Raw genomic sequence first — 144,179 nt, forward strand, 5'->3', positions numbered from 1 at the left:
TGAGGACTGTGGTTCAAATTGAAATTTAATTCACAAAGTGTTTGTGATAGTATTTTGGTCAACCTGTTTTATCTGTTGAGACTGAGACCTGTTCATGTAGCCTAAGTGAGAGGAAGGAGATTCTATAGTCTTGGCCATCATGTGTCTCTTGGCCAGGGAAGGGATTCTATGGCCCACAGAGACAAAACAATTTCCTATAGCAGGTCACTTGTGGTAGGATACATCTTGCTTGTGCCACCCAGCCACATGTTGTCTCTTGATGGGGAAGAGGAGTTTCAGATTCAATAGAGAAAGAGAACACTTCAGCTGACCTCTTACTATCTGCAAGTTTCCTGATCAATCCACTTTGATAGTGCTCCTGACTAGCTTCAAGCTGTTAGCAGAACAATCCAGAGAAGAAATGAGCCTACCTATGCCACTTTTATTGTTAGGTTGGTAGTTAAGAAATGAAGTGAATAGGTCATTTTTTCTTTTGGGTGGTGGGTTATAAGATGTCCTGCCACTTTGTGTTCATACAGTCCTAGAATTTCTAGCCAGTTTTCCTTCTTCTTTCCACTTTTCAAGGTCTTCCTTTGCCTGCCTGTTGCATTATTTCCAGCATTTATAGTTGTACTTAGTAGAGACGAAGGAGAGATAAGTACACTTAATCTTGTCTATCTGGGATGTGACACAGTGTATTTGAATTTTTAAAAGACTAATTTTTTTTCAGAAAGTAGATAAAAAATATTCCAACAGGGTATATAAAAATGGTAGAAACAAAGGAATATGAGAAATAAGAGTTGGAGAGATAAGAATAGGTCTGATGCTGAGTATGCAAGACACTAATTGGAAAAAATATTTCAGTGTCACAAGTAATTTCATACCATAAATAATAAAACAGCGTACATATTATGTACATAAGGAAAAAAGAATCAGAAACTGAATATTTTGACAAGTGTCAAGATAGTAGTAATGTACTCTTTGTGATAGTTTTGGTAATTTCCCTAAATCTTTAAAACATGGTCAAAATAAACTAAAAGGAGTAGCTACTAGTGCAATATTTTTTTGATTTTGTAATCATTGCTTATTGGCACAGTTCTAAAAATGATTTTAAACTGATTCAAAATTTAATAGACCAAGATTAGCATAAACTACCTTGAAGAAAAAAATAAAATTAGAGAAATTATATGGAACACGTAATAAGACATAATAAATCTAGATGATTTGAAACATATAGGTCAAAAAATATGCAAATGAAACAAAATACAGGAGTCATGTACAGTCACTCATTACATGTTGAAGGTAGTACTGCAATTTAGGGAGGAAAAAAATTCAATAAATAGTGTTAGGTCAACTGAGTATTCAAATAGAAAAAAAAACAAAGGAACTTTGGCCTATATTTCACAACATATTCAAAGACAAATTCCAGATGGATCATAATCTAAATTTAAAAGGTAATACATTAAAGACACAAAAAAGTAGGCCTTCATGAATTTGAAACAGGCAAAGGTTTTTTAAGCAGAACAGAAAAGCACTGACCATTAAAGAAAAGATTTATAATTTGGACCATATTAAAATTTAAAAATTCTGTTTATCAGAAGCCAATATTAAGAGAGTGAAAAGACAGGCCACGGAATAGGAGAAGAAATATGCAATGCATATATACAATGGACTCTTAGCTAGACTGTAAAAAGACAATCCAGGGTGCCTGGGTGACTCAACTAGTCGAGCAGCCAGCTCTTAATTTTGGCTCCAGTCATGATCTCAGGGTCCTGGGATTGAACCCCACATGGGGCTCACTGGAGCCCAGCAATGGGGCTTGTACTCAGTGGGGAGTCAGCTTGAGGATTATCTCTCTCCCTCTGCCCCTCCCCCCACTCACGTGCATTCTCTCCAAAATAAATAAATAAATCTTAAAAAAAAGACAGCCCAATCAAAAAATTGTCAAAAGATTTGAATACTATTTTATTAAAGAAATTTGGGCAACTGGTTAATAAGCACATGAAAAGTTGCCCAATTTCATTATTCATCAAAGAAATTAAAATTAAAACCAAAAATGAAATATACTACACATTCACTAGAATGGCTAAAATGAAAAAAAGATTGAAAATATCAAAGGATGGCAGAAGTGTGATGCAACTGGAATTCTCATACATTACACTTGATAGTATAGACTACAGAACCATAAACTAATTCTTACAGTTTGTAAAAATATCTGGCCATACCTATGGATATAGGCATACACATAATCCTGTCATTCAGCAATTCCATCCCTAGCTACACATATGCATATACAGGTACCACAACACAGGCAGGAGAATATTCATAGCAGCTTTGTTCATTACACATCAATGCCCATCAACAGAAGAATAAACAAGCAACCAACAGTGTATTTATATATAAAATATCATAGAGACAAAAAAAATTTAGAAAAAAAAGAATTACTGCCACAAACAACATACAGATATAATTTCAAGCAAAAGAAGCCAGATACTATAAAGTACACGCCCTATGATTACATTTGTTTAAAGTGTTAAAAAAAAATGAAAGGAACAGGCATGATCTCTATAACAAAAGTCAGAATACTGGCTTAAGTTTGGATGTTTATTTCTTGAGAAAGGACATGACTGAGGCTTCTGAGTTCTTCACTATGTAAACATTTATTGAGCTATACACTTAATATTTATGCACACTAGTGTATGCACATTATAACCAATTAAAATATTTACAGAAAAACTGCCTACTATTACTTGAAAACTATATCAAAACCACTTGTGAATGACTATTAAGATAATGTGCAGAGAAAAGAGCCAGAAGTATTTCTAAACATTATTTTATTTATATTCCACATTAAAAAAAAACCAAAACAAAACTGAGGAGGATATAAGTTATTAGAAATTAGAGGATGTGGATTTGAGTCAGGACTCCTCTGCTTACTCATGATAAAATACAGCAGGTCACAACAATCAGCATCAATTTTTTTCATCTGTCAAATGTAAAGTAAAACACCCGCCTCAATCAAAATTTTATGGATAGTAGTATCGAAGGTGACTTACAAAGTGTTATAAGTTTAAAAGTATTGAACTTTTAAAACAAATGCAATTTGAGATAGGTATTTAATGTTATTGAAACACTATCATGTCATGATTTGGAATACTTAAAAGAATAAGAAGAATGTTAGGCATTCTGGAAAGGGGATTTAGGAGGCAAAATAGGGAAGGTACAATTGACCAGTCTTTTGAGAGATTTCAGTGCAGTTTATACAACTGAGCATAGAGCATTTTCACTTGGAAGACCATTTCACAGTCCTGCTAAACTCATTTTGTCTGAAATAGATGTCTTTGTACATAATTCGGTTCCCCTGTCTTCTGATTCCTATACATATCCCAGAGAATTGCTGTCTGCCGAGATACCCCACCTTCTAACCTTACCTCCTTCCTTACAGCTCCCCTCACTCTCTTGCATCTACATATTAACTGCCAAATCATTTTTTAAACCTCCCAATCTTTCTCAAATCATCCAATTCTTTCCTCTATCTTATCACTACTTAATTCACTGCCCTCGTCTCTCATCTATTTTAATACAATAAACATTTTGATTGACATTTCAGCATCTATGAGAGTCTCCACACCGTGGCTGAAGTCAACTGGCAAAACAGATCTCATCACTGTCATAAAAATTCCTCCATTGGATGAGAAATGCCCTTAAGATGAACACATATTCTTGGACATAGCAAAATCATTTTTCATTATTAGGCCTATGTTGTCTACTTTTAAATCTGATTCTTATAATCTTGCTAATCTGCCATTTGCCCCTCATCAAGAATTTTTCCTCAGGCCCGCTAACTTATGTGGATTCTTGGAAATAAAACAATGATATTTCAATTTAGAGCTCTGTTACATATTTCCTCTGTCTGGACCCCTTTCTACTGCCCTTCATCCTCTCTTGCATCCCTTCACAAACTTTGATGCATTCTCAGGTTAGACATCACAACCAGGAAGCCTTCTCCAGGCAAAGCTGGGTGTGGATACTCTGTTATGGGCTTTCATAGTAACTTACTCTCCCATCAAACAATCTTGCAATTGCCTGTCTACTGGTGGGGTCCCTGACCAGAAAACAGCCCTTTCAAAATGCAGGCTCAAATCCCTTGAATCTCCCATATCTGAGAGAGTACCACATATTTACTAGGCACTTGAATAAAATGTCTTAAATAAATGAATGACTATATAGGTATCAAATTTTTGGTGCAGTCCATTTGAAGGCCTGGCACTCTTTAGTACACAAATAGGTATAGTGAACTTTCAGCAGGATGGAGATGTAATAGGAAGGAAAATTGGAACTCATCGAGAGGAATGATAGTGTGGGAAAAAAAGTCACAGGAAAGGTGGGAGAGCAGATGTCTCTGAATGATTGATGGAAAATGACCTTCCTAGGTACTCAAAGTGAAACAAGTTCCTTTTCCTTTACTAAACTGCATAGAGTTGTTGTGAACATTTTTGAAAATAAGCTAAATAGAATCCAGAAAGGAGAGATTGTTGGAAGGCTTCCAAGAACATAGAGTAGTCTGTGGAGACTGAGAGTTAATGGAGATTATAGCATAACTATCAGGAGGGTGAATTACAATCACATTGAAACCCGTGTGAAAAGACCCGACATATCTGTAGTCACCACAAATGAGATAAAGAATACTTGTAAGCCAAGAATATAGCTGCATGTGGGTAAAAAATAAGCCAAAGGGTTACTGTATTAAGATTGAATATAAATTGTTATTAATAATTTTAATTAGGGGTGCCTGGATGGCTCAGTAGGTTAAAGCATCTCTCAGGTAATGATCGTGGAGTCCAGGGATCAAACCCTGCATCAGGCTCCCTACTCAACAGGGAATCAGCTTATGCCTCTCCGCTTACCTTGCTCATACTCTCTCTCTCTTGCTCTCTCTCTCTCAAATAAATAATTAAAATATTTTTAAAAATTTAATTTATTTTAAAATATTTTTAAAGTTCTGGTGATGCTATAATTATAGTTATATACATGCATGTATTATTTCATGTAACAAACTACTTTTGGGATGAACATATTATATCAATCAGGATAAGTGATGTTGTATTGAAATAATACATAATCCCAATGTTTTAGTGAGTTTTGTAATGGAGTTTTATTTATTGTTCCATGCTTAATGTCCATTGTGGTTCATCAGGGAATCCAGACTCATTCTATTTACTCAGGTACCCAGATGACAAATACTCTGTTTGGACATGACCTTCCATGATTATGACAACACAGAGAAGTCATTCATTGGTTCTCAAAACCTTCTTTTGAAATGACAGTTGTCATTTCATTAACTACAAAAAAAATCATGTATTCTACCCAACTTCAAAAGACATGGGAAAGTGAGATCTTACCAAATACCTGCATGGAGAAGCAGAATATTTTTGAACAGTTCTAATGATAGCTTTGAATGGATCACAGAAGTAGGGGAGTGAAAAATCTTATTCTGGGCCCTAATTAATCAAATGATACTAGGAAAGTAGAGCAGAGAAGGAAATTTAGTCTTTGAGAAGTGGAAAAAAAGGCCATTGTGAAACAACTAGTCATTGGCAGCAGTATATCTAGGTTTTAGTTTCAAAATCTTCCTTTCATATTTTTAGTAGTATATCTTACTGCTTCCACTTTCACATACTTTAAAAAAGATTCAGTGAATTCCATACTCCTGTGGCAGTCTGTAATTTTGTTTTGTATCTCTCAATACTCTCCTCATCAACAAATTATCAGAAGAAAGTTGTAGGGGCGCCTGGGTGTCTCAGTCTTTAAGCGTCTGCCTTCAGCTCAGGTCATGGTCCCAGAGTCCTGGGATCAAGCCCCGCATCGGGCTCCCTGCTCGGCGGGAAGCCTGCTTCTCCCTCTCCCACTCCCTCTGCTTGTGTTCCCTCTCACGCTGTGTCTCTGTCAAATAAATAAATAAAATCTTTAAAAAAAGAAGAAGAAGAAAGCTATGGATTAAATGGTACCTTGTATACCAAGCCACTTTGGTTTCATAGGTATATAATTATTATTATATTTAAGAAAACTTCAGTGACCTTCAGTGAGGATATTTTTAAAATCAATATTCAAAAAAAAAAACATCATTTTTGCTCCCCGCCACCCCCCAGAAACAGATTTGCTTAAACTGCTTAGGTTGGGATGGACCAACCTTAGGACAAGTAAAGGTTTCTAACTAAAAGAATGATTTATATAAACAATCAAATAAATTATGCTTGACTTATAGTCTGCATTATCAATGGAGTGGAATGTTAGCATCATCCCATAACTGTTCCTATTAATCTCCAGTCTGAGATGTTGAGCAAATCATCTGCTTGAACAATGATTCAGGGACAACTACTCTCAGGATTCTATCTAACATTATAATTTCAGGAGTAAGAGATAGGATTATGAAACCTAAAAAAAAATCACTTGTACATTTAGAAAATAAAGCCACATACTGGGAATATCCACACTTGCTATACCCCCTTTTAGTCCAAAAAAGCTTGGAAGAGATTTAACTGTGATACTTAATCAATCACAATTTGCTAATGATATCAAAGTGGTAGATTCAAGTGCACTTTAGATCATTTGAAAAGCCTTTTATTTTTCATATATTCCTTTTGTCTGGTGTAGAATAACCGTTAAAACTCTGTCTCAACCCTCTCTTCAGTGCAAAGACAGAGACTAATCACAAATGGGAACTGATTGCTGTTCACCAAACTTGAAATAAAATGCAGGACTAAAACTTTATATGCAGAAAAGATAGAGTCCTCTTATCTCATATTGAATATGATTGCTGCCTCTCTCCCCACCCTTTGACACTCATTACCATATTAAGGACATCTTTACAGAGAGGGGAAGGAACTGTAGATTTAAATTTAAGAGTCATATTAGTTCTACCAAAAATTCTTTAATTTTTGTTTGTTTTACCTGATTTGAGTCTCCATATGTCTCTTCTTTCTCTAATTTTCTTAGAAATTATGGCATTGGCATGATCTCCACCTGAAAATAACTTAAACTCCTGGGTTGTTTATGAAAATAAAAAGTGATTTAATTACCCGTTGCTGAGTGTCTTGCTACTTTTCAGAAACACATATGTACAGAACTCTGCACTTACTGTCCATATCAGAGATTGCACATAGGTTCCCTTTGGGTTAGTTCATGCCTACCAGAGTTTTATTTGGCCTGTAGTGTGTGTGTGTGTGTGTGTGTGTGTGTGTGTGTGTGTGTGTGTGTGTGTGTGTGTGTATTCTAAACATATACATAGTATATTAACATAATCATCCAGATTTTTGGCTTCTCTTGAACACAATCAAAAGATCCAGTAACCTGTCAGAGAAATTGCTTTTCTTCTATAAGATCTACCCTCCTTGTATGTTGCTGTTTTCCTCTACCTAGCCCTTTTTACCCATGTATGTTTTCTTTCTGATTTCTATAAGCAGCTTTGTTGGTCACCCCTGCTCTATATAAATAACATGACTTGTTCATCAGTGTTATGGGCTCAGTTGTGTCCCCCTTCCCAAATTCATACATTGCATCTCTAAGCCCCAGAACCTTATAATGTGATCATATTTAAAGATAGGGCCCTTACAACTGTGATTACATCAAAATAAGGCCATGAGGGTGGCTATAATCTGATCTGACTGGTGTGTTTATGAGAAGAGGAAATTTGGACACACATGGAAACCACAGGCAGATATGCACAGAGAGACACAACCAGGTAAAGTGGCACCAAATGGGCAGTCATCTGCAAGCCAAAGAGAGAGGCCTCAAAGGAAACCAACCTACCAACATCTTGATCTTGGACTTCCAGTTTCCAGAACTATAGGAAAATAAACTTCTGTTGTTTAAGCCATCCAGTTTGTGCAGTATTTTTATGGCAGCTCTAGCAAACTGATATGCTCAATATCACACCCACACATAAAAAATTTGAATAGATTTTTGCCATTCTGCAGAATCAGGATTTTGTTTTTCACCCAATTGGAATGGTGGATGTTAACATTTAGAATATGATGTTCTTACAAACACCCTTGAGGAAGCACCCTGAAAGGATAGGCCATTTGCCTTTCAGAGACCCAAAGGTAAAGAGAAAGGACAGATGTGTTTTGTTTAATAGCAAAGCCAGGACTGAGAATTGAAAGACTGATTTCAAACATGAGCCTCCAAGCAACAGTCACAGAGAGTGAAGGTACTACTTTGCTGTAGAGCTACATCTCATGGGTAACTGCATACTAATACTTCAGAAAGGGTAACTTCTTACCAATGCACAGAATGAAGGTAATGATTTCCCTGAGGAATTCTTCAGAGGAGGGCAGCTAGCTGAAAAGCATCATAAAGGGAAATTTCAAGTAACCAGCATTTAGATAATACAGGTGAGATAAGTCTGATTCCTTAGCCCCTTTCCTTTCTTGCTCTCAACTCCAGGCAACCAGGGGTCTGCTGGGACTAATCCTATTGGCAATTTTTCAACTTGTCCAATCTATTCTAGCACTCTGAATGTCTCTGGGCGCTGCCTAATATATATGAACACTCCCACCCACTTCATGTAACCTCTTCCTTATTCTCATTCCCAAACCATTCCATACTTTAACTATTTTTCCTCTGGGCGCTTGGGTGGCTTAGTTGGTTAAGCAACTGCCTTTGACTCAGGTCATGATCCTAGAGTCCCTGGATCGAGTCCCGCATCGGGACTGCTCAGTAGGGGGTCTGCTTCTCCCTCTGACCCTCCCCCTCTCATGTGCTCTCTCTCTCTCTCTCTCTCTCACTCTCTCTCTCTCAAATAAATAAATAAAATCTTTAAAAAAATAACTATTTTTCCTCTGTTTCTCTTTTTCAAAACCTTCTATTCTCTGAAATAGCATACCCCAGCAAATCAACTTCTTACCAGAGTTGGCTACACAATATGTGGGGACCTGTGTCAAATATAAATGGAACCCCTATGATAAGAATCAGGAAAAAAGTACAGTAAAAAGTACTAAAGCCTTTTGCTTTTAAAAATATTTTATTATACACTTATTAACAATGGATACATGAGTAGCAACAAACTTGCAAAACAAAATTGCAAAAAAATAATATTTTGGTATAACTTTATATAATATAATAAATAATAATACTTTATTAATGTGACATCTTGATTGGTGATAAGATTTTTCTGGCTTACTTTTCAGAAATTTTGTATATTTGGCCATTAACTCATTTTCAGTCAACATAATTGAAGGTGACTTTAGTTAATCTTGGCTAATGTAAGTTTGCAAATAATTTTTGATTTTGAGAAGAATCTTTCTGCTGGTGCAACTGTTACTAGAACTCTTCATAGTGTTTTACAGGTTTTGAAAACATTGGGATACATTTCTGACAAATTATTTTGAAGTATAAATTTTAATATATCTAGGGCTGATAACTCTTGAGAAACAGTTTTTTTAGGGACAGTTAACACTTCATATAAATCAGTTTCAGTTGTCTGTTATAACTAATAATATAAATCTAATATAATTAATATTTTAAATGTAAATTGATATAATAGCATTTTAATGTTTTCACTGACATTTCCTGTAACTACTGGTTATTGTAAAAAAGACAAAAATGGCTTCATGGCTTGTATATAATTCAAAATTTCAAAATACTTGTCTGTGTATTTTATAGCTATAACTTCAATTACAAGAAAACAAATAGTTTTAAAATTGCCTTCTTCATTAGTAATTGATTCATCCAAAGTTTCATGTAAAAATATCGTTCTTTTCTGTCAAGTGTGGCCATTCTAAATTTAATTTCTATTACATCTGTGTCTCTGTGCTTTGAAATATGGCAGCAGATTGTAAACTGAAAAATTCTATTATCTGTCTTTCATCCTTTACTGCAATGTTTATGTGAATATTTTTATTTTCTGATAATGCACAGACAACATTTAGTACCTGATAGCTAACTTGGCCTGCACGGGGGCTCAGGCCAGGGCTTTGCTATCTGTGAGATGCTGCAGGCACAGACTCGTGGGCTTGGTGCTGCCCCATTCAAAGCCCTCCTCTCTCAAGGAGCCACAGCACCTGCCGCCATCTCTCACTGCTATGGCTGCTGTTCTGGCCCTTGCTTCTGCCAATTTGGACCTTGGTCCACACCTGGCCACTCCCGTGGGGCACTGGAAAGACTAGACCACCCTACGTGTGTGTTTGTGGTGCCCTGGGGTGTATGCCAAATGCTTGGCACATTATCTTTCCCTCAGTCCTGCTCCTCCTAAATTCTTAATCCCATCGAATTGAGACATCATGCATTCAGTTGCCCAAGCATGTTGTCCAAGCATTCCTTTGATTCTTTCTTCTCTTACACATCCTCTCTACCAATATCTAAGTTTCCTTATCTTACTGGAATTGTCAGCAGTATTTAACATAATTGAGTACACATATTTGATCAATATCCTTTCTCACTTGCCTTTTAGGGCACTACGCTTCTCTTATTTTCTTCTCCCACTCACTGGTCATTCAATCTCCTTTGGGTTTTCTTTTATTCTCCTAATCTCTTAATGTTGACATTCCCCACAGCTAGGTCCTTAGCTCTCTTCTCTTCTTTATCTGCACCCATCCCCTTGGCTATTTCATGGCTTTGAATATTATCTCAGCACTGATGACCATCACATTACGTCTCTAGTCCAGACATCTTTCCAAAGTCCTGATGCATATATCCCTCTCTGCTTGGATGTTCAGTAAATGTTCCAAACTTAACATGTCCCAAACTAAACTTTCAATCTCCCCTAAAGCCTGCTCCATGCTCCCTTTTCATATTTCATTTAATTACAACTCTGCTCACTTTGCTGGTCGGTCAAAAAGAGTATTGTCCTCACACTTAATATCCAATCCCTCAGGAAATCCTATTAGCTTGACGTTTAAAATAAATCCAGCTTCTGGCCACTTGTCACCATTTCCACTTCCACTTCCTACCACCACGCCAGATATAGCCACTGCCATCTCTGGCCAGAATTCTTGCCATAGTTTCTTAACCAATTTTACAGGTCATCCTTGTTTCCCTACAACCTAATCTCCCTGAGCCAGTCACTATTAAATCTCTAAACATGGAAGTCCAATCATAACATCCCTGCTCAAAACCCCTAAATGTCTTCCTTTCTTGCTCAGGCTAAAGCTGATGTACTTACAATGCTCTACCAGGACTTTAGTGATCTGGATTCTATTACCACTTTGACTTCTCTGGTCCTCATGTTCCTCTCACATGTTAGGTGTGCTTCTCCTGCCTTAGGGCCTTTGTGCCACCATTCCCCCTGCCTGCTATGCTGTGCCACCAATTTTCACATGACTCACCTTCTTCAAGTCTTCTTCAAGCGACCTGTCCTCTGGCTCACCAGGTTTTGCACTTATTCTAACCTGCCATTCAGGTACCACAAAGCCCTTTACTACATTTCCAATATCTGCAGGCAGGTATGGCCATGATTGGCTCTCCTCCTTTAATGACCTTGAGAACTATGGAGGTAGCAGATCTTGGTAAGTAGCCTCTTCAGGTTTAGAGACTGCAAATGTTCCTTTTTCGGTGGTCTCTTCATGAGTCTCTAGGAATTTGCTTACGGTGTAAAGAGCTATGTATGATGCATTCTCTAAGGATAACTTGTTTTGCAGAACTGATGACACAGAATCCAACAGAAGACATTGCTCTTTTGCCAACTGAAGTCCATTTCTGTAGCAGCTGTGCAGGGAACCCTCAGCTGCTATTTGATAGCAGCTCTTATATTTAGGTGCTGCTGTGTAAATGATGTGGGTGGCTATAATCCTTTTGTCAATTTTGCTTCACCTGTTCAGCAACCTTTAAGTTTTTGGAGTTCCTCTTTCAAATCAGGACCCATAGACAGGAAGATATTTTCTGACACAGGATTCTTATCTGTGAGACATTCACTGCTGGTATGCACAATTGTTGTATACATCAGTAATGTCACATCTCCTTGCCAAAGTAGCACTTTTTCACTGACATCCTTATTATAAAAAAAAAAAAAAGTGATTTAACAGTGTCTTCCCGAAATCTTTCAGTTGCAGTATTAGAAGCACTTAATTCATCTTCACACAAGTGGCCAGCTCTCTGTACCCATCTACATCCACAAACTGGAAAGGTGCACCTACGGTATCTATGGAATGGAAACTTCAGTTTGTCTTCTTTCCAAATTCCTCCACAATTCAGTATTCGCTAGAGATTTTTGAGCATTCTGGTGGTCTCATTCGGTGACAAGTGAGGCAGGGGAAGCTCCTTATGGAAAATGACCAAGCAAGTCAAAGTGTCTATCACATAATAAAAGCTCAATAATTATTTTAATTGCTTTCTATACTTCTTCCTTAACTTCCATAATTAGTCATATGGTTGTATTTCTCATACTTCATTATAATCGCTTGCTTGTTTACAGAACCCTTCACTAAACAGTTTTTTGAGAGCAAGGAATATGAGTTTGCATTCATTCCCCCAGAATCTATAAATGAATGGGTTGATTGAATGAAGCCCATATAAATTAGTTGCAGGGTTCTACACTAGTGGACAATTTCAAGCATTGGGTGGATAATGATTCAGGAAGTTATTATAAAAGGAATTAGATCAAATGGCTCAATATCCATCCCTATGCCTTACATCTGTGAATGGCAACAGTGCTACCTATCAAAATATACTTCATATTTTGAACACAGAAGTACTGCTAGAGTAGAAATTATAAAAAAATGATGTATTATTTTCAGGTTACTAGATATGTTAAGGCATAAAATAGACTAGTTATTTTAGGAAATTTGTCAGCAATGGTTGAAATAAAAATGTTTTCTCTTAGTGTTGCATTATCCAGAATTAGTAATTTATCACATATTAATTTCTTCAAGTATATTAGTGTATCAAACATTACTATGTAAAAAGAGAAATCAATGATTGTAGATTAATTTAGAAGGTATAATTTTATAGGCATATTTGTGTGTAAAAACATAAAGCTGTGAAAAATTCATAAAAACCTTTATAAAAATAAAGCTATATATAATTATCAATGATTACAAAATTTAAGAAGAGGAACATTGTCATAACTTCCCAGAGAGCAATTTATCAATTTCCTAGGTGTCTTGCAGGAGATTTCCTAATTTTATCCTTCTGTAGTTGTAAAATTTAAATCCAAGTTATAAGGTATGTCTTATTCCCTAATGACAAAGCCTTAGATTATATGAGATGAAAATTTTTATGATATTAGAACAAATTCATATCAACATGAGGGTGGAAACATTTTATATTTGAGCAATTTTTCCATTAATTATGTAGAGTAGGGTTCTTCAATTGGAATGCAGTTGGTGAGATGAGGTTCTAGGTTATCCATGTACCATGCAGAAATTTTTGCATTAAAGGAGTGTTCTTTACGGTCCAGTATGGTAGCCACTAGCCACAAGAGACTATTTAACACTTGAAATGTGTCTAGTGCAACTGAAGAACTGAATTTTTAATTTAATTTAATTAAAATGTAATTTGAACCATATGGCGCTAGTGGCTACCATATTGGATAGTGCAAATCTAAAGAAATTTCTCTTACGTTCTGAACTGGGCCAGAAGTTAATAGACATTTCTAATCTATCTCTATATTACATGTGAAAATACATTAACTGGTACATTTCCTCACATACTGAACATGGTGCAAGAGTAAAAATCTTTTCAAGATGCCACTTGTATAAATCTGAATTTCCTTGGAAAGAACAAGTGATGAAATTTAGATCCATGAAAATTAGGCTGCTTGCATTATAACTGTTCATTATTTTGGCATACAGAGTGTGACATGATGTAACCCTACATCATTACACGTGTATATATATTTATATTATGTCATCAGTTTGAATTGTTTATCTAAGAGAAACAGCTATTTTAAAAATGCAGATAAAGTAGTGACTAAAATACTTCTTGGCATCCATTCTATTACTGCACAGGTGTCACTTCCTGTAGTTTCATAAGACACATAAATGATGAAAACAGAAATGTGTTGGGAAAGAATATGACATAAAATTGATTTTTAAAAAAGCATAAGCTACAATCCTGGTATTGCTAGAACTGATGTTTTCACAGGTGGGAAAAAATGTTTATTAGATATTTTAGAACATATTATTATTGAAATTGAACTAGATAATATTTGAGTTTTGGAAGTATATGCACTTTATCTCATTAGTCTCTTAAAGCAGGTGTCATTAAATGAATACACTTTGGAGAGTTAACTTACAAATGTTACCAATAAAATGTGTTAATATTGAAAAATCAGAATAGCAGTTAATTTACTATCATTTTGTAGTCTCTACCTATGATATCCATCATCATTTTGGATGTTTAAATAAGTAACCCTAACTAAACCTAGCCAAATAGGCAAATATGTCTGGGCACTACTTCTAGGTGTTTTGTCATTAGACAGAATAGACAGCTTCTGTAATCCTAGATTTTAAATTTATGTTCCAAACAGACATACATTTCACGGATAATATAAACAAAACCAATGACATTCTTTACCACTTAGCAATGCATTCTTTAGTGAAAGTGGGATTACTTTTAAATATTATATTTTAAAAGACAAAGAAGAAGTTGAACCTGAGTAAATCCAAATAATGCATATAGTTATTGAACTTCTCATAATACCTCTTATAAATACTTTCTTTTAACATGGTTTCTACCCTGCATACTGTGATAAAATTTTGATACAATTTAAAATAAAGCACACATAAAAAGCAATCATAAAATTAAAAAAAAGAAAATGTAAAATGACAAGAATTTGGAGAAATTAAATATTCCAAGAACTTAGGCTAATACAGTTACTGTAATTGAACATGAAATTTAGCTCAAAGTTTCCTAGAAATAAAAATTTAAAAAAATTAAAAAGAAAGCCCCAAATGTCACATAGTGTTATAGATAGCTATGGTATTGTAAATATGAAAGTGGATGAGTAATTTGACATTTATAATATTGTCCTTTATATTAAAATAAATGTGACAATAGAAACATTATTTTTCTCGAAACTGAAAAGTAATTTATTAATAATCTTTATGCAAGTCATATTGAACAACATGATGGGAAATTCCCTCAAAAGTGCTTTTGCAGAAGATGCAAGGACATATTTCATGTGATCATTTCATTTGGATGTTTTATTCTAAAGAAGTAGGTTAATGATGTCCAGGTATATGGATTTCAGGTTCTAAATTGTTTTTTCATAAAGCTTAGAAATTAGAAGATAAATGTTTAGTTAGCAAGTATCTCAGTCATCCTTTTTCAAATATAGATTCTCTAAGCTATACTTTAAAGAGGAAGATTGCAGGAGCCCAAGACTGAACTGTAATAAATGTATGGAGGCAAATGTGTATTTTTTTTTAATTTTTTTAAAAAATATTTTATTTATTTATTTGACAGAGAGAGACAGCGAGATAAGGAACACAAGCAGGGGGAGCTGCAGGCAGAGAGAGAAGCAGGCCTCCCAAGGAACAGGGAGTCCAATGCGGGGCTCAATCCCAGGACCCTGGGATCATGACCCGAGCCGAGAGCAGATGCTTAACCGACTGAGCCACCCAGGTGCCCCAACAAATGTGTATTAACAACATTAACAATTAACAATTCCCACTCTTTGTGCAAACTGTGTGTCATAGCACAGTATTTACTCTCTTTCAAAATTATAGTTTATTCAAAATAGAGGGAAAAATTCTTATATATGTACAGGAATAGATCATGGAATCTATTCAAAACTGACTCAAATATTTCCCAATCAGTAGTATGGGATCTGCTGGATTAACTGAATAAATGCTCACTTGACAAGCTAGATTTCCACATCATAGAGCACAGACTAAATTAATCTGTCTAGAAAAAAATTGAGAGCAGGTATGATTATCCACTTTGGCCATTAAATTAATTACTACTACACATTAGAATATATAACATTTGCATGGTTCTACAAGGATTTAATTAATATGTATTCCCAGACCAATATTTGAATGACTACAGTATATGGTAATTATAATCAAATATCATTCTTTAACTTTTATTTTCTTTTTGGTTATTTAATAATTCATCTGGAATTTTTTATATAAAGATAAAAATCTTCTGGAAAAAAATCTTCTGGTATAGTATATGTGACTCTATGGACTTCAGGGAAGTTTGGCATCAAAAGCTATTTCTTGCATTTATTCATATTTTCCTCATTTGACAAAGGCTATCCTTTAAAGTGGTCTTAAAGTTTCCTCATCTTTTGTTTATTTTAATATAAATTATGTATTTGAATTTCTTTTTTTTTTGTATTTGAATTTCTGTCTCTTTTGCAATAGGGATAATACTCAAATTCATGAAACTTCCATAAATTAACATTTGGATGTTTATTTCTCTGTGCCTCAATATAACTGGATATATACTTCTATTATATAAAGTTATGCTGAATTTTATTTGTTCATAAATTTGTCTTCAACCTTAGCTGCAAACTGGAAGCAATTGGGAAGCTTTAAAAATACTGATGCCTCAACTCTAACCCAAGATTCTGATTTAATTGATCTGGGGTCGTATCTGAGCACTAGTAGTGTTCAAAACTCTCGCAGTGATTCTTATGTATGGCCAACTTGAGAATTACTGCTCTCAACTGTAAGATTCTTAAGGGTAGGAGCCATGGCTTATTCATCCTTATATTTGCTTAACACAGTGCCTGCCATATGTATTTAATTTCAGAACATATGTGACTGGATATTATCCAATAATAAAAACCCAATCATGTAGTTAACCTCACAAAGGTATTCCAAGTCTTTTAAAAAGCCAATTTTTTTTGCTATTCTCAAGACTTTAGGTTTTCCTCTCAGCAATTTTCATTTTCTTTCTTAGGATTAAAATTTATCATTTTTTTTTTAATCCTTCATGGACAAAACAGAAAGCAAGAACAAATATGCTATCATGTTGCCTACTGAACAAAAACTAAATACTGTGATTAATTTCTCTTATTTAAAAAAATCATCTGGCCTCTCCCTTTTCAATATGATCTCTCTTAACTCCTCATTCCTTCAGTATTTACTTTACAATTAAATAAATTATGTTCCTAAGTGTCATGTACACAAGATTGGCTTGCTTTAGAAATAAATTATTTTCTGTACAAGCGTTTTGAACCCAAACCTCACCTGAACATGATTTTAAATTAGTGGTTCTCAACCAAAGGCATTTGGCAATGTCTGGGGACATTTTTTGTTGTCACAACTTGGGGGAAGGGGAGTGCCCCTGGAATCTAGTGGGTAGAGGCCAGTGATGCTGCTAAACATCCCACAATGCACTGGACAACTTTCACAATGAAAAATCATTGGGCCAAAATGTCAATAGTATTGAGGTTGAGAAACAAATGCAAATTAAATACAAACATAAATTAAACATAATTATTTTTAAATAAATTATATTATTTTTCCATGGTATCATTTCATCCTAAAGAAAAATCAATGAAATGACCAAAATTTATGCTTGCCAGACATGCTGATATTGTAAGGTATCAGAAATAAAAATTCAAAACATTCTACAGAAATGGAACTATGGAAGTGTGTCAAGAATTTCCACCACTGAAATAAAAGGTCACTAGTGGCTTCATGTTTCACGCTAGTGAAATGTAAATTTCAAGGCCAGGCTTGCTCTAGATATGTTGTGAAATTTGTCACTGTTCTCCCTTCTTTTACTCAATACACTCTGTTTTCAAGATGTTTTTACCAGGCATTCATTCATTCATTCACAAATCTTCTTTCATTGTCCTGGTGACCCCTATGCCTCCTTTATTGTATGAGATTGGAAACTTCCACTGATTCATTTATCAATAATCAATCTCCTAGCCATAGCCAATCTATAAAGTTTCCCATCAGAATTTAATGCTTTGAGTGATTATCTCTGGAGTGGATGGTGTGGTGTGCCACTCATATCCCCCTTTCAAATGGAAGCACTCATTCCACCAGCTTCCAAGAGCATTGGCTACTGACAGTTCATAGCAGCATCTCTCTATGGGAATTGCCTTTCCAGAGGCAACCTGCATGGAGTGAACAGCATATGAGAGGCTACAAAAACCCAGACATTTTGCATTAATTTGGGACAGTTTTGAAGACTTTTTCCAAATTTAGGACTCCACATGGTATTGGCATTGGCTAATACCTCTATTGTAACTTACCACAGTTCAACTTTTCCCTTTACTGAATACTGGCACCCTCAGTTCCTTACAGGTGTTCCTAGGAGCATCTCCACTAAAATTCCTGCTTAAAGATCTCAATGTCATAGTATGTTTCCAGAAAAAAATGACCTAAGATAATAATATACTGGAATGGGGTTTGGAAACTTGTCATCCTTTGGTTTACTGGCCCTGAGAATTTCATCACTAGTGGTAATTGGAGTATTGATAATTCCTGAATTGTAATAGGGTCAATTATTAAATTTTCCTTTGTTTGTGAACAAGTATTAAAAAACCACGGAAGGGGAGGCAATAGCCAGTGCAATACCTCAGGTGTTTGAGAGAAAAAGAGTATTAATAATTGTAAAGGCTTTCAAGTTGGAAGGTTTTTGGTAAGTGTATTAGATAAATAAAATAATAGGCTGAAGATGATTATTGACAATGTAAAACAAAGTATAAATGTCAAAGAAGTACCTTGGTTGCATATAAAGATATAGTCATTCCTGGCAGTCAGGAGGTAGAAGAAATGAAGCATCAGGCCCAGCACTTACTAAAAATGGATCTCTAGAGAAGGTAAAACTCTCAATCCCCACATCTGCTACATCAAGATTAGAACACTGATTTGGAAGATGTGGGACACTGAGGCTTGGAATAATTACATCTGGGGTTGGTGCACTCAAGAATTTTAAAATGCCAGATCTTCCTGAACATTCTGGATCTATAGATCATGATTCATATTAAAATCTAGCTTTCCTCTCTTGGTGAAGAAAATGCAAAGAACTCTGTTTTGTATTCCCACACAAACTTTTCTCAATGTCTACCACCACCTCTCCTCCTGACCAATATACCAATAATAATATAACATCCAGGAAAATGCTGGGAGCTACAGGTTCTAGCCAATATGAGGACACTGAGGACAGCATAAAGAGTATATGGGACAGGGTATTGAAAATGATGGATTAAGGGGGATGAAGTACAAAGTTGGATAAAAAAGTTTATCCATCTAAGAGCATTCCTCCATGATATAACATTTAACATCCTGGCAAGGACTCAGAGACATGACACTAATATACTAGAATGTCTCTTAGAAGGTTGAATAAAGCAATGGTCCACCCAAAGTGAAGTGCAAATACTGGCTGTCATGGCAAACAGTGAGTAAGAAGTTGAGAGACTCAGAGAAGTGGGAATGCTAACATGGATATATCATATAAAACCAAAACTCACTAGTTAAAGATTAACTAAAGGAAAGATCAAATCCCCGCTGAGGAAAGACCCTGCTATACCATGGCAAGTTTATATAGCAATGACTTTTTCATCCTTCTCAAAAGGATCCATGACCATTTGCTTATGTAATTGTGTGTTTGAAAAGGGCAATACTCAAACATGAGAAGCACTATTAGACACAGTATCTAAGTTGACATAAATACTCAAAGACCTGGAGTATCACTATGCTTTCCATGTGAGAGTAGACACATAAAAGGCCAGGTAATAAACCCATGTCCAGGTTGCAATAAGTAATAAATCTAGGTCCAGCTTGCAATGGGCCTACTTGTTCATAGATCCACTCCGTAATCATTTCCCTGAGCTGCAAATGTACAATTAAAATTGATAATACCTGCTTGATCTTTGGGGTAAGAGCTATCATAGAGGGGAAGGCACAGTGGAAGCCTCTGAAACTGCTACCTACCTTCAACAAACATATTAAAACAAAACAATGTTTCATCTTAGGCACAATTAGAAATTAATAGCCCCTTAAGGACTTAAAGAATATAGGAGTAGTAGTCCACATCACATCGCTATTTAACGAGTCTATTCCTTAACAACAACAACAACAAAATACTAGCAGAAGAGTTCCCTACTGCAAACAACAAAGTAGTACACCATTTGAAGCTGCTGCACTGAATATGATATCATTGCTAGAACCAATTGACTCAACTAGCGCACAAAATGTATGATTTTCGGGTGCCTGTGTGTCTCAGTTGGTTAAGTGACTGCCTTCAGCTCAGGTCATGATCCTGGAGTCCCGGGATCGAGTCCTACATCTGGCTCCCTGCTCAGCAGGGAGTCTGTTTCTCTCTCTGACCCTCTTCCCTCTCGTGCTCTCTCTCTCTCTTTCTCTCTCTCAAATAAATAAATAAAATCTTTTTAAAAAATGTATGATTTTGATTGATCTGCCTTAGGCATTCATCTCCATTACTATGAGAAAGGAGGATCAAGAGAAGTCCATTTATGTGAGACAGGCAGCAGTGTACATTTTCAGCTTTGCTTCAGGGCTAAGCTAACTCTATACTTAGTCTATTGTATCAAAGGTATCAGGTTAATCAAACTGGATAACAAGAAGCAGCAAACATATTGGAGGCCTTGGTGTGACACATGTACTGTAGAGGGTGGGACACCAGCCTTACAAAGATTAAAGCTTCAGAAGTTCAGTTCACTGGGGTATGCCTGCTCATATCCTCCAAAGTAAAGGACCAATAACTGTATCTTGTACTATCCAGCATAAGAAGGAACCACATTACCAGGTAGACCTTTTTTGGAATCTGCCAACAGCACAATCTACACAAGAGTAGCTCTGCAACAATGTGGTAAAAGGTCATCTTTCCAGTAGACAGAGCTTTGCGTGATCTATCTAATAATCTACTTTGTGTGGAAGAAGTGGCTTGAGATAAGAGTACATGTAGAATCATTAATAGTGATGAATGTTTTTGGCTGGCTAGTGAAGGCTCTAGAAAAAGTATTGGAAGATTAGAGACAAGATCTGAAAAAGAGGCATGTGAATGGATGCAGGAAAGTGAATACAAAGTTAAAAATCTTTGTATTACATATTAATGCTCACCAGAAGGCATTCAAGGGGAGAAAACCAAAAATTAACCACATAAGCACAATGACTTAGCCAGCCTCTATCACTGACAAGAATAATGGGCTCATAAACAGAGTGTACGAATAGAGACAATGCATGGGCTCAAAACTTGGTCTCCAAAAAAAACAAAAACAAAAACAAAAACACTTGGTGAGTTGGAGACCAAGCAAAAGGGAGTAAAAGGGAGAAACTCTGAGCCCCCTTTACAACATCATTCCCTGGAGAGACCAACCTACTACTGGCTGCAAATGCATTATATTGAACTCTTTTTATGCTGCAATTGAGTTAACAATTAATTTTTACAAGGATTACACATATACAGTATAGGGGTATAGAATTTCCTTTCTTTCCTTAGCCAACACTAGCCAAAGGTTTAGACAGAGTTTAGTCCCAGTGATAGAGGATACTGAATAAAATTGCTTTGTACTAAGGAGTCTGCTTTATACCAGGGAGGTGCAGCAGTGGGCATATGACTGTGGCTACAACATATTCCATACCACCCAGAATCTGCTAGCCTGAATCTGCTAGCCTAATAAAATAAAAAGTCAGTCTTTTGAACGTATATAGTTGAAGGCTGACTTGAATATGTTGCCCTCTGTGGATGGGACACTTCTAAATGTTAAAGGGCCTAAATTGTCCTCAATAGCTAAAATACATGGGTTCAAGAAACAAGGGATGTAAGTAGGAGAGTGGTCAATTTACCATCATCTCCAGGGTCCCACTTAGGGAATCCTTGCATTTAGTCACTGCAAATTTAGATTCTGAGAAATCAAGCAGCAATATCCAATAGAAACTTTTGCAATAATGGTTAGGTTCGATATCCAAGCTATCTAGAACACATGTAGCTACTGAGCATTTTAAAGGTGGCAAGTGTGATGCAGGAACTTAATTTTCTATTTAATTTAATTTTAATTAATAGAAATGTAAACTTGTATACCCACATGCTTGCTGCTGGCTACAATATTGGACAGCTCAAATCTAGTGTCTTAATTCCCAGAAAGAAATGGTTTGGCCAGAAAACACAGTAAGAATCCCACTGAACATTTAAGTTTAATCTATGACTGCTGCTCATTTTCAGCTCCTCATGCCGAAAAGGCCAGAAGAGAGATCACCTGACTGTAATCAGATCAATGGATTCTCATCATTTGCAGGAGGAAGAGTTTTTGACATATAATGGCATAAGGAAGAAGAGGATTATTACCTAGATGATACCCTAAAGTGTCTTTCGGTACTTCCTAGGCAGTTTTTTCCATAGGTGACTTTTTTTTCCCTAGGCAATTTTTGACAGTATATGGACAAGTGCAGCAGCCAGGGTCTGGGAAGGCCTAGTGAGATGGACTCAGAACTTTCAGAGATTAGGTTCAGAGTCACCTAAGCAAGTAAGCTACTTAGAGCAGCACACATGTCAGCCAAGAGTGAGGACAACCCAGGGTAGGTAGTACAGGAGTAAGATGAAAATGACCAGTTGCAGCCTGAGAACAACTGTATCATTAGTAATGATAGACATACAGAATGCTCTAATTCTTTCAAATAATCTTCCTCTTGCAGATTTTTCCAGAAACGAGAGCAAACAGAATCAAGGAGTTGTTCTGAGAGGAGAACTTTCCATGAGCCCTGATTAGATGCATAGTAAATGGACTTTGTAGTGAAACACCCAGATTCCCCTTTGAGGAACAAAGCACTCATTTCTTCAGATGCAGAGTGTTTGCTGCTAAAGACTCACAGCTTTATCCTCTACAGAGAAGGAACTGCTTTCCCCAAAGTTATGTCTGCTCCGTGGGACCAGCCCCAACCAATGACTATTCCTCGAGGAATACAAAAGACCTCTAGCTTTGCCTCCATTTGGGATAAAATGGGAAGGGCCACCCCAGCTGCAGGACTCCCTGGGGCTTCAGCTGAGACTTCTTGTTTAATAACACTGCTATTCAATGTCTCCCCTGCACGATTTCTGTTTCCTTCACTCTTTATAGCTCTTGTTCCTGAGTGTATTCTCCAAAACACCTTGTCCACTGATCTCAGAGTTTATTTCTGGGACCCCAACCTAAGACTCAGAGTCCTTGCTTGATCACCTGTTCCATGAAGCACTCTTTGCTTCAGATCGCCACTGTCTCATATGAAAGTTAGCACTTCTCAGAATATCTTGGTCCCTTAGAAAGCCACCACCTGTAGAATATTTGGAGTTTTTGTTTTCTTCATTTTCCTATAGTCCTTTCTCCACTCCCAAAACCAGTTTCTGATTGGGTAAGTTTAGTCCAGGCAAAGGGTCCTACTTCCTTGGGGTTAAACACTAAACACATTGACTAAATGAAAAAAACAGACATAGGTCAACCCAGTGATGCCTGGGTATGTTTTACAGTATCTGCGCTCTTCTAGATCTCAGACCATATCATTAGTTCCCATGGCTCTGGTTTCCCTTCCTTTGCTTCTGTGGATCATAACATTTTCCTCATTGACATAGTTTCATAGTTTAGAAAGCCATTTGTACCATCCTAGCTGGAAGGTTTTGTTTTTTGTTTTTTTCCCAAGTGTGTTTGCTTTGTAGATGTGAATGGTCTTGTCTCACAGATCCATCTATTTGAGCCTCAGTTGACAGCTGGTATAACCTAATATTATCTAGTCAAAATAGCCCCCTCAAGTCACTTGTGAGAAAGAGATGAATTTGAGGATTGGTACTTGTTAAAAAGATAAATCTATTACATTTCCTTGGACCTGCCTTCTGACACTAACTTACTAAGAAGGTAATTAAAGATGACATTTTGCTTTGCATTTATTTTTTCACCTGGATTGGACTTTGACATTATAATGCCTCTATCCAGTCTATAGCAGTTGTTGTGAAGGTTTGAGTCATTAAAACCACTGATTTTTGCAAGTTATACAATGTGTAATTTACAATTTACCGTAAAAGAATACTTAACATACAAAGTGACTTATACAACTTATTTCTTTTGTCTTTACAACATATATATGAATAGGCACTCAAATAATTTTTTAGATTTTTTTCCCTAGGCTTTTTTTCCTCCTCATTCTTCCTATCTCCACTTTTAAATAAATACATACAGATAATTGGCCTGGGATTTTTGCTTTAGAGAAGTGATATTATACTATAGAAAATAATAATAATAATAATATAGAAACATTTTAAAACTTCCTGGCTTCAAAGACATAAATCCAATTTAAAAATGTATCCTTTGTGGGGTACCTGGGTGGCTCAGTCAGTTAAGCATCTGCCTTCAGCTCAGGTCATGATTCCAGAGTCCTGGGACCGAGCCCCGCATGGGGCTCTGTGCTCAGCGGGGAGCCTGCTTCTCCCTCTTCCTCTGCCTGCCGCTCTGCCTACTTGTGCTCAGTCTCTTGCTCTCGTGCTCTCCTTCTCTCTCAAATAAATAAATAAAATCTTTAAAAAAGTGTATCCTTTGTGATTTGTAGGCAGATAGTACCATAAAAGAGAGTTTTGGAGATAGAAACTGCAAAAAAAGAGAGGGAGCTATTTCCTAAGGAGAGGAAAAATACATTCCCCCAGCTTTGGAGGAATGTGTAATGGAATGGGAAGTAATGAACCACTGGTGTTAGTAGTGAACCCCTCAGAAAAGTGTCTTATGTTCCATTTTCTGGGCAGAGCCCTCAGCAAGGTGACAAGACTATAAAGAGACTGAGAGGACCTGCAAATTTTCTTCTAGGTAGAGCCTTCAGAAAGCAGCAGACTCCCAGAGACACAATGGTTGCTATGACGTTTAGGACAGAGCCTGGTAGAGATGACCATCCTGATGATGGGCACAAGTAGCAGATATCTGCCCATACCCCCAAGTGTGGTTCTGGAGTAATGGAAGGAAATGCTGGATTGAAGAGCCCAATGGGCAAAAACAGGGAGCGATCAGCTGTAGCCTGTTGGACTAATGGCAATAAGAAGTGATGGGACAGTGTATTTTTCAGCATGTGTCTTCAGAGACAAATGACTCTGCTCAAACTTTGGCTGTTTAGAGGTTTAAAATAGAAATTAAGTTATATCTTAAAAATAAAAAAAGGAAATCATATGAGTTACAATTCCGTTTAGGGACCTGACACTGTCAGTGACTAAATAATTTCCCCAGGGTAGTACAAATAATGGTGGTAGAGAAGGAAGAAGCATTCAGGTTTTCCAGCTTCAAACCAATATAATTTCTCTCTTCCTTCCACCACCAATATATATTTACTTTAAAAAATGTAACTTTAGTCCTCCAAATCTATAACCCCAGTCTACTCATGAAACGAACAAACAAACATAGAACAAGTATGAATTGGATGCCATTCTACAAAAGACCTAACCTGTATTCCTCAAAGGTACAAACTTCCACTTATAAATACTAGAAGTGTAATTTGCAACACAGCAACTGTGACTAACACTGTTGTAGGAAATGCAGGAAAGTTGTTAAGAGAGGAAATCCTAGAGGTTCTCATCACAAGAAACAATTCTTTTCTTTTTATTGTACCGAGATCATGGATTTTAACTAAACCTAATGTGGTAACCATTTCACAATATATGTTAATCAAATCATTATGCTATGCACCTTAAATTTACATTGTGATATATGTGAGTTATTTCTCAATAAAACTCAAAAAAAAAACTAAGAACAGTAAACAATCAAAAAAAAAAAACAAACAAAATCAGTAGAAGTCTGAAAAAAGGTCCCAACAAAGAAGAACCTAAGGAAATGTGACGACTAAATAGAATATGATATCCTAGCTGAGGTCCTCAATCAGGAAAAAGACATTAGGCAAAAACCAAGAAATTTGAATCAAGTATGGGTTTTAGTCCATAATCATGTATCAATATTGGTTCATTAATTGTGACAAAAGTACCATGCTAATCAAAGATATTAATGATTGGGGAAACTGAGTGTGGGGTTTATGGGCATGTTGTGCTATCTTTCAAACTTTTCTGTAGATATAAATCTATTCTAAAATTAAAAATTTCTTTGAAAAAGTAAGCCAAAAAAGAAAAAAAAGTAACTGGGTATACCCATCCTGGAAAACTGCATTTGTTTTAAAGACATCAAGCTCTGGCCTCTATGTCAGAAATACTACTTCTCAGAATAACAGTACATCCCTATTCCATTTTTCAGTAATTCTTGTTTTTTTTTTTTTAAACCCTAGTTTGGCTTGATTCAATGTGCTTTCAATTTTTCATTTTTACTCTTGATGTTTCTCTCACCTCGTAAACCCAGACTATGCTAGTATAAATATAGATAGATGAATAACTAGATCCACAGATAGAAATATATGACAGACACAGTCAGAGACACAGTAACACACAGTTGCATTCATATGCGCACAGATAAACACACACCAAGCACCTCAGTTCTCAGATCCAGAGAAGTGGATGGTTGAAAAATCTTGAGTATGGGTATTTGTTTTTATTTGCTGGGAGACTTTTTTAAGCTATTTTGTATTTTCTAAGTTCAGGTTTCTTATCTGAAAATAGGGAAAATAAAACCTATATGTCAGAGATAGTGTTTAAATTAGTGACAATATGCCAGTAGAATATCTGACCCATAATAGGTGCTCCACTTTGTTATGAGGTGCTGAAAATCTAATGGCCAGGTTCAAATTCATGGTTTCTGGTCCACTACAATGCTCAGTCCTGTTCTCCTACCCATCACCTCTTTAGGCTTTTCCAACAGCAGGTCTATTATTTTCCCTACTCACGGAGTTCTTATATATATGAATCATACATGTTTGAGGAATTGGTCCCTATGCCTTGAAAAGAAAACAGCTGCAGGCAGAAGATGACTGGAGATCTGAGACATGGGACCACCGTAGTGTGATTTTTGACTTAGGAATGAAGACAAAAAATAGGGCCATGAGTATTTGCAACTTAGGGATCATAGGAACTTGGAGCCCTATGGCAAAATTTACTATTGGGGAGAAGAGAGGTCAGGGATAGAGAGATGTTCTTATTAACGACAGCCATTTAAATACTGCTTGGACTCTACAGGCCTGAAGATGCTTAGAGCTAGTTCCTTTGTGTGCGCTTTCTTGATTCTTCAGAGACTCCCTTCTGTGTGCCTCTAAATTCAGCTTCCTTGATTTGGACAATGCCTCCCCTTAAACCGGCTGCTCTTTAGCTCTGCCAAGTTTCTGCATGCCAGCAATATAATTCACAACATCTTTTTGTCTGGGGCTAGTTTCCCTGGTATCTTACCCCATTAGACAGTATGATTTTTTAAATAACCTCAAGCCAACATTCCCAATGGGGAGTCCCATCAGTTCCTTGGAGATTCATGTACTTTGCCTGCTTTTTGAATGGGAGTCCAGTTCCTTCACTGATTCTCCTCTATGCCACAAGAAGCTTTATTTCCTAAGAATAAATCAGGAACTGATCTTCTGGGAGTCTCACTGTAGGGTTATAGTCCTTACTCTCTTGGTGGTCTTCCTGAAGGCTCTCTTACTGGCCATCCAGAGATGCAGGAACCACCCCACCAACATATCCAGAGAGTAATGGAATGGAGCTCAAATCACCCCGGCTCTTCTCTAAAGAAACGCTCTACACATTTTTCCTAATATCTTGAACTCCTTTCATCCCTTAGTAGATGCGACAGTTCCTAAGTTAACTATAGGTTGTCTACTTTGAAATTCTGCTGCTGGTCTAAAATCTTCTTTGTAATACAGGAACTTATGGGGGTCTTGGTTTCTCAGCAGAAACTCCAAATTTCGCATCCTGTTTCATGTACTACATAGGTGATGATGCTAACTGGAGAATAGTAAGGTAATTTTTTCAGTGGAACTTTATTAGTATTCACCCATGTGCAAGAGTGAGCCCTTACAAATGTGAATCACAGTGCAATTAATATTGGGCCTGTTATAATTCAAATAGACATCTGCAGACCACTGTGAAGGTTTCTCAAAATTTGTAGCGATATTTCTTTGGGAAAATGAGAATTAATTTCTAAAGACAAAAATTGACAAATACTACTCTGGAATAAACTGATTGTAAGTTAAGAACTTGCTCAAATTGGTGACTGACCTGCTACCCAGACACTCAATGACCTGACACAGAGGGACATTCTATGAAGATGTGTGGCTGGAGCCATGCTACAGGCTGTGATCTGAAAACAAACTGTCCACCTTGAGGCAGCTGATAGTCCCACCCAGCTGCACACAACTTTAACAGTCTTGTCTCAGTAGCCTCACACTTCACACATGTGAGCATATTAGTCTTTTTTGACTTGAACAAAATCTTTACATATCAGAACAAAATCTTTAGGTTTTTGAAGATGTTTCCTTAAGATTATCAATCTAATTTATTCCAGCAATTCAATATGGCTTAGGCGAATTTACTAAGTGAATTGAAACCCTTGTAATCTGTGACTTGAATATGGGCCGCTTCTATATTTCTTGTGGTGCCCTGTACTTTGGAATTTGTTGATAAATGCTTTTTAAATTTATTCATCTTGCCTATCACTACTATTAATGAAAGATAATATAAATTGTCCTGCAAAGGAAGACAGATGCAGTCATATTTTATGCACAGAATGCGTTCTTGAAGACTTCACATAATTTGAAACCCATATAATTCAAAATTATTTTTCTCATAGGAATAAACATAAAATAAAACTTGTGTTGTTTCAAATTCTGCATCAAATTGAGAATCCATTAATATTTTCTTAATTTACTATTTCAAATTATCACAACCAAAATTTTCATAAAATAATACCCCACTTTGTGTATGTGAGCAATCTACAAGGTTACAGGTATGTGTCTTAAATGTATGGGGTTAGATCATTCTTCAGTTTGTGTTTTTACAGATATTAGTAATGGTAATCTCTATATGGCTGGTTCTCAATAAAAATAGCAGTGTTTTCTAGAGTCTAAGGATATGAGAAATGAACATTAAATTAGGAATATACATCTTTGACCAAGTCAATCTGCTTTGTTTATATCCAGAGTGAATGGAAAATCTTTCTGATTTCCAAGTTTTAAGCTAGACCCTTTGCCTCAGTGGTTAAAGGGAACATCAAGTCTTGAATTTGCTCCCGATGTTAATGATCACAAAATATCAGGGAGGACTGGACATTGACTGGCTGCCAAGTGCAGAAAGCTTAAAAAGAGTGCCTCAGTTCTATAGAGTATGTATTTTGCGGTCTGTTAATATTTTGCATTAAGCCAATTTTGAGCTATTAAAGTTTTTCTTTTCTTTTCTTCCTTTTATCTCTTTAAGTTTGCTAATCAGCAGGAAGCACTCACTTTCATCTGGGATTTGTTTGCATTGATTGTGTTTCCTCAGGTCCTGTGCTTCATAACTAAGCTTTCAGAGTTAATGTTGGAGGTGGCTCCTGTGCTGAGCTGCTGGAAAGTACTAACTCAACCCACCCCCACCCCAGACCTGGTACACTCCCTTTACTCGTCCTTGGGTCATGGAATTAAAAATAGGCGCATAATGTCAGACAGCTGGGAAGATATTCCTACTCATTTTGTATAAATGGGCCAACTTGAAGATATGTGCTGGTCATATCCATTATATTCAATTATGGTGATTTTTTTACTGTGGGCCATTTGAAGAGTTTTTTACCTATTCTTGAGGTCCTTTTTTGAAGATCAGTCACATACCCCTTCTCTTTTTCCTCATGGTTTAGAATTCCCTGTTCTATCAACCAGGATGCCGGCAAGAAACATATGTTAAATTCAGAATAGTTTAACTGAGAACAGATTAATAGAAAGACCAGGACGAAGGGAACCAGCTAAGCTGCTTGAGGTGCTGGCTACATTTGAACAGTAGGAAGCCACTGTTAATCCTAGACCTGAAGGAGAGAAGGGAGGGGAGAGTATTACTGGAGTCCAATGAGAGATGGAACCATGGACAACCATGTGTCCCAGACATCCAGTGGGGAAATAAACAACCAACATCTCTCTTCCAATCCCTCATATTTGGCCCTGTATTTCTGCCATTCATCCTCAACTGAAAGCCCAGCACAACAATAATAACCAAGTGAAAGTGCAGAATGACAATAACAACAACAACAATCACAATACAACAATAAATCTGGCAATACAGTCTGTAGAAGCTAGTTTCCTAGGTCACAGAGCTGGGCAAAGGGAGGCAGACAGGGGAGCTGGGGCAGAAATGGAGAATCATCAGCTCATCTGCCCTCTCAATGATCCTAAATCAACTATTGCCTGTGAACTCTCTCCATATGACCCCCTCATCCTTCTATTTGCTTTTCATTTCTAAGCAAGGTGTTTGGGTCTGTTTGGGCTGCAGTAAAAATATACCACCGTCTGCATAGCTTATAAGCAATAGAAATATATTTCTCACAGTTACACAGGCTGGGAAACCTAAGATCAAGGCCCCAGCATGGTTGTGTTCACTGAGAGCCCTCTTCCAGGTCCATAGTTGGCACTTTCCCTTTGTGCTTTCGCATGGTGGGGAAGGATCTCTGGGGTCTCTTTTAAAGAACACTAATCCCATTTGTGAGGGTTCCAGCCTCATGACCTAAGCAATTCTCACAGGCATACCTCCTAATACCATCATTTTTGAGGTTAGTACTTTAACATATGAATTTTGAGATGACACAAACATTCAGATCATAGTGAAAGGGAAGTTTGTTCAATCATTTTTGATTTATTGAGTGCAACTATGCCATAAGCTCTATACTAGAACTGGGAATACAAAAACAAAATAGATGAAACACTTGGAAAAAATGTCCTGACCAGGAACTTGAAAAGGAAGTTTGAATGAGAGGCATGTCAACACATCCACTTTTCCTCACTCATCCTGCCACTCTCCAGCCAATCATCTTTGTCAGCAACCACCTTTGCTCAAGCCCCATTTCTCTCCAGAGGCCCTGCCCTGCTATCCACCAGAAAACTAAAACTCCATCCTCTGGCCCCCCCACACATACATTGTTTAGCTTTTGGAATTTAATGTTGTAATGTTAAGAAAACCAATTATAAGTAAAAAGAGAGAAAATAGAAAATGAAAAAAGAAAAATAATGTGCTTTTAACTCCTTGTCAAGTCTCCAGCTTTCCTAGGAAAGACATAAAAATAAATATAAGTATACATGTGCACAAAGGTAACCGTAGGGGGAGAAAAACAACGAAGATGCTTCAGGCAACACTAGTAGACAGGAGAGAACAGAGTTCATCTTTTGATTATCAAAGCATTTTTTGGAATGTGCAGGGGAGTCACTGACAGAAAAGCCCACTTTTCACAACTCACTTCCAAGACCCTTATTTGGAACTTTCTGAGTCCATTAGCCCTTGACTGAGTGTAGCCATGTATTAAGCTTCTGGAACTACTCCCATTTCCACTACTAAAAATACGTTGGGGGAAAGGACAACAGTACATTTAAATACCCCTATCCTACTGCAGAGTGGGAAAAATTGCTATTGAACTCCAAAACATTTTGCCATAGACACGTTGTTTACACAACACAGCTGCTGGAATGGCTCTGATGACAGGAACTTATTAAGGCCTCTGGGGGATGATGAGATTTGTTGAAATCGTGATGTCTGTTTGCTGCCCTTGATTGATGCACCATCAGCAGTCCTAGGCTTCAGGCATATTATGGCTTACACAAGTTTTGTAGGCTGAACTGCAAGCCCATCCCCACTATAGAAACATCACCATCCCTTGTTTAAAAGCTTTCAGTGTTTCCTACTGAGATAAAATGCAAGTTCCCTAACAATAGACATAAGATCTCTTATTATCTGACTTTTATCTCCACAACTGTCTCTACTGGAAACACATCATACCTACCTTAATATCCATAGGCCATTTCTTTCCCCCTTCCTACTTCTCTGCTTAGAATGCCTGATTTATCCTTAAAAACTCCTGTTTGATCCTTAAGACTCCTCTCAGGCATTACCTTCTCCCTGAAGCCTTCCTTGATTTCTTTCCCCTTCCAACTTACCTGATCTTTATTGAACTCCACTGACATTTTCTAGTTTCTTCTGTCAGTGCTATGAACACATTGCATGCCAAAGGAATCCTATTACCCTATTGGAGGTCCATCTCTATTCCACAGGCCTTTATAGATTGCATCACTCTATCCTCGGTCATGGCTTGGTTCAAAATTTAGCCCCACAAATCCATGACTCGCAGTAAAGATCCAAGTATATTTGGCTTTTCATAAGTTTAGCAGTGTTTCTGAGATATAAGAGGCTCCAAAGAGGAATAGCTTGTATGACTGTATTTTTGCCTTTTTCAACATCATACTGTGGTACTCAGCCTCAACTTCTTCCACAGCTGACCTTCCTATTATATGCCTTGCCCAGTTGTAGACAGACAGATACCAGAGGAAAAGGGCAGTTAATTCTACCACTCTGACCTCTTTGGAAGGCAGTAGCCTTGACAGGCTGGCCTGCCTTCCTCCTCACCCCAGGAATTCTGATATATACAATTTTCTCCAACCTATGATGTTTTCCTCTCCCTGAAAAGACCATGAATTCCTTGAGAGTAAGAATTCTGTGTGATGGATCTTTGTATCTTCAGGGTTGAGTATAATATATAGAAGAGAGTGGATTCCAATACTGAATAGCAGTATCATTCAAGGTGAACATGATCTTTAAATTCTAAATAACCACTTTGCAATAGAATTTTGTATCTTATCTCTTTGACCACTAGGGAATGCTGTTTTCTGGTAGGACAGAGAAGAATTGCTGATTTTAATGTGGTCTTCGGGAATCTACCAGCCACAACTATATTTTTCCCAGATATCGTCCAGTTGGAGATCTCTTAAATAAGAATCTTGAGGGGCACCTGGGTTAAGCATCCCTTAAGCATCAGGTAAGCATCTGACTCTTGATTTCAGCTTAGGTCATGATTTCAGGGTCATGAGATTGAGTTCCACACTGGGCTCTACGCTCAATGGGGAGTCTGCTTAAGATTCTCTCCCTTTTCCTTTGCCCCTCCCCCTGCTTTTTCTCTCTCTCTCAAATAAATAAAGAAATCCTTTAAAGAAAGAATCTTGAAATTAGCTGTAGTTAACAGGATTTTTTATTAAGGGCACATGAAAGAGATAGATATTGCTTTATTCACTGTCATTGGTGGGCTTCAAATTTTTGCCCTTTGTTTTTCTTCAGCTTTTCCATTTCTGCCTTTCTCATGGGGACCTTGGGGTTTTTAAACTCCAACTTCAAGAATTTCAGCAAAATAGTATATTGGAAATGATCCTCTGAAGTTGCGTTTAAATTATATTAGCAAGTATTGCAAGTATGATATTCTGGTACCACTTTCTAGTGTGTGTGTGTGTGTGTGTGTGTGTGTGTGTGTGTGTGTGTGTGTGTGTGTGGTTTTCCTACACCACCAAGCAATTCTATGATATCAACTTGATGCTTTAAAATTCACCTTGATTCTGACACTATCTCCCCAGAGACAGCATCAGATTCCACAAATTAAGGACTCAGTCCCACAAGACCCCTCTCCATTTCAGATGCTAATTGCCAGTCCAGGTTATTACCTGTGCTCTGACCAACTGACTATAGATCAGAGGTTCCCACGGCCCCAGCTTGAGTTTGATGAATTAATTTGCTAGAACTGCTCACAGAACTCAGAAAACTGTTTACTCACTAGATTATTGGTTTATTACAAAAGATATTAAAGGATGTAAATCAAAGGCCAGATGAAGAGATACATAAGGCAAGGTCCCAAACAAAGAAGCTTTTGTCCTCCTGGTGTTTGGGGTAGCACGGTGGCATGTGGAATCATTCTGGTTCCAACACCACTCTCCAAACCCCATTCTTTTTTTTTTTTTTTTTTTGTGGAGAACTCATTACAGAGACATTATTGATTGAATCATTGGCCATTGGCGACTGGTTCAACCTAAAAGGCCTCTCTCTAAATAAATAAATAAACAAAATCTTTAAAAACAACACAAGATTGGTTATTCCGGCAACCAAAGTCCATCCTTGGTGAAAAAAATCACCACACTTATATAACAAAAGGCAACTTTATTGCTCTCATCACTTAGGAAATTCCAAGGTTTTTAAGAGTACTGTGTCATAACTAGAGACAAATACCAATATATATTTCTTATTATAAATCACAATATCTCATCAAGTATCTATTAGCTTACAGGTGTCTTAAAGATGAGAAAAATAACACTATGGCTATGTATGTTTTCAGATGGATGTACAATTTACAACTCAGTTTATAAGTAACCAATTTTATTCCTCCAAAAGCAAATCTATTTTTTTTATTTACTTGGGGGTGTGGAATAGGGAGGAGTGTGGGTATGGGAGTCAGAATAGGATCTAATTTAGTAACGAACATGGATAGGAAAAGTTTTATTCAGCATTGGCTTGTCCATGTTGTTCTTCTCAGTGTTCCATAAAGAAAAAATTAGTATTTGTTACCATTTATTGAATTCATTTTATGTGCCAAATGCCTGCATAAACTTATTCCCTTATATGATATGAGCATGAAATCTTAGCAAAAATATGAAGATGTTTCAGACACAGAAGCTTATTTTTTGTCTAATGTCACAGTTTATAAAGGTCAAAAATGATGTTAAATCCCAAGTAGTAAACCATATTAACAAAATCCGGGAGAGATTTTGTTGGGGAAGAAGAATTTACTCTGCCCTTCAAGGTCCTTCTAGCTGGACTTAGAATCAAATTGACATAAAACAGCTTAACAGGAGAAAATTGTATGAGGAATACACACAGATATGGAAATTCCAAAGACAGTCTGGCAACATGATGCTCATATGAACTAAGGAGAGGGGTAAGTGTCTGAGGATGCAAAGGGGAGAAATACCATTAGTGAGAAGGTGAAAGGAGATGTTTGGAAAACAAATGTTGCTCTATCTTGCAGATTAGTTTCTTAGGTAAAGAAGAATCTCTGTTAATAGCTCTCTTCCTGATAAAAGCAGGTAGTTTAGGGGGAGGTAAAGAGATTTTTCTGAGTCTGCTGGCTTTGGATCACTTTTAACTTAGAATAATGTACATGCCAAAGTGGCCCATTTTGGGGTGGCCGGTCCTTGGCCCCTACAGTTTCTTCTAAATTGTTATTTCTTAAATCACAAAACTCTTCATCTTAAACTTCATGGGGCCTGATACTCACTAGCAATCATAGCAGCTTCCTAAAACATTATTCTATTCTGCACTGAATATTTATACAACTAATTCTGGATAAATACCTCCCAATATCTCCCCTTATTTTTTTGTTTGACTTTATATTAAATTATTTATTTTTCAGGTCCAAAATAAATGCTAGGATTTATCCTTCAGAAATGAATCCAGTATGGCTCAACTGTAGTTTGTGGGCTCCTTGGATTTACTTGGTAATCCAGTAATTGGATATTTTACTCTTCATTCAACTCAAAATAGAGTGAGTTTAACAGTTTATTCACTATTCCTGGTCAGATCATCTAAACTTGGGAAAAGCATACATCTTAATAAAATGGCTATGATGACCTTGCAAAGTATTGAGACCTAGAATGACTTGAACCCCACTTAGGCATTGCTTTCTGGGCACTTTATTGTCATGGAGGAGCTCTGCCAAGAAAATTAAAAACAAATACTTTCTTCCCAAAGTGCCAAATATTTCTCCATTATGAAATTTCCATGAAATTCCATAGAAAGTCTCTCCTGTAAAATGAGACTCCATCCTTGTGCACAGCTGCAATACCTGGCAACTTCCCTAGCCCTGGGAAGCTAATAAAGCAAACAACAACTCTACTGGCTGTCAAAACCTTGAACAAGTTCTGGAAATGTCAGCATACTGCTGCTTTCACCACAGAACATGAAGAGCACACCGATTTTATTACCTGTGTAGTCTCAACGAGCAAGATGCTACTAAAAGGACAATTAGGCAGTGGTTTATTACAGTTGTGTTACATGCCCATGTAGAGGGAATCTGTGTTCTTTTCCTTTGTGATAACACTTGAGTCTTTCTGCAAGGATGACTAAATCATGAAGAAAAGGAAGAAATCGGTATTGTGTGCTTAAACATGTTAGGATTCAGTCAGCCAGGATGGGCATAAGTGTTTTCTAAATGTCTTCCTTCCTTTCCCATCCTAGGAGAGCAATATGCCATCCTTTGAACTAAAAGTGCCCCTGACCTACACTGAAAATTAAAGATGAATGTTCTTCATATCAACTGCAATACAAATCATCCCTTATCCTCTTGAGTTTGCGGAAAAGATAACTCTTACTTCATTTGCTATAGGGCGGTGTATCTTTTTGGCATCTTTCAGAGTACTGTGCTGTTCTGGATTCTGTCCAGAGTCAACAGCTGAGCAGCATGATGTAGCCTATGATTCAAAGGCCCAGGGCAGAAGGGAAATAATTCCCCAGTGCCACTTTGTATTATCTTGCTTTTTACATAAATAAATCAACATCCTCTGAAAGATATTTGACCATGTAGGTAGTAAATTTAAGAAGTTTGCTTCATGTGAAGATGAAACAAGTGATATTACACTCTTTAAAAATTGGTCACTGTTGAGAGAAGAACCACATGTGTCAGAAATTATTTTTAAGATATGCATTTGGGGGAAAATCACTGTTATCAGAATGTCGGGGTCTCCCACAATGGATTTTTCTCACAAACATCTTTTTTCTTTTTTTTTTTGGCTACTCTAAAAATATAACTGCCTTAAGAGAGTAGATTTGAAAAAAAGTACATTTTGCTAAGTTTTGTATATTTTATTCACAGACCTTAGCAAATAGGTTTTAAGATGTATTTAATTTAGGTAACTTTTTAATGCATTTAAAATGAACATTAACCTGTAACATACAAACCTACAGCAGACTGGCTTTCCAGCTGTGCATTGAAAAATCCATATTGGATTAGACAAGGTAAATATAACCCAGTTCATGATTCTTAAATAGGCCTGACATTTAGTGTTGGAAACATATAGGATCTCTTGCTACTACTTAGTCTACAAAGAAAAAATGAGTGTTGGGCCCACTTTTAAAATTATGAGGTACCATAAAAATTTTGGCATTCTGAGGACTCTCCCTGATTTGGGGAGGGCTGGAAAATTTGAAAAGGGATAGAAATCTCACTTTTATGGAAAGCTGCACTCAACAGGATCTAGAACCCTATAATAGTCTCTCCTTATTCATGGGGGATATATTCTAAGACACCCAGGGGATGACTGACTCTGGATATTACTAAACCTTATAGATACCACTTTTCTCCTATACATTCATATCTATGATAAACTTTAATTTTAAATTAGGCACAGTAAGGGATTAATAACAATAACTAATAATAAAATAGAACAACTATAACAATATCCTGTAATAAAAGTTATGTGAATGTGGTTGCTCTCTCTCTTTCAAAATATCTCATGGTACTGTACTCACTCTACTTCTTGTAATGATGTGAGATGATGAAATGCCTGCTTGATGAAGCGAAGTGAGGTGAATGATGCAGGCACTATGACGCAGTGTTAGGATACTGTTGACATTCTGACAATATATCAGAAAAAGGATGGTTTGCTTCCAAAAGTTGACCACAGGTAACTGAAACCATGGAAAGCAAACTGTGAAGGAGGTGTTACTGTATTAACATCTTGGGGCAGGTCATTTTTTGTTGTGGATGTATCCTGTGCTCTGTGGATGCTTAGCAGCTTCCCTTGCCTCTACCCACTAGGTGCCAGTAGCACCCTCCCAGTCATAACTATCAAATATACCTCCAGACATTAAGGTACGTCCTAGGAAGGAAAGGCAAATCATTCCTAGTGGAGGATCACTGTTCCGGAGGGAGAAAAATGGGGCATGTAACCTCATACAATTTGAGGAGCACATTTCCCTCCTTGTGTAGAATGATCTCTGCCAGGCTGACAATGCTGACTCCCCAAATGTTGAAAAGATGCTCTTTCTCTCTTAGCATCTGTGTGGTTTCTGGGTCTCCTTTAGCTGACTATTTATGGCCTTCTCTTCATGTCCCTTTATGTTACAAAGTGAGTTCAGTAGATTCAATACTAGACCCTTTTCTCTGATTCCCTTTTTTTCTATTAATGTTATCCATACCCATGGCAGCTATTCATACTGCTTTTCCTCTAGTTCAGACTTTTAGCACCAGATTTCCATTTATCTTCTGAAAACTGCATTGATACTTGAAACATAAAATCCCCTTACCTAAAAATGATCTTATTTCTCCAAATCTCTTCTTTCTTTCTGTTCTGTTATCTATTATTGCCCTTACCAGAATCCAGGTGTCCTTGATTTTAAAATAGGGAGTTGTCTCCTCATTATAATCCATGTACAATAATTTGTCCATAAATTCAGTTATGCATACTGTCTCATCATTTCTAACTTGCAAAAACTTCTTACACCTATACCCTCTTTTAGTGACCTCTGGATCTATTTCTACTCCAGCCTCTCATTTCTACTTGACTTCTGTTTAACAAGATTCATTATTGCCTGACAGCCATTTCCTGTCTATCTATCCATTTCCCCTATCTACATACTTCTATAAGAGGATCCTTCCAAAGCATAATTTTGATTGTCATTTTCCTTCTTAAAACCAATTTTAATGGGACATCTGGGTGGCTCAGTTGGTTAAGCGACTGCCTTCGGCTCAGGTCATGATCTCAGGGTCCTGGGATCGAGCCCCGGATCGGGCTCCCGGCTCAGCAGGAAGCCTGCTTCTCCCCTTCCCACTCCCCCTGCTTGTGTTCCCTCTCTCGCTGTCCCTCTCTCTGTCAAATAAATACATAAAATCTTTAAAAACATTTTTTAATTACTTCCTTGTCTCTAGAGAGTTAAGACCTCCATGATCTAGTTCAAACCTTCTAGTTTTCTTTTCGGTATTTCCTCTCTACTTACAATTTCATCCCAATGAATGTTATCCTGAAGATACCTATGTTTCTCACATTGCTACTTTTCCTTAAGCTCTTTTTTTAGCACTAATATTCTTTTTCTCTCTGCCAAAACAGTCCTACCTAAGCATCAGGATTCAAGTCAGGATAAAGCTTCCTCCAGATTCCCAGATATAGTTAATCTTCCTCTTTCCCATTCTCACCTAAATTCAACACTTAATTAATACTAATTCACTCATTTTTCCCCTTATTAAGCAGTGAGTTCTTTGTATTTCCTAAATTGTGTAGCACAATGTGTTAATCTTTTTTTTTATTTTTTATTGTTATGTTAATCACCATACATCATTAGTTTTTGATGTAGTGTTCCATGATTCATTGTTTGTGCATAACACCCAGTGCTCCACGCAGAACGTGCCCTCTTTAACACCCATCACCAGGGCTAACCCATCCCCCCGACCCCCTCCCCTCTAAAAACCTCAGTTTGTTTTTGAGAGTCCATCATCTCTCATGGTTCCTCTCCCCATCCGACTTACTCCCTTTCATTCTTCCCCTCCTGCTATCTTCTTCTTTTTTTTTTTGGTAACATATATTGCATTATTTGTTTCAGAAGTACTGATCTGTGATTCAACAGTCTTGCACAATTCACAGTACTCACCATACCACATACCCTACCCAATGTCTGTCACCCAGCCACCCCATCCCTCCCACCCCCCACCACTCAGCAACCCTCAGTTAGTTTCCCGAGGTTAAAAATTCCTCATATCAGCGAGGTCATATGATACATGTCTTTCTCTGATTGACTTATTTCACTCAGAATAACACCTTCCAGTTCCATTCATGTCGTTGCAAATGGCAAGATCTCATTCCTTTTGATGGCTGCATATTATTCCATTGTGTATATATACCACTTCTTCTTTATCCATTCATCTGTCCATGGACATCTTGGCTCTTTCCAGTTTGGCTATTGTGGACATTGCTGCTATAAACATTGGGGTGCACGTACCCCTTCGGATCCCTACATTTGTATCTTTGGGGTAAATACCCAGTAGTGCAATTGCTGGATCGTATGGTAGCTCTATTTTCAACTGTTTGAGGAACCTCCATACTGTTTTCCAGAGTATTTGTACCAGCTTGCATTCCCACCAAGAGTGTAGGAGGGTTATCCTTTCTCCACATCCCCACCAACATCTGTCGTTTCCTGACTTGTTAAATCTAGCCATTCTGACGGGTGTGAGGTGGTATCTCATTGAGGTTTTGATTTGGATTTCCCTGATGCCGAGCAATGTTGAGCACTTTTTCATGTGCCTGTTGGCCATTTGGATGTCTTCTTTGGAAAAATGTCTGTTCATGTCTTCTGCCCATTTCTTGATCGGATTATTTGTTCTTTAGGTGTTGAGTTTGATAAGGTCTTTATAGATTTTGGATACGAGCCCTTTATCTGATATGTCATTTGCAAATATTTTCTCCCATTCTGTTGGTTGTCTTTTGGTTTTGTGGACTGTTTCTTTTGCTGTGCAAAAGCTTTTTATCTTGATGAAATCCCAATAGTTCATTTTTGCCCTTGCTTCCCTTGCCTTTGGCGATGTTTCTAGGAAGAAGTTGCTGCGGCTGAGGTCGAAGAGGTTGTTACCTGTGTTCTCCTTAGGATTTTGATGGACTCCTGTCTCACGTTTAGGTCTTTCAACCATTTGGAGTCTATTTTTGTGTGTGGTGTAAGGAAATGGTCCAGTTCCATTCTTCTGCATGTGGCTGTCCAATTTTCCCAACACCATTTGTTGAAGAGGCTGTCTTTATTCCATTGGACATTCTTTCCTGCTTTGTCAAAGATTAGTTGACCATAGAGTTGAGGGTCCATTTCTGGGCTCTCTATTCTGTTCCATTGATCTATGTGTCTGTTTTTGTGCCAGTACCATACTGTCTTGATGATGACAGCTTTGTGATATAGCTGGAAGTCTGGAATTGTGATGTCGCCAGATTTGCTTTTCTTTTTCAATATTCCTCTGGCTCTTCGGGGTCTCTTCTTGTTCCATACAAATTTTAGGATTATTTGTTCTGTTTCTTTGAAAAAAGTGGATGGTATTTTGATGGGGGTTGCATTGAATGTGTAGATTGCTCGAGGTAGCATTGACATCTTCACAATGTTTGTTCTTCCAATCCATGAGCATGGAACATTTTTCCATTTCTTTGTGTCTTCTTCAATTTCTTTCATGAGTATTTTATAGTTTTCTGAGTACACATTCTTTGCCTCTTTGGTTAAATTTATTCCTAGGTATCTTATGGTTTTGGGTGCAATTGTAAATGGGATCGACTCCTTGATTTGTCTCTCTTCTGTCTTGTTGTTGGTGTATAGGAATGCCACTGATTTCTGTACACTGATTTTATATCCTGCTACTTTACTGAATTCCTGTATGAGTTCTAGCAGTTTTGGGGTAGAGTCTTTTGGGTTTTCCACATACAGTATCATATCATCTGCGAAGAGTGAGAGTTTGACTTCTTTGCCGATTTGGATGCCTTTGATTTCTTTTTGTTGTCTGATTGCTGTGGCTAGGACGTCTAATACTATGTTGAATAGCAGTGGTGATAGTGGACATCCCTGCCGCGTTCCTGACCTTAGGGGAAAAGCTCTCAGCTTTTCCCCATTGAGAATGATATTCGCTGTAGGTTTTTCATAGATGGCTTTTATGATATTGAGGTATGTACCCTCTATCCCTATACTCTGAAGAGTTTTGATCAAGAAAGGATGCTGTACTTTGTCAAATGCTTTTTCTGCATCCATTGAGAGGATCATATGACTCTTGTTCTTTCTTTTGTTAATATATTGTATCACGTTGATTGATTTGCAGATGTTGAACCAACCTTGAAGCCCAGGAATAAATCCCACTTGATCATGGTGAATAATCCTTTTAATGTACTGTTGGATCCTATTGGCTAGTATTTTGGTGAGAATTTTTGCATCCATGTTCATCAAGGATATTGGTCTGTAATTCTCCTTGTTGATGGGGTCTTTGTCTGGTTTTGGGATCAAGGTAATGGTGCCCTCATAAAATGAGTTTGGAAGTTTTCCTTCCATTTCTATTTTTTGGAACAGTTTCAGGAGAATAGGTATGAATTCTTCTTTAAATGTTTCATAGAATTCCCCTGGGAAGCCATTTGGCCCTCGGCTTTTGTTTGTTGGGAGATTTTGATGACTGCTTCAATTTCCTTAGTGGTTATAGGTCTGTTCAGGTTTTCTATTTCTTCCTGGTTCAGTTTTGGTAGTTGATACCTCTCTAGGAATACACCCATTTCTTCCAGGTTATCTAATTTGCTGGCATAGAGTTGCTCATAATACGTTCTTATACTTGTTTGTATTTCTTTGGTGTTGGTTGTGATCTCTCCTCTTTCATTCATGATTTTGTTGATTTGGGTCATTTCTCTTTTCTTTTTGATAAGTCTGGCCAGCGGCTTATCAATCTTGTTAATTCTTTCAAAGAACCAGCTCCTAGTTTCGTTGATCTGTTCTACTGTTCTTTTGGTTTCTATTTCATTGATTTCTGCTCTGATCTTTATTATTTCTCTTCTCCTGCTGGGTTTAGGCTTTATTTGCTGTTCTTTCTCCAGCTCCTTTAGGTGTAGGGTTAGGTTGTGTATTTGAGTCCTTTATTGTTTCTTGAGAAAGGCTTGTATTGTTATATACTTTCCTCTCAGGACTGCCTTTGCTGTATCCCAAAGATTTTGAACAGTTGTGTTTTCATTTTCATTGGTTTACATGAAATTTTTTTATTCTTCTTTGATTTCCTGGCTGACCCATTCATTCTTCAGGAGGATGCTCTTTAGCCTCCATGTATTTGAGTTCTTTCCAACTTTCCTCTTGTGATTGAGTTCTAGTTTCAAAGCACTGTGGTCTGAAAATACGCAAGGAATAATCCCAATCTTTTGGTATCAGTTGAGACCTGATTTGTGACTTAGGATGTGATCAATTCTGGAGAATGCTCCATGGGCACTAGAGAAGAATGTGTATTCCGTTGCTTTGGGATGGAATGTTCTGAATATGTCTGTGAAGTCCATTTGGTCCAGTGTGTCATTTAAAGTCTTTATTTCCTTGTTGATCTTTTGCTTAGATAATCTGTCCATTTCAGTCAGGGGTGTTTTAAAGTCCCCCACTATTATTGTATTGTTGTCAATGTGTTTCTTTGCTTTTGTTATTAATTGCCTTATAAAAGTGGCTGCTCCCATGTTAGGGACATAGATATTTACAATTGTTAGATCTTCTTGTGGGATAGACCCTTTAAGTAAGATATAGTGTCCTTCTTCATCTCTTATTACAGTCTTTGTTTTAAAGTCTAATTTGTCTGATATAAGAATTGCCACCCCAGCTTTCTTTTGGTGTCCATTAGCATGGTAAATGGTTTTCCATCCCCTCACTTTCAATCTGGGGGTGTCTTTGGGTCTAAAATGAGTCTCTTGCAGACAGCATATTGATGGGTCTTCTTTTTTAATCCAATCTGATAGCCTGTGTCTTTTGATTGGGGCATTGAGCCCATTTACATTCAGGGTAACTAATGAAAGATATGAATTTAGTGCCATTGTATTGCCTGTAAGGTGACTGTGACTGTATATTGTCTGTGTTCCTTTCTGATCTATGCTGCTTTTAGGCTCTCTCTTTGCGTAGAGGACCCCTTTCAATATTTCTTGGAGGGCTGGTTTTGTGTTTGCAAATTCCTTTAGTTTTTGTTTGTCCTGGAAGCTTTTTACCTCTCCTTTTATTTTCAATGACAGCCTTGCTGGATATAGTATTCTTGGCTGCATATTTTTCTCGTTTAGTGCTCTGAAGATATCATGCCAGTCCTTTCTGGCCTGCCAGGTCTCTGTGGATAGGTCTGTTGCCAATCTAATGTTTCTACCATTGTAGGTTACATATCTCTTCTCCCGAGCTGCTTTCAGGATTTTCTCTTTGTCTCTGAGACTCGTAAGTTTTACTATTAGATGTCGGGGTGTTGACCTATTTTTATTGATTTTGAGAGGGGTTCTCTGTGCCTCCTGGATTTTGATGCCTGTTTCCTTCCCCACATTAGGGAAGTTCTCTGCTAAAATTTGCTCCAGTATTCCTTCTGCCCCTCTCTCTCTTTCTTCTTCTTCTGGGATCCCAATTATTCTAATGTTGTTTCGTCTTATCGTATCGCTTATCTCTCGAATTCTGCCCTCGTGATCCTGTAGTTGTTTATCTCTCTTTTTCTCAGCCTGTTTATTTTCCATCATTTGGTCTTCTATATCATTGATTCTTTCTTCTACCTCATTTATCCTAGCAGTTAGTGCCCCCATTTTTGATGCACCTCATTAATAGCCTTTTTGATTTCGACTTGGTTAGATTTTAGTTCTTTTATTTCTCCAGAAAGGGTTTCTGTAACAACTTCCACGCTTTTTTCAAGCCCAGCTAGTATCTTTAAAGTCATGATTCTGAACTCTAGGTCCGACATCATACTAACGTCCGTATTGAGTAGGTCCCTGGCAGACGGTACTATCTCTTGTTCTTTTTGCGGAGGTGATTTTTTTCGTCTTGTCATTTTGTCCAGAGGAGAACAGATAAATGAGAGAACAAAATCCTAACAGGTTAAAAACGTCCCCGGCAAATATACTCTATACAAATCAGAAAAGACCTGAAACCAGGGGAAAAGAAAGGGAAAGAAAGAAAAAAGAATGAGAAAAAAAAAAGAAAAAGAAAAAGATAAAAACAAACAAAAACAGAACAAAACAAAAAAAAAACCCGAATATGATCAAATATGATCAGGCTAGTGCATAGATCAGTGCCACAGACTAGATTTTGGGTGTATTTTGGTCTGTTAGAAGAAAGTGCTTCCTAAAATTTTAAAGGAAGAAAGACTTATATATGTACAAAATAAGGGTTGATACAATGAAGGGATGGAAGATGTCTGTAAAGATGAAACTTATAAAAGGTTTTATAAACGGAATTGATAAGAAGTTGTTTGAAAGAAGAAAGAAGATTTAAAAAAAAGAAAAAAGAAAAAAAAATGGGAGAGACTGTGATCAGGCAGGAGACCAGAACAAAGCCATACACTAGTGATTTAGGGTATATTTTGATCTGTTAGAAGAAACTGTATCTCAAAATTTTAAAGAGAGAAGAACTTAAATATATATATGTCAAAAATAAGGGTAACTACTATGAAGGGATAAAATATGACTCTAAAAATGAAAAATAAAAAAATGTTTTTTTTAAAAAAGGGATTGATAAGATGTTGGTTGAAAAAGGGAAAAAGAAAAATTCAAAAAAAAAACCAAAAAACAGTTAAAAAATTAACTTTGAAAAACTAATCAATTATGGTAAAAAAGCCATGAATTCTATGCGCAGTATTCCCCTAGCGCTGGAGTTCTCCCGTTCTCCTTGATGGGTAAACTTGGTCTTGGCTTGCTGGCTGTTCGTGCTGATCTTCTGGGGGAGGGGCCTGTTGCCGTGGTTTCCAAATGTCTTTGCCGGAGGCAGAACTGCCCCGCCCTTGTAGGTCCGGGCTAAGCAAGCTGCTTGGGTTTGCTCTCAGGAGCTTTTGTTCCCTGCAAGCTCTCGGTACAGCTTTGGAGGACCAGGGTGAAAATGGTGGCCTCCCACTCTCTGCCTGGAGGAGCTGAGAACTCGGGGCCCCGCTCCTCAGTGAGCCCCCAGAGAAAAGCAGTCACTCCCATCTCCCCGGTCTCCGGCCGCACTCCGTGCTCACCCGGCCTGTGACCGAGCGTTTCTATCTCTGGCACCGACCCCGTGTGGAGTCCCCAAACCCAGCAGATCCCCGTGGTGCGCTCCCGCGCTGCTCCTCCCCGGGGAGGGAGAGGAGTCTCCCCGGCTCTGCTGCTTGTTGGGTCCCTGCTGGAGGCGCAGTGGCCCAACTGGGCCGAGGATCACAGTTTATGGCAACCCCGAGCTGAGAGCCCGCGCCTCGGCTCCGTCTCTGCAGCCGGCTTCCCCGCTCCGAAACCTGGGAGCTCTGCTGCACTCAGGCACCCCTGGTCTTTCTGTGACCCCAAGGGTCCTGAGACCACACTGTCCCGCAAGGGTTCCACCCCCAGCTTAGCCACTGGAGCAACGTCCCTCAGCGGAGCCGACTTCTAAAAGGTCCGATTTTGTGCTCCGCGGCTCTATCACTTGCCAGAAGTGGCCGACGGAGGCCCCCTCCCCAGCTGTCTATCCTCCCGAATATCGCCTCGGATTCACTTCTCCGCACGTCCAACCTTCCAGAAAGTGGTCGCTTCTCTGTTCAGAGAGTTGTTGCTACTCTCCTCTTCAATCTCCTGTTGAGTTCGTAGGTGTTCAGAATGGTTTGATCCCTATTCAGCTGAATTCCTGAGACCAGACGAAATCCAGGTCTCCTACTCCTCCGCCATCTTGCTCCTGGCGCACAATGTGTTATTCTTGATGAGGACTTAATGTTTGTTGAGGTATGTATACATATCGGGAAAGCTGGGCTTGCCTCGGACCTAGCTTCATAAACAGTAAGAATCTGATTTACACATGAATTATTCACTGGCAGATCTCCCCTAAAAACCCTAAATTCTCAATGGTAGACTGTATTTCAGAAAAACGGCCACAGCACTATTTCCAATCCCACATGTTTTTCTAGAAGCTTGCTCTCTCTATCAGAAAACATTATTTCTCCTTCTTTTGAAATTGAGTAGGACTTTGTGATTACCCTAAGAAATAGAATGCAGCTCAAGGATGCTGTGTGACTTCCAAGATTAGGTCCCAAACAGCAATCTGGCCTCCACCTTGCTTTCTCTCTCCAGATACCCGTCCTTGGAATCCAATCACTGTGTTGTGAGGAAGCCCACATTAACACACCCTAGGAGATGCCTGGGTAGAGGGGAAATGAGTCCCCCAACCACTGGCCAGCACTGAACTCCAATCAGTTAGGTGAATGAGAGTGAGCCTTCAGATGATTTCCCCAGCACCCAGTTTTTGAATGTTTCTGTCAAGGAACCAGATAACATGGAGCCGAGGGAGACAAGCCATCCTACTCTACCTGTACAAATTCTAACCATGAGTATAAGTGATTGTCTTAGAATAGTGTTGTGGGGTAATTTGTTATGCAGCCGTAGTAACTGGAACACACTTCTAAGTAAATATAGTAAGAAATAAAACCGTATTTTTCGCATTTTTTACTCATTTGTAAGAGACAAGGCCATTGTCTCATAGAGAGAGTTCCTTACAGTCTTAAGGTGGGAGAGAAGGACAAAAAACTGAAACAGACTGATGAGAGTGACGACTAGAGGGAAGAATATATACAGATTATGGCTGCAGTTTTAATAAAAATCTACATAATATTTTGAGTATGATAATATTAGGTCTGTTCATGATACAAAAATTTAAGCTTCTGTCAACTTCTGGGAGAATTTCAAGTTAAAGTGAAGATATTTTGCAAATGCAGAACATCAAATGCAAGTCTATAAGTACAGGCATAAATCTCAAGGGACAGATTTTTCAGGTAGATAATAAAATGGTTCCTGTTACTGTACAATTTGGGAATTTGTGTTTTTGTGGTGTTGCCTGTCATACATATCACTAGAAGATGTTTACTCTGAAGAAACATTGGTGTTTTGCTGGTGTATCAAAGAATTCTAGCTCAGTTTCTACTCAGCTGCCTTTGTATTATGAGGCTACAGGGGGCCAAATCACAATCTTCTCCTGGTTGATTTCTTTCCAAGTAGTGGTCCCATTAGTTTTTCTCTCATCATTTCCAATAATTGCTGAGCTTCCTTCTCTTTTACTGTTGTGGCTTCTTATAGTCAACAGAAATCCAGTAGGATTTTTGGTGTCCTCTATTGAATAACAATTGAAACACTACTTTTATTTATTTATTAGTTTTTTAAAGATTTATTTATTAGAGAGAGAGAGAGAGAACGCGTGCGCGCACTAGTGGGGGAGGGGCAGAGGGAGAGGGAGAAAGAGAGGGAGAGGGAGAAAGAGAGGGAGAGTGAGGCAGAGAGAGAAAGAAAAGCAGACTCCCGGCTGAGCACAGAGCCCCACATTGGGCTTGATCACAGGACCCTGAGAAATCATGACCTGAGCCGAAATCAAGTCTAATGCTTAACACACTGAGTCACCCAGGCACCCCTGAAACATTACTTTTAAAATGGGGTAACTGCAACAATTGTGAAATAGGTAATTTTATAATTAATTTCTTAATGGACTTACGAGAATGATGATGCCTACACAATACCAGGTATGAAAACATACTTGAAATGAGTCAAAAGATACTTTTTCTGTATCTCTAAACTACAATGATTGATTACAAAACAAAACAAAAGGTATTATTATGCATACATCGCAGCAGTGGAGGGGGAGAGCATTCCTTTATTTTCATGTTTTTCTAGATGTGGAACTATTTATTTTTTGGTATGTTTTGCTTTACAAAATTCTGTTTTCAATTTTTAAGTGAAATTAATATCTAAGAGAGTTCAATCAATGAAATGATTGAACTATTAATAAAATTATGAATCAACCTTAATTTTATTATATATATAGAATAATGATGTTAACAATAAAAAATATAATAACAAATGTTTATTGAGCGCTAACTATATGCCAGACACTGATGGACATTGTTCAATTTAAGAATTAGTTTCTCAAATTTAGGTAATAACACATTTAATCTACACAATAACTCTAGGGGATAAACCCTTTATTATTTATTTATTTATTGGGGGAATAAGCACTTTAAATTTCCCTTTTTTCAGATGAAGATAGAGAGTCACAGGGAGATTTTATATATATATATATATTCATTCTTGACATTAATTTGTGTGTAATCTTTGTAAGCATAAACATCACACACACACTATTATAGTGTGTCAAGTTTTCTAAAGGAAAGACACACCACTAGTTCACTAGCATATTTTCTGCTTTGTTTTACAATGAATATAATCCAGTTCCTGTCTAATAATTGTCTTCCATGAAATGCCCATTTTTCTCCAGAAATGGTCTTTGAATCGAATGTTCTAGCTGAGGGGCTCACGGTGGTAACGGTTCCCGCAGCCATCAGTACATTAGCTCCAACTGCTGCTGTATCCATTGCCATTTACGTTTCTCCCAGGAGAATTTAGATGAAAAAAGGAAACTGTTAGTGCTAAGTGTGTGCCAGGTTTGAATATAATCTCTAAACACATTCTAGCTGAGCCTAGAATGAGAATATTTTCTCTTATTTTCAGTGGGCAAAATACTATGTTATAGAGTACAAAATTTTAACACATTACAATAAAAACAGCAGTTTCATAAAAATGCACACTCTTAGGAGGACAGAAAAGATTTTATTTGGAACACTAGTTTTGAAACTAAACTCTTGCTTCTCAAAATTTAAATATTCGGGACCCAAGTATGCAAAAATCAAATTTGGTTGCTGAGTTTCTTTCAGATTGGTCTTCCCTGACACCAGGTAACAAACATACATGTCATTTCAAACAGAGTTTTGGGTTGATTCAAAATGAGGATTTTACAAAATTCAATTTTATCTTAACATTGCCTTTCTTATCATAAAGCTATTCATATGAATTCATAAGTACCTACCCATATATAGGTCTTTGTCTATTGTCCTCTCTAAATGTTTTATACTTGCACAATTCAGTTTTGTTGAAACTTATATTCAAAGTCACAGGGAGGGTTTCATGCAAATCCTAAACTAAGAAGACTGGGAGTCATGCAAGTCTTTGGAAATTAAACCCTTAATCTTCCAAACGTGGTGTTATTGCTTCAGAATGAGAGAGTTAAAGGCTGAAACCTGCTGCTAAATGATCCTGCTCAATATGTTTGTAGGTGCAGCTCAAAGAGAATCTAAGGGATTACTCCTTGTTTTTGTGTGAGTAGGTGATGCTTCATAGTCGATAGGGGGAAGTCTGACACAGTCCACAGAGAGAAGATGGTGCACTGTTAGCTTGAGCACAATTGGGAAAGGTATTATTAGAGAGTGGAATCAGAATAACTGAAGAAATATAAAACTTAAAAAAATAAAAGTAGAATAAAGCAAGAAACTGTGAGTAAAGATTCTGGGAAAAGACTGAAACTAAATGTAAGCCATGCTAATAATACCCAGCAAAACCACAGCCTCCTGGAATTTTAAATCAGAAATATAATAGCAGAGTAAACCCAAATATAAAAGACTTAAATAACAATTCCAGAATCCCACAAAACCATCCATCTACTCTTCCATTTATCCACTTGTTAGTATAATTGGTAAACCAAATACAGTATTGTGGCCCTCTGATCATCTGAGACACCAGAAGTCAGACTCTTTTCTAAATCACAAAGGTACTATTAAAAGCAATATTGAAAAATTTAATGAGATGGGATAATGCAAAGAGCCAGTCTTGGTAAATGATTAAGTGACTGTTATGTTTTTATTGGGTTTACTGCTTCTGGTATACGTATTATTATGGCGGTGTGTAAAAGTGATACGAGAGGAATTGTTTTCTCCTAGGCAATTACACCCTTTTACTTCTGAACAAAAAGAAAAATACTACCCTGTCTTACAACTCTTTCCAATCCCTCATACATTTTTCCTTTGTTTTTTTACTTTTCTTCTTTGTTTCTCAGAGTTCCAAACTTAAGAGATTTGATGAATCGATGCTCATGGTTAGGAAGTACAATTAAATTTGAGGGATACTGAAGGACAGTATTGAATCATTGCAATGAATTGTACTTTTTAACTGTAAGTATTGGGTACATAGCTGTGGTAGACTGATAGTACTGATGACCTGAATACTTTACCCATCCCTTTATCCATGCCCTTTGCATTTTCTTTGAAAAGAGCGGGGGCGGGGGGGGGGTGTCTATTTGCCTATTCAGCATAGACATGTGATTTGCTTTTGTTAGGGAGGAAGAATGTACTCTGTCCTTCAAGGGCCTTCTATCTGGGCTAAGAATCAAATTGACATGAAACAGATTAACAGGAGAAAATCAAATTTAATAGTGTAAGTACAAGGAATCCACACAGACATGGAAATTTTAAAGACAGGCAACATGGTGCCTATATGAGCTAAGGAGAGGGGTAGGGTCTGAGGATGCAAAGGGGAGAAAGACCATTAGCAAGAAGGTGAAAGGAGATGTTTGGAAATCAAAGTTTTCCCTGTTATATAGATAAGTTTCTTAGGTAAAAGGAATCTCTGTTAATAGCTCTCTCTTTTTTTAAGATTTTATTTACTTATTTGACAGAGAGAGACACAGTGAGAGAGGGAACACAAGCAGGGGAGTGGGAGAGGGAGAAACAGGCCCCCCGCCCTGCAGGGAGCCTGGTGCAGGGTTCGATCCCAGGACCCTGGGATCATGACCTGAGCTAAAGGCAGACGCTTAATGACTGAGCCACCCAGGCACCCGGATAGCTCTCTTTTTGATAAAAGCAGGCAGCTGAGAGAGAGGTAAGGAACTTTTCCTGAACATGCTAGGTTTTGATTGCTTTTAACTCAAAATAATGTTCATGGCAAAGTGGTCCATCTTGGGGTGGCCTGTCCTTGACCCTTAAACTGTGGTCAAAAGGATGTTAGAAGGCTTTATATAAACAAAGCCCTAAAAAACTGCTTGTAAATTTCTACTACTCCCTTAGAATCCTGCTACCTCAGGAGATGTGGAAGATGAGAGAGCAGGCAGGGCAGAGTTCAATTATCCATTCCCACAGCCTTCTATATCAAGCAACCCGTAGACTACTAAACAGCTGACCACAGATACAGGAGGTACTCCTCGAGCCCAGCAGAGCCCTACAGAGATGAACCAATCCCCAGCCTGCCTGGAGACATGTTAAGAAACAACAAATGGTTTTTGTATTGAGCCACTGAAGTTTTGAGATGTTTGTTAAGCAGCAATAGCTAACTTGTATAATACTTCAAAGATTCATACTCTGTACCCTTAGAAGCAATATTTTTTGGTACTTGAATGAGGAGTTGGTTTTGGCCTATGCAAGATAGAACTTTAAGAACATTAACGTATTTTTCACCTCCATATCTTACAATGTGAATAATATTAAAATCAACATTTTTTTAAATTAGAAAACTGAGAAAGAGAAAGTTTAAGTAATTTGCCTAACATCATACATTAGGTAGGGCCTGGCTTTTAACCCAGGTAGTTTGACCCCAGTGCATGGGATTTTAGCTACTAAGCTTAAGTAAGACTACCACCATTTTGGTTGAGCATTGGATTTTTTCAGGCATAGGCTAAGGTAATTGCTTCTTTCACTTGTCAGAATTTTCTTCAATGTGATCATTTTTCTATTCTTTTTAATATATTTTTAAAAGATTTTATTTACTTATTTGAGAGAGAATGAGAGTGAAAGAGAAAGAGAGCATGAGTGGGGCAAGGGGCAGAGGGAGAAGCAGACTCCCCGCTGAGCTCAGGGATCATGACCTGAGCTGAAGACAGATGCTTAACTGACTGAGCCACCCCCCTTTTAATATTTTTATATAAGCCATTGAGATAATTCATGGATTCTTTGGATAGGATCCTGAGTCGGCCAACATGGATAACATCATTTTGAAAAACTGACCAGAGTATCAAATGAATATAGTGTATCTTCCTTCTCTAGAATCCTACAAGTATGGACGCTTAACAATATGTCAAAAATATAAATTCCAGTGATTTTTTAGGACAATTATTTAATCTAATTAGTAGTCTTTCCCTCTGCTCTTGACTTTTGATAATCATTTTTGAGAACAAATTTTAAGCCAGTATCCTATCATGCACTAGGAAAGAATTCTTTAGTTGACAGAACCCACTGCCCATGCAGCAGTGATTCTAGAGAAATACCCATCTGGGAATCAAACAGGAAATCCTAACACCTGATTGACTCCACCTGTTCACCCTGACTCATTCCAGGCACAGCTGAAGTGATTAACAGGGTATCATGTCCACTTCCTGTGTGGGGTCTATTTCATAGCTCCAGGGATTCCTCCCTTCCTGGATGATTATTTCCCAATGTTTTAGGGAATATATTTATTTAAACCTGTAACATCACTAGGAAAGAGTGAAGAAAATACCAACAATAATTGGGAGAGTAAAGAAAATATTAAAAATACCTGGAGGTAGAGAGAAGACAAATTCTGTATTTTAAAATACAAAACAAATGAGTCTGTAATTTTGGGAAGAGACCAGTTGCATGTGAGGAGCTGAGTCAGACCTTCAGAATCAAATGACAGTTGATCATTCCCTCCTCCTCACCGCAGTGTGGAATATGAGAGCAAAGGGACCCTCATTGGACTTAAAGGGCAATAAATACAGCCCAAATAAAAAGAAATATTTTCTCACACAGAATATAGTTAATCTGTAGAGTTTCTGGCTCAGGGGGTCATTTAATTAAATAATCTACACAGATAGAATTGGGTAATTTTATGACCACTAATAACATTTCCATTGCTACAAAGTGAGCATGATAAAGGTAAATCAACTCCCATCTTCCAGGCATAAGTTCATAGTCCATAGAAGACAGGAAAAATTTCATTGCCAAATGCAAATAACATTGGACCACCCAGTAAACCCCACTGACTTCCTTATGAGTAACAAGAGAAAAACTTGGAATGACTTTTCCTTCAATTGTGAAAAACTGACCCACACTCAAAATACAACACTGATGCCAAAAAATGTTAATGGTGGAATCCATATAGGCAAAATTTGGGGATAACTATTTTCTGTATTATATTTTCTCCCCAAGTAAAGGTTTATAGCAACAAAATCTATGAAAGTAGGGAAAAATAATTAAAGAAGTTAAAGGTGGATGCGAGTGGTTGTAATTACACAATCAAAACAAACAAACCCAAGACAACAATAACAGTAGAGTTTCAAAATTTACTGCCACTCAGAATTTGGTATATTTCCTGACAGGTAAATTTGGCTATTGAATTATAAGGAGACTGTTTTCTAAGAGAAAAATGTGGGGGTATATTAGTATGATCAAGCTGCCATGACAAAGTATCAGAGAGTGGCTGGTTTAAACAACAAAAACGTTTATGTTCTCACAGTTCTGGAGCCTGGGAATTTGCCATCAGGATGCTGGAACTTTCAGGCTCTGGTGAGAGCTCTTTAATGGTTTGCCAACTGCCACCATGTCCTCATATAATGTGTCCTTGTGTAATTGTGTCCTCAAATAAGGAAGAGAGAGGAGAGCAAGCTCTCTGGTGTCTCTTCTTAGGAGGGCACTAATCCTACCCCACCCTCATGACCTCATCTGAACTTAATTACCTCCCAAAGGCCCCATCTCCAAATACCATCACACTGGGAGTTAGGGCTTCAACATATGAGATTTGGTGAACATAATTCAGTTCATAGCACAAAATATTCACTAAATGCCCAATTTAGTCGATAAATACATAAGCTTTCATCATAACCCACATATATCCAACTCCTACTATTTATCAGGCAATATTCCAGACCCTCGAGGCACAAAGGTGAAAAAAAAAAAAAGACCTTTCATCTTAAATTGTGTTCCCAGTTCAGTTAGGGAAGTCTGTATACAAATAATGGACCCTAATGCAACGTTTAAATAACATAAAAAGAGAATATATCTAATGCCTTGGGATCCACAGAGGAGAAAGAGGGTAGTTGAGAAACTAACATTTAGGCTTAAAGTACAAATACGAGCTCGTCAGGCTGACATGAGTTTTTCAAACAGAGCTGCAGTTAAGTGCAGTTCCATCACCGGGCACGGGGAGAGGGTGTGCCGCATTCTAGACACAAGCAATAAGACCATGAGGCTGAATTTCATGAGTGACAAGGAACTGATAATGTTCATCTGAAAAGGTAGTCTGAGATAAAATGTGAGATCGATGGCTTTCTCTAGAACATCAGAAAGTCACATTTCTAAACTGGAGGATCGGCAGTGGAAAAGTACTGGGTTAGTAAAAGAGGAAATCTACTCAAAAACTGTTCTCATATTTCCCACAAGTACTAAGAGATGCCTTGCCAAGTGACAGGTCGGCAACGTTCACTTCTCCGGAATTCTGGAATAGCATTGACAATAGGAGGATCTGGAGCAACTATACAATTTTAGGGCATCTGCACAAAAAAAAAAAAAAAAAAACTAGGTGTGTGTGATGGAGAGACATAGCTAACAGCTCCTGGGCAGATGGATTATGGTTCTCCATACGCTTGTTACAGATAAAGAAAGTTGGAAATAAATCATACTGGCAAGGGAGTTGACCATACTGAATCAAAGTGAACTGACACAGACGACGGAAAATTCCTTGTGACTCATTTTTACACCTTATTTACATAGCCGATAAATAAACCTTTAGTCAGATCCGAGATTTAGACACTTGTCAAAACATTTTCATGACAGAGCCTTTGCGGTTGTTTTGAAGGTCCATTGCAAGGGACCAACAGAAGAAAGGAAAATATGTAAGGGTATTGTATAGTTCAAGTGACTAGGTTAGCCTTAATTAAAATTATGAGTCTCCAAAAATTATCAAGTATCAGAGATTTACATTATAGATGTGGTTTGAGTCATATGAGTATTTATTATCATTTTTATTGATTGAGTAGGCAGCAGCTTTTTTTCTTTGCTGCAGTAACCTTGATTGTAATTATTATAAACATTTGACATAATGTCTAATTAAATTGTCTTTTACATGTTTTTCTCCATATAAAGCATAAAACTAAAAAGGAGGTGAAACAGATATTCCCATTCTTTAATTGTGCCATATTTGTATCTATGAAGACTATGGAATTCTGTGTTTTAAAGGAATAAAAATATTTAAATGAGGAGAAAAATCAAACTGAAGTCACATCATCATCTTCAAAGAAGACAATTATGACATTTCATCAGAGTCATGTGCTTTTTTTATTCAGTCCAACTTTTTTTAATTTTATTTTATTATGTTATGTTAAACACCATACATTACATCATTAGTTTTTGATGTAGTGTTTCACGATTCATTGTTTGCGTATAACACCCAGTGCTCCATTCAATACGTCCATCTGTTTAAAACTGTGGTTTATTTCTTTCTTTAAAGCTGTGGTTTGTTACACTCAAATGAACAAAACACCCTAGATCTGTGTGTTTAAATAATGCTTTGGTCAATTGGCCTATAATTTGGACATCTTTTCTCCTATATTAAGTGAGCACCTTCTACATTCTCAACTCACCTACTGTTACAGTTTTCTGTAGGAAACACATATACTCATTTATCCTGGATTATCTATTATTGTAATTTTTAAAAGTTTTTTTCCTTCCTCATATTTAGCTCCATCACATAAATATAAGTACAAGTTCTCATATTTGTTTCTAAAACTGAAGAACATGTTTCTAGAAGACTGTAAGTACCATACAAAACAAACAAAAATATCAAAGTCCCACTTATGAAGCAGAAATCATATCTCAGAGCATAAGTTCTCTGGGGGTTATCTTATTCAATATGTTTTGAAGTGACTCAACCCTAATCCTGCTTCTGCTAGTTGCCATGCTTACCATAAACACAATCTTGTAATGCCAACCATAAAGCAAATTTAAAGGTGTTTGTGAAAAACTCACTAGTTATCCTTTTTAAGCATCACAATAGAATTTACAGTACCCACGATCATTCTCTTTTGACAGCTTGCTTCTTTTTTTTTTCCTATCTAAATTGTGAATGCTATTAAAGAATACAATAAGGTTATGTAATGGAATTTAAACACACTTTATTGTAACAATATAAGTTCCATGTGCAGTTATAAGCAATATGGCTGTACTTAATAATTTTACATTACAAGCATAATTGTGATATCAAATTAGTAATTTTCACAAAGTACTTGCATTAGAAATTTGTATGATACAATATATTTCAATTCTCAGTTGCACAGGAAGATAACAATTTGTTTAATAGGAGGACTGGGGATACAGTTCATACTCTTAGATCTGATTGTCCTGCTTTACACAAAGCTTAGACTCCTAGCCATCGAATTTTAGAGCATGAAGAGCCCTTAGAGATCAAATAGTTCAACAACCTCATTCTACAGAAAAAGAAAATAGAAGTTATGGAAAGTGATCTGACTTAAATCATGTACCATAGCACATTAGTGACAAAGCTAGAATGAAAGCTACTTCTTAACTTTCTCGAGATCATGATGGGAGGTGGGGGTAAAAAAATTAGATCTGGAAATCTCATGCACAACACGAGGTGTTAAACTTTGGGTTGGACTCAGTAACCCAGGTATGGAAGGTGGGGAGCATTCCAACCTGTAGCTGTTAAGCAGAAAAGGAGCCAGTAAAGGCTGAAGGAGGAGTAGCTGGTAGAATGATAAGGAAATCAAGAGAATGTGGGATTATTACACCCAAGAAAAGAAATAAGGGCTGGGTCTGTATTCAATGCTGCTGAAAGACTGAGTAACAAATGCAGCTGAGGAGACCACTGGTTTAGTAACATGGCAATCACTGGTTTCCTGGTAACTAAGCCTGAACCGGGTGGTTAGGACCAAAGCTGGATTGGAATGAACAGAGGTGAGAATGTGGACAAAGTGACCAGAGGCTTTAAACTGAGGAGGTGTTTGTCTGGTGACAGTAGCTGCGGGAAAGGAGAGGTTAAACAAAGTCTTCATTAAACTACTTCTTCAAGTTTGTACTCCCAGTAACAAAACAAGAAAGATTAAATTGCCGTGGGAAATCGGCTTGAGATTTGTTACAGGGGGCATATACACAGCACTTTGTTTTATTGGTGTGTGTGTGTGTGTGTGTGTGTGTGTGTGTGGATTATTAGTTAACCATCCGTCCTAGAATGAAATGTGTGCTCAATTTATAAAATTTTGTTGCAATCCCTGAGGGTGAGAGGAAGTTTTCATTCTCCATCCTGTCTTAACCTAAAGCCCCATCCAAACCCTGAGAAAACAATCCCTGTTTTTCCCTGCACAACCCTAACTAAGACACTCCATTTCTAGAGCAGTCCACCTTAAAGACTTGTTTCTTCTAGCAGGGAGCTCATCAATATCTGCACAGCGTCGCGGGCAGCTAGGAGGCCTGTCCATTAATGAAATGTTAATGACTGAATTAGACCTGTAATAACTGAAGTAGGAGGCACTGCTGTGAGTCCATTAGCATCAGCAAACCCCGCTGAGGAACAAGTAAACACTGCACACAATGAGAAAACTTTCCGGCAGAAGACTTGGAAGTGTTACACAGGTGTTTTCACATGGAAAATGACATTTCCCTGAAATAGGATTTAGTTTATTTACGAAAGCTAATTCCAGTCACTATATTTCTTCAGACAAAAATAAAGAATACAAGATGGATGGTGTCCTTGCTCAAGAGTGTTTTGATTTTTTTAATTCCAACATTGCACAATTGTTTTTGCAAAACTTTTGAGGATAACTTACATATGTCAGGTGCCAATTATTCCCAACGGCAACTGGTCTTCTTTCCTTGTTCTTTTAATGGTTTGTTTTTATTTTGCAGATACTCCCTTCTTTTAGTTTTTTTTCTTGCTTTTGTGCTTCAAGTAAACCCTACAATGTTTCCAGTACAGCCTATCCATTTTCAGAAAGGGGAACAGCATAGGGGGATTGAGGATACTTTTTAAGGCTTGATTAATATAAAATGATTGTGGAATTCACTCCTGAGATGTAAATATAAATCATATGGCATATAAAGTGAAAGCCGTTATGTATTAGCCTGTAGCTCAATTCAATAATATATTGTTCTTGTAATAAACTTGAAGATTTACCATTTTTATTTAAACATATATTGTAATTCAATAATATCTGAATTGTAGCAACCTGATGTGAGGCAAAAATAATTGCTATCTCGGGTTATTACAAAAGACAGAATAGCTAAGTCTAATTCTATTGAAATTCTTTATTATGTCTACTGTTGGTCACGTTATTGTCCCATATTCAGACTTGGATTGCTAACCACAGTTAAAAATAACATATAGGTGGTTTGAGGATTGGACCTTCGGGTTTGCTAGGCATCGGTTGTAGAAATACATATAAAAAAGCTATAAAAATCAGTATCTTATTGTTTTGGTTAAATCGAATATTATATATCAGATGAAGTATCCAATAATGTGTATCACAGCTTATGTTTAACCTCAAGCCCTTAGTTCTATTTTACCTACTGGCTGTGTGACACTAGAAAAGTCCTTTAACCTTTCAGGGATTGATTTTAATCTTTAAAAAGAATGTTTTATAAAGGATAATATCTATAGGTATTTAAACTTTATATTTATATGAACTTTAAATTTACATAATTATGTTTCTGCTATATTAAAAATTAAGAGGTAGGAATAGGAGATGAGAGAAAGTGAATTTAAAAGATGATTTACAAATCTATCAGCCAATCTTGCTCACTAAAAAGGAAAAGTCATATCAAGGGAACTCAAATTCACAGGAAACAATGCAGTCTACATGAGCACAAAATAAATATTTTAACAGAATTCACAAACACAACAAATCATGAAACATACTTGTTTGAACAAACTGTGCTCTAGTACAGCCCTTAAGAGGTCAGATATGAAAGGAACAAGTGCAAATACTAGCATGTTTCTTCTCTAAAACCTAAATGTTGGTTTATTATGCAAATAATTTCCTCCTTGATTTACATGTCTGGAGTGTTGCGGTTAACTTTAGACCTTAAAATACACACACATACATACTCCCATGTGCACACGCATACACACTCACCATTGGTTCCTTGAAATCTTTGTCAGTTTTCTTATATCATTCTAGCTTGTTACCTGAATTCAGGGAGAGAAGTTCTGCACAGTATTTGCAAATAGCAAGCATGACGCTTGAGTTGAAATTCAGACCGTGCAATGAACTGGCCTATAAAGATGAGGTCAATGACAAATAGTAACACCTGACAAAAAGTATCATTTTGATTACAGCTAATGGAATGCTTTTCTTCATTCAGAACTTCCAGGGTCTGTAAACACTGCCTTACAATTTTAAATGGATAAGAAAAAGAAATCCATCAAGCCCAAATGGTACAGTGATAACTATGAATATGTAATTTATGGATAATCTATTGGAGGTAGTTTCCAGAAGAGCCAAAGATCAAGTATGGTACATACTGGTAGTATAAACACCATATGAGTTACTACAAAATAATAGGCTCATAAAATCACTCACAATAATAGTGAGTTTAAAGCCAATTGGAAGCAGTAGGCTATGAGCTTCGAAATGAATCTCAGCATTTAAGACTGGATTTCTGCTCTATTCCTAGATAACTACTGATTTCAGAATCAAACCTCAAAAACCTTTTGTAATGTGAAATGTACCCCCCACCTTTTCTTTTTTGTCTTTAGTTAAGTATTATTTTGTAGAATAATGAGGAAAATATCCTTAAAGATTTCTTCAGTACAAATTTCAAGGGAAAAATCTAAGCATATTTATTATTTTTCAATAAAGATAAACTCCCATTAGTAATATATATGTAATCATTCCCTATTTCAAGAATTGGATTGAGGTTATGAAGAAGTATAGTAAATGTCCCATGCTTTAAAGGCTCCATAATTCTAAAATATTAACAGTGTAATAGAATATACAAATATCCTATTATTATGGAATAATAATGTATGGCTTATCCTACTGTGAAAAATAGCATGAAATTTTCCAAAGTAAGATTAGATCAGGATTCAATTAACTTTGCTCCCAAAGGATTGGTGAAGCCCAATCATATCAGATGACTTAGTAGAGATGCTAGGGTACACAAAGCACGGTTGCCATTCTCCCTTACTTGGAACAGTATTGGTCATTTTTCAGGCTGTGTGAATATCCATAGACCCTTGCTCTAAAGAAATTATACTGTAGAAATCTTAATTAATTGTCATCTAGAAACCCCAGCAATCATACTCTCTTGTTTTTCCCCACGTTATTAACATAGAAAATTGCTCTAATACACTAAATTGTGGATAGAGAATAAGGCTTCCTAAAGAGTTGTTTTATTGATTCACACATTCTTTCTTTCATAAAATTATATTAAGCATCTTCTCTGTACAAGACAGTTCATTTTTATGTACTATTAGTTCATTGCTGTCGAGACTTTCAAAGTTCTATAGGAGGTATCTATTCATTCATTCATTCATTCATTCATTCTTTCATTCATTTGGCATATTTCCTGAACTCCCATATTCTAATCACTGTTGTAGATATAGAGACACAGACATGAAGGAAGTTGAAAAAGTCTCTACTTTTGTGGGGCTCACCTGGAGAGACTAAAAATGAAATAAATGTCACAAGTTAAACAATGTGATGTAATATTAATAGGAGTCAAGAAGAAAAATAGAGCAGACTGAGTCAATAGTAAGTGACTGAGGTGCTACTTTCGATAAGGTGGTCTGAGAAGGCCATTTAGAGATGTTTAAAGAGACACCTGAACAATATATTGGAATAGAGCTTTGAGACATGGGGCAAAACAAGGCCCCTGGGCCTGAAGTGGGGATAGATTTGGCATATTTCTAGAAGAGCAAGTAGGCTAGTGTGGCTAAAGTGGAATGAGGGAAAGTGGGAAGTTCATGAAGTTGATCAAAGGTAGGAAGGACATGCTAAAGATTTGGGGATTCTATTCAAAGTGAGATTGGAAGAAGATACAAACCAGGGACCTCATCTTCATTTCACAGTCATTTAATGCCATAAGAAGTAAAATAAATTAATATAGAAAAGAGAAAGAAGGAAGTCTGACTTCACTAAGAGTGCAGATGTTTTGGAGGAGACTGGGGAGGGTTAAGATCCTGTAACCCAGAGGAAACTATGATCACACTGGGTTGGTGGTGAACATAAAACCTTTGTAATCCAAGAATCATCACACATGCTTTCTCAGCTATTTAACAATGTAATGTATGCTTTGCATTTATTTTTTTTAAGTTTTATTTATTTGAAAGAGAGCTCATGCACACACAATGCATGAGTGAGGGGAGGGGTAGAGGGAGAGGGAGAAAGAATCCTCAAGCAGACTCCCCATTGAGCGCAGAGCCTGACTCAGGGCTGGATTCCATGACCCTGAGATGATAACCTGAGCAGAACCAGGATTTGGACCCTTAACTGACTAAGTCTGCATGTATTCTTACTCTGAATCATGATTGGTACATCATGACTTGTGACAGATAAAGCTCAGAATGCCTTCAGATCCCTTGACTAGGAAAGCAGAGTGGGGAACTCAGCCCACTGCAGACTTCACAGAAAAAAAAGACCTCAATAATGCTGGACACGGGACAGGAAATGTGTAAGCCAGTAACCAAGTGGGCTTTAGACTTGTATACCTTCCATGCCCAAGGAGATAATGTTTTCTGCTTTCATTCTCTGATATCAACTCCCTTGAGCAGAGCAGAAAGGTAGAAATGATTCTGTCTCTGGTTAGGATTGGTTCAGTCAAGGATTCCTATTTACTTGTCTGTCTTGGAATAGTCGGCCTACTTTGAGGAGTAATTTCCAATTGCTCTATTGTTGCTCAGAATCACATCTGGTTTCCAAATTAGATTTTATTTTGTAAATGCCTTCCATTTCCCATTGATTTCTTGAGCTTTCTGGTCTATCCTTTGTGAAGGAAAAAGGAGAGATTATAGTTTTCCCTTCAGGTTAATTCCAGTCAGCTGAACTAGTCAGTGGTGACTATAACCATGTTTTAAAGCAGAACTCCAAGTGTTCAGGTGTAGAAATTAATCAGCTACTTACTAAAAATCTTACTGCATTATCAGACATGTTTTATATTCCAGCAAATCTGAAGGAGCATTCTTGAGTGAAATAGACATAGATGGTTCCTACAACTTGCTTTGAGTTACCTTCCATCCAGAAATATTTTTCCTTATTTTCCTCCTTGCAAATTTGTATTCAAAAGGGCCTAATAACTGTTTCTTTCTCCCTCATCTGCCTTGCTATTCACACCTTTGAAATGTAATCAGAATGTAAACCCAAGTGACCCTAGGAAAAGCAACATCCTGGTGTTAGTGCATCTGCTGAGAGCAAAGAAGCAACAGAGTGAGGTTTTAATGACAAAAGCAAAGGCAAAGTTCTCTCCCTTTGGTAACTTTCATCAAAATGGGTGGGCACAGCACAGCCCTCTCCAGGCTGAGCAAGGGAAGGGCAAAGCAGAGAAGGACCAAGAGGGTTTTGCACGATGCTGGACAGATTCAAGTTGGATGTGAAGAGCCATTCTAGTATCATTTCAATGATGCTTTCTTGTCATGCACCTTTGGGCCAAGGGGACACATTCTGGAAGAGAAAGAGTGAAGAGATAACAGGAAAAACTATGTACTTGTGAACAGGACTGTTTTCCCTGGTAAATCTCTCCAAGTACATGGATTCATCACAAGCTCTGAGGGAGGGAGAAGGCAAGTAATTGCTGAGTTCCTAATTTGTACTGTGTTCTTTATATGGATAATTTCATTTTATCTTCACAAATCACTGTGAATTAATCTCAATTTTGAGGTGAAGAAACTGAGGCTCAGGAAATTAGTCAGTTGACATTTGAACTACGTGGCTTTCCCTGGGCCACTGTCCACGAGACTGTGGCCAGTCTGGGTTCCAAGTATTCTGACGTAATGGCTCCAAGTTGGGACCCAGGATTCTGTAATTTTAATAAGCTTTTCAGGTGATTCTTCTAACCAATGACTTTTGTTCATCACAGAAACAGGCTGTGCTGCCTCCCAGAGAGTAAACATCTCATCCCAGTGCTGAAAGCAAGCGAACAAGCAAACACCTAGTTGTAAAGACAATGCATCAAGGATACCACTCAGTGAGTAAAAGAAGCTATTTTTCTGAATTGTTAGAAATATGTCTTCAACTCTGCAGGGCAAGACAATGCACGAATATGCAATTGCGAAGGGAAAGAATAAATATGAGTACCCCGTGCTGGTGACACAGAGCTGTACAGGGATATACCTTAGAAGGTCAGAACAAACACAATAGACATTTAAGATGCCCAATGGAAAATAACTCCTTGGCTAAAAGAGGAAAGAGAGAAAGAAATAAAGTAAGGTGCTGATTAGTAGTGAAAGATATTAATCTCCTCCCCTCCATACCTGTGTCAGCGACTTCTTAAAGTGGAAGTAAGAGGATCACTATGGTATGGTCCCTGTGGAAGAGAGATATCTGTTAGCCTGGAGTGAGGCTGACTTTTATCATACGCGGTGGAGTCCCTAAGAGTGCCTGGAGGCTTGGAACTCCAAGGCCTTGCATGCCCATTCAAGAAAATAAATAAAGCTTAAGGGGTTGCAAGGGACATCAATGGATTATACATTTTAACCTAGGATGCGTTAGTGTTTGTATGTAATCATCAACCTTCAAGGATGGTTATGTGATATTTTCCTTCATTTTAGTTTTGTGAGACATCTGTGGAGAGGGTGCTCTTGCTGTTTTCCAGCTCCAGCTATTTCTGGGAGTATGCAGAAAAGGGAAGTGTCCCAGCCCTCTCTTTACAGACCCCACTCATCATTAGGTAAACTGTCCACCAAATCCTCTCCAGGCCAAGACTGTAACCAGCAGAACCTGATCATAGAGGCTTCTGTAGCTCCAGGTACTTGGGCAGGAGCAGACAGGGACTGACAATAACACCAAAGTCATGGTGTTTATGAAACATGTTGAAAATGTTTATGAAGTAGTTCCCAACCTTGCCTGCGATTACTATCACATAGGGAGTTTTTCTTTTAAACCTAATGCCCAAGCAGCACCCCAGAGTAATTAATTAATTCATAATCTGTGAGAGTGAGGTCCAAGTGTCAGTAATTTTGAAAGCACCCAAGGTAATCCCAATAAGCAGCCAGTGTTGAAAGGCACTAATCTGAGATTTTGCCCGTTCTCTCAGTTTAAATGCTTTATCAACATAATGTAGAAAAAGGAAGTTAATAAACATTAGTCCTGTAAATATAGTTAGTTGTTATGTATTTGCTTTGAAAAACAGAATGTATTCATGCATATCGTTCTTTTATTTCCAAATCAATCTTTATTTTATGTACCAACTTAAATATGTTAAAAGATCTACCATATTATTCAGGAAAAAATGCATTAATATTCAAAAACGTCAGCTTTTGACCACCCACTCATGAGCAGGTTGTGATTTTTCAAAGGTAGCAGTTATGAAACTAGTGCCTAAACAGAAAACTTCTCCTATTTAGCTAATGCAGTGTTATAAAATTTGAAAAAAAAGAAATAAATATAAATAAACTTTTTAATAGTAATAATCAAGTCAGTCCCAAATCCTGGATCAACTGTTACCTTTTTTCTATGTCACAGGGAGAGGGACTCTTTTCAACATAATCATTTAAAGCACCTGGTTTATTAGGAAACTAAAATTTTCTCTCTCCTTCTCCCTCCACTACTGTCTTTGTTTGTTTGCTTGTTGTGTTTAGTGTTTAGGATGGATGGCTATTGTAAGAAGGCCCGATAAAAGGGGACACGGGATCAATAGAAGCTACTCTGTCCTACAGAAATTCAGCTTATTAGTTACTCTAGGCGTCTTGATATTCAAATTTCTCATTCCGGAAGGTAAGGAAAATGTTAGATTTAAGACTGTAGAGAAAAGAAATCTGGATTAAGAGGCAAGGGCTAATGTCAGTAAGTACAACCCTTGAGTTAACAATTTGTACTATCTCGAACGAATCACCTAATGAGCTTTCCTGACAATTTTGTCACCTGTCCACTAAGGAGCTTGTACAACCCTGAAGGGCTTAGTCCCTTCTAACTTGAACTTCTTATGGCATAATTTTCGATCTGTGACCTATGGAAATAATTTCATTTTGAGGAGTTTGATGGCAATTCATTTGATTTGTTATAAATCAAATGTAGGGTGAATAAACAAGTTATGGAGGGTTCCCAGAAGAGACTGGAAAACATTTCTTTCCTGTAACTGTGCTGTTTATAATTGCAGGTTACACAAATTTCCATATTATTTCAGTTGCAGAAGCTCTGCTCAACATTGATTTAGAGCATTCAGATTATACTAAATATGTATGTTCTATGAAATAACATTATATGTACATAAAATTAAACATCCTGGTGTGTTTTTGGACAAATGGTGTTGCTGCAATTAAAAAAAGAAAGAAAGAAAGAAAGAAAGAAAGAAAGAAAGAAAGAAAGAAAGAAAGAAAGAAAGAAAGAAAGAAAGAAAGAAAGAAAGAAAGAAAGAAAAGAGGCTGTGGAGTGTGTGTGTGTGGGGGGGTGGTTCCAAAACCAAACAAAACCTCAAACACCAAAAGCTGCATAAATCAAAGCTTAAAATCTGACTGGTAACAGCAGGACCAGATCCATGAGTATAAACTGACAGAGGTGTGTTTTCCAAAGCTACTCAATCCACATGTATACACAAAGCTTGAATTTATTGGGCTTTGCAGAAATGACCATTTGCTTCTATGGCTCACATTTTGTTTCCTTGTGTGTTTCCCAATCTGTCTCCCTCTTGAGCAAACTCATGAGATGTGTTCTTTTAATCTAAACCACTTGCATTCCTCTTAGTCTTTCTCCTTTTAAGGTAAAATGGATTTAATTCATGTTAATGCCAATGAAATTTGGCATATTCTGATTCTAAGGAATGCAATTTCTTTCCATAGAGCTCCTGTAGGATAATGATCGCTATATATTTGAAAGACAGAATAATCAGGCTTAAAGATTCTTTGGAAGGTCATCTAAACCATATTCCTACCTTCACACACGTACTCTTTTTGTTTGTTTGTTTTGTTTTGTTTTGTTTCTTTTTCTTTTTCTTTTCTTTTATTATTTTTTTTTGATGTAGTGTTCCATGATTCATTGTTTGTGTATAACACCCAGTGCTCCATTCAATACGTGCCCTCTTTAATACCCATCACCATGCTAACCCATCCCCCACCCGCCTCCCCTCTAGAACCCTCAGTTTGTTTTACAGAGTGCATAGTCTCTCATGGTTCGTTTCCCCCTCCGATTTCCCCCCCTTCATTTTTCCCTTCCTACTATCTTCTTGTTTTTGTTTTTTTTTTTTTAACATATAATGTATTATTTGCTTCAGAGGTACAGGTCTGTGATTCAAAAGTCTTACACAATTCACAGCACTTACCATAGCACGTACCCTCCCCAATGTCTATCACCCAGCCACCCCATCCCTCCCACCCCCCTCCACTCCAGCAACCCTCAGTTTGTTTCCTGAGATCTTGAACAGAGGAGTGAACATCTCTTTCACTGAAAGAATCCAGTTTCATCTGAACCAACCATTTTAACAGGATGTTCCTATTTACTTATTCAGAGCACCTAAATTATGGTCAGAAGTATTGGACCATACAGAATGACAGGCCTGGGTTGGAATCAAAGAGGAAGCAAACTTCCTCACTGCTGTCACTTTGACCCATATTCCACCTGGGGGACTTAGGCTGACAAGTGTTCACATTTTCTGATGTGCACATTTTCTGAGACAATCTGTATCGTGAATGTTAAACTAATGTTGCACAAAACTGGGTAGCTCAGAAGTGTCAGCTTCATATATTGTTTACATGCTTTAGGTCAGAGTCCTTGCAAGAACCTCAACTTGCAGCTACCAGATAGATAACAAGACAGTCCTTCCCACACAGTACTTTTTGGTATATATGGTGAAGTACTTGATTGATTTTTTTTCCCTATGTTTTAGGCTGTATTGGTGAGGATTCTGCTATCTCCAACCCATTAGGACACAGAAGAAAAAGAATGCTGATTTTCAGACATGCTCTCATCTAGGGCTACAAGCAGAAAATCAAAGGCTTTGGAGTCTCTTCTTCCTCATATATGAATCCAACCCTTCTTCAAACATTCAGATTAGAAAAAGATACATATATGATAAAAGTATACATGAAAAATATCAAGTCTTTTAGCCTGCCTTTTCTCAGACCTCTTATTTGTATTATGAGAATATCCATTAACCCAGGAAAAATTTCAAACTATTTACCAGTATCACAGATAAAAGTGAACCAGTTTATCTTTAGTTCATATTTAAGAAATTTACCAAAATAATTTGTGCTTGTGGTTATATCCAAGTTGAAAGAATGTATATATGTATGTGTGTGTGTATATGTAGAGAGAGGGAGAGAAAGAGAAAGCATCTAGTGCAGGCAATTGCATAGTATTAGGATATTAGGATATTGGGAGTACTCTGATGGTGAAGGACTTTAACTATTGCTATAGCTTTGTCTGAAGTCAAAGGAGGAGTATAGCTCTGAGCATGTACCATTTTCTGTTTTACTCAAACCATTTTCTCTCCTTGGCATATTGTTTTTTATATATTGCCATGCTTAAATATCTCTTAATCTTCAAGACTCAGTGAAATAGTCACCTCTTCCATAGAACAAGCTCATCTTCCTAGAAAATCTCATAACTCTTTCTCTGTCTTCTTTTTATATTACCTCTTGCTTTTGGTTCTCTCTTGGTCCATGTGCTTATTTGTACAAAAAGCTTCTTGACATGATCATCATCATCGTCATCTGTATTCATCTCTCTCTCTCTCTCTCTCTCTCTTTTTTTTTTTTTGTATTTTACACAATGCTTAGCACAATACTTTGATGATGTAGATACTTAATGCGTATTTTTTTGGATGCATGCAAGGAAGGGATATAACAAAGTTTTATTCTTTGTTATAGTGAAACAGCACCTCTATTGTACTTCTTAACATTCTGTTTCCAACCTAAATGAGGGAAACGATTTGCTCTTTAAGGTTGTACATCCTGCTCCAACCTCAGGTTCTGAATTTAAATTAAAAAGCTGGCTCCTTTTGAATTGAGAATCACTCAGTTTTATTCTCTGTCTTCCTCAGAATCCTGAGCTACTTTGAGAGTTCCTGAGGATTCGGTCAGATGTGCAAAGGCAGGAGAATCTTAGAGCTAGCCATCAGGGGTATTTCTATAAATTAAGCTTAGAGTCTTGTTAGCTGTATCAGGTAACAGAGGATCATCCACAGGCCAAATGGTGAAATTATAACTAGGCTTTCCACTTACATAAAAATAGACCCCCCTCAAAACAATAATGCCCAGAATACCCATATAGTTAAGGATACAAGTGGCTCCCCTTGTTCCACATAGAAATCTTCCCTGTGATCACTAATTTCAGCAGGGCTCACTGAGTGAGTTGCCACAAGGTTCTCAGAAATAGAGGTTTATTTTATTTTTACAATGTCTTAGGTGAGAGAAGAACAACATTAGCAGAGGTCCACCCTACTAAAATATAAAGCAATGTTAGTTATACCACATAGTCATCCTGGCCACTTGAAATTTTGGTCCTAACCTATCAGTCTTCATTTGAATTTTTGCTGAAACCTCCATTGCTTGGAAATTGTGCAGATGTGTCTGAGATAATAAACATATCATATCTAAATATGGTAAGGGAAACGGTTGATACTAAATTGACTAAATTTTGGAGTCTTTCACTCATATTAAAAATGACAAAGCAAATGATGTCCTGGGTTAAAATATTTGTTACATATGTAACTGAGAGTCATACAATCTTGCACATAAAGAGTTTGTACAGATTAACAAGAAAAAAATATTTTAAAATTAACAAAATGTCAATAGGCAACTAACTGAAAAAGGTTACAAATAGTTAGTACGTATATAAAAGGGAACCCAGTTCTGTAATAAAATAAATTGACTGTTTTAAAAGCTCCTATTTAACTATCAAATTAAATGCTGCATAAAGAAAATATCTAGAGTTGATATAGTTTTGGTCACCTTTACATTGACAATAAATCTTACAACTGAATTTCTGTATGTCCTTTGATCAGGATTTCTACTTCTGGGAATTTATTATAAAAATGTCCCCACAATACAAATACATATATAAAAATTCATTATAATATGTGTAATAATACAAATTTTGGAACTCAAGATTCTATCAATCGAGAAGATTAAAATAATTCATTACATATGCATATTGGTACATGGATATGATATGAGAATATATGGATATCTTAAGTTTATCTTAAGAAATTAAATAAGTTCAATATCTTGATGTGTAAAGAAAGTATACTGAAGAGTAACATCGATTGTATAATCTTTTATATAAATATGTGGAAATTATTAGTGTATATAAACAAAAGAAAAATTAAAGGAATATGTATAAACCTTTTGAAGAATGGTCTTGTCATGAGGTAAAATTATTGGAGATCTTGAACTTCTAGAATATATTCCTCTGTTACTTGACTTTTGCACACATTTATGTTATTTGTTTTAATCTGAAAACAAAATATGTATTGTTCAAAGAATTTAAATAACATCTATCTAACAAAATACTGTTAATATTCATGTTCAAATTGGTACTAATTGTAAGAGAAATGTACTTGAAAACTAACTTTATGTGTATTTGATGAATATTAGTAATTTAATCCATACTTTTCAGGACATTAATCCTTGCAAGATACCCAACGATACTATTAAAAATTCAACAGAATAATTACTGTTTATAATTTTAACATTTAACACCTTTCTTTAAAAATCAATATGGTATAGTTAAATTCTCTTCTTATAAAATTATTAAAGATCTCGTCTGATAAAATTATGAAAGATTATTTCTCCTACTGACTGTGAAGTCAACCTAGAAATGCACTATATCTTAAGATAAACTCTCATGTCCCCAGAAAAAATGATTAAAATAATTATTAAAAAAGAAAGGATCCATGAAAAGCCAATGTGACCATTTTTCAATCTTTTAAAATGGATACTCTTTTTTTGGGACTCACTATATTTTTATCACATTTTGCTCTAAATAGTAAGAAAAAATAGAATTTAAAACATTCTGTGCTTTTAAAAAAAATCAAATATTATTTTTATTTCACTCTCCTTAAAATTGTATTGCCACCAGTAGCAGATAAATCAGTTGTTGGCTTTTAAGTGGGCAGAGGTTATTATTGCTCTTCAGTAGGCATGGATTCATTGTGCAATTAATATTCTCTCTGGAATTTGTGAGTAACACATCATTCTACCTTTTTTTTTCAGCCAGACATTAAATATAATAAAAAATGTTTTGACTGGTCTTTTGCCTCAAAGGGAGTTTATAAGCCTCAAAAATATATTTAAATACATGTAAAATGCAACACAGTAGACTTCCATATAATCTCATGACTTACAAAGATAATTTGATATTTTAATGAAAATAGAAATGCCAAAAACGATAATGCTTTTATACTCCATAGGGAAAAAATACCTTTTGTATATTTAATGCTTTTTAACCACAACATAACTAGTGATTCTCACTTAACAAATACTGTCTCTGAGACAATATAAATATAAAGAGGAATACAATCTCTACTGGGTAGCATTAACCTTTGCTCAATCATTAAACAATGAGAAATATTGGACTGTTTTTGTTATGGATTAAGAAAATGCTTTTGGATACAGATAAACATTTGTCCCTGCTGGAATCTCCTTCAGCAGTAATGCATCATTATGCCTGACCAGCCCTAGAAACCCTGGAAAGACAAAATATGTACATGTTGGTTGTTAAGCATATGTGATGTGTTTTGCTTTGTCACCTGGCAACCAAAAGATTTTTGAACTTTGCCAAAATCCAAACTTTTGGGACTCTTAAGCTGCTTAATTTTTATATTCATAGAATGTAACCCAAGGTATATTTTTGTTTGGAAAGCTACTTGACTTCTTGAATTTTGATAGATTTTGTTTAACTTAGGTTGTTTAACTTTATTGTTAGGCATGACAACTTCAATTCAGATCAGAGTCCATGCTAGTTACTTAGACCTACGTGGATGGTTGATGAATCTGAAAAATCTCACAGATTTCAGGTCTTTATTATGACTTGATTTAGTCCAGAGAAAAGGGAAGGAACCAGAGGGTGAGTATCCTAATCTTGCTCAGCTCTGTTATTTAACTTAGCCTTGAGACTTCAGAAAATCCTGGAATCTCTCTGGTCCCAGTTTCTTCATTTGTAAATTAAGGAGGTTCATTGAAAAAGTTCAAAGAGTCCTACAACGTATTTGAGGTGTATATTCCCTTTTTCAAATGGGAGAAATGTAGAAGATTTTCAGTCTAATGACACTTGAGTACATAGACCTTTTACTCTTACCCAGTCAATTCTTTTTTTGTTTTTACAGATTTATTTATTTAGTTGAGAGAGAGAGAGAGAGAGAGAGAGTACGTGCTCCCGAGAACAGGGGGGAGAGGCAGAGAGAGAGAGAGAGTCTTCAGCAGATTCCCGCCCTGAGGCAGGGCTTGAGGCGGGCCTTCACTGGTGCTCGACTGGGGCTCAATCCATGACCCTGAGATCACAACCTGAGCCAAAACCAAGAACTGGTTGCTCAATGGATTGCACACCCAGGCACCCCATATTCTTACCCAGTCAATTCTTTACCCCCACATTCCATCCTCAAACCTTCCAGGACGCTCCAGTATATACCTAATACTTCTAGGATATAAATCTGGCTAAAAATGCATTAGAAGTGTCATAAGCTTTTAAAAAAATGTTTCTATATTCATTATTACTGTTCACCATCAAAGATATTGAACTATTTTTCTTTTCTTCTTCTTAAAATCCCCTCCCCTTATTCCATTTCCCATATGAGCCAGGGATAAACCATGCTACTCCAATTTAATTTGGTTACCTGGATTTTTACAAACAGTGGACTATCCTGGAATACTGAACTAAATTGTGGAATCGATTGATTGCAATTGGCAAATCTATAAAGGCCATCTTTATAAAGCATTTAAATTGCATTCCCAAATAATACACCAAATAAGAATGAATAGTTTCACTATCTTTAACATTTGCTTGAGTGATATTTTATCACTGACTGTGACATTCAAAGGATATAGGGCCTATAAGTAAATATTTGTCAGTGGAGACCGTGAGCCTATGGCAAAATAGACACCAGAACGCTACATAATTTGTGTTTGTTCAGAGAATGACTATTCAGATTTTTATTATATCCTAATGATAAAAAAATTGCTCTTGCTACTTGTTCCAGTAAAAGAGAGAAGTATTCTCAAATGCTAAAACAATAGTAGCTCCTTTGGTGAGTGATGCACCACTTAGTAATAATGCAGTACATTTTGAACAGATCTGTAGTTTTTCAATGACAAACATCAAATAGAAAGAAAAAGGTTATGTCACCTTCACCCTCACAGTACTGTCATTTATATGCTATCAGCTCATTAAATTCACATTAGGATACTCCATGGGCCTTGAGTTGCTATTAGTGCACCTAAAATGGCATAACAAAATCTCAGTTCACTTTAAGAGAGATGGCATTGCGACATTTTTGTATTTCATCACTGAATTATTACAGTCTCAGATGCATTCTGCTGTGATGGTAATGGAAGGAGGAGTACAAGAGAGGAAAGCTGTCCATTTGTTGTTCCCCAGGGAGAGAAAAAGCAAAGTTTGATTAAAAAAAAATTTAAGGAAGTGAAAGTAAAGCATTAACAATTTAACCTCTGTATCAAGGCTGAAAATACATGAGTGAAGGCGAATGTTACATTTTGAGATAGGCTCTGAGGAACTAAAGGTGAAGTGAATATATTGAATGCCTCAGGAGTTTGGCTGGTTACTTGGTTTAGGTTGACAGGTGGATGGCCTCCTGGACTCCATATCACCTTTAAAAAGTACTCCGTGGTAGCACAGCACTGTCCTTTTCTATTCTGTTCTCAGCGGGTACATCCTTGTGAAAAAATGCCAGTAGCCTCTCATAAATAAATGATCCTGTGACAAATATTGTGAATACTGATAGTTCTGCCATGATAACAGAAGTTTTTCATGATGACAAACAAAAGCTTATTGTCTCCTATTCTGACATACATGTTTCTATCCAAGATTTCATGAAACAATTTTAGCACCACTTACAATGATCAAATTGTGCATTTGTCAAGAGTGTAGTCACCAGGGGAAGAAGCCTGGCCTAGCAATGGTTTACATGTGATACCAGGATTGAGGTTGTCTTTGAAAACCAGGGCACTCAGGAGAATTTTGTTTTATATTCAACAGAAAAAAGCAGAATATATGCCTAATGTAATCTACTCACATATAGAAAAGGAGAAATAAATATGTTTATTATGAGGTGAAATAATGTAATAGCACAAACATGCCCTTTCTCAAGATCATTTCATAGTGAATTTGAATAGCAAAAATGTTTAATTGTAAATCTTTATGTTGTCTTGGACGTTTAGAAGTAATTACCACAATATTTCATGACTGGGGGTTTATATTATATCACTATTTGTACAATTTTAAAAATTGTAGTTGTGCAGGCATTTTAGATTTCATGACTATTGCTTTTTTGCATACTTACTGTCATAAAGTAAAAGAAAATATATCAACTCTGTGGAAATATGAATACCTGTTGCATGTTAGGAGATTTGGGTTGTAGCTGGAGTTCGGCTATGGTTGGCAACTCCAATTCAGTGTAAGTTTTCTCACTTAAAAAAAAAAAAATGAAGGGTTGAAACAAGACAATCATTCAGATTCTCTACAATTCTCAACAACTGTGTGTTATAAGAAATAGCAGAGTGTTGGAAAAAGAAAGCCAACAGGAGTCCAGGATATTGGTCCTTGCATGGTTATTAACAACCTGAGAGACCTAAATAGCGATTTATTTGCTCTAAGACTTAGTTTGCCTTCCTATAAAATAAGGCAAAATAATTTCTGATGTCTAAAACACCTGATATCTGGGGCGCCTGGGTGGCTCAGATGGTTAAGCGTCTGCCTTCGGTTCAGGTCATGATCCCAGGGTCCTGGGATCGAGTCCCGCATCGGGCTCCTTGCTCCTTGGGAGACTGCTTCTCCCTCTGCTTTCTCTCTCTCTTTCTCTCCCCCCGCCGTCTCTCATGAATAAATAAAACTCTTTAAAAAAAATAAAAAATAAAACACCTGATATCTGAAGTTTTAAGGCTTTTTATTCTCCAATCCCTTTGTAGCTCTATCAAATTTTACCTTGTGATATTGGAAGAAGCACTAAATCATATAGAGTACCCATCATTCTTTGTGGAAATTATATTTAATATACCAATCTATTCCCAAAAGTTTAAGAAATGTTGCTTGATATGACCCAAGTGAACAGCTGCAACGAGGTCCCCTAGATACAAACTTGTGAGGTATCAAGGTTGGTTTTTGCCTCTTTAATGGTACAATCTCCCACAATGTTTTAGCTTGTCCACCTCAGCCCATTTCGATCATCTGGTTACGTGCCTAACACCCACAGCCATCTACTTCATAGCCATCCTATTAAGATAAGGAAAACGAGACCCACACAGGATAAACGACTCGCCCAAGATGACATAGCAGAGAGCTGCGATCAGGATAGTCTCATGAAATGCTTGTCCAGCCACTGTCACTAAAGTTAGGGTTCAGCCCTAAAGTTAGGGTTCTCCCTTATGTTTCTTTCAACCTTTACATGTCTGACGGCAGGGTGGATTCTTTGAGGGAGATTTGCATTCAACAAAATGAAATCGTTAGTGTAGAATGATAAGACTTCCATGGGATATGAAGAATCAACCGGCACTGAGGATGAATTTTTCAAGGAGAAACAATTCATTTCGGGTACCCTCTGAAATGAATAACAGATTTTTTTGCTTAACTTGAGAAGAAGTTCTAATCCATATTTAATACATTCCATGTATACTTGGAATGTCATTCTGAATTTTATTTGTCTTTATGTCCCGAAGTCACCAGCAAAACCTGGGCATGAGGTACAGAACTTATAAACATGCCCTACACTGAATCATTGAGTCTGACCATTTTTGAAATAAGCTAGTGTTTGTAGTTGTGTACTCCTCAGGTGTGTCCTTTTTTGTTTCTTAAACCTTTGTGTGTGTGTGTGTGTGATATCTCTACAACAAGCAGCAACAGAAAGTGTATTTTAGTAATGTAGTCTGTACTTTCATGTCATGCTTCTTAAATGCAAAGTACCTGAAAATGTATGGATATGGTCATAAATGTCACCTCATGAAGCTGACATAATTCAACATAAAACAAATGAGATTAGCCATCTGTAGCAATAACCTTCCCTAAGAGGTTATTTTACATGTCTTGATGATGAGATAAAAGGGTTTCCTAAAATTCAGCAAGGAGCCTATGGAACTTTCCCCAAATCCAACAGGGGACACAGCAATCAGGAATGTAAGTAATGAAAAACAAACTAGAAAGTAATTAACTGTGTGACAAAGGGTATTGCAGAGTCTTTTATTAAATGATAAGGGATTATTTTTTCGTTTTGTTTTTTTAAAAAAATAAATACTGAAATTTGTCAGTACTTACTCAGCAATGACTCAGAAAGAGGTCTTGTTTTTTTTTTTTTTTTTTTTTTTTTCTTAGCTTCTTGGCAGGTATGAGTCTGAAATGCAGAAGAATGCAAGTCTACTGCTAATTGAACAGAGTATTCCCCAATATCTTCCAATTCCCTTTGTTTCACCTCTTGACTCACCACAAAAACTATCTGATCTTATTGTGATTTCCCAAGAAGACTTTTTTACTGGGAAGGAGCGTGTACTTTCTAGCTGATGCGAGTATTCTGTTACATAGCGCAGTGTGTTGTTCCGAGTAAGTGACTAAATTGGTATTCTGGTTTATAAATCTGTTTCCTGTAAGCTTATTTAGCATTAATGAGTCCTCTAGAGTCTGACCATCCTTGGGAAAACTGATAAAATAGCGTTCCTGATTAGGCCAAGCCAAGGCCCACACCCTGGGTCGGAAGTAACTCCAGCAAGTATTATTTATATGCCACGTGTTTCTGCCGGAAACAGCGATTCCACCAGCCTCTCTTTACTCCTGGTAATTACAAGGGAGAAGAAGTCTTAGGAGGAAGACTTCACTTTTGGAGATCTACAGTGCATTTTATATAATAATGGATTATAGAAGGTGAGTCTGATAAACATTGTAAAAACCACTGTTTCTCAATACCTTAACTTTTTTCGTGTGACCCCTACTAAACTTTCTGGGAATATACAATGGAAAACTCTGTTTGGGTGACAATATAGTCCTAGTGATCCTGAAGCATACTTGGCAGTACAGCTTCTCATCAGGGATTTCTACCTCATTTGCATCAAGATAAAAAGGAAAATTTCTCAGCATACAAACCCCAATAATGATAATGTCTGACCCTGTCATAATAAAGCTAGTTTCAGGTGGAAGCTGCATAGACCTGCATTAGATCTGCACTAGTACGGGCAGTGTCTTTACCTGACATTTTGTTAGCTTCGTTTTTTGAAAGAGGGTTTATTCTTAACAAAGAGCCCAGAAAACAGGGCTGCCTCGGTGGCTCAGGCGGCTAAGCATCTGCCTTTGACTCAGGTCATGATGTCCGGATCCTGGAATCGAGCTCAATGTCGGGCTCCCTGCTCAGCAACGAGTCTGCTTCTCCCTCTTTCTCTGCCCCTCTCCGTTTGTGCTTTCTCTCGCTCTTGCTCTCTCTCTCTCAAATAAATAAAATCTTAAAAAAAAAAAAATGGATCCAGAATACAGCATTTAAGGTAGCTGTAGAACATCAGTCAGGATGGTTCTGTCACAAAATTTTATTAGACTTAAAAATATCCAGAATCAGTCACATCCTACTGTGTTGGGATCAAAGGGTGTACCCAATAAATATCATCCCTCTTCCTTATCAGAGTTCTGAAAAATAATTGAGAAATAAAATAAAAGAGTAACAGATGAAACCAAACGATCATGTTAATTACTGACCAGATGGGAGTCCCTTGATTAGAGTGACAGCCACTTGGACCTGCCAACTGAACCTTTGAATTGAGGTTGAATGACTCACCTGGGCCCAGCAGATCAGACGGGGCAGGTGGGGAAAAGGCAGCCACAGGAGCAGTAAAGGAGCTGTGTTCTCCTTTTGGGAAGAAAGGGGTAGAGCAGTCCTGAGAATGCCTGCTTTATTCCTCAAGTGAAGGACCTCCGTCTGGGATGAAGTCAGCGAAGAGGTGAGAGAAGGTCTCCTTCTGTGTGGAAGGGATAGGCAGGAACAGGGAATAATGATTTCCTTCTAACACACTATTACACAATTTCTAAAAGTAAGATAGCCAAAATATAAAACCTAAAGTAAACATTAAAAAGAAAAAAAATATATACCGGTAAAATTTAAGCACAGTATACTCCTCCTACAAGACAGAACTGACAGAAATTCGCTAAGTGGACAAATGAATTATGTAAATGTGACTATAGCTTGACAAGAGAAGAAAAAACAAAGATGCAATGAAGTAAGAACTTCCACACAGACAGAAGAGTAATGGGATAATCCTTCCTTCCTACCAGAAATGCATTGATACTGCAACAATGGTGTTAAGTGGTATGCATTTCCCAGAATTGATGCACCATTCCTTTTGGTTTGTTTTGTTTGTTTTCATCACATTTATTCTTTTCTCAAATACTTCAGAGGGGTCACTAGTATGCAAATTAGTGGTTGTAAAAAAGTCTGAATATTAAATGTGTTTCAGCTTAGACTATTGGGTTGTCTAAAATTAATCAAAGTGTCACCTTAAATTGCAGTCAGATGGATGATTTTTAAAAATGCATAAGACCACAAATTTAAAAATCACTGCATTGGTAGTAACTAATTTTCATTTTCCATGTGCAGCGTATGTTCCTTTAAACTTACACATCTCTATATGCTTACTCAGTAACTGTTTATTAGGTCCCTAGTTATAACATGTTCTGTCTTTGCTATAACCTAGGATTCAAAATCAAATATGACGCTGTTTTTGGCCTTGAATAATTTTGATTTCCCAGCGGGGAAAAGAAAAGGAAATCAGTGATTATCATACACTGTGAAAGATGCTAGGGTGGTGGTACGTGTAGTGGTATGTCCTGTGGGAGACACAGCATCTACACTGGACCATCAAGAAAACTGGGCAAGTTGTGCTCGAGATAAGGCTTTCACTTGTGCATGTTTTCTCTTTTTTAACTTCCATTTTTATATTATTTCAAGAAAGGTTATTCTGAATCATCTGGCAGTAAATTGAAGATGTCATGCATCTTTACATCATTATCTTTGTGTGTATTTCCTAAGAACAGGAACATCCCTCTTACATAACAATACTGTGATGATCAAAGTCAGGAAATTTAACACTGAGACAGTGATATAGTACTATTACCTAATCCATGATCTATATTCAGAATTTTTCAGTTGTCCTTATAATGAGCTGTATTTATTTTTTCCCCCCGGTCCAAGATCTATTTGGGAATCACTTGTTGCAATTAGTTGCCAAATCTCTTTAGCTTCTTTTACTCAGTCTCTATCTTGACCTTGATATTTTTGAGAAGTATTGGACAGTTAATTTGTAATTCAATTTGCATTCATTTGATATTTCACATGATTAAGTTCAGATCATGATTTTTTGCAGGATCACCAGAGGAGTGATACTGTGCCCTTCCCAGAAAGCCTGTGATGTCCACTTGTACTAACATTTGGCCTCTTGTTTAAGGGGCTGTTCTCTAGGTCTCTACACTGTGAAGCTACTCTTTTTCCCTTTGTAATTAAAGAGTGTTAATGATTTCAGCAGGGGGAACTTGGGTAGTTAAAACATTTGATTTAAATATATATCTTTTAGTTTTGGGGTGTTATAACTAAAACTGCTATGGAAAGAGCCAGGCAAGGTTCCTGAGTCATCAGGGAAAGTCTCACTGATAATATGAAAATAAATTAGAAGAGAATAAATGTTCCTAATGTGGAGGCCAATTTGAGTGAGGAAATTTTGCGTGGATAAGCTGGAATATGTTTGGCTACAAGAATCAGAATACTTAACCCCAAATAGCCGAAATAATGGGGTTTTATTATCTACTATGAGAAGTCTGGAGATAAGTTATCCTAGGGTTTATCTAATGGCTCAAGTTTTTCATCAAAGGACAAAAATCTCAATTCTTTGGAACTATCATTTTCCGTATATTCACTTTGCCTCAGGTTTGTTTCATTATGGTCATGAGATGCCCCCCCACTCACTCTCAAAACCATTGTTTTATGAGTAAAGAAGGCCGAGTGACTACTAAGGAGGTAAAACAGTAGTGTTTGCCCCACCAAATGAGAGCAAAAATTGTGGAAAAAGATCGTGCTTCCACATTCTTCAAGCAACACATTCATTACAAGAAAATTATTTGCTTTGAAGTGTCCACTTCACATTCTTTGTGTAATTAACCATTATGCTATAAAATAGTGATGGTGGTTTGCTTCTGCTTAATATGCTACATCTGTTATCTGAATGAAAATGTTCTCATCTCTTCCAAAAATGGAAGATAAAAAGTTCCCTTATTTATCATATTCTTCACAGATTGATACTAATCTCTCTTCTTGTTCCATCACAGCCCTATCTGGTTATATGTTCTAAAAACTAAACTGCAATTTTAACTTTAACTAACACTTCTTACAAAAAAATAATAGGGAAAATTGTATAGAGAGATAAAGGAAGAGAACATGCATGATTATTTCAATCAATATGCTAGAGCTAATATTTACAACTTCCTTCCTCTTCTTAGTAATTTCATGTTACCTTTGTCCTCAGCCTGAATTTGGGATAGTAGAGGCTTTTTTGCTTGGCAGATGAATCAAAACTTTCCTTCTCAATGTTCTATGTCTTAATGGCTCTGCTGTTATAAATTTATTACTGGTTTTTCAAATATTTTAAGTTATCCATGGTGTATAATACTCTTTGTGTTATCTTACAGGTCACACAAATGCAGTGGACCACAGTATAATTGTGAAGAAAATGGTTATTTGAATGCTGTCATATAGAGTCATTATATAGAAGGCAAACAAATGACAAAACAGAGAACTTCAAAATTAATAATTCTATTAGGAGTTAAAGTGAAGATGAAAACTGCCCCAAGCTGAGCCAATCAGGTTCTTTTTGCCAGAATTTCTAGACTAAGACTAAAAGATTCCAGTTTCAGTCTGGCTGGGTTATTTGAACAGAAGCTATATAAAAACTTGAGATGGTAGTGTAATGCACTTCAATAATAGTGGAAAGCAATGAAAACCAAATCTGCAGGGGAGGGGAAGAGAGGGAGAGAAAGAGACAGAAGATGGAAAAGAATAGGTAGAGAGGGCTCCTCTAGGTCTGATGGTGTTCTAGAGCAACCAGCACTTATACAGGTGTGTGTGTGTGTGTTTGTGTGTGTATACATTTATATACATATACATACATATATATATATTTATTTATTACCTAGCTCTAGTCACTCTAGAGAAGCTTGAAATGTAAAATCCTTGGAATTTAAAATTATTATCCTTGGAATACAAAATTTGCAGTATTCCTACAAATAATCCCTCACCTACATCTTCTTTAAAATCTTTGCTTAATTTAGCTTAGGTTATTATATTTTATTTGCATTCAGTGAGTTTTGACTCTAGCATGCCTTTCTAAATTACTTTAGCCTGGACATCTGCCTTCTGCCTCTACAGAGTGTGAAACGTTCCTTCAGGAGTCAGGGAAGAATCTCATCGATTTACTTTATTATATAAAATTATTTTGCCCATATGATCTTGTCAAATTCACCTCAAATCTGCAGGATAAAACTTTAGCAAACCATTTTCTCACACTAAAATAAAAAGGAATGTCTGTTTCAACAAGAAATGAGAGAAATATTTGCTCGGTAGTCTCTATATTAAGGGCCTGCAATGTGTAAAACATGTCATAAAAATCTGTGGAAGGTAAAATTTTATGAAATTTAAAATGAACTCTACCTAATCCATAATGGGATTATTCCACATGCAGTTGACTGAGGGGTAACTGAATTGTTGATATGTCAAATACTTTTACTTAAAAATAAAACTTGGAACTTAGAAGCATCACTTTGGAGACACTAGGTAGAATTTAACTATGTGCACAACACATTCAAATTCAAGTCAGATGAGATAGCTCAGAAGTTTGGTTTATTATTATTTTTTTATTATTTATTTTTTTTGTGTTTAAAGGCTCTAGCAAATATGTTTAAATTCAAACTTGAGAAGAATTAAAATATTTATTATTTTTTTCCATTGAAGTTTTAGGTTTCCAAATTGGTCATTTACTATGCTGTGTTCCAGGTGGCTTTTTTGAAACATCTCTCACACATTCATATTGCATTAGAAAACACATGGCAGAAATGAGTCTTTTGACTAGGGAGCCAGCAATAGTTTTTCAATGGCAGACAAAACTAACAAAATTACTTCTCGAAGGAAGCTTCTCTCTCATAGTACCGAACCATCTATGGTCACAAAATGGACTTTCTTCATTAAATTATTTGTGATACTCTCCAGGCTGTTGACCTACAAAGAGAGTTGTACTAGCTATTTTTTTAATGGATATTTCATTGATTTAACATATGTTGGACATTTATGCTTGCATTTAGTTTACTTAATTATAATCCCTTTGAACTTTTGCCCTGAGGTGGTTTTAATGTGAAGGCCCAAATCTGAAACTTTTAATGAAATAAATAAATTTTCTTAGTAACATAATATTTTCCTGGAAGAATAAATATGTTTCTAAAAATAACTCACTTAATCATAGCTAATAACATCTGCTTTGAGATAATCAGCAGAAGTTTTAAATAATTTAATGTATGAAGCAAGCCCATGTATACATATAAAGAGAGTTGACATATACATGGGCATATACATACATAAACTCAACAAATATTATTGAATGTCTACTATGAAATAGTAATTGGAAATATAACAGTGAACAGCTAGTTGTGGCTTCACTCTCATCAACCTCATAGTGGGAATACATAGAAAAGTTTCAATAAACAATATACATGGCAAAAATAATAGGGAAAAAATGGGGAAGGGAGCTATTTATCAATGCACATTTATTTAGCTACAAGTTCCTTCCTGATGTATTTCTTGCTTTCCCCTCTAGTCACATCTGTGCTCATTCATGATTTTTAGAAATAAAATTTTCCTTTTCTAACCATACTCAAATATTGCATCAAAGATACAATATTTCATTCTTCCATATCTACATACACACTATTTTTTTATGCTTGGAATGCCCATCTTTCCAAATCCTATTCTCCCATGTAAAGCTCAGGGTTTTGTTTTTATTTTTTCAACTTTTGATGGAAATTGGTACGAGACTTGCCCTCCAACCAAAAATATACAAGGCAGCTCTTTTTAAACGTGGGACAATAGACAGAACGTGATCCTAAAGAGAAGAGAAATATACAGAGAGCCCCAAGATCACTCCAGACCTCTGGTTAGAGCCATTTTATTACCTTAGCAGAGGGAGAAGGTGCTGAGGTAAGGGAGAGAGAGGAGAGTTCAAGGCTCCTGAGCGAAATGGCTGGCCATTTGGGGCCTGGGTTTCTGAAAAAAGAGGCTAAAGAAATATGGCTTCAGAAGGAAAGTTAGAATCACAAGAAGTAATAAGGAGCATCAGTCAAAAGTAAAAATATAGCATTGATCACCATCTGACCTATTCTATGTTTACTTCTTTTCTTGTATTTTCTGCCCTTGAGATAAACTCTGTGAAGGCAGGACCTTTTGCCTCTTGTCTTCATACTATAGCCTTAGTATAAGAATGACTCATGGGGGGTGCCTGGGTGGCTCAGTAGGTTAAGCATCTGCCTTCGGCTCAGGTCATGATCCCAGGGTCCTGGGAATGAGCCCCGCGTTGGGCTCCCTGCTCAGCAGGAAGTCTGTTTCTCCCTCTACCTCTGCAGCTCCCCCTGCTTATACTCTCTCTCTCTCTCACTGTCAAATAAATAAGTTAAAAATAAAAATAAAAAGGATGACTCACACACAGTACATGCTCAATAAATATTTACTGAATGACCAAGTGAATCTCACATAACTGGAAGTCTCGGGATAGGAAAAGATCACAGAAAATAAAAACTGTGATTTCAACTTGGTCCTCTCTGATTCTCTTAGGTCAATTTTCGTATATGTGTCACTCAGTTCTCAAGCTGACCTTTCTTTGTGGCCAAAACATGATTATCAATAACCTTTAGGATAGCACGCCCCCTTGTCTTTGCAGTGGAATAGGGAGAAAGCCACTCTTCCATTTGTGGAATAAAACTCTTCTCTTCCAGTGTTTGGGCTGCATTATGTCAAGAGTCAATACATGGAATAAAAATAACCACTGTTGGAATGCCACCCATTGACTGGATTAAGTCTCAGTTCCTGAACCGGTCACTGGTATGGGTGTTGAAATGGGATTAGATGATTAGATTGATCAGGATTAACATCTGGGGCTGGAAATGGGGGGAGGAAGACTGGAAACCTGAAAATGTAAGGAGATGATGGATGCTGTGTAGGCAACCAACATTGTCCATTATATATATTTTTTATTTCACACCAATAGATTCAAAGAATTTATTCTCAGTAGTGTAACAAACATCAAAATAAAATCTTCTACAAAGAGTAATTTCTTTATTGCATCAGAAAGTAGCTGTTTAGGGGCTCCTGGGTGGCTCATTCGTTAAGCGTCTGCCTTCAGCTCAGGTCATGATCCCAGGGTCCTGGGATTGAGCCCCGCATTTGGCTCCTGGCTCCTGCTCAGCGGGAAGCCTGCTTCTCCCTCTCCCACTCCCCCTGCTTGTGTTCCCTCTCTCTCTGTGTCTCTTTCTGTCAAATAAATAAATAAAATCTTTTTTTAAAAAGTAGCTGTTTAAAATGAGAAATGGGTGAAGACACTTTACAGAACTTTCCGTCGGCCTTTAGAACATATAAGCTAGTAAGTATTGGGAAAAGAGAACTGGATCTGTGCTTGTTTTCAGCATTGTATCTGTAGTCCTAAACACAGTCTTTGGCACAAAGAACACTTTTAATCAATGAACATTTGAGGAATGGATGGATAAATCCAGGTGCTTGTTTTTGTATAGAGAAAACCATAAACTTACAGGAATGCACCTTGATTCCAGGTAGGATTGTCTCTAAATTCTTCTAGTTATGCATATGAGTTAAGGTTTATCAGAGTAATTCTAGAAGAAACAAAAAGACAAAAGACTAGGGGCTTAAAACCTACCATCTTGCTATATGGTGTTTTATTCCCTGTATATATTAATTGTCAGTTTCCCCCTCTTTTCCTGCTTTTCTTGGGTTATTAAACATTTTGTATTAATCCATTTTTATCTCCATAGTTAACATACTATTTATATTTTTTCATATTTTGGTGGTTGATCTATGTTTAGTATCTCTTTGGTTAACCAGTAGCTTATTTCCGACAGTATTACACACTGTTTCATAAGTAGTGTAAGGACCTCATGACTGTGTATTTCAATTCCTCTACCCAGTCCTTTGTGCTATTACTGTCACATACTTTATTTTATACCTGCTATAAACACACAATACATTGCTGCTATTTTTCCTTTTGACATTCAGTTATCTTTTAGAGCAATTTAAAAAATGATTTTACTTTCATTTATTCCATTCCCCGTTCTCTTTGTTTCTTGGTAAAGATTCAGATTTCAGTTTGATACCTTATTCCTTCTGCCTGATGAACTTCCTTTAAGATTTCTTGTAGTATAGGTCTGCTTGCAATGGATTCTCTGTTTTTGTTTGTCTTAGAAAGCCCTTATTTGTACTTCTTTCTTGAAAACTATTTTTTGCTGGGTAGAGAATGATGGAAGGCCAGTGTGTGTGTGTGTGTGTGTGTGTGTGTGTGTGTGTGTATATATATATATTCTTTTTTAATTTGTAGTTTCTTAAGAGAAATCACCTATAGTACATTTGTTTCTCTGATTGTCATGCGGCTGCTTTAAATATTTTCTCTGTCTTTTGTTTTTAGCATTTTTTAATATAATATGCTTAGGTATTTTCATCCCCCCTGCCGGCACCCCACCAATCCTGAATGGGATTATTTATCCTATCTGGTGTTTTTGAGCTTCCTGGATCTGTGATTTGGTGTCTATGATTAATTGCAGAAAATTCTTGGCCATTGGCCATTATTGTTTTTAAACATTTCATCTGTTTCATTTTGTCCTGATTCTCCTTCTAGAATTCCAGTTAGATAATCGTTGGATTTTTTTTTTTAAAGATTTTATTTATTTGACAGAGAAAGACACAGCGAGAGAGGGAACACAAGCAGGGGGAGTGGGAGAGGGAGAAGCAGGCCTCTGCCGAGCAGGGAGCCCGATGTGGGGCTCGATCCCAGGATCCTGGGATCATGACCTGAGCTGAAGGCAGACGCTTAACGACCGAGCCACCCAGGCACCCCTCGTTGGATTTTTGATAGTGTCTCACAGCTATCAGATGCTTTGTTCTGTGGTTTTGTTTGTTTCTTTGTTTTTCTCACTTTTTTTCTCTTTGCGGTTCAGTTTGGGTAATTTCTGTTCACCGATTCTCAGATTTCCTGATTTCTCCACTGTGTTGAGCTTACTACTTAACCCGTCAAAGGCGACCTGTATCTGTATTACTATGCTATTCATTTCTAACATTTCCACTTGATTCTTCTTTATAGTTTCTTTCTCTCTGATGAAACTAGCCATCTAATCTTGCATGTTGTCCACTTTTTCTGTTTCGGAGTAGGTAATACATTAATCATAGTTATTTTGAACTCTCTATCAGATAGTTTCAACATCTGTGCCGTATCTGAATCTGAAGTTTCTATTAATTGTGTTGTCTCTTGGAGTGTGTGTGTGTGTGTGTGTGTGTGTGTGTGTGTTGCCTTTTCATATCCTTTGTAAATTTTCATAGAAAGCCAAATATCTTGTGTAGGAAAGTAGACGCTCAAGTAAAAAGCTTTTGTGCTTGTAAATAGGCATACCTCCCTGCCTGCTAGGTTTTTAGTGTGGAGGTTTGTGTTACTCTAGCCAAGAGTTAGGCAGTTTTGAAATTGTGTTGCCATGTTTGCTTTGAGTGGACCACAGTTTTCATATTTCTTTAGCAATAACTTGGGTTTAAAATGGAGGCTGGCTTCGCAAAGTTTTTCCTCAACATCTACTCTATCTTCACATTCAAGCTTCCCTCTTGTGCTGTATCACAGAAAGGGCCTGTCTCTTGCAACTTATCCAGCAATATTTCATTATCACTTTTACTTGCTTTTTAGCCTGCAGGCAGGAAGTAAAGGAAAGAGTCCTTGGGTCTTCCAGATGTGACTTTCAAAATGTTCCTGCTCCTCCCCCAGCTATAGTTTTTGTTAAGAAAATTCCCCTGTCCGTTCTTTAGGACTAGAAGATTTTTGTTGTTGTTCCCTTTGCCAGGTACAGTAGATGTTCATCAGGGCCCTAAGAACAAGTTTTGTTGCTCCTCCCTCTGTAGATTAAGACTTGTGTTCCATTAAGGTGATGGGGAGAGGAGTGGGAGTAGGAAATAGTTTCTTGTCCCATTTTCAGTGTCTGCTTTCCTTCCCAGTCCTGTTGGAGGGAAGCTGTCTCCAGACCCTTCCTCATTTTTCCCTGTTAGCACCTGGTGTGTTTCATGGAGAAAAAGGCTGCTAGACTGTGAATGCCCCTCCCTGTATCTGTACACCCCCCAAAAAACTTCACCTTCTCTCATCATTCTTCACTCTGCTTCTGATTTAACAGTTATTCTAGCTAATTCCCAGGGGTGTCCGCTGACATCTACCGCACGTAAGCAAATGCTTGCTTCTTATCTCCCCCTATAGGTAAATGTTTCTCTCCAGTTTTCTGGTTAGTTGTTTGTCTTGCAATCTCAGCTTTCTAGTGGGTTCATAACAACCTGCAAATTGACAATTTGTCCAGCTTTTTTATTTCTATAAGTATAGGAACAGTACTCCTAGCTTTCCACATCCTGCAGCAGAAACAAGATTTCAACAAAACTAGAGACAAAAATATTTTTTAAAGAACTGCACATCGTGCCCAGAGGTTCCATTTTCTTTAGAAATCAACAATTCTATTTATTTATTGTGAAACTTGTGGCTTAATACAAATGAAAATGCAAACTCCATTATAAATATATTGAGTGAATCAGTAAGTCCCATGAAGGTGACACTCAAATTTTAAATTTTCTCTTTAAGATGCCATATATTTAAATCACCCAGACTATAATTTCTGAGGAAGCATTTTAGTTTAAATAAAAAATGTCACTCATGATTTATGTTATTGACTGATTGTTGGGTAGGATCTCTTCTGAAAAATTTGAAAATTTCTAGAAATTATTGTAGAAATCGTAACTGAAAGTGACAGGAAATGACATGAGTTTCAATGTTTTAAATATGGTGGCTGGTTAAGGTCTACCTGGATCTTTGGCTGCCATGACTAATGTTGGCTTTCTGTGTGACAAAATCAAATGGAATCTAAGAGAAGGACAGACTATGAGTGTGAAGACTATAGTAGGCTGAGATGGCAAGAGATTAAAGTAACCAAATGGTTGGGCAGAAGCAGTAGTACACAGAGAAGGCAGAAACAAGTAAGACATGGCATAAGTTGGTGGTTATAACGACTTTTGGGGACTACTTTTCCTTTTCATGTGTAACTCAATTTTTTGTTTTGGTCCCAGACAGTGTTTGGAATTAGCCAACATTGGACACTTGATGTATCTGAGGAAGAAATGTAATCCTTGAGTACCTAGAAAAATATTTGGTGATACTGAGCCAAAAAAAACAAAAACAAAAACAAAAAAAACGGGTACAACTTTTCTTAGGCTCAGGTCTCTGCAAACAATTATGGATCAGATGCGCATTCCTTTAATGTGTTGTCCAATCAACCTAATGTTCAGACTATACGTGTAGAAAATACTATATTATTTATATTAAAAAGCTCCGGGAAAATGTTACGTTTTTTAAAAAAGGGAGAAGATTTCAACTGCAACTTGTGGTTTTTGCTTCCTGAGTCTAGTTTAAAAGAGAAACACATAAGAATAATACATCAAATACAGGTTTTAAAATATTATTCTGACACCCCGCTCTCCTTTGGCATGAAGTGCCATAACTGTGTTCATAGGCAGAGCTAAAGTTCCTGGTTTGTTAAAGGAAAGATTGTTTGTCACTCAAACTTGCATAAAAGGCCAAACGTGATTTTCAAAGCTTAGTGAAAGGTAATCAGATGTACTAGAATGTATTTAATTTAGCCAAGAAGTTTTTAGTACATTATGTAAAAACTTAGAGAGAGTGTGAGAGGAGGATATATTTAGAGACAGTATTTAAATTCAAGTGATTAGAAAACACTAAATTTTACCCTTAAACACTGAATTTTACTCAGAGGACCATAAAGATCAAGTCTAATCATACCCAGATGTGGTCCATGGATCAACTCTACCAGAAATACCTGAAAAACATTAAATTCAGAAAATTTTGGCCTCTATCTGAGAGAGGATTCAGTTTGTGGTTGCCTAGAAAGTAACCCTCAGTTTGGTGTCTTAACCAGAATTTAGGATGACTACCTATATTCCAATTCTCTAATTTCAATTATGGTCTTAAATTATTAAGTTTTAATGATGTAAGATAGTTATATTTTGGTACAAACAATCTTTAAAATGTTAGGGAAAATAGCAAACATTTCTGGCTTCTCACTCTATAATTATAATTATTTTTTTCTCACTATACAATTAAATTGAAGAGAAGTGAGCTTCTGTTCTGTTGCTAATTTGCAAAATCACCATCTAGTGGCAAATTTTTCCCATTGCAAGCACGCAGTCCCTACAGCCCAAGAAGTGTGTCTCAAAATTTCATGGCTAGGCAAAACCTTCCGAGACACAAGATGTGGCAGCGTGATTTTGACCATATCAAGTGGTAATATTCCTCCCAGATTTATGAATTTATGAAGTAATAGCTGGGAAAAGAGTAGAGGACACATGTTACATGATTAAGTCATTAAAGGAGAGGAAACAGAATAGATTGTTTGATTGTCTTTTCATTCTGCCCCCTTCACATTGACAAAGTGTCATCTTGCTACTATTATAGAGAAATTACATGAAACGGACATAAGGAAAAAGGAATGAATGCTAGGAAAAAGGAATGAATACTATGAATAAGGAGAAAGCACGGAAGAGTGTTTTATTTAATACTTTTGATAAATTCTGCTTACCTCTTGCAGAACTGGGTAGACAATCCCCCTGAAGCACACTCTATACCCACTTCTTCTCTTTACTTACATTCTTTTAAACCATCTCGGAATCTTCCTGAATCACAGAAATTTATCCTATGGAAATAATGTCAGCCTTTCCAATCCCCGCAAAACAAGTTGCAAGCATCATCTAAATTTTGAGGTGCTCCTTAGGAACTTTGGGCAGGTCAGTTTATAGCTGGAGTTGGCAGTCATATACATGACAGGTGGAGCTTGGAGAAAGTAGATATTACTTCCTGGCCAAAATTAACACTCGCATTAAGATTCTATTGTGCCTAAAATTCCACTAGTAGGGATTGACTCCCACAAAGAAATGTGCTTCCTAGGAATCCCTAATTTTGTCTTCATTTAAGATGTCATCAGTTATGAGATACAACATTTTTTTACATAAACTAAAAAAGGGGGAAAAAAAACCCTATCAATTTAACCATGATAGTCTTTAATTGTAAGACTTATCCCAATTTCAAAGATGTTAAATTACATTTTAAAAAATATATTTGTATCCTTGATGGGCGCCTGGGTGGCTCAGTCGTTAAGCGTCTGCCTTCGGCTCAGGTCATGATCCCAGGGTCCTGGGATCGAGTCCCACATCGGGCTCCTTGCTCAGCGGGAAGCCTGCTTCTCCCTTTCCCACTCTCCCTGCTTGTGTTCTCTCTCTCACTATCTCTCTCTCTCTGTTAAAAAATAAATAAAATCTTTAAAATATATATATATGTGTATCCTTGAAATATGGTAAATGAACATTCTGGTAATGAGAGAGAATGGAGAATGAAGACTATGATAACATTAACACACATTTAAGCATTGGTGCCAACCAGCAAAAGCAGAGCCCTGAGGAAATGGATCATAGGATAGCCATGTTTTCATAGAAGAGGAGGAAAAGAAAGATAAACTCCAACTGCTTCACAAGGTTGACTAAACCCAGCTTTATTTAGACCATACAATTGCCTTTGAACCACTCCTTTTAGCAATGTTTATTTAAAGAGGTCATTATTTGAAGTTAGCATACCGAATTCCATAGCTGTTCACCCTTTGGAAAAATAACTGACTCTGAGAAAGGTTAGGAAAGTTGGGAAAAGTCTATGAATAAAACCTTTTCAAACTAGGAAGAGGTCAAAGTACAGCCTGATCAAAGACACAGATGAAATTCAGAAGTATGTAGATAAAGGTAAAATAATGAGTACTGGAGACACCGATAAAAAGAGAAATGCTTTCTTAAGTGGCTACGTATGGCTGCACCACTAGGAAAGAGTTCTCAGAGGTACTGTGGGAAGGACTTGATTCATTCCCATCCATGCACAGCAGCAGCAAAGAAAACAAATAGAAAAATGCAGATTCTGAGTTTCAATTCTAAAACAGGCCAGCTCACTGAATATCAGAGTAGAGGTATGGGGATAGTCTCATTTTCTCTTGGAGCTGGATGTTAGATTTTACGGTAACTCAACTTCCTTTTTAACTCAGCGAGTAAAACAAAAGTAACCTAGAAATTCTTTTCTCTCTCTCCAGAAAAAAAAAAAAAAAAAAAAAAAATATATATATATATATATATATATATATATAACTAAACTAATGCTGGGGCAAAACAGGATGTTACTGAAAATGTGTTTCAAGAGAATAACTGTGCCCAATACTAGAATTATTCAGTATCTACATAATATCATTTGAAAGATTAGGAAATTATTTTCTTTCCTAGAGTATATTTTCTCAGGGTTCTAAAATTTATCATCAAAGAACAATTTCTTTGTGCTTTCGTGTGTGTGTGTGTGTGTGTGTGTGTGTGTGTGTGTGTGTGAATTTCAATATTCCAACAAAGTAAAAATGTCCAGGACATAGGGTGTTAACGTATTATGCCAGATTCCTTAGTAGGAATCTTATAAAGTTGCTAAAACTACTGAGGAGTTTTATTTGATCAAGTTGCTAAGGAGTTTTAAAACCATGTAGCATGACCACCCCCCTGTATGATTGACCCTAGGAAGTAAGAGTTATGGGCAAAGGGAGGAGGACCTTGCTGAACTAAAGCTTTAGGATTTAAAATATGCTAGATGCTCTGCTAAGTATTTTACATATAATCCCTTAATTCTCGTCAGAACACTGTTAAGTAGATATTATTGTCATCTTCATTAACTTGCTCAAGTAAGTGGATAAACTGAGTCAATCCAGGCCAGTTTACCTCAAATTTCTATGAAACCACATTAAGATATGTGGGAAGAAAGAAACACTGTACCAGTGGTTGGCAAGATATCAAGTCAAATTTTTGTCTACGAGAATATTTTCCCAGAGTTGCCCATAAAGTTGTAACATTTGTTGGATTTTAGTAAAATTAGCTCAGATTTTCCAGATTAAGTCTACATCTCTTGAATATTTATGGTAAGATAGGTTATATCACATTCATTTCATCTAATGCACAAAATAACTTTGTAATATGGATATTTTAGTAATCCGCTTCTCAGGTTCATACAGTTGGTGCATAATAGAGCCAGGACTTTAACCCACCTCTTCTTATTTCATGTTCTGGACTTCTTTCAATAAACTGTAACACCTTGGGTGCCTGGGTGGCTCAGTCAGTTAAGCATCTGCCTTCGGCTCAGGTCATGATCCCAGGGTCCTGGGATTGGGTCCCGCATCAGGTTCCCTGCTTGGTGGGAAGTCTGCTTCTTTCTCTCCCACTCCCTGCTGCTCCCCCTGCTTGTGCATGCTCTCTTTCTCTCTCTCTGTCAAGTAAGTAAGTAAGTAAGTAAGTAAATAAATAAATAAATAAACTATAACACCTCGAGTGTATGTTTTACCTAGGAATTTTGAAAGACTGTATAAGCTTTTTCAAGATATTTGCTTTTAATAATGAATAGAGCAAGAACATTTCCTATCTGTTCTCTCCTAACTCTGCTTTTGAGCTTTGCACATAGCACATTTCTTTTTTTTTCTTTTTAAGATTTTATTTATGCATTTGAGACACAGAGATACAGAGAGAGAGAGAGAGAGCATGAGCAGGGAGAGGGGCAGAGGAAGAGGGAGAAGCAGGCTCCCCGCCAAGCCAGAAGCCCGATGTGGGGCTCAATCCCAGGACCCTGGGATCATGACCTGAGCCTAAGGCTGACACTTAACCATCTGAGCCACCCAGGAGCCCACATAGCACATTTCCTACCAAATTCATTCATGACTATAATTTAAAAAATTCAAATTCCTGTAGAGAAAAATTACTTTCATCTAGACTTAATCCAAAGCTGATAGATGATCAATCACTACATCACCATGAACATTATTGTTTTTAACGAGATAAAGTTTTCTTTGGGAGAATAAGGTAAGTCAGGGAGTTAGTTATACAGAACATTAGCATCTCCAAGAAATTTGAGTTGAGAGTATAGAGTCAGACTATGCCATCCAGCAAATTTCTTCACACATTCACAAATAGTTATTGAACATGCTATGTGCCAGTACTATTCCGGGTACTAGGAATACAAAATATTGAAAACTGCTGCCCTCATGGAGCTTACATCACATAAAAAGAGACAGACAAAAATGAGATAAACGCATAAAATGTATTGCATGCTAGATAGTGATAAACACTGAGAAAAAAAGAACAGCGGTGGGCAAAATTTTTCTGTAAAGGGACAGATAATAAATATTTCAGTCTTTATGAGCCAGATGGTTTCTGTCACAAGTACTCATCTATGCCCTGTAGCCCAACAGCAGCTCTGGACAATATGTAAACAAGTGGGAGTGGCTGTGTTCTGACATAACCTTATAAACTAATCGAGCTAGTCATGTGGGTAATGAGGGAAAAGCTTTCCAGAGAGAGAAACAGGAAATGCAAAGGCACTGAGACAGGAGCTTGCCTTGTGTGTGCAAAGGTCACCAAATAGGCCAATGTTGTTTGTAGACTGGGCTGGAGCAAGCAGGCATGGAATAGGAGGTGTGGTCAGATACGTAAGGCCTTATAGAGAATGTAAGAATGTTAGATTTTATTATGTGTGAAATGGGAAGTCATGGAAAGATTTTGAAAAGAGAAGACATATGTATGTCTTATGTTTTAAAATAATCTCTCTGGCACCTGAATGGATAGACTCAAGGGTATCAAGAGGTGACAAGAATGATGAGGCAGTGATCGCAGTTAATTGGTATGGGACAAGATGACGTCTTGGCTCAGAGAGGGTATGGTCAGTTTGATGGAGAAGCAGTTGAGTTCTGGATGGATTTGGAAAGTACTGGTAACAGGATATACTCATGCAATGGATGTGTGGTGTGAGAGAAAAAGAGAAGCTAAGGACGAGAGTTTTGTTGTCAGCAATGGGGAAGGAAAAGACTATGGGAGGTCCAGGATTATTTTTTAAAGGTTGATTTATTTATTTTGGAGAGAGAGAGTGAGAGAGCAGGGGGAGGGGCGGAAGGAGAAGGAGAGAGAGGGAATCCCAAGCAGACTCCCCACTGAGCGTGGAGCCGGATGCGGGGCTCTATCCCACAACCCTGAGATCATGACCTGAGCTGAAACCAAGAGTCAAAAGCTCAACTGACTGAGCCACTCAGGCACCCTGAGGATTTTTTTGAGGAGGCAAACACACATCAGTCGTTCAGTTTTATATACCTAAAATGTTAGATATGTAAAGTTTGAGAGATCTATTAATATACAAGAAATGCACTGGTTCCCTCTCGGTACTCAGCAGCTATCAATAGGTAGATGTGGCAACGGGGAGAGTAGAATCCAGAATTTCCTTTTGCTTATTGAAATTCGTATAGTCATGATTAAGCACTACCTTGGGACTTTTGAAATAAGACATACATCCATGAGACATAATCTTGGTTATGCAAGTTAATAGATAAGCAGGCATATATTATCATTTAATGTCTGTTTTCCTTAATATTCTCAATTGTAAAATAGAAATAATAGTGCCAATCATGAGAGCTATGAGGATATAATGAACAAAAAGCACTGAACACAAAGCCTCACAAATAGTAAATGTTAAATAAATATTTGATGTGGCTATTATTATCAGTTATCAAGAAGAGTGAGTACACTTCAAACATATTGCCTTTAATTTATGAAAAATAATACTCATTTTAAAAGACTTCCAGGAATATGTAGTCTGCAATATATTAGCTTTGGCTCCACGAAAATTATGATCTAAGAGTTTATTCAGCCTCCAAGAAGACAAGGACTCCTGGATTATTCAAAGACCTTTCCTTGCTGTATTTTCACTCGTTAAAAACGCAACCCTTCCAAATAGGTTTGGTATCACTTATGTTTGGTTGTTTTGCATTTTTTATTTTAAGCATCAAAGGTGGACATATTATTGCTGACTGCTAGACCAAGGAATTTAGCAAAGAAAAAGGAAGGAAGGAGCGGAGGGAGGGATCAAGGCAAGAAGGTTGCAGTGAATAGGAAACAGGTTTCTGATTTTCTAAAGCATAGCTTGTGTATATATATATATATATATATATATATATATTTATTTATTTATTTATTTATTTATTTATTTATTTATTTAGAGAGTGGGGAGGGGCAGAGATAGACAGAGAGACAGAATCTCAATCAGGCTCCACACTCAGCATAAAACCAGACACTGGACTCCATCTCACAACTTTGAGATTAGGACTTGAGCAGAAATCAAGAGTCCGGCCCTTAAATGACTGAGCCACCCAGGCACCCTGTATACACCTCTATTTTATAGAACTTCCTTCTCTCTGTCTCTCCTCTCTCACAAACTTGTAATGTATTACTTTGCATTTATTGTCCTGGGTGATAAATCATGACAGGTAGACTGACTTATTTCTTGATGCAAGCAAAGTCTACTCGATGGTTTAATTACTTGATAAAACAGAAAAATATATTGAAACCTCTCATAGAATATCTAAATATTTGTGTGATAATATATTAGAAAGTAGTAGTGGTATTATTTTCATTTATAAATTTCCTGTTTTGGTATAAAAACTTAGGCTCATAATGTGCATTACTTGTGTTGAGGTTCACTTCCTCAAAGGAATTTTAAGGACAAAAACATCCAAATGTGAATATAAATTACACAGGCATTTACTGAAATGTGCAGTCCAGTTTCTCAACTTCATATGGTCCAGGGTGTTCTCTGAAAGACAGAGTGCCTGGGGCGCCTGGGTGGCTCAGTTGGTTAAGCGACTGCCTTTGGCTCAGGTCATGATCCTGGAGTCCCGGGATCGAGTCCCACATCGGGCTCCCTGCTCAGCAGGGAGTCTGCTTCTCCCTCTGACCCTCTTCCCTCTTGTGCTTTCTATCTCTCATTCTCTCTCTCTCTCAAATAAATAAATAAAATCTTTAAAAAAAAAATGAAAGACAGAGTGCCCTTGATAAAAAGATTACTAAAGGTATGTCAGAATATCGAACTCAACACTTGGTTTTGACCTAGTCATATTAGGATACTAGCTTATCTTTAATATATTAATCAAAAACAAACAAACAAACAAAAATTGTGATCAGCAAATGGCAGAGACGCAGTGTAGAGGACTGAATTACAGCAATGTTAGGATTCTGAATGATGTGGGTTTGAATTCTAGCTTCATGACTTGCTATATGACATTTGAAAGTTATTTAATCTCTCTGAGATTTGGTTTTCATATTTGCCAAATAATTATAACATCTTAAATTTGGATGAAAGAATTAAATGGAAGAAAAAACAAGAGAGTGAAATACCTTGTAGGAAGTATTATTAGTCTGTTGTATTGGATGTTGGACTATCATTCATTCTTATTTAAGAAAATGACTACCATTATTCCCATTTAAGAATATTGCAAACCAAAGTTGGAAAACTAAACCTAACAATTAAATTATTATTCATGCTAACTAATGTATTAGTTATAGCATTTTAAATAGTCAAGGTTTCATTTCTCGCCAAGAAAATGTTCCAATATTGTTGTTTCTCAAATTAAACTCTCCCTGTCTCTCCTCCCCTCAAATAAAACTGTATAAAATCGCCATTGACTGATGCAGAGCAAAAATCTAGTTTAATATTTCTCATCCCCTATGCATAGAAATTAGGTTCTATGAATGCAAAGGGCCTCTCTAAAATGTTCAGGAAAGTGTGTGGACTAGAGTGGAGAATTAGGCCTCACGATCATGAACCTGTGCATATAGTTCTCAGAGATATACTTTTAATAGATTCATTTCATAGCAAATTTTAAGTAAGGTAAAAAGTCAATGGTAATTTACCTGCTCCCAAATGCTAGGTGGGTGGGGGAGGGAAGACACTTGTATTACTTAAAATGTTAACATTGGAATAAAAATGGGAGAACGTCATTGCAAAATTGACAAGTAACCACTATTCACACGTATTCTTCTACACTGACTTCCATGTGTTATTATGCCAGTCCATTATTTGAATAGTTTCACTGGAGTCTTTTTTTTTTTCTCCCTTTCATAGAAAAAAAATGCTAGTGGAAATTTCATTTGTAACATAACTTAATTCTGGATTTTACTTTTGATTACAGCCTGGGTTTACTTTGATGTTTTCAAAATGAATTTCAAAGACCATTTATTCAGTACATTTTGAAAGTAGAAACATACTGAAACTTTTATCCCACTTGGTAAGCGGCCATCCTTTAGTTTTATCCCAGTTTTCCCATGAAAATGCCAATCGGGAATAAAACTGACAAATATATTCAATCAAAGATGGAATTTTTTTGCTCTTAAGTTGCAAATGGCCTCATTAAAATAAAAGCACCACCTTAGGGATTGCATAAAGTAGAATATTGGTACCTAAATGGTATTTATGACCAGGCTAAATGTAAAGTGAATTAAAATTTAAAGGATTATAGTCAGGTAGGCCACAGACATCTGTAAAGAAATGTCCATTAAGAAGATGAAAGAACCAGCAGTCCCTGGTGACAGGCACATGTCAGGTCAGCGGTCAGCCATACCTATACTCTTAGTGCCATAGCAAATGAGAAACACATTGCCCAAGGAGGAAAGTACTTAAAGGATATTTATTTTAAACCAAGAAAGAAAAGAGTGAAGCTAACATTTTGGAATTCATATCCATCATTGTCATCAAACTAAAGTCAAATAGTGAAAATAAGATGTGGTTGATAATAAATATTATCACATGTGAGTTTATGGATACTGTATACACTTCAACTCATGACTGTATTTATAGAATCAATTGAAAGCATAATCTTTTAAGAGTGTCATTACATCTATGGTGCTATAGCCACAAAGAAGAGCTGCTGCACCCTACAAATAAAGGCCTTGTTTAATAAAAAAAAAAAAAATGTGAAATAGCCTCTAGGGTGTTAATACACCAAGGGATTTATTCCTTTCATAATGTGAGTGAGTCACAAAACCAGTCACTATTTGTGTCATTGTCATGGCACAATGCTGTCCTGTGCATGCAGCAAACATAACTTTCTTGCATCTGCCTCATTAAAATCAAGAATTCTTTTAAAATGGCCATCAAATTAAAAAAAATAAATAAAAAAAATAAAATGGCCATCAATGCACTTAAGTGATGACTCGTGGACACAAGAAATCTAGTCTCTTAATTAAAAGAGACTATTTCTCTCTTCCTTACCCCCTCCTCCCCTTTTCCCTTTCTCCTTTTTTCCCTCCCCCATCCTTTTCTCTTCTTTTCTCTTTCCCAGTCTTCCCTGCCCTGCCCTGCCCACCCCTCCCCTCCTCTCTTCTCTCCTCTCTCTGTCTCTCCTATTGGTGGGAAACGCCCACCATTAGTGTCCAATAAAATATACTCAGCATACAGTCTTAGGAAATCAACTTTGGCATTTGATGTAGCAAAAGATGGTTGAAGTGTTTTATTGCAGAGAAGCCGTCTCCTTCTCTGACCGACCTGCACTCATAATCCAAACACAACCATTTCCCACTCTATACTTTTAAAGACAATTCAGAGAGAACAGTTTCCCTACTGAGTGTGTAACTCCTATTCCCTAGGAATCATGGCTTCCCAATCCAGTTTTAAACTAATGATCCCCAGATGCACATATTGCCAAGCAGAAGCCACTCTCACATATGCATTTGTGTTCCCAAAAATACAGGAAAAAAAATGGTGTTTTGCAATCTTATTTTGCCTTGGAACAGAGTCTTTTATCATGAATGTTCTACTGCTAGTTCACTGGACATCTCAAATACTGCTTGGGTGATCCTCCCTGTCTTTAAGAATAAACTGATTTAAAGTTGCTCTTCTAGTTGTATCTCTGTTCTCAGTCCACAGTGTTTCATTTCAATAGACTTACTTGGTGGATGAAATCTTTGACACTGGAAATAAGAGATGAAGGAGAATGGCTGCCAAATCACCATTTCCCAACCCCAGGATCTTCTAGTTGGCACCACATTTCCACAACCTCCTTAGCTTTATCTCTAGCCTTTATAAAATGATTGCTAACTACATTCTATATTATGTATTGGCCTGACCACACAGCCATACTGGAGGATGCGGCTGAAAGATGTGTGGTAAGTATCGTCTTTAGGACAGGAGTTGAAGCAAAACCCTGGTAGACTTATTGAGGCGAGATGTGGTAAGTAAATGGATTGGACATGTGTCAGCAATCTTGGACATGCAATTAGGGGTCTAATGAGAAAGAAAGTGGAGATAATTGGACCAGGTGATAATTGGAAAAACAGAATGTACTCCAAGATAATCAGGGGAACAAAATGGGGATAGTTGTATCACAGCCCAAAGAAAAAGACTTGGTCAAATTTTTATATATAGTGTGTAAATTTCTAAAAATCTGGGTTTTTTTTTTTTTTGAGTCTAGAAAAAGTATTCTGCTGCTTACTTTCATTTCACATTTAAGTAGCTCTCTTCTGGGGCAGAGGGTCTTCTGAGATGACCTCCTACCTCTGCTCCCTATTAAAAACAATGCTCTGGGACTCTTACACCCTCTCTACTATCAACGTGAACTTGACATCTATATCTTTATTGCAGTACCTTGCCCTCAAATCTGTCGGCTAGCTTGTGTTAATTAAAATTATTGAGATACTGGATAAGTAAAATGTGCATGTTTTCTTCATTCAGAGCTCCATATTGCAAACTATTTAAAGAAGCTTTGGGGCGCCTGGGTGGCTCAGTCATTAAGCGTCTGCCTTCGGCTCAGGTCATGATCCCAGGGTCCTGGGATCGAACCCCGCATCGGGCTCCCTGATCGGCAGGAAGCCCGCTTCTCCCTCTCCCACTCCCCCTGCTTGTGTTCCCTTTCTCACTGTGTCTCTCTCTGTCAAATAAATAGATAAAAACTTTTAAAAAAAATAAAGAAGCTTTAAGTTAAAATATAGCAGGAATTTCAGGTGGAAAAGCGAGGCAGTTATGGGAGTGATTTGATTCTCAGAGAACCTCCAATCAGGCACCCACACAGCTGGCTACTCCATCTAGATGCAGGGCTTTTCCTTCCAACTAATACAGACCTACATACACCACATTATTTCCTCTTAAACAAGCTACCTGTCTCATTAATCTATGCTTGGTAGTTTTGTTCCAAAACTCGTTTTTATTAGATAAAATGTTCTGTGAAATATCAAAAAGAATGCTGAATATATTTAGAAGTAAAGGAGATGTCTTAATGTGTTTTGGCTATGTCAAAGCATGTGTGCTTGATAGGGAAAAATTTTCACACCACTTCAATCCCAGACTTGACTCTTCAGGGAGCAATCTCAGATGGCCTCATTAGAGAGACTTTAAATTTGGGCTAGTCTCAAATGGTCTCGAGTTTGATTTCAGCTTGCCATCTCTAGAGATTGTAATCTGAATTAGATAAATCGCTTGGAATATTTTTCTTTATCACTTCTCCGTCTAAGGTGTGTACTAAAATGGATGTGATGTTATAACCAAATAGAAAGAATAAACAAGAAGAGACCTGCACTGCTAATAAAAATAGTACAACCCACAAGCAACTAAAACGCTTCTCTAAAACATTCCCTTATAATTTACCCAGAGGTTTAAACTTAGATTCTGTCAGGTTTGGAGAAAAGAGGAATTTCAAGAATGAGGGGGGCTCTCCACTGAAAATAAATGTCCCTCACTAGGTCTTTCAAGGGTTCAGACTGAAGCTCAAGCTGGTCTGTAAACCTTGAGGGTCAAAGGTTTGAGGGGAGAGGAGTGATTGTCACGTCCAAGCCATATATAGCTCATCATTATTGGTTTGTTTAAGAAATGTCAGGCATTTCCTCTTCACAACCAAGAGGGTCCCAGCAACAAAACTTGTGTTCACACAATTTTAGAATTTCAGCAAAATACCAATTTGCCTTTGAGTTTAAAATAATAGCAAAGAAAAGTGTGGAATAATTTAAGAGAGGAAAAGTCTCTGAGGCGACTATTATCTTGTGCCATGTTAATGTTTTAAGCCCTGGACACGTCACTGTAGTTGAATGTGTAATTATTGAGAAATATTGTTTTCTATGTCATATCTCTGTGCACGAACCTATTGTCTGAAAATAGATATTTAAAGTAGTGTCATTATTAAGATTGGGTAGGGGAAGGCAGCATGTTCTTAGTGAAAATCTTAATGAAACTTACTCCTAAAATATCAAGAAAATGCCATATTATTTTTATCATGCTTTTCAGAAAGAAAATCTGAAAAAGTTAACACGAAACAAGCAATGTGTGGAACTCAGCATCCAAATGCTTCCTCCTGGGGCTGTGGATTTGGATTGACTAGGGCACACCTGGACTTAGCCCCAAGGTTTGGGGTCCGTTTCCAGGCCAAAACCCCAGTTTCCAGTTCAGGGCTCCCAGATTCCATTAAGAGTTCCCGTGAATCAGGCAGGGCTAATTCAGTTTTGAGCAATCAATCACTCTCACTCCATTTTGTGAGTGGGAGTGATTGATGGTTCTCCTCTGGTCATGGCTGACCTAGACGTAGGAAGCGGACCTGAGCGCAATACCTCATGTGTGAGTGGCTTATTTGGAATCAGTCAACTGCAAGGCACTCTCCTGTGTCTTCCTTGGTCCTTCCCTAGATAGACACATAGCCTCGTGGCCTTCCTATGCAGCCTCCTGCTTGTTGCAAAATACTGCTTCTCTCTCCTTCCCCTCACTCTCAGAAAATAGCTGTATGTCCGCGCCCCACACTCATTTTTGTAGCCCTCTATTAGCTAGTTCCCGATTTTTTCCCCACACGTTCAATTGTTCTTCTATTTGATCTTCAACTGTTAGAATCTGATCTGCTAATTCATCTGCTCCTCTTCTCTCTTCCCAAACCTGGGCAGTAGTTGTCTTTTCTCTTGTTTTCTCATAGAATTGTTAGAAAAGAAAAAGAAAAGAAATGTAATTGAACTCTTTTCTCCTCTTTCTGACATTGTTCTTTTAAGCAATGAGCGGTAAGTGTGGTAGGGAGGAGGAGAAAAAAAAACATCTCCATGGTTTTGTGAATTAGTATGTTTTGTCTGCTGTGTTTGCAGCTAGTTATCTTCCATTCTTGGGAATATTTGTGTTGCATTTCAGAGAACAGTGTACCATTTTGTAGATGTTATCATTACGGCCTTTTCACCCAGAATTACCACGGCTGTTACAGTCACTACAAGGAAATGCTCTCCCACTCATTTCTCTGATAAGAAGCTGTCTCCCGTCCCCATACTTCCCATGGTCCACGAGCTGGACTGAGACATTTGCAGCAAGGGCTTCGAAGGGAGGCTAATAACGCGCATAGTTTTCAGGATTGTTATTTTCCACCAAAACTCACTGAAGTTGTGAAAACCCTTATGAAAAATGATTAGAGAAGTTGCAAAAATTTACAGACAAACACAAGGCAAAACTCAAAGCAGTGCTTTTCATCATTTTGGCAAAGTCAAAAAGGGAGGGCCTGCTCTTCTTTCCTGTCTCATGGCAAATCGTGATTCTGAAGCACATCCACCACATATTTTTATGAAATTTTTTACCGTTTCCTTTAAAGGGGAAAGCACAATTTCAATCACTCAGATAAAAATAGCTAGTGATTCTCTCATAGGTTACAAATGAAAGGGCAATCATTATTTGGTATGTAGCATATAGTCATTTATTCAAAATAAAGATGTAAATGAATATATAGTCTTATATGATAATTTGAGAAAGAATATTATAAAAATATATAACATGTATACACATAATATATATTATATATGTTAAATAATATATGTACATATAAAGAATATATGCATACATACATATAAAGGATATATATATATATATACTTTCATAGATATAGATATATAAATTGAAAGAATTCAAAAAAAACCATTTTGTGAAGAAAATAACATGAGTTCAGATTCTTTTTGAAACATAGTTGAATCTCTTAGAGGAGGGAAATGTTTTTCTTAAGGAACTTACAGATTTTTATAATTTTGTTTGAAAAACAAGTGCAATAAAAACATTCTATGTTCTTTTGTAACATCTTTCTTTTTTCTTTTCTTATCTCTGCTAGGAAGTGCAAAAGACAGTAAATAACATAATAACATGTTAAACAAACAAACACACGCACAAACAAGCAAACGATTAAAGGGGTACATCTCCATTTGGCTCCGTCAGTATTTTCAGTAAGGTTTAGGTGGTTAGTCTGGTGGGTTCCCTGGACTGGAGGACAAAAAGCAGGCAGTATGGCCTAAGGGACAGCAGGCTTTTGCCATGTGGCAGCATCATAGATTTGGCTTCCTTTGTTGGCTCAGAGCTGCAGGGACAAACTCTCCCTTGCTTTGTCCAAGTGCAGCCCTTCTGAAGCTCACCCAAGAGGAGACTTTCCCTGAAGGGAAGGGAAGCTAAGGGGTTCTAGGGCAGAGCTGGCCCATGCTGAGCGGTCATTCTATTCCCTTGAGGGTCTCGGTGCTGCCACAGAAGCAGCATTGTTTAAGCCATTGCTGAAGCACAAAAATATTCCTTTCCCTTCAGCCATGTCACCACCCTTAGATTGAGAGCCAGGACCACTTTCTGGCCATGAGAACAAGAAGACTTGGAAGTGGGTGGGAAGGAAGCAAGATTTCTTCCATCATATCCTGAAGACTATGTTTCTAGCTCCCTCTCAGATAGGAAAGGGCATTGCTCCTAATTTTATTTTTTTTAATTGAGGAATAAAGCCATTTTTTTGAAAGTAGAGTCATTAAACGTACTTGTGGCTTACAGCGCAGGAAATGTCATGGTTCCTAACCAAACAAGGACTAAGGAACTATCCAGTTATTTTTTTATTGGTAGTATCTGCACATCGGAATGTGTGTATTAATGTTATTTGATGAGATTATTGTCAAGCAAAGGATATGCTGGAGAGATAGGATTGCTTTAATGCTAGGGACAGGCAGATGCGTATCAAATGTACATAAACATCTAAAAGCAGATAAGAAAATATTGGCCTTGCTTCAAATGAGATGGAGGCAAAGATAGGCAAGAATTATTTATCAGAGATGGAGTGGAAAAAGATCAGGGCCAGGTATGTAGAAGCTCCAGGGTCTGCAGTTGCAAGCAAATGAACAGTAAAATTTTTAGATGCAAGTTATTGAAGTGCTGCTGTACTTTGTTAAGTAAACAACTAATGAAAATATATGAGAGTTGAAAAGGTAAAGATGTTGTCCATCATTACCTACAAATGAAGAGTAATTGAGCATATTTTGAGGTGTATTCCCTTCATAACTGGGAAGCAAGATGAATTTTAAAACAAACTCTCATTTCTGCACTAGTGGCCTTAAATCCAGATGGTGGTATTCTTTTTCAGCCCAGAACATGAGAATAGCTTTTCTGCATAGAATTCAGAATATCTAAGGAGCAAGTGGTCCTTAAAGTTTGGCATGACCCTTCTGTATTGGGTAAAAGATACCATGTTTATAAAATGCGATCACAATGTCTTCTCATGACATATTCAATAATTAGTTAGAGGACCCTTACGTTTCTTAAACCACATTATATTAGATTTTGTATGTATTTGTCTATTTCATATATATATATATATATATATATTATTCATTTATATATATGATAGACAAAAAATCATTTAAAAATATTGAAAACAAGGATGCCTAGGTGGCTGTGGGTTAAGGAGTCGACTCTTGGTTTCACTTCAGGTCATGATCTCAGGGTCGTGGGATTGAGCTCTGTGTCTTGTCTGGCTCTGTGCTCAGCAGGGAGTCTGTTTCAAGATTCTCTCTCTCTCTCTCTCTCTCTCTTTCTCCTTCCTTCTGCCTCTCCCCCTGCTCATGCTCTCTCTCTCTCTCTCTCTCTAAAATGAATAAATAATCTTTAAAAATAAGTAAATAAAAATACTGAAAGCAGTTTCAGCTTCCTAAAACGTGAAGATTTTAGTTTGGTTTGTGGGCAGAATTACTTTGTTCTGAGAAAAGCACCTGAGTGGGTTCTTCAGTTACAGAACTATAAAGAAAGCATGGGCACATTGTTCTTGAGGAAAACTGAACTGAATGCAGTTGTTCAACTGGAGAAGCTAACTGTTCTATTTGATAATGAAAATTGGGTATAGGTTTAAAAGACTACTTGGTAACTTTAAGGAAAATGTGTCTGTACTCTATGGATTTAAATTTTTCTGAGTCTATATGGTATTGCTTGATGTTGTTCCATTCTTGCTCAAAACCTGAGGGCTTGAAGTTTACCGCAAAATGAAAGAACGGTTTGGGGGAGAAAGACCTGGGATCAGATTTGTCCAGCTTGGTACTGGCTGGGCTATGGATACTTTGCCTGTGGAGTTCAATATTGATGAACTTAGATATTTGTTCTAAGTTTAAAAATATTTCTGGGGCTGGCTATGTAACCTTACCACTCTGCATCAAATAAGTGAATTGTCACACTTCTAATCATTTTTGAAAAAAGTCTGCCTCAGTCAGGATAGGAAATAAGGACATGAGAGGCAGATCTCAAACCGGAGTTATTAGGTACTTTTCCTCTTTCTGGAGCCTCATAGGGTTAGGACTTGATCAATGGAAGAGCAAGCCAATTTCCATCGGCCTTGCAATTAGGTAATGGACTAGAAAATAAGACTGTCCTAAGATTCCCTGTGTTGCACTTCCTTCCATTAATTTTAGGCATTTAGAGAAGTCCACCTTATTAAAGAGAATGACTTCCAGACTTGGAACTGACTAAGGCGAGAACAGGAGGTCATCCCTTAATCCAGACAGGTAGCATAACTCAGCATCTCCCAGGAGAGAGTTATCTCTGGAAGATTTAGCAGAAGCATCAGGGAGAGGGTGAAGTACAGGAGAGGTGTCACATATTAACTTATTCCTGGTGCTCACTTGGCAGTCCCAGGATTGTTTATTCTGTCTTAACCCCAATTGTGGTATCCTGCAATTGAAGTCTGGAACTAACCATCTAGAGTTAGTGTCAACCCACCAGTTAAGTGCTCAGTCCCTCACGAGACTTATGCCACTGAAAATGTCAGTGCAAGTTTAGGGTGTTCCCATGCCGGCCATACTTCTGATTAACTGGTTATAAGTTCAGGGGTTCCCATGACACCCTCAAGTTGGATAATTCACTGGACTAACTCATGGAACTCAGCAAGGTGCTATACTTATGATAATATTTTTTTTTATTATAAAGGATGCAATTTAGGAATAGCCAGATGAAGAGACACATAGGATGAGATCTGGAAGTGTCCTGATCTTAGAACTCCCATGCTTTCTTCCTGATAATCTAGGCACACCACCCGCCTGGCACATCAGTGTGTTCACCAGTCAGGAAAACTCTACTGAATGTCAATATCCACAGTTTTTAATGGTGTTTGATTACATACAGCAAGATTGATTAAATCAATGGTCAAATAATTGAATTCAATCTCTGGCCCCTCTCTTCTCTCCAAAGTTTGGACTGGTTCAAAATCCCAACACTGTCATTAGTGATTGGTCTTTCTGCTGAGCAAACCCCAATCTCAGGCTACATCAGATATATATATATATATAGATATAGATATAGATATAGATAACTCATCTTGCTAGCATAAACTCAGATGTGAACCTGAATAACAAAGCTCATGAGAAACACACATTTCTATCACTCATGAAATTTCAAGATTTCTAGAAGTTCCATGGCAGGAACCCATAACAAAAATCAAATCCTTTATTATATAGCACACCTCTTTTAGATGTGGGTAGAGGTACTTGGTGGGACTGTCTCCCAGCATTCAAAGAGAGTGGAAGCCAGAACCATGGAATTTGGACAGATAACCGATCACGTTTGTCATCACTTTATGGGGAGACTTAGGCAAACTGGATAATACTTAGGAAATGGACGTTGTTTGTTTTTCAAGTCACTTCCTTCTTGCTTTGAACACTGGCATTATAAGATGAAGCTTCTTAAATATAATCTCTGAATATAGGTACGAAATCAAATGTTAGTCATGCAAATCTGATAAGCAATCTGAGGACTTTACTATTATTTATACTTGTAGTCATCTTCCTGAGCGTATTCTGATTTCCAGTGAGAGCTCACTTACAGTCCTCAAGTTTGTATTGCTCGTGCGTTGCAAGCTAGTAAAGTTCTGTGCTGTGAAAAGATAGGTAGCTGTGTAGGAAAGTCACAAAAGAGGTACAGATAATATTTTTAAAAAGAGGATGTAAGGTTCAAAGAATTGCAAGAGCTCTGCTATTAAATTTATTTGAAAAAGCTACGATTTGACTCAAGTAAGACAGCCATCTTTTATCCCTAAAACATGCTTCATAAAAATCAACAAATTTCTTGTACTGCAAAACCTTCCTGGCATTGCCCAGATAAGCATCGGCTGCATAAATGGATCATTCTGACTACATCAGACAATGACTATGCTCATTAGAAGTATAGGGAATGCAGACTGGTGTTCAAGGAAAACCGCAATGTCACACGTTAGGCAACCATTGGATGTACTGTTTGCTTAGTCTTTTTTTGGCTGATGAATGATGTGCCACTTTGAAGAAACAAGGCATACGGTACAGATGCCATCACTGTGCACAGGAAACTGGCAAAAAGTAGTTAAGTGATTTTCTAAGTTTACTCAGAAAGCCAGTAGCAGAATTGGGTCAAAAGTCCCAGGTTTTATTATTGTTACTGAAGCAAGAGCACCTAGAAGAAAAAGTTTGAAGGGTTAAGGACAACATTTTAAACTGATCATTTATATTGTTTTGTTTAGTTTTATGTCATTCTACCCTTTCTCGACCATCTTTGTAGATACCCATAGATTGATTAATGCCTACGTGTTTTTATGCTCTTTAGAAGTGTTCATAATCTCCATTCTTTTATTTAAATTTAGTTTACCAAAAAAAAAAAAAAATCCTTCTGGATACTCCAGGATTGAGGGAGGAGGAGATTTTTTGAGTCCCCTGCCTCATGCCCATTGATTTTGTGGTGGACGTGATTAGATAATCTAGCTGTGGTTCATTTGTACCTTCTGATCATTGGGTCTACTCTATAGGGATTTTTAAATTTTTTTTCTTAACTTTCCTGAATAGTTACAAATAATTATTTCTTTCTAGGAGAAATTCAGAAGAATTTTGGAAAACAGAGGAAAACGTTTCTCTATCTGGTAACTGCTTATTTTTCTCCTTCCCTTATAACAACTAGAATTAAATTTCATTTTATAAAGGGTTTTGTTAGGTTTGAATATTTTTTCATCTAAAACACATTTAGTTCTTTAGATACTTAAGAGTGCATAATTACAAATGTATATCATTAAAGCAAAGCTATATTAATTAATACAAAGCTGCCCCAGGGTCTAGTAGCTTGCAGAGGCCCCAGCAAAACTACTTAGGGACCTCTTTCTCCTTTGTCTAAACATGTTGATTTCTTTCTTCAATTTTAATTTTGTAACTTAACACAAAGTACATTTTGGAAATGTGCACAATTAGTTTAGACAACATAAGTCAGGTTACTAAATAATAAATAACAATAGTAAAGATATAATCACAATATCATTAAGGCATACTTTTCTAGTAGTATATATTATCCAGTATATAGTTAGTTTAAACCCAACTAGTAGAATAGTCATTTCCATTAAGTGTTGTTTTCTTAAATAAATCCACTATGTCAAATTCAAGACAAAATATTTGTATAAAGATATAAAAGCTGAATTGAGTTTTCTCCTGTATTCTCTGTAGTCTAAGGAGGGAAAGACAAGTCTACATTTGTGAGTTGTGTCACACGACAGATTTCTACAAAGGGATTCAGTTCAAACATTTTCAAGTATCTTTGGCTGTCATATTAGAGTTGATGTGATAGTAACTGCTACTATATACTACCATAATCTAACACCAGAGTCTCCCATGAGAGTCCTAATACACAAAAAGAGTAACGGACACATTAAATGATTTTTATGTCATTAACTAACTTGGACTAACACAAGGTTTCCTAGTGGAAGTTTTAGGGGACTTGAATGATTGGATAAGCATAGTTTGCAGTGAGCATACTGACATAAGATAAATGGAGGCTTTTAGAGGTTTCTGAACCTCACCACTATTGACATTTTGGACTAGATAATTCTTCGTTGTGGCAGACTGTCCTGCCCATTGTAAACACTGTAGGCTGTTCAGCAGCATCCCAAGCCTCCACTTACTAGAGACCAGTAGCATCCCCCGGACTCACTGTAAAAATCAAAAGTGCCTCCAGCATTGCCAAATGTTTTCTGGGGTGCAAAATCATCCTGATCAAGAACCACTGGCTTAGAAGATGCTTGGAAATAGTTTTCATTCCATGTTAAATATTTTACTGTTCCGGTACATAGGGTTTATTTTATTAATTGACTCAACAAACATACTTCTTCCTAATACATGTGAAGCCCACTTAGCCCAGACTCTGAGTGACTTATCTCAAATTCTAAATTGATATAGTCTAAGTTAATTAATTTTATTGTGTAAACCTAATGAACATTGCATTAACCAGGGGTTCAATAAGTTTACAATGTTTTTAGGCTGCTATCACCCAGCTCTTATTAGTAACTCCTAGTCTAAACAAAGCCTTGCAAACTATGTTATAATTTGTACAACAAAGAAATATGAGGCAAAATGTTAATTCTGTTGTGGTTCGGCATGTTACCCACTGGCCGGTCATGTCTATTATCAGATATAGTAATTGGCTAGCTTGTGTAGCTGTAATTTTTCCAACAAAAACTAAAGCAGTCCTTGTTGAGGGAATATCTTTAATAAGAGTGTTCTGGGAGTTCAATGAAATATGTGTCATTTCTTCTGAAATCAGCCAAGTGGTTGGAAGAAATCGTGAGAATGTGAATGAAACGGGGAAAGGCTTGGGAAGAGCATGGGAGCCACAGAAATTGTTGCTTTTCTCAGCTGCCCATCTTTTCTGATGTCCAAAACAAGAGCCTGAACTCATCTCTCTATTTCCCAGCTGTAATGATTTCATCCTGTTCTCTGAGTATCTTCACTGGACCTCTGTCTTTCAAGTAACTCTATACTTTTGTCTTGACTCTAAATGCCAATATAGGCTATTTGCCAAAAGATCCTTAAATGCCTGTACTATTCTTTATAACTTCTTTACTGAGCCCCCTTTCTAACTTCCCTCTTACTGACCTTAACATTTTCAACATTCAAATTTCAAAAGCAAGGAACTACTTGCTTATTTACCAGATGGTCTTTTTGACTTTATAATAATAACTAAAAAGACTGGAAAGCACTCGTTTCTCAGCTCGTCTTTCAGAAGTCATGGTGCAATAGGACTGGAATAGACCCTAGGGATCATCTGCTGCAACTTTCCACCAGATGGGAGCTTTAAGCAGGAGGCTCAAAGTCAAACAGACCTGAAATCAATTTCTACCTCCATTTTACATTATAAGAGTGACATTGAACAGGTTCTTAAGTTTGTTGGGTCTCAACATAACTATTTTAAATGAAAATAGGAGATCCTACGTTATATGAACATATGAGATAATGTATTAAATTTTCTGACACATAGAACATAATTAATCAATATTGATTTCCTTCTCATTATTCCCATTGGAGTAAATCCTACAACAAATATCTGTAACTGGTATTCCTTACACCAGTTTTATTTTTTTAAGTATTTTTGATTAGCTAATATATGCACTGGTTAAAAATTCAAGCACTATAAAACACATTCAGTGAAAAACAAGGTTTTCTGTGAACAATTGTCATTATCATGTTTTTGTGTGTGTAACCAATTAGAGATAGCCTATGTACGTGCAAATGTACTCACATGCATATATTTTTGTTTGACCCAAGTTGTAACATACTGTATATATTCTCCTGCATCTGGAATTTAACAGGAAATCTATTTAAATATTTCAGGTTCTTGTATTATTGCCATGCTTACTTTTCTAAGCAACAAACACCCTCAGTTTCTCTAATACGCATCTACCTATGTATGCATGTATATCTAGGCTTCTGTCTCTCTCCATCTCTCTATCCATCTCTTCATGTTTCTCACTGCCTTGATCACTGTCTCTAGGCATTTGTTTCTTTGTCAGTGACTTTGTTATTCTTAGTACACTAAACTATTATATTCAAAAATACAAACCAATATGGATCTCTTATTTATTTACTTATGAATTATTTATGTGAGTGAGAGAGAGAGCATGAGCTGGGGGAGGGGAAGAGGGAGAGGAGAGGCAGACTCCCCACTTTTTGGGGAAGCCATGCAGGCTCAATCTTATCACCCTGGGATCATGACCCTGAGATCTTGACCTGAGCTGAAACCGAAAGTCGGATGCTTAACCAACTGAGCCACACAAGCACCCCATGGATTTCTCATTTAAATTCCCTGTGTTTCTTATATAAGAATATAGCTATTAAAAACAATATTTTATTTAAATAGTGTCTATATAAATCTAACTTTTTAAAAACACTATTTTATTCATAAAATATCTTCTACTGAATGGTACTACAATTATCGAAACAATATTTGGCATAGAATCACTCTTGAATCCAGGTGGAAGATTATCTGAAAAATATAAAATTTAATCTTTAGTTCATTATAAACAGAGTTGAATATGTTCTCAAAGACTCATTTTATCTATACAGTAATAATAACATTAATGAAAACAATTAACAGTGATCCAGCTGACAGCAGTATGTCTACAGTCTTAAGCTACAGCATGACAGTAAGTTGAAATATCTAGTGATTTCATAGTTCAGGTAGAGCTGAGTTCTAGATTTAAAAAGGATCCCTTTCAAAAATTACGTGCTCCCTATGATACATTAAATAAGGTTCTCTTTTGTAGAGGTGACGATGATTATGAAAATTTTCCTTTGGCTTTGGGGGCAAAAACAACTTTTGGGGAAAGTGTTTCTTTTAAATTAATTGACCTCCTGTCTTAAATTACCTGCAGTGATACAGACTAAGCTTTGCTTGTCGTTTCAACCAATATTGTCTATTTTTAAATTAATTCTTATTTAACTCATGTGGTAAAAACAGAAAGCTTCCCAAAATAAAGTGGAGAATGCCCCCTTTCTCATCTTTAATCTATAGCAAAGGTTTACAAACTGCAGCATAAGGTCCATTAAAGGAAACATCTGAGGGTTTTGTGAAATATGACGACTATACGTGTGGACTTTACTTTTTCAGGAGGTGGGGTGCCCAAAGCTTTCAACAATCCTCAAAGGAAGAGCCATGAAAAAAATGAAGTTAAAAAGTCACTGCTCTCTATCAAGAATCTTCTCTAGAGAAGAGAGCTAAACAGAGATATCGGTTCAAAGTTCTATCCATATTTCTGGGAGAGATTGGAAAGTAGATTTCTTAAGAATGCAAACAGATTTCATCAAAACGCTGTGGAGAAGAGCTGTTTTCTCCTTAGATGGGGACTGTGATGGTTAGGTTTGTGTGTCAACCTGACTAGGCTATAGTACTATATATATATATATATATATATATATATATATATATATATATATATATATAGGGGCCAACATTAGAAATGTAAATAGAAAGAGAAGGGAGCAACACATTTGGTGAGAAATTTCTTTCTGAATTCCAGCAGTACTAGGGTCTTAAAAATAAAATAAAATGAAATAAAATAAAACAAAATAAAATAGGAAATGTTCTCGTGCAGAATTGAGAAGTATCTCCTGAGGGGCGCCTGGGTGGCTCAGTTGGTTAAGCAACTGCCTTCGGCTCAGGTCATGATTCTGGAGTCCCGGGATCGAGTCCCACATCGGGGTCCCTGCTCAGTAAGGGAGCCTGCTTCTCCCTCTGACCCTCCCCCCTCTCATGTACTCTCTCTCTCTCATTCTCTCTCTCTCAAATAAATAAATAAATCTTTAAAAAAAAAAAAAGAAGTATCTCCTGAATAGGTATCCAGAAATAGTTTGGAGTGCCTTGCTTGACTAAAAACAAACAAAAAACCCACTAGCTATTGAGAAGACATCTGAGGATCCCAACTGAGAAAATGATAGAAACCGGAGAGCACCATGTGGTAGGGATAACAGTGAAAGATGGCTTTAGGCTTCCAGAGTCTGGAGGATTCCTACATCGTCTCTCATAGCTATGCAAGATTCAGGACTTTGCTCACCATTGTTCTTTGAGCATGATGGGACATTGCAACGCTCCTTGTAGTGCAATGAATCTGTATGTATAATAGAATATAATATATTAATATCTCATTTTTGCATACTTCTAAAATACTATATCTCAATTTTTTGCGTAATTCTAAAATATGTTATATCAGGGAGTTTGACAAGTCTGGAAGGGCATTTTCCCTTTTTATTTGTGCAACAGAAAGTTGCTAATCAAGTTAAATTTGTACAAGATAAGGAGAGGAGTACAAAGGTGTGTTCACAACTGTGAAACAAAAGAACTCACCATATCATATATACAGTGACTAAATGTTCTTGGTACCTGGCTCATAAAAGATGCTCCAGACAAGTGATACAACTGAGTGGTCACAAAGCCCATCTTAGAAAATTTCAATATATTTGCATTGCAGTTGTAATTCCTTTTCTCCAAATCTCCTTCATTTTGTAACTTATTTCCTAATCAACAGCATCCTGGCAGTCCTGTCAGGAAGTCCAGTTGGGAAGATACAAAAAAGCCCAGCCATGACCATTTCTTAATATTAAACATAAGCCAAAAGTGAAACTCATTGTGTTATGTGAATCAGTTTTGCTAAATGTGCTAAATGTTTGTCATATGATTTGATTCTATACTTTAATTTTTTTAAACTTCAAGTTTGCTTAAGTCAAAAAGAGGAAGAGGTACAAAGAGGTCACTACAGGGGAACTTTTTTTTTTAAGCTGTCATTGGTGAGTTTTTATTTATTCACCATGGGAGCGTTTTAATAACTGCACTGCTTTGTTGATGGCATGGCCATGTTTGCATTGGTCTTTCTTCTGAATACCTAGGCAAGGCTCTTTCATCTTGCTCACACATCGCTTAACTTTGGATCAATGCCAAATTCCCCACCTTCATGAATGATTAACTCATGTAGCCTGTTGCTAATAATGTGTGCACTTGATGGCAGATGATATTTATTTTGGACAGGGTGAAAGCAGACCTTGGATGTTTGATCAAGGCATAGTGGTACAGAGCATGTGTGGGCACACTTTCTGGGGAGAAGGTTGTGGTCCATCTCCTCAGGTTGCCCCTCATCTTCCTTTTGCACAGTCCCAAGAAGGGAGTCTTCAATTCACTTTATTATGCACAGGTTACCTCCAACTCAGCCTTGTCATTGTGATTCATCACACTTATACTCTGTCTTTTTATGTGTTGTGTCTCATTGAAGTCTCCACACACCAGGCTGGTGCCCCAGGGTGTATGCCTACCACAAAGAGTGCAAACATAGTTTCAAAGGAAACACCGTAAAAGAGGGAAATAACGGTCGCAGTTGCTACTAGAGGCCAGTTCCCACAAACCTGGCAGGTTTTCCAACTTCAGCCATAGCTGAGTTACAAGCGCAGCTATCAGCTCAGCAGCTCTGAGTATGATTATGTGTAGTCACACTATGGCGTTATCTTTCTTCTTCTTTCTCTCTTTTTTTTTTACTATAGCACTGCCCTTCTACCTAACCTTCTTCAACTAAGAAGTAGGAAGAACATAGCCTCTTTGTCTTCCCTCAGCTGACTTATGAAATCTGTGAGGAGCAGATGGAGCACACCACCCTACTGCCAGAAGAAGCAATGATTCTGCCATTGGCCATGTTGTGGGACCACATAACCCATCTGGCACATTCCCATAGCTCAGCTATCGATAACTCCGTTCTAATCATGTCTGACCATACCCAAGCTGCAGGATTCTTGAGTGTGTACCCTGCAACTGCACGAACCTCACCTTGGGAATATGTCAGAAATTCACATCCCCAATAGCCCAGCTCTGGAGACTCATAGTTGGCAAGTCTGCTGTGGGCTGTGGGAATCTGTACTTGACGAGCATTGCAGATGATACTGATGCACTGCCAGGCTTGGCAGTGCCCGGTTTACATTATGGCATTTTTTCAATGTGTGAAACTCTGGTTACAGGTACTGTAATACTAAATGACAGCCTCATTTGGACAGCAAGAGCAGGAGGAAGGGAGAGGATCATGTATCGAGTACTGAAAATGTGCTAAGGAATGTGCTATGTGCTTTATTTTTGTAACCACATTTACTTCTCACAAAATGTTTAAAAGTAGATTTATCACTCCATTTTAATGATGAGAAAATTTTTTCTGCCATTATTTTCTCTACTTAAAGTAGAGGTGAGATGAGTTTGTAAGGGCTTTCCCCTAATCTATCTTCACTTTAAAATTTAAACAGTAGATTGGCATGACATCCTCAGTCATCATTGTGTGTGTGTGTGTGTGTAGGTGTGTTATTTTCAGGAGAAGATGGTTCATTCCATGTGTATTATTACTCTCCTATCAATGACATAACAAATTACACAAATTTAGTTGCTTAAAACCACACAGATTTATTCTCTCACGGTTCTGTAGGTCAGAAGTCTGGATAGGCTTAAATGATTCCTCTGCTTTGGATCTTACAAGGCTGAAGATGAGTTATCAGCTGGCCTGGGCTTTTGTCTGGAGGCCCTTGAGATGGGGGCGTGGAGATGTGCTTATTAGCAGAGCTCAGTTCATCATGGGTGGAAGCTGGGATCCTTGTCTCCTAGCTGGCTGTCAGCTAGGAGCTTCTCTCACTCCTGAAGGCCACTTCCATTCCTTGTCATATTGTCTTCTCCATTTCAAGCCACTACATTCATGCTTTGAATCTCTGACTTTCTGTTCTGCTACATCTCTTCTGCCTCCAGCCAGAGAAAGTTCTCTGCATTTTAGGGCTCACATGATTAGATTGGGCCCACACAGGATAATCATCCTATCTCAAGGTCAGCAGATCAGTAACCTCAATTACGTATGCAAAATTCTTTTTGCCACATAATATAACTTAACCAGTGATGTGATTCAGAGAGTAAAGATCATGAGGATGAAACTTCTGCCTACAATAACACAGATTAAAGACTTTTTATGTCAAGACTCCTTTCCACTGATAACTTCAGGAAATCCCATCAGTACTCTAAATTTGTAAAGAGTAAGTACAATGGCTTTTTTTCTGGTATCTGGCCCATATTTGGTGTCTTAATAAATGTATTTTTTTTCCCTAACTGAATAAACAGTATATATTAGGAAGGGAGAGTAGATCCAGGAGTAACTAGAGCTCTTACATGTCTAGGTGTCTCATCACTACGCTTATGGAATACTCTTATGCTCTTTAAATGTATTTTTGAGTAAAGCATATAGAGACCTCTTTTCCTAAGATACTTTTTCCCCCTGGCTTCCTTGAACCTTCCCCCTTCTCTTTATTTAACACTTGAAATACAATTGACTTGCTGCATGTTAGCTAGGGCTGGGCTGAGGTGGCTGGATATAGAATCTTATTTTCTTCCACTGGAAGAGTGAAGATTCTTTGGAAGGCAATGCAAGACTGGCCTCAGTGAATGAATGGTGGATAGATCTGACCCTGTGATTAGCTCTGGGAGTTCATGAGGCTAAAGAAGTTTCAGGCTGAGAAAAAGGTGGTAGCAAAGTACCACTGAGAGCCTGGGGTCAAGGGAGTGGGGGAGAGGAAAGAATGGAAGCATGGGTTACCTGGTCTTGGTGGTATGACAGGTATCCAGGGGAAGAGGTGAGAGAGGGCAGCTGCTTACAAAGATCCCCTCTGGTTACCCTGTTCTGTCTAGGTTCAGCCTCACTTATGCTGACACACAGCTCATCATTTTGAGGTTACAAACCTAGGGGAAAACTTCGAAAGCATCTAAAACATCCAAAAAGCACATTTCAAATGATCTTTTCAAATTAATTAGTATCAGAAAATTGACAAAGGGATGGTGGGCAGCAGGAACACATTCCTTAATCTTCCTTTTGTTTTTGCTCCCCTGTCCCCAAATGCACACACTCTGCAGGGATAAACTTGTTTGTCTGCACTTGGTTCCTCAACCCACCCAGAAGTGCTCAAACTCAGTATGATAAAAATCTACATGTCTGTCTTCTGGCTGACACAGTTCGCTTCTTTCTGTGGCTGGGCATAGGAAAACTTCATGTTCAAATGAATCACGGTCATTTTCATATTTGAGTGGCTAGTGCAATCACATCCTGAATTAGCTATTTAGAACCGTATCTCCACATATTATCAAATGTTCAATGGTCTAGGGACAAAGGTTTGGATTTTATATCCAACTTAGTATTCATTTGTCAGAATAAATTGGGCTTAAAACTCAATGGTGAGACTTTACGCAACTATTTAGGCAATGGTCTTTCATTTTACTGTTTTAGATAGTAAGCTCTTAAGTTCAAGGTCCATGAGGAGTTACATTGTCTTGTTCAGCAACCAACAAAGATGAGGGCAAAGGTAAGTGCTTGTGAAAGTATATAATTATTATGACTATTGGGATACCTATAAGCAGAAGGGTTACATAAAAATTTCTCTCATTCATGATCTTTTCAATCACACAGGCAAATAATGATAATTTTGTGTCATCTAGTCATATAAGCATATATAGAACCATGTATTTCCCCTTATATTTTATTTTTGAAATAGATGAAAAAGTAAAATCCTTCTAAACTGGGGTAGCCATGACAGGGAAATGTTTTTAATATATTGTTTTACTTTGAACACTTCATTTTTGCCCCACCAGCAATACAAATCTACTCCATTTTCATTTCTTTAGTGGGGAAAGTCTTATTAGAAAAAAAAAAAGGATAATGGCAGAACTAAGGAAAGCAATTAGCTTTGTAAAAAACACAATGTACCGTAGTAGTGTATGCAAACTCTAAATAAGGCTTTTTAGTTTAGAGCAACCAAAATACTTACTCCAACCTAAAAATAACTTTCTTCTCATTACTTTGAGCCCACAGTCAGCAACACCTAGAAGGACAAGAAAAAACAACCCATAAAGGGTTTCATAGATGTCCTGCAGTGAGGTTGAATTGTATGTTTTTAATTATATGCATTAATGTCTCCTAGAAAAAAGTGCCCAATAACAATGCTTTCTCAAAGGTAATAATACTCCAAAATAAGCTCCAAAATAATCATTTAACTGTGTATTATATGGGAGGTCTTTGAAGCAGTGGAACATTTTCTAATTATCTGGCAAACACTTTTAGAGTACATACAAACTTTGCTCTTGAATTTTGTTCTTTAGTGGGGTGTGACTATAACTTCCCCACATACAATGCATGGTCCAGTGAATGGGTGATATTCCTGTGTAACATGTGATACTTAAATAAACACATGGGTTAAGGATGATTCTCACACACTGGAGAATGAGCAGGGCTGACTTACAATTCAAGTGCCACCTTTAGAGTCTATGTAACACTATAAAGATCTTTCAAACACTGCCCCACCTTCTGCCTTCCAGAACATACACCATCAAGATTTCATTTATTTGGAATAATTTATTTTCCTTGCCCTAAATCTAGTACCAGTTTAGAACAATCCTTTAAACTTGATTACTCATGATTCTTTTAATGGATTAATTTTCTACTTTACTTGCAAACTGAAAGTTAATTAATGTGCCCTGCTGTGGGTCATACTGTAGAGGGAAGTGAATGAGTGGGGAAATTAAGAATATGAGTAACTGGCAGGCCTGGATGGTTAATACCACTGGTTAATTCTGGCAAACTGAAAGATGTATAGGCACTTAATACCTGAAGGACAGCAAAGGTGTAGCCAGAGAAGAAAAGAGGATATCAAAGAAGGAGAAGAAAAATACTTCAAGTGCTTTAAAATTTCACCCAATTGTGGCTCCTCTTAGATTGTTAAGAATCATGACCCCACTTCCTGATGGACAGTAGAGAAAATTTAATTATGCTGCATTATGATATAAAGTACCATTACTTTGACTTGGTAAGAAGAGATCTGATTTAAAAAAAAATAAAATAGTTTTCATTACTTTTTCAAGCATAGTGCTACTCATTCTACATACATACCCACAAAGGAACAAAGCCAAACTTTCCTGAGTGTCTATACTAAGATACTCTAGATTGAGGACTTTATTTTGTTATTTTATTTATCAGGTCTAAAAATGTCTCCATCCAAATGTAGGAAATCTATAAATTTCATTACTTCTCTATAACTGGACTAAATTTTCTAAAGGTCCCCAATTTCAGTGATGGAAATGGAAACTTTACATTTACTCATTCAATGAATGCCATTTTCTTTTAATTTATAAGGGTGCCATCATGGGAAAATTGTTCTGTTCAGACTCGGATTCCTTACTCCCATGCTCATTGTTAAGATGAGGAACCCACATAGGTGCTCAAAAAAACCTGACCAAATATGACAGTGGCCTGTTTGTGGGTGATCAGGCAAGACTGTGAAAGTAACGACTTTGAAATGGGCAAAAATTATTGAGTATCTGTTCCATGTAGCACACCCTCTGGGTTACATGATTCTATAACACTCCTCTACCCACCCACCCACCCATTGCTTTTGAGTTGTTTGACAGCCATGAAAAATGTAGAAAAGTGAATGTGAAAAGCAATGTGAATTGCTCTTCCCCATAGACCTGTAAATGAATTTTGTCTGGTGGAATGCAATTGATTATTGCCCTGATATTAAAGAGTTTGGAATTTATTACAAATTTTTTCAGCATATCTGATTACATTGGTGTGTGCTCTTTGAATTCTTCTTTTAAACATTTGCAACATGGTTCTCACTCCCTTATTAATTAGTTAAAGAAAACATTTGACACGTGTGCATTTTATCTTTGTATAAGGACGATGTTTTTAACTCATCCATTGATGGCTTCCACAGACCTCTGCTTTAGATGTGACTGCACTTCCCTGGCCACTTGTTGCATTCACTGCTTAAATATTCACGGATGCAGTAACTGGAATTCTGTTTTCTTAGCATGAGTGGAAAGTTGGGATCTCCCCACCTTCCTGCTTTCACCCCCACTCTCACTGGTAATGAATTTTTCAGCTAATCCCTGGCATTAGCCTGTTAATTTACCCCTCGCCATGAACATCTCATGGAACACTGGTGAATCTCAATATTACTTCCCATGCCCCTACTAGAGACACCCAAGAATTGCTCAGTGTCTATATCCAAGAAGGAAAGAGACCCAGGATATAATTTTTCATAACTCATTTTACGGTCATTCTTCCTTTTTGCACTAGTATACATATAAGGATGCCCTCCCAGATTTCATGTCAGAGTTCTGAATGGATTAGATGAGAGGACATTCTTTCTACCTTTTCCTAGAACTGTCCTTTTTCCTTTTTTTTTGTTTAGTTGTTTTTTTATTGGAGCCAATTTCTGAAGGGCTCTAGTAGCGTCATCACCTGACGCTTTACTACTCCAAACCTTTCTCCCGATAGGGCACAGTTCCCCACCCCACCCTGGGCTCTAACCGTATTGTAACTCCCTTCCCAGTAGGAAGAACTTTCCTTCCTGAGCTTCTCAATACCTACGTTTAAAACCCCATGCTTTTAATAGGTAAAAGGTATTTTTGGAATTTAAATGCTTTCCCCTCTCCTGATAAATACTGGCTTTTACAATCATCATTTAACTATATACTCAAAAACAGCCAGATTTGAAACTCAAGGTTGAAAGAACAATGCCTTTATCCAAGGCTATATTGATCTCCAACCCTGGATAAAATAAGTGCTTTGAAATAAACCAGATTATTTTTTCTTTTTCCAATTGAATTATAGCTGACATACAATGTTATATTAGTTTTAGGTGTACAACATAGTGATTCAGCAATTCTATACATTACTTAATGTTCACCATGAGAAGTGTAGTTAGCATCTATCATCATACATTAATACAACGTTATTGACTATATTCCCTACGTTGTACTTTTCATTTCTATGAACTATTGGTTTTACAAACTAGAAGTTTGTATCTCTTAATCCCCTTTATCTCTTTTACCCATCCCTCCCTCCCATCTCCCTTCTGGTAACCAACAATTTGTTCTCTGTATTTAAGAGTTGTTTTTTTTGTTTGTTTGTTTGTTATTTGTGTTTTGTTTGCTTGTTTTTAGATGTCACATATTAGTGAAATCATATGGTATTTGTCTTTCTCCATCTATTTCACTTAGCATAATAATACCCTCTAGATACATCATTGTCACAAATGGTAAGATCTCATTCTTTTTTATGGCTGAGTAATAGTCCATTACACACACCATTTTCTTTATCCATTCATCTAATGAGGAACACTAGGGTTGCTTCCATATTGTAGATAATGCTCCAATAAACATAAGTAAGCAAATATCTTTTCAAATTAGTGTTTTCTTTTCCTTTGGATAAGTACTCAGTCCTGGAATTACTGGATCATATGGTATTGGTATTTCTACTTTTAATTTTTTGAGAAACCTCCATAGTGCCTGCTCCAATTTACATTCCCTCCAATAGTCCCCAAGGTTTCCCTTCTCTCTGCATCCTCACCAATACTTGTTATTTCTTTTTTTTTTCTTTATACTAGCCATTCTGACTGCTATGAGGTAATATCTCATTGTGGTTTTGATCAGCATTTCCCTGATGATTAGTGATGTTGAACATCTTTTCATATGTCTGTTGGCCATCTGTATGTCTTCTTTGGAAAAATGTCTATTCAGGTCCTCTGCCCATCATTTGATCAGTGTTTTTTCTTTTGTTTTGTTTTTTGCTGTTGGGCTATGTAAGTTCTTTATATATTCTGGATATTAACCCCTTATCAGATATATCATTTGCAAATATCTTCTTCCATTCAGTAGGTTACCTTTTTGTTTTATTTTATTTTTTTGATGGTTTCCTTTGTTGTGCAAAAGACTTTATTTTGGGGTAGTCTCAATAGTTTATTTTTGTTTTTGTTAACCTTGCCTTAGGAGACATATCCATAAATATGTTGCTAAGGTTGATGTCCAAGAGATTTTTGCTTATGTTTTCTTTTCGGAGTGTTATGGTTTCAAATCTCATATTTAGGTCTTTAATCCATTTTGAGTTTATTTTTGTGTATGGTATAAGAAAGTGGTCCAGTTTCATTCTTTTGCATGTAGCTGTCCAGTTTTCCCAACACCATTTGTTGAAGAGACGTTTTTCAACCAGCTTATTTTTAATGAACAGTGTTTCAGAGAGTATCTTAAACATACTGTGTCTCTTTTAAGCTCAACAGCAGGTCTCTGGTGAAGGTATTACTTATTTCCAGTTTTATACTTTAGAAAATAGACATACAGATGTTATGTGGCTAGCCTGAACTAATAAACTCACACAGTTACTAAGTAGTGACAGTGCCGAAATTTGAATGCAGAGCTACTTAACTCCTCTTTTACACAAGGCTGCATTTCTTAATTTAATAGAAAAGATAATAAAATGGTACTATCCATTCATATTTGTCTACAAAACTACTTCTACTCTAATAATTAGAATAATGATTTCCCCCACCGTCCTTATCCCCAGAACCTGTGACTGTGTTGTATGTTACATGGCAAGGGGAACAGAAGTTTTAGATAGAATTGAGGTTGCTAATCATTTAATATGAAAATATGGACATTCTTCTGGCTTATCCTAATAGGCTCAATGTAATCACACAAGTCATGTAATGTGTAAGAGGAAGGCAGAAGAGGCAGAACCAGAGAGATAATATCATGAGAAAGACTTGACCAGCCATTGCTAGATTTGAAGATGGAAAGGGGGTAGGAGCCAAAGAATGTGGGTGGCCTCTACAAGGGGAAAAGTAAGGAAACAGATTCTCTCCAGGGCCTCCAAAAAAAATTGAAGCTCTGCTGACTCCTTGATTTGAGCCCAGTGAAATCTATCTTTAACATCTAAACTCCAGAACTTTAAGATAATACATTTGTGTTTTTCTAAGCCACCACATTTGTGGTGATTTGTTAACAGCAGCAACAGGAAGCTAATATATGTGCTAACACAGTAACTCTTTAGTGTTTTATAAATTTACATTTTCTAGACAGTTGTATGACTTTATTTTTTCATGGCAAAGACATCTTACCAAATACTTCTTATCAAAATCTGTGTCTGCCTCCTCTCCCCTTGGACACACATTTAAATGTACTTCTTAGTCTCCTTTGTGGATATATATGATCAAGTAACTGAATATCAGCCAAATGAATATGTTTAGAAGTCATGCATGTCATTTCCTGGCCAAGACTTTTAAAAAGCAAGTTTCTTTCTTCTTCTCCCTACTTCCACAGACTGGATGCCACATACTAAAATATATGTAGAAAGTTTATTCATTCATTGTAGAAAGGCAAAGGAAATAAAATAGCTTAAGATTATTTTGAAAAACAAGATAAAAGTAGGAGAAATCAGTCAGCCCAATTTGAAGATTTAATACATAGCTATAACAAGCAAGACTGCGTGGTATTGATGAAGGGATAGATGCACAGATTAATGGAAGATAATAGAGAACCCAGAAACAGACCCAAATAAATATCGCCAGCTTATTTTTTTTTTGCAAAGTTGCAAGATATTACCATTGGAACAATCTGAATTAAAGGTACGTGGGGTCTCTTTGTATTATTTCTTACAATTGCATGTGAATCTAGAATTTAAAACTTCATTAAAACAAAATTATGATCAATGGACCAGCAACATCAGCATCACCTGGCAGCATGCTTGTAATGCAGAATCTCAGGCCATATCCTACATCTACTGAATCAGAAATATGCAATTTCTAACAAAATCTTTTGGCAATTGCGCACACACATACATTTTTGAGAAGCACTGCTCTAGACAATATCAAATATTTGGCATTTAAGTTATCCAGATATTTTGTTGGTTTTGTGCTTTTAGTCACTTTTCATTTTATAAATTAAATTTTCTTATGCATGACAGATATACATTCTATTGAATAAATAAACCAGACCTTCAAATTTAAGTGTATTATATCTTGAGGGTTTTTTTTAAGTTCTTTGATTCCTTGATATATTTTTTCCCTAACTTCACCACAAGAAATTCTAGTCATCCTTCTAATAATACTATTAAATTTGCTGAGATGCTTTTTAATTTTTTTTTAAATTACGAACCTAGCAGAACTTAGTATTTTTGTGCAAAATTCATGCATCTAATCAATTGGGTTAAGCTGTTTTTCATTCTAGTATATTCCAAAAGATAATTATGCTAATATATTTTATTTTAATAATAATTTTGTAATAAATGATAATAAAACACATGTTTTGTCCTCGTCCTTAGATATTAATGCTATTTTAGAGACTTACACACACTTAAGTAAATGCATAATATTCTATAGTTTACTTCATCACAGTTTTCAGTTTCATCACTTGTTCTCTAAAGTCCTGAGTCATGTGCCTCATCTGGTCTGTATCTCCATTCAGTGCAAAAGGTATAACCAGATTCTTCTGTGTTCCCACTTCAATCTTCCAAACAGAAGACTTTCTTTCCTCAGAATCTTCTATTCCCTCAGCCTGAAAAGTGAAATCCATGTTTCCCCAGGCCAAGAGTGCCAAGAAGGTTATAAAATCAAAATAACAACAGTTAAATGTATTTCCAAATACATATCCCCACCTGACCTATGGGAGCTTTAGTCCATGTAAAATTTCTTCCAAAAAGCTCTGGGGGTTCAGGAGGTTGAAATGCTGTATGTTGATATTTATGCTCAAAGTTGATATTTTGCTTGATAGAAAGTAATTACATAATAAATGTAGATTATCTGCCTGGCTTGCTGACCATCAAGGTGAGGCATGATTTTGCCAATGTGTATAATTACATGAGTTTAAGAAACTGACCCAATTGATTCAGAAACAACTTACTTACGAATCTTGAAAAGATGACTCAGGCCAATTACAACCTCTCTTAAGGCTATAAAATATGACAGAATAATTATGATATTCATTAGGGAAAAAGACATTGAAATATCTTGGTATAGAGAGGGTAAAAAAGAATCCAGTAAAGCACACGCTAACCATGGTTTTATTTATAAATAGGATAAAAGTGACTCTTTATTGATATTTATTGAGCACTTACTATGTACTCTGCCTTATTTGAGCCTCACAAAATCTTATGAAGTAGGTAAAATTATTATTCCATCTATAGCGATAGAAGTAGAAGCTCACGGAGATGAAGTGATTAGCCCAAGGTCAAAAGCATCTGAGAGAACCAGAATTCAAACCCTAATTTGTTTGACGAGAAGACTGAGCTCTTGACCAACTATAACATTCTATATCAGAGGAAACTATTTGGTGGCAGGTTAGAAAAAAGAAAGTCTTCAGAATGTAGACAATTATTCATATTGGGAGCCTTTTCAGTAAAGATGCTTGAAGTGGGGTCTTTCCAGTTTCCAATGGCATCCGGAATTCCTCTAACTCAGATCTCTGCAAATTCCTCCTAAATCTTTTGAATTTGAATATTCATGATATCTCATTCCTTTTCTCACAGCACATAATTCAACTTGTTGTGGGCTTTAGTGGATCTCAGACCCTTTACAACATAATCATCTTTCCAAAATAGGTCCCAGATTGTCGTACCCTGCTAGAGAAGTAGAACTCACAGTTACTGCATTCATCTACCATTCCCTTCTTTGTCCTAGGTCTTTCAGTGACATCAAAACCACTGTAAACATCCCCCCCAACTCCAAGTGCCTACTATGCGCTTGGTTTTATCCCAAATTATCAATGCTGCAATAAAAACTCCAAGACTCATCACAGTGAAATGCCATTTCCAATTCTGCTGCATTCCAGTTGTCAGCTGATCTACAGCTCAGATGCTGTGACATTTTCATGCTCAATAGAAACCTTGAATAGGGAAAAGCACCACACACTCTTCTACTCACCCCCACCTCCCTTTGATCCCACTAGGACAGAGGTTGCAAAGTATTATTGCCTTGGGCTTCCAAAATCTTTCAGAGATTCTAATGAAAGAGTTCTTTCAGCTTTTTGTCAATCTTTGCAAACTTCCCCCCTTTCCCTGGGAGCCAGGCAGGAGGCCAACAGAGCCAGAGGACAATCTGAGTGACCAATACTCAAATCCATAGAGGATTCAAAATTTCCCCTCTCCTCTAACACTGACCCATTGTTTCCTGAACACACTTGGGTGCCTCTTGAAAGTTATTTTTTCTCTATATTATATATGCCAGTTGAAAGATCAAGGAAGGGCACTTAAGGTTGAAGTCTAAACTACACTTTTGTTGATGGGAAGAATGTAGCTTGAGTGGTAGGTTAAGAGAATTTCTCTGTCATGACAGTTTAAGTGAAAGTTGGAGTCCCAAAGATGAAGCAAAATTGGATTAGAACCACAGGTTCTCAAAAATAATTTTAGTAGTGGAACACTTTTTTTATTAACAAATTGTGATGAAAAAAATTCAGTATATAAACCCTTTACAATCAGAGTTCAAAAATATCTTTTATAGTTCATCAACGTCTTCTTGCTCACTATCAACTACCATATTCCAATAGGGACTACTCCCATATAAAGTTTTATTATAAAAACAAGAAAAAAAACATTCAATGGGACATTATGATGCATCAAGAATTATACATTACCATATCTAATTTTCATAGAGCCCTTCTTATATATAAGAAAAGTAAACATAAAGAAGAAAAATAAAACTGAAAACATAATGTTGGTCTTGTCTTAACCATTATGTTCAATCTCCAGATTTAACTACTCATAGAACATAACACTTTTCAATAATTAGTATAAAACTCACCTGTTTTAAAGGTTCTACTTCTATTTATATGGTATACAAGTAAACATTTTATCTTTGATAAAGCTAGGAATATAAGGTCACATCAAAATAGTGTTTTTAGCTCACATTTCTAGTCTCCAATTTCTCAAATTTTTTACATTTCACTAAATATATAGATTTCAGTGCAACATGTGAACTAAAATCATGTGAACTAAAAACATGTGAACTAAAATACTAGAATTTAGGCGCTTGGAATTGACATGGTCCATGGTTCAATTCCATGCAGAGTTTACTGTTAAACTCTAACCCCTAAATGTAAAATACTATAAAGTTTCATGCTATTCAGTCACAAAATGATCAACTCAGCTCGTATTTTTTCCTGGTCTCAAATTCTTTCAGTTTAAGTAACAGAAGTTCAACTCTTACCAGAGCAGCTTAAGGCAAATAGAGGTTTATTGTAGTAATATTGGGGCAGCTCATTAAATCAAATGAAAAGCTGGGAGAACCAGCGAATACACCAAGAACCTCAGAAACAAGGACCAGAGACTCATTACTGCTAAAACTACTTAAAAAAAAGAGATTTATTTATTTATTTATTTATTTATTTAGAGAGCGAGAAGTGGGGAGGACAGAGGGAGAGAGAGAGAGTGAATCCTCAGGCAGATTCCCCGCTGAGCTTGGAGCCTGATGCAGGGTTCCATCCCAGGATCATGACCTAAGCTGAAACCAAGAGTTGGACACTCTATATTATATAAGCCAATTGAAAGATCAAGGAAGGGCACTTAAGGTTGAGGTCTAAACTGCACTTTAGTTGATGGGAAGAATGTAGCTTGATATCATGACCTAAGCTGAAACCAATAGTTGGACACTTAACAGAATGAGCCACCCAGGCACCCCTAAAACTACTTTTCTCTCAATACTTTTCTTTCTCTCTCTCTTTTCTTTAAAGTAGGCTACATGCCCAGTGTGAAGCCCAATGTGTGTCTTGAACTCACAACCCTGAGATCAAGACCTGAGCTGAGATCAAAAGTCGGCTGCTTAACCAACTGAACCACCCAGGTGCCCTGATATTTTTCCTTTTCTTAATCTGTTTCCTCTTTCTTCATTTTTGTCACTTCATTTCTTCATCTATTTTTACCAACTTGTGTAGAAAAATGTACTAGTAGTTCTACCTATATCCTTGTACTTTAGTGATAAAAGATGGAAGAGAGCTTTTTCCCACCAATTTCATTAAAACTAAATATTCTAGTAAAGGAATTGATATGTCTGGCTTGGGTAATGCAACCACCTTAATAGTTGCAAGGAAGTGGGGTACTATGATCACTTCCACCCAACCTGAGGTCATGGTGTATCATTTCCTAGAGTAAAGGACTAGAAGTTGACATTTATAAATATCATAACCTTATAATAAAGAATTTAAAAGTAACTTTATTCTGTTTTTCTCATCTTTGCTTCTATATTACTTCACAGTTTTCTATTCTTCTCAGTTTAATTCCAAATACAACAAGACGGTTGTATCTGCCTACCATTTAATTCCTGAAAGTACAGTTTGGGGCACCATTTTAACTGCAGTTACCAATTTGTTCCAGGAATCATATATCATTTTCTCTGTGTGCCTTACTTAGATACAGCATATATAGTCTTAATATGAAAGCTTTCAACAAATATTTTCATGCTGGGGACTTACATCACAGAAAAACCTTGGTGGGCAATGTTTCTAAATTATTATTTAACATTTTCAACCATATGTTTTTTGTTGGATCTTTGTCCATATGTCTAATTGTCATGGCAAATTATTCTTTTACTGGTTCACAGTATTTTTTTTCTCTTAAGATATTCTGCATCTATCCTGTATTTCCTCTTCATGGATGTTTTCTAGAAGGAAAAATCAGAAAAATACCCTCAACCATTAACAGATGTACTTTTTCATACTTTTCTGTCTCTGTTTCCATACTTTACTTATTTAATAGGTATCAGGATAGTGCAAGGTTCAATATATAACTTTCTATTATTTTAGAGTGCATATGGTTATATGTTATATATTAACTGAGTGTGGGATTAGTTGATAATAGATTTTATAGTATTAAAGAAGTACACCCTTGGAACTTATTGCTTTGAATATTTTGTGATTCCCTGGTATCATCTTTTGATAAAAAGTGTTATTTCTTAAATTATGTTCTTAAATTATGAAGAAGAAAAGAAGGCAATAGCTGAAGATACAACAACAAAGTCAGACAAAATAAATGAAACAATATTAGAATTTTTCCAAGTAACTCCATTGCATCCCAGAACATAGTATAAGATTTATAGAAATGAAAAATATCCACCATCCAACAAGGTACAATTCACAATGTTTGGCAGTCAGTCAAAGACCAACAGTCAATAAAGAGGCAAGAAAATATGAACCATAATGAGGAAAATAATGAGTCAGTTGAAACTGACACACAATGAACATAGATAGCAAATCATTAATAAAACAATATTATAATAGTTATCATAAAACAAGCAGTCGTTATGACTCTATTTCATATGTTTAAAGAGTTATGGTGAGAAATGGAAAATATGAAAAAAATTCAGAATGAAATCTCAAGAATAAAGGCTATAATGTCGGAGATAAAAAAATACACTGGGTGGGATTAACTATAGATTAGATATTGCAGAAGAAAATAATAGTGAATTTGAAGACTTAGCAATAAAAATTATCCACAATAAAACAAAGGGAAAAAAAGGACTTAAAGAATGAAGAAGTTATTCCTGAGCAGTGGAACAACTTCAAGTGGCCTAACATAGAGGTAATTGTTGTCCCAGAAGGAGGAGAAAGAGAGAAGAAAAAGAAAATATATTTAAAGAGATAATGGCCCCAAATTTTCCAAACTCAATGAAAATTATACTTTCACAAATCCAAGAAGCTCAAAGAACTCCAAACACAAGAAACATGGGGAAAAAAAACAAAACAACACAACTATACTGAGGCATATCATAATACAATTCTTCAAAATCTGTATGAAGAGAAACTCTTGAAAATATTCAGGAAAAAAAGATATGTTACATACAGAGGAACAAAGATAAAAATGATATTAGATTTTTTGTCTGAGCAAAGCAAGTGAGAAGATAATGGAACCACATCTCTACAGTACTGAAAACCAAAGATTGTCAGTTTAGAATTTCATAGTTGGCATATATATTTTCCAAAAGTGAAGGCAGAATAAAGACATTTTCAGATATATAGAACCTGAGGAAATTCATCACCAGCAGACTTCCCTACAAGATATATTATAGTAAGTCTTTTAGACAGAAAGAAAATGATAGTGGATGAAAATTGAGATTTCCACAAAAGAATAAAGAGAATGACATTTACATGTGTAAATGTACATATTTTTTCTTATTGTTTAAATATCTTTAAAGGATATTTGACTATTTGAACAAAAATAATAATTTATCGAGGAGCTTATACCATAAAAAGTGAAACACATGGCAATAGTTACAGTCCTCCAGGTCGTCTGAAGAGTGTTTCCAGCACTGTCTATTTTTTTAATTTTTTTATTGTTATGTTAATCACCATATATTACATAATTTGTTTTTGATGTAGTGTTCCATGATTCATTGTTTGTTCATAACACCCAGTGCTCCATGCAGAATGTGCCCTCTTTAATACCCATCACCAGGCTAACCCATGCCCCTACCCTCCTCCCCTCTAGAAACCTCAGTTTGTTTTTCAGAGTCCATCATCTCTCATGGTTCGTCTCCCCCTCTGACTTACTCCCCTTCATTCTTCCTCTCCTGCTATCTTCTTCTTTTTCTTTTTTCTTAAAATATGTTGCATTATTTGTTTCAGAAGTACAGATCTGCGATTCAACAGTCTTGCACAATTCACAGCACTCACCGTAGCACATACCCTCCCCAATTTCTATCACCCAGCCACCCCATCCCTCCCACCCCCAACCACTCCAGTAACACTCAGTATGTTTCCTGAGATTAAGAATTCCTCATATCAGTGACATATGATACATGTCTTTCTCTGATTGACTTATTTCATTCAGCATAACACCCTCCAGTTCCATCCACGTCGTTGCAAATGGCAAGATCTCATTCCTTTTGATGGCTGCATAATATTCCATTGTGTATATATACCACTTCTTCTTTATCCATTCATCTGTCGATGGACATCTTGACTCTTTCCACAGTTTGGCTATTGTGGACATTGCTGCTATAAACATTGGGGTGCACGTACCCCTTCGGGTCCCTACATTTGTATCTTTCTGGTAAATACCCAGTAGTGCAATTGCTGGATCGAATGGTAGCTCTAATTTCAACTGTTTGAGGAACCTCCATACTGTTTTCCAGAGTGGTTGCACCAGCTTGCATTCCCAGCAACAGTGTAGGAGGGTTCCCCTTCCTCCACATCCCCGCCAACATCTGTTGTTCCCTGACTTGTTAATTTTAGCCATTCTGACGGGTGTGAGGTGGTATCTCATTGAGGTTTTGATTTGGATTTCCCTGATGCCGAGCGATGTTGAGCAATCTTCATTTGCCTGTTGGCCATTTGGATGTCTTCTTTGGAAAAATGTCTGTTCATGTCTTCTGCCCATTTCTTGATTGGATTATTTGTTCTTTGGGTGTTGAGTTTGATAAGTTCTTTATAGATTTTGGATACTAGCCTTTTATCTGATATGTCATTTGCAAATATTTTCTCCCATTCTGTTGGTTGTCTTTTGGTTTTGTGGACTGTTTCTTTTGCTGTGCAAAAGCTTTTTATCTTGATGAAATCCCAATAGTTCATTTTTGCCCTGGCTTCTCATGCCTTTGGCGATGTTTCTAGGAAGAAGTTGCTGCGGCTGAGGTCGAAGAGGTTGCTACCTGTGTTCTCCTTTAGGATTTGGATAGACTCCTGTCTCACGTTTAGGTCTTTCAACCATTTGGAGTCTATTTTTGTGTGTGGCGTAAGGAAATGGTCCAGTTGCATTCTTCTGCATGTGGCTGTCCAATTTTCCCAACACCATTTTTTGAAGAGACTGTCTTTTTTCCATTAGACATTCTTTCCTGCTTTGTCGAAGATAAGTTGACCATAGAGTTGAGGGTCCATTTCTGGGCTCTTGATTCTGTTCCATTGACCTATGTGTCTGTTTTTGTGCCAGTACCATACTGTCTTGATGATGACAGCTTTGTAATAGAGCTGGAAGTCCGGAATTGTGATGCCGCCAGCTTTGCTTCTCTTTTTCAAGATTCCTCTGGCTATTCGGAGTCTCTTCTGGTTCCATACAAATTTTAGGATTAGTTGTTCCATTTCTTTGAAAAAAATGGATGGTATTTTGATGGGGATTGCATTGAATGTGTAGATTGCTCTAGGTAGCATTGACATCTTCACAATGTTGGTTCTCCCAATCCATGAGCATGGAACGTTTTTCCATTTCTTTGTGTCTTCTTCAATGTCTTTTCTGAGTATTTTATAGTTTTCTGAGGACAGATCCTTTGCCTCTTTGGTTAAATTTATTCCTAGGTATCTTATGGTTTTGGGTGCAATTGTAAATGGGATCGACTCCTTGATTTGTCTCTCTTCTGTCTTGTTGTTGGTGTATAGGAATGCCACTGATTTCTGTGCATTGATTTTATATCCTGCTACTTTACTGAATTCCTGTATGAGTTCTAGCAGTTTTGGGGTAGAGTTTTGGGTTTTCCACATACAGTATCATATCATCTGCAAAGACTGAGAGTTTGACTTCCTCTTTGCCGATTTGTATGCCTTTGATTTCTTTTTGTTGTCTGATTGATGTGGCTAGGACTTCTAATACTATGTTGAATAGCAGTGGTGAGAGTGGACATCCCTACTGCGTTCCTGACCTTAGGGGAAAAGCTCTCAGCCTTTCCCCATTGAGAATGATATTCGCTGTAGGTTTTTCATAGATGGCTTTTATGATATTGAGGTATGTACCCTCTATCCCTATACTCTGAAGAGTTTTGATCAAGAAAGGATGCTGTACTTTGTCAAATGCTTTTTCTGCATCTATTGAGAGGATCATATGATTCTTGTTCTTTCTTTTGTTAATGTATTGTATCACGTTGATTGATTTGTGGATGTTGAACCAGCCTTGCAGCCCAGGGATATCCCACTTGGTCGTGGTGAATAATCCTTTTAATGTACTGTTGGATCCTATTGGCTAGTATTTTGGTGAGAATTTTTGCATCCGTGTTCATCAAAGATATTGGTCTGTAATTCTCCTTTTTGATGGGGTCTTTGACTGGTTTTGGGATCAAGGTAATGCTGGCCTCATAAAATGAGTTTGGAAGTTTTCCTTCCATTTCTATTTTTTGGAACAGTTTCAGGAGAATAGGTATGAATTCTTCTTTAAATGTCTGATAGAATTCCCCTGGGAAGCCATCTGGCCCTGGGCTTTTGTATCTTGGGAGATTTTTGATGACTGCTTCAATTTCCTTAGTGGTTATAGGTCTGTTCAGGTTTTCTATTTCTTCCTGGTTCAATTTTGGTAGTTGATACATCTCTAGGAATGCACCCATTTCTTCCAGGTTATCTAATTTGCTGGCATAGAGTTGCTCATAATATGTTCTTATAATTGTATTTCTTTGGTGTTGGTTGTGATCTCTCCTCTTTCATTCATGATTTTGTTGATTTGGGTCATTTCTCTTTTCTTTTTGATCAGTCTGGCCAGGGGTATAAGAGTCTTGTTAATTCTTTCCAAGAACCAGCTCCTAGTTTTGTTGATCTGTTCTACTGTTCTTTTGGTTTCTAGTTCATTGATTTCTGCTCTGATCTTTATGATTTCTCTTCTCCTACTGGGTTTAGGCTTTATTTGCTCTTCTTTCTCCAGCTCCTTTAGGTGTAGGGTTAGTTTGTGTATTTGAAACCTTTCTTGTTTCTTGAGAAAGGCTTGTATTGCTATATACTTTCCTCTCAGGACTGCCTTTGCTGTATCCCAAAGATTTTGAACAGTTGTGTTTTCATTTTCACTGGTTTCCATGAATTTTTTTAATTCTTCTTTAATTTCCTGGTTGACCCATTCATTCTTTAGTAGGATGCTCTTTAGCCTCCATGTATTTGAGTTCTTTCTGACTTTCCTCTTGTGGTTGAGTTCTAGTTTCAAAGCATTGTGGTCTGAAAATATGCAGGGAATGATCCCAAACTTTTGGTACCAGTTGAGACCTGATTTGTGACCTAGGATGTGATCAATTCTGGAGAATGTTCCATGGGCACTAGAGAAGAATGTGTATTCTGTTGCTTTGGGATGGAATGTTCTGAATATGTCTGTGAAGTCCATTTGGTCCAGTGTGTCATTTATAGTCTTTATTTCCTTGTTGATCTTTTGCTTAGATGATCTGTCCATTTCAGTCAGGGGGGTGTTAAAGTCCCCCACTATTATTGTATTGTTGTCAATGTGTTTCTTTGCTTTTGTTATTAATTACCTTATATAATTGGCTGCTCCCATGTTTGGGGCATAGATATTACAATTGTTAGATCTTCTTGTGGGATAGACCCTTAAAGTAAGATATAGTGTCCTTCTTCATCTCTTATTACAGTCTTTGTTTTAAAATCTAGTTTGTCTGATATAAGGATTGCCACCCCAACTTTCTTTTGTTGTCCATTAGCATGGTAAATTGTTTTCCACCCCCTCACTTTCAATCTGGGGGTGTCTTTGGGTCTAAAATGAGTCTCTTGCAGACAGCATATTGATGGGTCTTCTTTTTTAATCCAATCTGATAGCCTGTGTCTTTTGATTGGGGCATTGAGCCCATTTACATTCAGCGTAACTATTGAAAGGTATGAATTTAGTGCCATTGTATTGCCTATAAGGTGACTGTTACTGTATGTTGTCTGTGTTCCTTTCTGATCTTTGCTGCTTTTAGGCTCTCTCTTTGCTTAGAAGACCCCTTTCAATATTTCTTGGAGGGCTGGTTTCGTGTTTGCAAATTCCTTTAGTTTTTGTTTGTTCTGGAAGCTTTTTATCTTTCCTTCTATTTTCAATGATAGCCTAGCTGGATTTAGTATTCTTGGCTGCATAATTTTCTTGTTTAGTGCTCTGAAGATATCTTGCCAGTCCTTTCTGGCCTGCCAGGTCTCTGTGGATAGGTCTGTTGCCAATCTAATGTTTCTACCATTGTAGGTTACGTATCTCTCCTCCCGAGCTGCTTTCAGGATTTTCTCTTTGTCTCTGAGACTCGTAAGTTTTATTATTAGATGTCAGGGTGTTGACCTATTTTTATTGATTTTGAGAGGGGTTCTCTGTGCCTCCTGGATTTTGATGCCTGTTTCCTTCCTCACATTAGGGAAGTTCTCTGCTATTATTTGCTCCAATATACCTTCTGCCCCCCCCCTTCTTCTTCTGGGATCCCAATTATTCTAATGTTGTTTCGTCTTATCGTATCACTTATCTCTCGAATTCTGCCCTCGTGATCCTGTAGTTGTTTATCTCTCTTTTTCTCAGCCTCTTTATTTTCCATCATTTGGTCTTCTATATCACTGATTCTCTCTTCTGCCTCATTTATCCTAGCATTTAGTGCCCCCATTTTTGATTGCACCTCATCAATAGCCTTTTGGATTTCGACTTGGTTAGATTTTAGTTCTTTTATTTCTCCAGAAAGGGTTTCTCTAATAACTTCCACGCTTTTTTCAAGCCCAGCTAGTATCTTTAAAGTCAAGATTCTCAACTCTAGGTCTGACATCGTACTAATGTCCGTATTGAGTAGGTCCCTGGCTGATGGTACTACCTCTTGTTCTTTTTGCTGAGGTGATTTTTTATCCTGTCATTTTGTCCAGAGGAGAATAGATGAATGAGAGAACAAAATGCTAACAGGTTTACAATGTCCCCAGCAAATATACTGTATACAAATCAGAAAAGACCTGAAACCAGGGGAAAAGAAAGGGAAAGAAAGAAAAAAGAAAGAGAAAAAAAAAGAAAAAAGATAAAAACAAAAACAGAACAATACAAAAAAAGCAGAATATGATCAAATATGATCAGGCTAGTGCATAGATCAGTGCCACACACTAGATTTTGGGTGTATTTTGGTCTCTTAGAAGAAAGTGCCTCCTAAAATTTTAAAGGAAGAAAGACATATATGTACAAAATAAGGGTTGATACAATGAAGGGATGGAAGATGACTGTAAAGATGAAAATTATAAAAGATTTTATAAAAGGACTTGATAAGATAAGTTGTTTGAAAAAAGAAAGAAGACTTAAGAAAAAAAAAAGGAAAAAGGGAGAGAATGTGATCAGTCAGGAGACTAGAACAAAGCCATACACTAGTGATTTAGGGTATATTTTGATCTGTTAGAAGAAACTGTATCTCAAAATTTTAAAGAGAGAACAACTTATATATATATGCCAAAAATAAGGGTAACTACTATGAAGGGATAAAATATGACTCTAAAAATGAAAAATAAAAAATGTTTTTTTTTTTTAAAGGGATTGATAAAATGTTGGTTGAAAAAGGGAAAAAGAAAAAAAAACAGTTAACAGGCTGGGTGATAGACATTGGGGAAGATATGTGTTACAGTGAGTGCTGTGAATTGTGTAAGACTGTTGAATCACAGATCTGTACTTCTGAAACAAATAACGCAACATATTTTAAGAAAAAAGAAAAAGAAGAAGATAGCAGGAGAGGAAGAATGAAGGGGAGTAAGTCAGAGGGGGAGACGAACCAGGAGAGATGATGGACTCTGAAAAACAAACTGAGGTTTCTAGAGGGGAGGAGGGTAGGGGGATGGGTTAGCCTGGTGATGGGTATTAAAGAGGGCACATTCTGCATGGAGCACTGGGTGTTATGAACAAACAATGAATCATGGAACACTACCCCAAAACAAATTATGTAATATATGGTGATTAATATAACAATAAAAAAATAAAAAAAAATTAACTTTGATGAACTAATGAATCATGGTAAAAAAAAGCCATGAATTCTATGTGCAGTATTCCCCTAGCGCTGGAGTTCTCCCGTTCTCCTTAATCGGTAAACTTGGTCTTGGCTTGCTGGCTGTTCGTGCTGATCTTCTGGGGGAGGGGCCTGTTGCCGTGGTTCCCAAATGTCTTTGCCGGAGGCTGAATTGCCCCACCCTTGTTGGTCCGGGCTAAGGAAGCTGCTCGGGTTTGCTCTCAGGAGCTTTTGTTCCCTGCAAGCTCTCGGTACAGCTTTGGAGGACCAGGGCGAAAATGGTGGCCTCCCAATCTCCACCCGGAGGAGCTGAGAACTCAGGGCCCCGCTCCTCAGTGCGCCCCCAGAGAAAAGCAGTCACTTCCGTGTCCCCGGTATCCGGCCTCACTCCGTGCTCACCCGGCCTGTGACCGAGCGTTTCTATCTCTGGCACCCGACCCCGTGTGGAGTCTCCAAACCCAGCAGATCCCTGTGGTGCGTTCCCGTGCTGCTCCTCCCGGGGGAGGAAGGGGAGTCTCCCCGGCTCTGCCGCTTGTTGGGTCCCTGCTGGAGGAGTAGTGGCCTGACTGGGTCACAGATCACAGTTTATGGCAACCCCGAGCTGAGAGCCCGCACCTCGGCTCCGTCTCTGCAGCCGGCTTCCCCGCTCTGATACCTGGGAGCTCTGCCGCACTCAGGCACCCCCGGTCTTTCTGTGACCCCAAGGGTCCTGAGACCACACTGTCCCAGGAGGATTCCACTCCCTGCTTAGCCACTGCAGCGACGTCCCTCAGCCGAGCCGACTTCTAAAAGTTCTGATTTTGTTCTCCGCGGCTCTAGCACTTGCCAGAAGCGGCCGACGGAGGCCCCCTCCCCCACCATCTATCCTCCCGAATATCACCTCGGATTCACTTCTCCGCACGTCCTACTTTCCAGTAAGTGGTCGCTTCTCTCTTCAGAGAGTTGTTGCTACTCTCCTCTTCGATCTCCTGTTGAGTTCGTAGGTGTTCAGAATGGTTTGATCCCTATTCAGCTGAATTCCTGAGACCAGACGAAATCCAGGTCTCCTACTCCTCCGCCATCTTCCAGCACTGTCTATTTAACCGATAACCTTGTTGGCCATAAAATTACAGGACAATGACCCTGAATGCAGGACTTGTGTTCCAATTCTACAAGAATGGAAATGGGTTCAGCTTTGGCATTTTGAAATCTTTGCCATACTGCCAGATGGATTGCTCTAGGACCTTGATAGTCATTTTGCTTCCGAGTCTCAATATGTAAATCTCTAGAATGGGGCCATTAATGCCACTAAATTTTACTGATAAAATGTATAATATTAATGAAAAATCTATTATTCGATTTGTGTCTACTGAAGGCTGAAAAAGTGGGAGGACTATTACATTTTAAATGATGGCTCTCTAAATATTGCAAAGATTGTGCTCCTTATGTCTTGAATCACAAATACGTGGAGAAAGAGATCAAATACAGAAAAAAGAGGGAAGAATTTTACTTTTGAACTTTTGCACGTGGAAGATTATAGGCATAACTGGAAATTGTACAAAGGCCTTGCAATTATAGATTGATCTACCTGTATATTTTCAGAACTAAGTAATGTCTACCACTCCAAGGGGGGATTAAAAAAAAGCATAATAGTAGTTTTTGTAGCTATATACAAATGATAAAAGCAAAGACATCAAAGTGGGTAGCCTTTCAACTCATGCTCAATTAGAATAAAAGTTTGGTTGCTGTTTTAAACATTTATGACTAACTAACTGTGACAGGCTCTCAGCTTTGCAAACGGGATGATTTTCAGTTGACTTTTGATCTGACTGACAGTTCCTTATACACTTCAGTGTTAGTTTATAACACACAAGCCCACATCTGAATACACATGTGACTAATTAGGGACTGTTTATGGATCATCCACATAAATTTAACACACAAGAGTGAAGGCATTTTAAACCAGAGGTCATAATTTTAATGAAATAGAGTTAATTAACAAAGGTGCTTGACCTATTTTGTGTTGTTAAATTTTCAAAAAATGGAATAAAATCCAAAGTAAAGTGTGTTTTGTATGTATATCTGGTGAGGCATATTAGATCATTTTAAAAGTTAATACTATGATTATGAAATGAAAAATTATTTAGGTGCCTTTAAAAAAAATGGTTGCAATGTAATCAACTTATACTATAGACAGGACTTTGGATCTTGATTTCTAAGAACTTTGTGTTTTGTCTCAAAAGGCATAATATTCATTGCTTTAAAGTTTGGATTGCACCCTGACTCTCAGGCCTAAATTCCAGCTGTCACTTACTAGCTGATGAATTTATACAAATTAGTTAAACTCATTGTGCCTTAATTTTCGTATCTGAAGCATGGGGATAATAATAGCACCTACAGAGGATTGTTGTGAGAATTAAATTTGTTAACACATGTAAATCACTTAAAAGATTGGCAACACTTGAGAAATGCTCAATAATTACTACTATTATTTCAGAAAAATAATAACTGTTAGTTATAAACTGCTTATACTGTGCCATAGTGAGAAATGAAAAGGTAATTCTATAAGGAGACACAAAAAGTTCTTGGAACTCAGATTATTTAGTAATTTATAATAATTATATTCATAATACAATACTTTAAATATATAACAAATTTAGAAACATTATTGCCCAAATCAGTCCTTCATCTATTTTAGAGAGAGTACCATTCTCAAGATTTGTCTGAAGAAAGAGACTCTCTCTGAACTCAACATGGTAACTTGAATGTCATCTAAGGGAGATGCTTATGATGGCCCACCATGCTGGGTAAAGTGAGAAGACCCAGGATTTCAATAAATTCTCCATAGATCTTAGAGATAATGGTGACCTTGACATTTCCTCTAGACGCAACAGGTTCTGAATTTTTGCTTTTGTTGAGCTAATTCATTTCATGTCCTGGTGTTTAGTCTTTTATTTCATCTTGTATCATACAGTAACTTTACTCATTTTAGCTTACCTCTGTAGCCACTGTCAGATTTCAACCACTGAAAGGTAGACTCTACTACCTCCCTGGAACCTGCTATCGTCCTACCCCAGGCACTCACTTTTCTGTGGGTGTTTTTCTGCTTTCTGTGGCAAGATTGTCTTTGATGATTTGGGGGCTCACTAACCCAGACACAAGTGTAGTCCATGAATGGAATAGTTAACACCTCTGGGGATGGCCCTCAACCAATGGGAAACAGGAATCAATGATCAGAGGACTCCAGACTCCTGTGTTTCAGAGATAACCTGCAAATCTCTCCCAGACCATGAAGGAATAAAGGTCTATATTAAGGATCTTGATGATGTGCTATTACTCTGTGTTTTTCTCCCTCCTTTTCTCATTCTCCCTATTCACTTCTCCTCCTTTGAATCACATTAAATAAGTAAACTACTTGGGCACAATTATTTGTCCATGTAGGCTTTGCTTTTGGGGGAACCCAAACAGTCATTTTCCCAAATTTTCCTGGCATAAGATGCTGGGTTAGGAGGCTTTTTCTTTTTTCTCTAAAGATTTACTTATTTATTTAAGGGAGAGAGAGAAACAGTGTGGCAGAAGGAGAAGAAGAGAGCGTCTTTAAAAAAAAGAAAAGATTTATTTATTTATTTGAGAGAGAGGAAGGGAGGGCAAAGGGAGAGGGAGAGAATCTCAAGCACACTCCTCGCTGAGCATGAAGCCTGACACAGGGCTCGGGGATTGGTCCCAGAACCCTGAGTTCATGACCTGAAACAAAACCAAGAGTCAGATGCTTAACTGACTGAGCCACCCGGGCTCCCCTTGACATTACATTTCGTGAAAGTACTCAGGTCCTTCTATGACTAGAAACTGTCAACAAGCAATATTTCTCCACAGGCTCTAGTCTTCCAGCAAGTTTCTTGACTTGTACTCTTCTTTCAAAAGCTTCCATCTTTTACTATCCTCCTTCATCCTCTAATTTATCTTAACTTCACACACTGAGCACTTTATCTGTTCTTTACCTGGTTCATAGTAGTGATTGTCTATAAAGTGTTTCCTTTTTTTTTAATGAAGGATTTCCTAATCAAGATTTGTAATCTCACTAGAGAAAAATCTCTGGAGCAAGAAGTTGAAACAGCAATGCTTTCCTTTATTTATACAAGCACTCCTCACTTAATATATGAACTCTAATAGGATACCTAGTGAAAAGAGACTAATTTTTATTTTTAAGGGACCATGCCAAGAGATACTAAGCAAGTACATTCCAGCATGGGGAAACAGATATTCTTTGATTCTTCCCTCAATATTTGCATGGATCCCATTGCCTCAGAGGAGTATGGTTTGCCTCCTCCAATCCTCTGTGTTATTTGGAAGTAAATTTGTTATATATATATATATATATATAGCGATCTCTGAGTCTCTTGAGAGGCAATGACAAAGACCCTAACCCACTCTTTTTTGAGAACCAATGCTCATTAAGCTTCTCTATTCGTTGACTATAACATTCCTGATTAAATTTTGCTGTCTTGGAAAGCATATTAAATCATTAGAGAAGAAATAATCACATGAGAAGTTGATAACCAGAGTAGTTACCTGAGCTCAAAGGCCATTCATATTGGGTGATCAGAAGGCCCTGAGACCTTTGCTTAATGTTTATGTTTATGGAAGAATGACTAAACTTTTGAGTATAAACTAATGTTAATATTAATTTAAATTTTAACTCCAGTAGCACACATGGAAGTGCCATTTGACTTGAGTAAGCACCTGGGCTACTAATAATACCATTGCCATTGAAAGAATGATCTTAGTTCTCTCTTTGAGAATGATCTACTCTCTTTCTCCCTTCTGGTATTGGAAGTACAGTAAAACAAGATAAGCAGTAGCTATAATTTCTACTAAATATATAAACCTAAGTGATTAATTTAAAAACAAAATAGGATATGATTTATATCCCAACCTAGTGGGGAAAAAAATCACACCAGTTACTCTGCAAAGAGTAATAGCAGTATTTTGATAATATTTTCAATCTGTTGTCCCAAATGTTGAGTTGATATTAAAGACATGCTAAATAATGAATATACAACATGAGCATAGAGGTAGGTTAATTATGCTACCTTGTGCAAGGCTCATTCATAAAAGCAGTAAGAGGCAGATGAATCAGCAAAAGAGAATGCAATTTTTGAGAAAAGTGAAAAGGAAATCAATAGCAGGGAGCATCACAAGATCAAGCAAAACAGGCATTCAAAATTGAGAGAGTGATTGATGTTGTCACATGCTGAAGATAAATATAAAAGAGGATTCACTGTAAGTCTTGATATCAGATTTATATATCAAAATAATGTAATGCAGTAGCAAAAGTTAAGGGTACTGAAACCAGTGTCATTCTCAGAGTGACCACAAGACCTTTGATGTTTTATTGTCTCATTGTTCTCATCTGTATTTAGTCGACTTGGTATAAGGAGATGACAAAAATGATATAATCTGTGTATTTAGCATAGAGCCTAGTATATAGCAAGTGCTGTCCACAAATCTATTAAAATATTTAACGAGCTTCAGTAAAAGAGTGTTTTAAAAAGATTGATCTGTATGGAAGTCATTGATGGGGGAGTTAGAATGCCTCATGGAAAGTTATGGAAGAATATGTAGATGAGTTAGGGATGCAAGTCCCCTTAATAAGTAAATAAAATCCCTCTTCCTCACACTTTTGATTAATTAATGGCTAAATATAAAACTGTAAGACCAAACTAGAATGGGAGAGTTGTTTTAGAGTGGAAAATTAATAGTTTTAATTGATGGAGAAGACGAAAGAAAAAATATTTTACTGATGTTATTTCTACTATCACACAGCTGTTGGCATCAGACTTAATGATTTAGTAAAAGGCTTGCTTTGGAATACAGTGTCATTGGAGATGGCTGAAGATATTTTTATGGCAGTATCAGAACCTTTCAAAGGATAAAAGGTTTACTTGGACTCAGCATGAGATAACATGTCTTTGAGAAGAGTGAGAACAATGAGTACCATGGACAGTGTCTCTTCCAGTTTAGACATTTCTGTCCCACCTTCACTTTTTGCCATAGCTATGTGCTACCTAAACAAGTACTTATTTAATATATTTCTTTAAATCAACTCCTTTTCAAAATCTTGAACATTTATATTACCTGAATATTGTCTATATTCCCAAGCAATAATATCTAAGGTATTTTTAATGTGTTGATTATCTTTTATATAATATATGTTAAAGCAAATGTACAACTATCTCAATTCTTAAATAATAAAATCTGTTCATTCATTGCCTTTACTCATCTTATCAACTGTCAGTGATAAGCTTGCTATACTTTGGGAAACAGTGTAATAAGGGGTAGAATAGGAAAAGAGAAAGAATGCAAAGTAATTAGAAGTTAGAGATTATCATTTGTGCCCAAATCTGTAGAACTCTGGGCTATCTGGGTCAGTAATTCTTTGCTGCCTCAGAGAAAAACAAAAACAAAAACAAACAAACAAACAAACAACAATAACAACAACAAAAAATCACAAAACTTTTCTTATTTTTAGGAGGGTATCAGAACCAGGAATGTGGTGCTTCTATCAAGCCTATATTATAAAATCCAAGGGTTGCTTACAATGTGAATCTTCTAGTTTGTAAGTCTTTAACAAACATTTAAACATACTTTAGCATATACTTTTAAATCCCTCCTTCAAAGTTCGGGATTTTCCATCATGAGTGCTTTATTCAAAGCTTCCGGCTTTGCTATAATTTTGAGATAGAACCAAGTGAAATAGAAGAACACTTGCTTATTCAGACCACTTCTTTAATTTTATATCTCAGAATATTTTCATAGGTAATATTTTAGCACCATGCACTGAGAGTATCTGTGGAACTTTCTGAGAATCTGCAGTGTAACGTGCTCAAATGTCTGAGTAACTAATAATATTTTCTTGATAACATAATGCTTTCATGTCACATAAAATGAAACTGTCAGCATTCCTTTGTAGGTGTCCCTCAAGCTTAAGAGCAGGTCCTTGACAGTTCTAGAATTGCCTTTAAATATCTTATTGAAATGTAGATTAACACTGTAACATCTTATAATGGTTGGAAAAACTTTCCCTTTTAATACTTGTAGATAAGCAAGTATTAGTAAGTATTAACATTAGCTGCTATATTTTAACATTTTTTCCCTAAATGTTATTCTTCCCCAGGACTTAATATTTAGATTCATTTTAAAACAGAGCAGATCACCTAAGACTGGAATGTAAATTTTGCAATAAAAAGTAATGTAGATAGATGTGTCTTTAGAACATCAATTTTTACTACTCATTACCAAGATCAGGTTAAGGATAAAAGCATTTGCTCCATCAAATATCTGGAGGGTCAAAAGAATCTAAAATGGAGAAAAATAACATAATACCCCACAAAATTTTAACACAGTGTATTAATTTAGCTATACTAAAGAAATATTTATTTATTAATTTAAAATTGTAATCAAGTCTATGATAACACAAGTAAAAATAAAACTCAGAGCCCTCACATTTTGGAGTTGCGATGTTTTGTCTAGAGGCTGCTGCCTTCTCACTCATCATTACCTGTGCCACACAGGTGAGTAGGGCAAGATAGAGGGGCTAGCTTCTACTCTTCCTACCCCCATGACCCATAGCACATGGTTTCACGATTCTACTTCCTTTCACTTTTGAAGTCTTAAGGTTGATAGTGATAGTAATCTTATTACTGCCATTAGCAGTCAGGATATATTGATCACATTTAACACCAAGAAAAGACCTGGTAAAGTAGATTCCCTAAGTAAATGACTCTTGGATTTTCCTTAAGTAAATGTCAGAGGTTTGATTTTAGTTTATCACCTCCAGCATTGCTAAATAAACTGTATAATATATCTTAACAATCAGTTAGGATTGTATAACTATATG

The 144,179-nt window shown here is 37.0% G+C and overlaps 1 pseudogene; it reads right to left on the minus strand.

The window, feature by feature from the left end:
- Nucleotides 1–11,270: 11,270 nt before the first annotated feature.
- Nucleotides 11,271–85,920, minus strand: LOC114224578 (ganglioside-induced differentiation-associated protein 2 pseudogene; annotated as a pseudogene).
- Between the last annotated feature and the right edge of the window lie 58,259 nt (nt 85,921–144,179).

Source organism: Eumetopias jubatus, unplaced genomic scaffold, assembly GCF_037043125.1.
Source record: "Eumetopias jubatus isolate StellerSeaLion01/CBP00866 unplaced genomic scaffold, mEumJub1_p1.0 scaffold_3, whole genome shotgun sequence".
Lineage (NCBI taxonomy): Eukaryota > Metazoa > Chordata > Mammalia > Carnivora > Otariidae > Eumetopias > Eumetopias jubatus.